The following is a 136,175-nucleotide window of genomic DNA, read 5'->3' on the forward strand; positions in this document are numbered from 1 at the left end:
TCTTTCTCTCTCTCTTAAAAAAATAAATAAGATAAAATAAAATAAATAGGACTTAAAAAGTAACATGTACTTATTACAAAAGACTTAGAAAGTACAGAAATGTGGACAGAAAATGAAATCAGTGTCCTCCCCAGTGATAAGGACTCCACATGTTGATGTGCCTCGTTCTTTTTGATACTGATGCTGACATATTTGAGGTGGCATGTCCTGTGCCTGGCTTTGTAGGTTGCTTCATTTAATTGAACTCGATTACAGAGGCATTCCCCCAGGGAATTGGAAGCGCTTTGTGTACTTCATTCTAATGTCTGGGCCCCACCGATCTATGGATGTACTTAACCTTTGCTCTGTGTCTGAGCACTTGAGAGGTTTCTAATTTTCAGTGCTGCAGAGTCTCTGGGAGACCGTAGGCAGACGTCATTGCCAGGAAGATGGGTCACAGCACAGGGTGGCTATGAAGTGCACCATAGATGGTGTGTGTTAAGTTTCTGATACACCAGGCAAATCCTTACGTGCCTCTTTCTTCATTTCCCAAAATAGTTTCAGAAAAATTTCTTGAATGACTGCATTTCCCTGATGAACCAGACCTGTCTCAAGACCAAAGACATGAGGGCTCCGTGCTGGTGTGCAGACCCACGTGTGCCACAGTTGGCCTGGGAGTCTGGGCCACATGTGCAGGTGCCTGTACTTTACACCAGTCTGATGCTGCCATGTTCCCGTTGCCCATTGCTCAGCAGTTTTTAGGTATCCCCAGCTGAACTGTGAGTTCTGTGGAGGATGCTCAGGGACCACGGCCGAGCAGCCATTCAAAGTTATCAAGCAATATACCTTTGCCAAGGAACTCCAGCCTTGCCACTGGCTGCTTCTCTCCCAAGTTCTGCGACCCTGGGCAAGACTTTGAGCCCCTCTGTGCTTCTGTTATCTCGTGGGTTATAATGAGTACTCGGTAACCCATACAACTACCCAGCCCAGTGCCCAGAGCTCATTAGTGGCCTATTCCCAGGTGACCCTTAGGAGTGTTGGAGTTTGGGAAGCAGTGGGTTAAGGTGGGGCTTCTTTCAGAGATGAGGAAACCAGCCCAGAGAGCAGGGGACCTGGCTTAAGGCTGTACAGTGTGGTGGTTGAACCAACTTTACTGACTCCTGGTGGAGTGTTCCTCCTCCACACCCTCCCCTCAAGCCACCTGTTCAGGCCATGAACCACGTGTGAGTACTCCAGGACTCTAAGGTATTGCAGGAGTCACTTCCAAAATGAGGTTACCAGAGAGTGGGTTCTGTGTCAGGGAATCTCAGAGCCCCTGCCAACTTCAGAGGCCTTCAACTTTAAGCTTGATAGCTTTCCCCTCCGAGGTCCCTCTTTATTTGCAGTACTGGGGGTTAAACCCAGGGCCTCATATGTGCTAGGCAAGGGCTACTCCTGGGCTACTTCCCTCCTCCAGGTTCCTTAATATTGCTCCTTCACCCTGAGATATGTGGGGCCACCACTGGGCCTGCTCCATTTGCAAATTTATTTTGTGTGTGTGTGTGGGGGGGCACTGGGGATTGAACTCAGGGGCACTCGACCACTGAGCCACATCCCCAGCCCTATATTGTATTTTTTTAGAGACAGGGTCTCACTTGAGTTGCTTAGCTCCTCGCTTTTGCTGAGGCTGGCTTTGAACTCACAATCCTCCTGCCTAAGCCTCCCAAGTCACTGGGATTACAGGCGTGCGCCACCATGCCTGGCCATCTGCAAATTTCTGACCAGCAGGCAGAGCTTCTGGTGGGGCTGCCTAAGGGGGGGCAAGGAAACTTGACGTGGCAGTTAGCCCATGTACTACCTATGGCCATGTAACAAGTGTCCCTGAGATATAGCACTTACACAACATTTATCAGCTCACACGTGTGGGGCCAAGAATCCGGGTGCAGTCTCCTGGATCCTGTGGATCATGGTCTCGCATGCTGCAGGCCTCTCAAGTTTCCTCTGGGGGAGGATTCACTTCCAGGCTCCTTGCCTGGTTGCTGACAGTCTCAGGTCCTCGTCCTGAGGGCCTTGTCACAGCATGGCGGTCGGCTTCCATTGGAGCCAGCAGGGAGTGTGCAGGACCTCATCTCAGAAGAGAGAGTCGCATTCTGTTGGTTAGAAATGAGCGGCTTGGTTCAGCCCATCTAGTCACTAGGTCGAGGAGAGGGGATTCCTTGAGGGCAGGAGGGGAGGACTGCAGGGGTCCTCTTAGATAGGCTACCTCCACCTGGGAGGAGCAAACCAGAGTACCTGGGAGCTCTAAGTCTGAGGGTCCTTGGAGCCCCCATAGCTCTGCCTTCTCTACTCTCCCTGCTCCCCACCCTGCTCTGGAGATGGCCTGGATCCAGCAGGACCAAACAGCCTGGGGCCTCTAGAAGGGGCAGAAGGAAACCCTCAGACAAGAGCAGAGAGGCGTCCTGGTGACAATTCAGGGAGTTTGCGCCCTGCTTGGATCAGGCCCCTTTGCAGTCTCCTTCCACCCATTTTTATTCCTTTGGATCATTCTGGGTGTGGGGTGGCTTTTGCCATATTTCTGATTTTGATAAGTGAAAAGGCTTGTTTAGACGTGTGACCTAAGAGGTCATAAGAGGACTGAGCCACACCATTTTTGGGAGCTCCTTATAAATCGAGGTTGAACAAACCCCAAAACAGGATTTAGAAATTGTGGCATATTGTAAGAGTTTAACCAGGTTGACATCTTTAATGCCGGGGGTGGGGTGGGGTGGGGTGGGACACAAGGCAGTGAAATTTGTGCTTTTTGCAAGGCATAGTTAAGTAACTTTAAGACCTGGGGCGGGGTAGGGGGTAGGAGAATGGGTGGGTGTGGTCCAATCCACGCTGCCAGTTCAAAGGTTTGTGACTGTCATGTGTAGTGTTTTCAGAGGGTTCCTCTGTGCCTGTTTACACATACAGTTGTTTTTAGAGATTACGTTTAAAATCTAAATTAGGGTCCTTTGCTAATTTTTTCCCGTTCTGGGGATTGAATCCAGAGCCTTATGCATGCTGGGCAAGCACATCCCAGCCCCATTTATTGATTTTTAATTATAGAGCACTTACCATGTGCCAAGGCTTTAAGAGATGAATTCTTGGGGCTTTGCCTTCTCCCTGGCTTTAATGAAGTGGAAAGGTTGTCTAGCCAGGGTTCTTCAGAGGTTGAGAGAGAGGCAGGCCACTGGCAATTAATTTAAAAATGGAAGCTTCCGAAGCCAACATAGGCTTTCCCCAGGTCATCCTAAAGCTTTAAAGGGAGGTCTCATGACCATCTGCCCCAGGTCACATGGATGGTATGCTCCTCGGTCCTTTTGGGTGCATTGCTTGCCCTGGAAAGACGGTGTCCTGAAAATGTTCTGAGGTGCTCAGGGTGTCTACACTGGGGGGGCTCGGTGGCCAGGCTGGGTTAGCCACATCTTGTTCTGCTGAGGGGTGAACAATGATCCCACCTCCTGGTGTGCATCAGATGAGCTGAGACGAGCAAGGCGAGTTGATGAGTCTACTGGATGGATGGCCCCTACCTATGAACCTGCAGCAGGTCTCGATGATAAGAAGCCTGTGTTCCTCAGCCAGGTGTTTTCTGGGGTTCTGATCATAGGTAGGCAGGAGGCTGAGGGGAGAGGTACCAAGGGGGACTTCCAGCCCTCACAATGACTGACCATCCCTACACAGATCGTTTCAGTGCTGAGAGCGTCGGGTATCCCAGAACACTGTGGCCACCTTTGACACTGGAAAGAACCTTGACACTGGAAAGAAAGTCCTTGACACTGGAAAGAACCCCAGGGTGGACATCAGGGTAAATGAGATGGATAACACAGACAGCAGCAAGGCCATGTCTGGATCTGGTAGGGTCCCTCCTCTTTATCCTGGCTTCCCCCTTCCCAGGAAGTTTCTAGCCTAGGCCCAACCTCCAGATCCTCCCCACCCAAAGGGTTCCACTCTATTGTTGGGCTGCTCAAACCCTTTCAGAGACTGATTCAGGTTGTAGGCAGGTGTCCACTGCTTTGGAAATTCAGTTGTTTTCAAAATATAGTCCTGTATAATCTGTACCAGAAACTCCCAGGGTTGGGGAGGGGCTGCTAAAAATGCCCCTAGGGGTGGAGGCCAGAAATCTGCATGTAATTCTAGCACCTGGCCCAGGAGACCTGGTACACACTGTTGTATGAGAACTTTTGATGTAACTGGCATTGTGAGCATTTTCCTTTGCTCTCTGATCTGTAGTACACAGGTCACTTACAAAGCTAAGAGTGACTAGAGGAGAGAAAAGGGAGACTGAGAAGCTGCAGAGGAAGTGGGAGAGGTGGGAAGGTCAGGGCATGGTTACAAACACCCGAGGCATTCTAGTTGAAGTTGGAGCCAGGCAGGGATGCTGGTTCTCATAGCTTTTGTTGACATGTTGCTGTGAAGTTCTAGTTCATGTATCAAGACACAAGAAAAAGTTGAAAAAGTTAGAAGGGAGGAGCGGGAGTTTGAAACTATTGGAAAGGAGGCACCAAAACTGTGTTGTTGTAAGTTACATAATTGTTTACTTAGAAAATCAAGGGTGAAATCATTTTGAAAATAGCAAGAATCAATAAGAGAGGTCAGAGACTGGTCAGTTACAAAATTACTGATCAGTCAAATCAGATTCCCAGAGAGTGGCAGTCTCCAACCCAGGAAAAGATGACAACTATTCTTTCATCCGGCAAATGTTTATTGGTATCCGTTGTGCTCAACCACGAAGACATCAAGCTAAGAGTCCTGCCTTGAGCTCACTGTGTCTAGTAGTGAAAATTCCCAGGTTCTTTAGGAGCCGCAGGCAGGATCAGGGTCTAATGAAGATATTTTGATAAACATGCTCACCTGCACCCAGAGCTGTGTCCTAAACCTTTCCAGGAGGGTCACCTGGGACTCAGTGATGGCCCCCTTCCCTTTGGTGATAAAGGATTCCCAACCCAGAGAACAACCTTAGTGATGGAAATGTCCCTGGCAATTCTGGCGTGTATATCTCCACCTGTGTGGTTGGGCTGGGGCTGGGCCACTTCCCAACAAGTTGTAGGAATTTCCTTCCACCTGTGGATGGATGCTTGGATCTGCCAGAAGGTAAAGATGGCTGTCAGGCAGCAGGCAGCTAGAAGCAGGAGCTCAGCCAGAGGAAGTGGGCAGTGGGAGGGGCTGTGCATCCCTGATGCTCTCCTGGCCTGGCCTCAGCTTAAGTGGGTTTTTGATACACAGCCAAGCAGATGGGGATCCCCAAACAAAGGGCATGCCAATCATTCCTGCCATTTCTACTGGGCAGAGCAGAGTCTTCAATTTACCAGATGACTTTCATTTTATTTATTTTTATTTTTGATGGTACTGGGGATGGAACCAGGACCTTGTACATTGCTAGGTAAGTGCTCTACCCCTGGGCTGTATCCCCAATCCCCAACCCTTTTTAAAAATTTCATCTTGAGACAGGGTCTAAGTTGCCCAGGCTGGTTCAGAACTTGCGATCCTCCTGCCTTAACCTCCTGGATAACTGGGATTATAGGCATGTGCTAACATGCCCAGCATTGCCAGATATTTTGATAAACATGAAGCTTAATGATATGGTAGCACTTAAGGGGTCCCTGCCATGTGCCATGTGCACTACCAACATGATCTGCGTAAGTCACAGACAACCTTTCAAAATAAGTTTTATCATTTTCCCCATTTTGCAAATGAGACTCAGGGAGGTGAAGTGAGTTGCCTCAAGTCATATCATGGGGATTCCTATCTCACTGGGGTATGAAGTACTAAGGCCTAAATAAGTTCAAGGCCAACCTCAGCAACTTAGTGAGGCCCTATGCAACTTAGTAACACTGTCTACAAAAAGGGGGAAAAAAAAAAAGGAGTTGGGGGCTGGGAATGTAGCTCACTAGTAGAATGCCCCTGGGTTCAATAATCAAGTTCTCTGTATTTCTAACTGAAGAGTGACAGGAGGTCAGCCTGCCCTCCTCCCGCAGCTGTTGGGCTCCCAGAGGATGCTGTGTGTATCCCTGATGCAGATGCCTTTGAAGGTCCTTCTAGAACAAGACTGCTTGGTCTGAACCTCGTCCCAGGGACAGCACATTTGTTGCCCTAAAGGGCCAGAAAGTGAGCAGGGGTGTGCTATTGGGAAAGAGGGGACCCAGAGATGGGAGCCTGCAGGTCTCTAAAGCATTCAAATTAAAGTGTAAAACTACTTTGCTAGCCCAAACCCCTCAGCGTGTGACCCATGATTCCTCTAACTCCAGTGAGCCCACTTGGCCCTGAAGGCAAAAGTGTTATTCAAATAAAGCCAGCTTCCAGGCTTCTCCAAACATCAGGCATTGCCCTCCTTACAGGGGTGACACTCCTCTGTGTGAATCTGTCTCTGGAGTCCTAGCCAGATAGGCAGGTCCTCTCTTGCACCTAGGGTGGGTTGGGATATTTAGTCCTTGAAGGAGTGCTCTCAGGAAGCTGTTTTGTGTCTCCTCTGAGGCAAGGGAGGCCATGGATTGCACCTTCTCTCCCCTAAATTATGAGGGAGGACACCCCCCTAGGAAAGAGTACTTGCCTCAGATGTCCATCAGGAAAAATCCTGTGCTGCCAGGAAATTCTGTCAATGACCCTGATTCTGAAAAGGAAGACTGCCACTCTATACAGTGTCAACATCACAGGCTCCTTTGACCTGCAACATACCTGGCAAGCAGAGTCGTGCACATCCAGGGTCAAGGTACCAAAATCAGACGGGAAGCCTCAGCACCAAGAGATCAGGATGCTCACCCTTGGAGAGTCCTCTCTCTTCTGTAGACTGCTCCCATGCACTGATAAACTTTGTGCATAAACAAATTTTTATTGTCTACCTGTCTTTTGGAAGTCACAAGGAATCCAGGCACAGAGGAAAGGGGGGCCAAAGACATCTGTGGAGCAGAAGCCTGGGGTCCACCCCAGAATTAGCAATTTGGAGTGCTAGAAGTGCCATTAGAAATGTTTCATGATGGTAGAGACTTTATCTCAAATGCTCACTCTCATCAATGGATTTTGGGTGCCTAGAGCACAGCACTGAGAATGCATGGGACATCCTGACCACCGCTGGTAATGTCTGGCATGGACTTAGGGTTGGCAGTCAGCCAACGATAATTCTATTTAAGCCCAGCTTCTTGTTTTCTAAAAAGAGGATGGGGCATGCCCAAGGTTACCCAGTTCAGTCCATCCAGAGTTAAATCTAATTCTATGCTTGATGAAAACTCCACTTCTCCCTGGCTATATCAGAAATGATTTCGACCTTGGACTTTAATATCTACATCTCAGCAACTTGGGCAAGTTTGATGAGCCAATCATCAGAGGTTGTTGAAGACACTGTGGACTTCAAAGAAACAATAGCTGCTGAGATGTCCCCATATTCCCTGCACCTTGACTTCTCTGTCGAGGTAAGCTGCTGGTCAGAAAGGTTCCTACCTGGAACTTGGCCTCCGAGTTGGGTGGAGCCTCTAGAACCTTTGGGGGGACGCTGGCTGGCTTATCATTGGGTCAATTGCATTCCTAAGGAAGAGGGTATCTTGTTTTTCTAAATAGATATTCCTAGAGAAGTGATAGTTCAAGGATTTTCCTTTTTTCAGTTTTTGGTCAACTGAATCATAAAATATTTTTTAAAAATGAGTAATGTTTGCATATAGTACAAAATTCTGAAAATGCAAATGGTGAGATAAGTTCCTCTCCTACCCTCTCCCTAGACCTTTTCTTCTTTGATACTGGGAACTGAACCCAGGGATGCTTTACCACTGAGCTCTAGACTTTTTAAAAATTTTTATTTTGAATTAGGGTCTCACTAAGTTGCCAAGGATCTTGCTAAATGGTTGAGGCTGGTCTTAGATTTATGATCTTCCTGCCTCCTCCTAACAAGTCTCTGGGATTACAGGCATGTGCCTAGGCTCCTGCAGACACTGAAGTTCCTCTTTCCAGAAGTGACTCATGTTGTCAGTTTCTTGTGTATTCATCCAGAGGTTTTACATAACAATTGATTAAAGTGAAAAGGCTTGGCACCTAAACTCAGGTGACTGTAACGCACACCCAGTGCAGTGTGAAGTAAAATTGGGTGCCAGACTCTTCTGGTCCTGGCTGGTTAGCTTTTTCCCATGAAAAAGTGGTTCCCTTTCTGAAGACTCCAGTTTCTAAGAAAGGCCACCTTGCCTCTAACAACTGGAGCACATTGTCACAAAGCCCATCATCTCAGAAGTCTGGGCCTGTTTGAGGTTGTCCCTTGTGTTTAGGTGGGGCCAGGGCGCTACATCTCATATGTGGACCCAGACTCACTTTCTCCTCTCTGTGACATGGGATCCCCAGGCTTCATGGGGCCCACATTCCCTTGAGAGGGATTTAGGGGTCCATCTGACATTACTTAAGCATCAAGAGTTTCTCTGGTTTTACCTCCACCTTCACCCAAGTGGCTTAGCTAAGTATTTCTTCCCAGCTCCTGGGAGGAGGCAGGGAGAATGTGGTCCCTGCGGCCGTCCAGTCTGGGGGATGTTTGAAATGCCTGTAAGCTAGCTTTGCCATGACAGGTGCTTAGTAGGCTGCTGACTGGATTTCAGGAGGTAGAGTGTTTAGTCATGAGTCTGTATTACCAGTGGGACAGAGAGCAGGAGATGGGAGGGAGCATCCACTGGCAGAGCTACATGTTTGGGTGAAAACCACAGAATGAGATCAAGCCTGAAACATGTAGGAAAGATGCCCTGGGTGGCAGAGGTGGGGGTGTGAGAAAGAGGGTGCGATGAGGCCAGCTGGGGAAGGAGGGGCAAGTCTCTGGTGCTCTGGCTCTGGAAGGAGCAGGGGTGGAGGTGTCCTGAGGGAGGAGGAGCAGAGCCTGGCTTCAGTTCTTGTCCAGGGGTACAGAAGGGAGCCTGGAATGGCGGGTTGGAGCCTATGGCCTGTGGAGCACACACAGGTATTTAACCCTGGAGTTGAGGAAGAGCACCTATGGAGCTCGGGAAAGACATTTTTGTTTCAAGGACCCCCCTATGGAGGCCACCTTGCACCCTTCTTTCTGCTGGAGGGGGTTTCAGGCCCACAGGCTGCAGCTGGGGCTGGGTAGTGCAGGAAGGTCCCTATTTTGGTTACAAGGGATCCTGAAAGAGGCCAGGATGTAGGTCAGGTTAGGACCTCTGGCTGGCATAGGATTACATGTCTTGAATTCCTCAAAACAATGACAGAGTAGATTGTATATACACATGTAGAACTGCTGGCATCAGAAGCTGAGAGAAAGGCTGGAGGGAAGAGATTCTCTGAGAGATTTTGGAGGGAGCACGGGCCTGATTCCAGAGAAATGGACCCAGATCTCTGAATGGAAGATATATTTACACACACACACACACACACACACACACACACACCTATATATGTATATATATTTTAAATTTTAATTCTTTGCAGTGTTGGGGATCAACGCCAGGCCCTTGTGCATGGAAGGAAAGTGATCTACCACTGAGCTACATCCCCAGTCTTTTTTTTATTTTTTTGATACTGGGGATTGAACTCAGGGGCACTCGACCACCGAGTCACAGCCACAGCTCCCCCACCCACCTTTTATTAAATTTAGAGACAGGTTCTCATTGAGTTGCTTAGTGCCTTGCCTTTGCTGAGAACTTACAATCCTGTCTCAGCCTCCTGAGCTGCTGGTATTACAGGTGTGCACCACCGTGCCCAGCTCCCTTTTTTTTAACAGTCTTGTGGTGGCATACTCCTGCAATTCCAGCCACTCAGGAAGCTGAGGCAGGAGGATCACAGGTTCGAGGCCAGCCTCACCAACTTAGTGAGGCCTCAGCAACTCAGGAAGACTCTGTCTCAAAACAGAAAATAAAGGGTACTGGGGATATGGCTCAGTGGTTGAGTGCCCTGGGTTCAATCCCTGGTACCAAAAATAACAATAACAAAAACCAGTCTTGTGTAGTTTTTTGTTTTGTTTTGTTTTGTTTAAATACTAAGATGTCTTTCACTACAAGAACCTTGAAAAATTTGGCTCCATATTTTCCTTCTTGGAGACTTGAGTTTCATGTTATCCCAATTATGGAAATATTTTCAGCATTTCTTACTTCATGCTTTGCTTTCAGATCACAGATGATTAGATTTGATTAGTCATGTGAGGGTAGATTCAAAAGCTAGCCAGGTGAAAGATAAGGTATTCAAAGGCAATGCAAACCACAGGCAGCTAGGCCACCTCTTTTACAGCTAGCAACACCTAGCCTAGGCCACAGAACATCCATCCCTCGAGTCATGGCCTCAAAAAGTAGTGTCACCATTGTCTAGATTCAGAGCCTAAGACCTGCAAAACCACACATCCCTTCCATGAAGCCCAGGGCTGGTACTCAGTGGGGCTACAAGTTGCCATCTCTTCAGGCCATGGGTTCACCAGTGCTGGGGCATCTGCCAACTGGGTCATTCTCTCAGCCTGCTTGAAGACCCCGCTGGGCCCCAGGGAAGGGGTCAGGCCCTGTAGGAAACCACACTGGAGATGTCCCCAGGCCAGGTGCCAGGTTCTCCCTGTCCTGAGACTCTGCTCTCTCAGATGGGCATGGGTACTCTTTCTCAGATGCCTCAGGCTGAGCAGAAGCAAGGCCCTAAGCAGCAGAGCAGGTCCATTTGCTACTCTGGGCAAAGCTAGGGGAGAGACCCTATTGCCTGCAGCCCGATGCTTGAGTGGGGGTCTGTTCTGGAGGTACATCATTCTGGAAAAGAGGGCCCTTCTTCTCTAACTGAAATCCATTTTTCTGCCCCCCTGGAGGTTCAAATGGTAGACTTTTTTTTTTTTTTTGTACTGGGAATCTAACCTCTGAGTTATATCCCCAACCGTGTTATATTTTGAGACAGGGTCTCACTAATTGCTGAGGGTCTTTAAGTTGCTAAGGCTGGCCTTGAACTTGGAATCCTCTTGCCTCAGCATACTGAGTTGCTGGGTTATAGGCATAAGCCACCAGCCTGGCTCCCAGGGTCACTTCTTTATGTCAACAAGCTAATTAAAGCACCTGCTCTGGGTGTCACATGGGGAGGATCACATGGCAGGGTTCTCTGAGGGGATGGCTTTTAATTCTGGGTCCTATCTGGGACATCCAGCCTCTCTCTCAAGGGCTACAAGTCCAAGAGCACAGGGACCCTGGCAGAGGCACATGTGCAGGTTGAATGAGGGTCACCGTGTGTGTGATTCAGGGGTGCAATGCCTGCCATCCATCGTCCCCCTTTCAGGCACTCAAAGTTAACAAACCTCAATCCCCATCACTCTTGGGACACCGCAGGTGTTTGGTGAGTGCCTTTTGGATGAAGAGTGACTTTTCCCTCTGCTGGAAACACTACGCAGGAGCCCACGGGTCTGGTTAGTAATCCCAGGGTGCAGCATTTGGACCCGAGGCAACACAGCCATCACAGGTGTCTGTGTGACCCCTGTCTGGCACACTGGAACTGGATGAAAGCAGTGTTCCTAGAGGTGTCCTCAAGGTGACTTGAAGGGAAGGGTGCTGCCCAAGGACTTGGACTGGGATCTCCTCCTAGAAACAGTAGATTCTTCCAGAGGTCGAGCACAGAGCTTTTTATTCAAAGAGGTGAAGGTTTGCACCCCGGCTCCCTCCCTGAAAAACCGTGTCTCGCTTGGATGTCAGGTGTAGTGCTTTCAGTTTGGGGCTAAGCAGAACGTTACGTGTCAGTAGCCACCGTGGAAAAAAGCCACTGTGTCACTGGTGCATTGGCATTAATCAATGTGAAAGCTGACCAAGAAAACAGGCCTTCAGCCTGGCTGTGGAAGGCCAACACCTTCCGGGTCCTTCTACACTAGAGTCCGACTGTCACTCACTCATGGAATATAGCTGGAGAGCTGTGAGTGAGGGTTAGGATAGAGGGGGCTTTGTGAACCGGCCCCTCTGGGCAATTCACTGCAGAGCCTGGTGGGGCATTAGGTGTAGACAGAGGATTCTCTGATGGATCCCCTCCCTCTAGGGATCACCCAAGGATGCTGTCCAAGAACAAGACCATTCTTGGCTAGCCTTCCTTTCTCAGTGTCCTGAGGCTGTATCTCCAAATAGTGACTTTCTTCCCCACTCATCTTCCCTTTGGGCTGGGACTCATGCCCTTTCACCTATAGCTAGGAGGGGGGCCCTGACATGGAGACCTTACAAGGGCACGTTCTGCCTCATCTCCCCCCATCTTGGGGCCAGACTATACCAGGGAAATGGGTAGGAACAAAGGCCAAGCTAGGAGTTGGAGAGCAGGGTGTTTTTCATATCTGATGGGGATAGGGACCCTTGAGTTAGACTTTGCAGTAGCTGTTGCTTCAGAAACCACTACAATGGGGCTTCTCAGCAAAGGGCCTGCTCAGACCTTCACTAATGGCCAGATGCCCCAGGCTTCATGGGGGCTCACTACATCCAGGTTCATCCTGGCAGAATGTAGTGGGTGGGGGTGTCTGTCTCCTAGGTTCATCATCAGTCTGCAGGCCTGGGCCACTATCATTCTGTCTGAGAGTCAGGATAGGTACCACCTTGGGAGAACTGGCCCAAAACACAGGTAGAATTTCTGGTCATTTCTGCCCATGAGTGTTTTGGTATTAGGCTCCCTCCAGGAGGGAAAGTTAAATGACAGGTCCTGCCCATGTCTCTCCTGTGAATGGAGGAGACACGAGGCAGGGCAGCTCCAAGCTATTTGGAGGAACATTCTATTGTCTATGGAACAGAACTAAGTTTTGATGCTAATGTCAAAACCCAGGCTTACTTCCATCCTGGGGCAGTTCCTGCCCATGCATGCATGTGCATGCAGGGTCGTCTTTCAAGCCAAGCCTGAGGTCTTTTTTTTTTTTTTTTTGGTGGTGATGGGGATTGAACCCAGGGCCTTGTGCATGTGAGGCAAGCATTCTACCAACTGAGCTATATCCCCAGCCCTCAAGCCTGAGGTCTTGAGAGCAGATGTGACAGCCACGCCTTTCTCTTAATTTAGGCAGGGAGTGGGGAAAATCCTTCCAGAGAGCAGCTGTAGGTAGGTTCTCCTGACATCAGTACTCCACCTCAGGTCCCCACCAGCCCTGTCCTGCCCTTCCATCACTAGCCAGGAGCCAGGGCCCCAACCTTCCCAAAAGATGACAGCATCCCCATGAAAGCTAGAAATGAGTTCTTGGGCTGCCCTGTTTGGAGCTTTCTTTGAGGGCAGTAGCTGTGAAAGCCCCCCAGATTGGAGAATGAGACCTGACACCCCTCTCTGGGCATTCTGCCTAGGCGAACTCAGAGAAGTCCCTACCTTCTTCACTGTCCCCTGTCTATCCCAACATCGAGAGAGGAAGGAGGGGGGTCACTGGGATGGTAAGACCAGGCAAGTAGCCTGGGAGAAGTGTCAGGAGGTTCTGGGGAGGACATTAACCAAAACCCCCGAACACGGTTTAGTAGCCACTTTAAGTGTTTGGTTGTCTCTCACAACACCTATTCATCTAGCACCTCAATAGAGTCCTCGTCCTTTATCTCTTCTGAATGCTCCTCTGTCGTTTGGGTGCTCTCTACATCTGACAGTGATGATACCTGCCGCACCAAGTCCTTGTCACTGGGCATCTCTGGCTGCCATGGTCTGGAGAAGGGGTTGAACCAGTTCAGGGAGAAGTCCCCACCACAGGTGTCTTTCACCGACCTCCAGTTGGCCCTGTGCTCCCTGGGCTGATTCTTTCGTTTGAGGCGCTCGATGCCCTGGGGAGGACAGGAGAAAGAGCGTCAGCATGGTCTGGATCTGGACTTCATGAACACTCCCGGGTCCTGGCATAGCAGAGGGACGGGGTCCAGGCCTGGGTAAAGTGGTAAATAACAGGGCATATTCCTTTGTGGCCCAGGTCACCTGGAGGCCCTCAGAGGGCTGCTGAAGTGTGGGTGGGGAGCAGTATGCAGGAGCCCTAGCAAGCAGGGCCTGCATAGCAGCTGGCCTATGTCTGCTGCCTACTCCCCTGGCCTCCCCCTCCTTTCTTCCCAAAGGTACAGGCCAGCTGCTGGACAGGGGCCACGTGCTGAGTGGCCAAGGGCCAAGGAGTAACACCCTGGGCCTCTCCAGGCATGAGCTGGGCCACCCATCTATAAGAACCAATAAGAAAGGTAGCCCGTTTCCTGGGCCATGCCCCTCATGGTAGGAGCAGCAGGTTCTGCATGGCGATGGCTGATGGGCAAAGGCAAGAATGCAGGACACACACAGCATGCAAGGTGAAGCAGGTACCAGCATGCAGCGGGCACTGGGGGTCACCAGGGCTTTGGGGCTCGAGGTTGGCGTCAGGCCTGCTCATGCAGTGGATACTCCCTGTGGCCTCTCCCAAGCTGCCCACTCACCTGCCTCTGGGTGTTGGTTGTGACTCGGCCCCCAGGCCACAGAGGGTGTTGGGATAGGGAAGCCCAAAGGAGTTAAAAACACAGCAAGGCCAGTTCTCCAGGCCCACAATACCCTCACAGAGGCTTTGACCCCCCCAGTGTGGTCTGCTTTCTCCAGCTCTTCTGGAAGCCACAGGAGTTCGCTGTGAGTGTGGCAGACATGGGTGTGTTCCCTCACAGGACTCAAGACTACCCTGGAGAGATCTTTGCACCTAGCTCTTCCATACAAGATCCTCAAGTAACTCACACGATCCTTTGTTTCGCAGAAAGAGAACCTGAGGGACATGTACTGTCTCAGACCGACCACAACCCACCCTAGTTCTTCTCATACCCTTTCTTCCCACCCATCTCAGTGATTTAAGTTTCTTGACTTTTGAAAAAACTGTAAGTTAAATAATCTGAGCTCAAGGTATCTCCTTATGAGAAACTTTTTAATTCCCGAGGGGAAAAAAGTCCTTTACAGTAGGAAAATGTTGCAGTTACCAACTTAACCAAATGTCAAAGTTAATGTCACCAATAAAGAAACATCATCAATATCACGTGTCACAGTGCACTGAGGTCATAACCATGGTTCAGATACTCTCAGATACTCTTGTATAACTTCAATCTAACCATGGGAAAATATCGGACAAATGCAAAGTGAAAGATATTCTATAGAAAGCAGGCCTACCCATCTTGAAAAAAGGTCAAAGGCTGTGACGAACCTATTCTGGCACTAGTTAGAAGTGGTGATGGCACACTACAAACACACTAAATACCATGAAATTGTATATTTTTAAATGATTACCTTATGTGAATTTCACCTTAATTTAAAAAAGGTCAGGGTCATGAAACATAAACAAAGACTGAGAAACTGTCACAAGTCAGAAGAGATTAAAGAGATAGGAAAAATGATATTAGCTGGGTGTGGTAATACACACCTTTAATCCCAGCGACTCAGGAGGCTAAAACGGAGGATTGTTAAGTTTGAGGTTAGCATCAGTAACTTAGTGAGGCCCTAAGCAACTTAGTGAGAGCCTGGATCAAAATAAAAGATAAAAAGGACTGGGGATGTAGCTTGGTGGTAAAGCACTCCTGGGTTCAATCCCCAGGACCTACCCCAAAAATGTGATGTGGGATCCAGGGATAGAAAAGGAGATTAGTGGGACAATAGAAAAATGAATAAAGTATACAGATTAGTAAATAGTAATGTATCAGTAAATCCCCCTCCTTTTTTTAAAGGGTGTCAGGGTGTGCATGGGGTTATATTGCCCAGGCTGGCCTTGAGCTCCTGGGCTCTAGCAGTCCTCCTGCGTCAGCCTCCTGAGTAGCTGGGACTACTGGAGTGTGCCACTATGCTCAGCTCCAGTTTTTTTTGTATTGTGGTTGTCTAAAATGTTAGCCTGTGATGGCAATGATGGAATGATAAATGGAAACTCTTTATACTATTCTACTTTTATGTAAGTCTGAAATTACATCACAATGAAATATTAAAACAACAAAAAATAAGATTCCAAGACATAAATATTTGTGCAGTAACAATCTGAACACTGAATTATAATATAATAACGAAAAGTTGGAAACAATGTCCAATGATGTAGGTGAAGTAAATGAGTCTGTAAGTCAGAACACTAGGCAACCATAAAAAATGGTGTGCATACATTTTTACATGACACTGGAACATTCCTTCTGGTGTCAAGGGAAGAAAGCAAAGGTGAACATGACATTCTCATGGAACCTGAAATTACCTTCAGAATGGGATTTTAGATGATCTATTTATCTCTATAGACTTTCCCATATGTTCCAGGTTTTTTTTTTTTTTTTTGACTAGGGATTAAACTCAGGGGCACTTGACCACTGAGCTACATCACCAGCCCTATTTTGTATTTTCTTTAGAGACAGGATCTCACTGAGTTGCTTAGCACCTCGCTTTTTTTCTGAGACTGGCTTTGAACTCATGATCCTCCTATCTCAGCCTCCCAAGCCACTGGGATTATAGGTGTGCACTACTGCGTCCAACATGCTCTGGGTTTTTACCAATGAATGGGTGTTATTTTTCTAATCAGAACAAAAAGGCTATTTCAATAAATGGACCTTATAGATACAAGTCTTGAGGGACCCTGCGTGGGTCATGGACTCAGGAGGCTATGATGGCCCCTCACCAGACCTCCTTAGCAAAAGCAGTGATAGCCAACTGAGGCAGCCTGCTTTGGGAATCCTGCATGTCCTTCCTGGATATCATCTGAAGTCTGTTAAAGAGAGCTGGGACAGGAGGCAGAGCATGCTATAGGAGATGCCCAGAAATGACAGATTTGCTGTGTCCATTCAGATGGGACCTCATTCAAGGCCATGGCTATCTATCAGTCCTTCCTTTACAGCACTCTGTGAGGAGATGGCCATTAGTACTGACACTTGGCAAATAGGGAAATAAAGTTCTGAGAGGCTGTAACAGAGTCCAAAGCTCATCCAGATGGTTTTGTAGAACTGGGACTAGAACTGGTGTCTTCTCTCTCTGCCCATTGTTTTCCCAATTGTACCGGAAAGCCTTACTCTCCATGAGCTGCTTTCAAAGTCAGAAAAGACATAGAGAGGAACAAAGCAAAGAGCACCCAGGGTTACAATTTTCCATTCATGTGGCATGCTCCCAGATGAGCACTCTTGTATTATATTCAACCTCAACAAGCTCATCAAAGTATTCAAGACAGAACCCGGCCTGTGTACCCACACACAAATTCTTCAGTAATTAAGCGGACAAACATTCAAGGAATGTCAACTTTGAGTCTGGAAAGAAGAAAATATTCCAAGTGAATATGATACAGAATATGATACCTGGGGCACTTAATTTGGAATTTTGGGTGGATTATAAAGGTGTCCTGAAGGCAGAATTCTTAAGCTAGAGGTTTGCAGAGGAGCAGTGATAATTCAAGCTTGAGAGAACAGAAATGGCTGGCTCCTGTTAGGAGGGCAACGCCTACACCTACACCTCTTTTGGGGATGTATGACTTGGCTGACGCATGAGCTGAGACCTGTAAAAAATTCAACAGTTCCCCAAAATGAATGTATCAGAACTGAGGCTCCAGAGGAGGTCAAGCATGTACTCTGCACAGGCTCTTTCACCCTTTCTTGGGTGAAGAAAGTCAGAACCTCACTCGGCAGCCCACATAAATATGCCTCTCCAAGTTGGTCACACAACACCATCTGTCTTCAATGGCTTCATACCCTCACCCGCTGGCCCCAACCAGGATTTAACCCAGGGGTCTCTACCACTGAGCCACACCTCCAGTCCTTTTTTATTATTTTGACTGGGTCTCCCTGAGGCTGACCTTGAACTTGCAACTTTCTTGTCTTGGCTTCCTGGGCAGCTGGGATTACAGGTGTAAGCCACTGTACCTGGCCACAACTTTTAAATGTAACCCACAATTGGAAATATTTTTTGTTGCAACTCAGAATACAAACACATGTACATACACAGGTATACACACGCATAATTTTATGACTCTTATCCTACAATGTTCACTGTATTTAAAATTAAAAACAGAAACCAAACCAAAAACCATGCTGGTTAACCACTGAATTGATTACACAAGTCAGGAATGGTTGTGACCCATGGTTTGAATGCAGCTAACATTCACTAAAGCCACATCATGTGCCGCACACTATCCATTTATAATCATTACTCTTAATATTTGTGTCCACCTGTGTGTTAGACTATCATGCCCATTTTATAGCAAGAAGTGAAGCTTACGGAAATGAGTGTCCAAACTTATGTCTTGGTAGTAAGGTGTACTAGGAAGTAGCCAAGCAGGGGACTGAACCAGACTGAGGCCGGATCCCTAATGCTTGGTCACCATATCACACGACCTTGGTTGGAGAAGTTCAGGGCATTCCCTTATTTCTCTGTTAGAATGTGTGCCTTCTTCCCCCAGAAGCCTTTTGGCAAATCTCCTCTGCAGTCCTTGTCCTATTCCTCAGATCTGCTCCATCAGCTCCTGCCATGAGGACTGAGGGTGGAGAGGGGGCCCCGGCCCTCCCTGCTTTGCTAAGGGAACCACATAGCTCAAGTCATCAGGAACTTTCTCTCGAGGAAGAGAGTGGGAATGAAGACTTCAGTTTGAGAGCACATTGGTCAGTGGTTGGTTTCTGTTTCACTGTAAATTCATTTTATTTTTTTGAGACAGAGTCTCGCTATGTTGCCCAGTCTGAGCTCAAGTGACCCTCTGGCCTATGCCTTCTGAGTGCTGGGGCTATAGATGTGCACCACTGTAATTGGCTCATTGTAAATTCTTTTTCTTCTATGAGGTGACTCTCATGCTGCATATGTCTTTAAAAGATACAAGAAACAGTCATGTGGGTGTGGAGGCCCACAGATGGGAACCAAGGCCAGGACATGTACCTGTGGCTGTGCTGGGCAAATGCCCCTGGCTGTCTCGAGTACTCACCAGCTGGCATTCCCATCTGGGGGTCCCTTGGTTCCACTCTTTCCTCGCTCCCTTCTGGGCTGGTTCTTCAGCAAAGGTGCCCTTGGCCGAGACAGCTCAACTGAGGAGATGCTTAGGAGGAGCACTGGGTGCGGCTTCCAACAGACCATCCTTGCTTTCTTGGCATTCATTTGTTGCAGGTGCCACATGTGGGCATAGGGAAGCAGGGCTCAGTGGATTCTCTGCAGGGGAGCACCTATGGCCTCAGAGATGGCACAGCCCACTACACTGAGCCTGGCCGCACATTGCACCCACCATTAGCAGGCATCAAGGGTGATGCTAAATCAGGGGTGACACTAAGTACCACTCTCCAGCCCCTAGTGATATCACATGCTTGAGGCCCTGGGCTTGACCCCTGGCACCACCAAAACAAACAAACAAAAGCCAAGTGGTTTGTTCCTTAGAGGCTTTTAAAACATTGTCTACCAGGCCCTGCTTTTAGAATTCTGGTTTAGTAGGTAGGTCTGGGGTAGGGCAGCTCCAACAACTTCCCAGGTGACACTGATGCTGCTGGGCCAGGGACTACCAGAGAGCCTTGAGGAATTCTAGCAGAATCTTTCTTCATGTTTTTTTTTTTTTTGATATTTAAGGGGCTCTGGGATGGGGTGCTGCTCCATGGTAGAGCACTTGCCTAGTATGTGTGAGGCTCTGGATTCCATTCTCAGCTGCAAACATAAAAGGTGGAGGGGCAGGGTTCCTTCTAAGTTGGGACCCCTCACCTTTTAGCTGGTACGCTGCAAGTTTTAAAATGAGAGAAGCTTCAAACCCACTGGCCTGGTAGGAGAGCCCAGCCTCCCAGAGAGGAGCCCGTGTGTGATGGCAGCCTTGCATAGGAGTGTAATAATGCTAGTGGGTTCACTTCAGCTGGAAGATTTCTGATCAGGTTGGTGGATACTTGACCAGAATGAGCAAAAACTGGTAGTTTTTTGCTCTTTCAAGGAGCTATTACAAAGACAAACTGGTATAACTAACAGGAGGTGTGGCACGTGCATTTCCACCCAAACATACTTTGTGTTGGCTGTCACCACCAAGTCCATGCAAATATGCATCAATTCGTCTGGACCTCAGCCTTTTGTATGTTCCGTGTGGCTGACATTGACAGATGAAAGGAACCTGGGGATCACCTAACCCAACAGGGCATGTCTTTTTCATTTCACTTCCCAGATCCCATGTTCCAAAAGCCTGGCTATACTGGTTCATTTTCCCATGGGGGAAGAGAGATGTCCTCTTTCATTCCATCTGAAAATACTAGGAAAGTTCAGGGGGCCCTTCTCCCTGCGAGTACACCAGACTGGGAACCACTTCCTATGCTGCAAGTGACATCACATTCCCAAGTCACTGCATTCTCAACAAAATGTCTAAAGGAAAATGAAATAGGAAAAATCCAGGCCACCTAGGGGTAAGCTGAGTGCAGCATTTTATTGTGACTTGAGTGCTAGGGACAGTCACTCTATCCAGTCTAAGGGCTTGTACAAATCCAGAGATACAATCAGTTGGGATGTTTGAAAGAACCTTTCCTCTCAGAGAGAGAAACTCGGTACACTCAGGTTTAAATCATGAGCTTCTATTTTTAGAACAAAAAAAATTCAATGCAGCACTATCTACTGCATTCCTTTGAAATTCCATGGGAAAAGCAGCAACACACGTCACTTTAAAATTGTCCTTGAAGATGGAGGGTTCTGAGGACATCCAAATACGTAAAAGCTATTTCCTGAGTACCAGTCCCTGTCCCCTAGGGGGAGGACCAGAGCTGCAGCATTGTCTCCCAAGGGACCCATTCCTTCTTAACTGCTAAGAGTCATCTAACAGCCACTCTTCTTTCATGTACCTAAATGAAATGTTTAAAAAAAAAAAAAAAAAAGAATGTATATGGAGAACAAATGCTATGAACTTGATTAAAAGCAGGCTTTCTAAAAAAACACTTAAGAACTGAGGCTTGATTCTATGGCACGAATAGCACAGTAGAGGCAAGTTCAAGTTACCTGCCTTAGGGAGGGTCACAGAGTTGCTCAAGGGTGCCGTCTCTCACCTGGCAACATGCCACCCGAGGCCAAAGCTCCTCAAAGAACTGCACCAGAACAGCACTCACCAGAGTTCTGCAATGTTTTCCTCTGGCTGGACTTGGCTTTTGGCTGGGTGGCTCTGCTCACAAACTCCAGAGAGACTTAAGGACTTGCTAGAGCCACTAAGAGCTCATCAACACCAAGCAGGCAATTCAGACGGCAGCCAGCCAAGAGAGACAGGCCTGGTGGGGCAGCTTGTTTGAGAAGGACCATAAATGTCCTTTCTATAGAAATCTTTAAGTAAAAAACCTTCATTCAAGAGAGGGCACAATTAAATCACCACTCCAGCAGAGAAACCTCAGCAGCTATGGGCGATCTACCCTCCTCTGTGGGTAACATGGGAAGAGAGGAAAGCTAAATCAGAGCAGGTTTTGGAAAAGTTTTATTGCATTGTTTCCATGTGGAAGCACTGACAGAATTAAAAGAGGCAGCATGTTCCACTGACTTTTCTGAAAAATCACATGGCTAGATTAACTTTCTCCCTACCCAGGACTAGACTGAATAAATCTTATCCCCCGCCCCACCCCAAGCAAAAGCTAAAAAGGGAGATTTGTGACAATCGCTTAAAAAACAAATCAGTGTGTAGGAATTCACAGATGGTCAGGATTCAGATTGGTTATTTTTGTGTCTGAGGGCACTCCCTATCTCCTCACCTCTCCCCACCACTCTTGGTCCTTCCTCTAGCTTGTCACCACCTCTTTCAAAGGAGACCCAGTGGGGGAAGTGCCTCCCATGGAAAGGCTGGCCTTCCTCAGTGCAGCAGGGCCAGGTGCCCCTGGCTCAGTCCAGTGAGCGGACATTCTTCTGTCAACTTTAAAAATGTTGTCCCAGATCATGGTTAGCCCCATGCCAGGACAACAGTCTCCTAGGTTAAAATAAGACATGGGTACGCACACATTCCATGGCTCTTAAATAGCAGAAAGTGGACCCATGTTAGAGATTTACAAAATGAGAAGGGCTTGACGGTGGGGCACATGTGTTCCACCCAGAATCAACACTGCTTAATTGACATCTCGCCGGGGAAGGGAGGGAGATGGGGCGGTCAGGGAGGAAGTAGTTGTAACAAAGGAATAATATGTAGCTTGCCTGAAACTGCATGGCCCCCCACCCCTTTGATTGTACAGGGCATTTTGAAATGGAAAAACTCCTTTCCTTCATTTTCTTCTGAAATCATCAGAGGGATAAAACTGCTGATTTAGAATACAAATTAGACCCCTTCAACTCTCCCCCCTTCCCCACCAAAATTATTCTACACACCCCAGGCCCATAAAGTACAAGGCAGAATAACTGATTTTGTGAATGAGGAGGCAAACTGTGTCCACTTGGGGGAGGAGGCTGCTGAGCCACGGGCCCTTCTGAAGGCACCAGCCCTGATCCTGCCCTTCTCAGGCCTCAAGGGGCAAATATCCATCTTCAGTGAGTTTTAAGTCCCATGGGCTCCTGCCACTGCCTCCTGGGCAGTGGGAGGCCAGGGCCCTCCTGGCTTTCCTACCAGGCCAGTCCATCCACGCACAGCGTCACGTCTCACTCAATTAGTAGAAGTGGACACGGCCTGGAGACAGCACCCTCCACGTTAGTCATGCCAGACAGATAGCAGAGAGGAAACCAGAGGCCAGAGAAGTGATTTTTAAAAGGAAAAAGAAGAGCAGCTTCGGTCATCAAAAAATCAAAAAGGATGATTTTTAAAAAATAAAACATGGGGACTTTTTTTTTCTCTGCAATGTTCAGCCATTTTACTTGAGACATAAAAAAAGTTTTAGAGTAGTTGATTTGCTTTTCGGTCTAAACATTCATGAGAACAGATCGGACGATAGTGCTGTGATGTGGTTTGTGTCTGAGTGGCAATGCTGGTCAGGGGTCCTTCAGACCACATACTGGTACGGGTCTGCCTTCCCTTGATCTGGCGTGGCAAAGGGGCTGGCCCAGCCTAGAGAGAAGGGGTGGCCAAAAACTGCTTTCATGTTCATCCATTTTGTTTTTTTAGCCCATCTTCTCTCTTCCTTTTTCAATTGTTCTATTCCCTGAAAACAAGAACAATCATACTTTCAGTCAAGCACTTTATTGCTGTAGTTTTGGGGAGGGACATCCATTAGCTTGAGATGACTGGAGGAAATGCTTCCTTTTTAAAGCAATATATAGCTATCTACATGTTGCAGTTTTCTTCTCTGTCCCTCATAAGAAGTGTCACACACACACAAAAAAAATGCTTTTTTTGGTGGGCACATATTTACAAGTCCCTCAGAGAAGGAAGGGAACATGAGCGCAGCCAGGAGACACCTAAGCTGTTGTCCTAACTGTGCCAATCCAGCATATTGTAGGTTGGGAACATTCACCAGACCTGGTCCTTCCTGGGCTCTAGAGAGGAGCTTGTGGCCTGTGCTGGGTGCACATGGGACTGCAGTGCAGGCTTTGGTGGGGGAAGCCTCAGAACTGAGTGGGACCCTGCAGTCATGAGAATTAGCAGTGGCTGCTAAATTGGGATAGATTCATGGGAAGTTTGAAGCTACTATGACCACTTTGCAGACAAAAAAAAAAAAAAAAAAAAAGCAACAAATCAAATGACTGCTCTGGCGCTGAGTCTCACCAGCCTGTGGGGATCCAGAAGCAGCTGGCTCAGCGGGGCTGGCGAGACACAAACCAAGAAGATAGAGCAGAAGTGAGAGGCCGTGGGTGAGGGAAGAAGTCACCAGAGGAGGAAGGAAAGGGATTAGTATAGGTCAGCCTCAGTCACGGCGAAGGTCTTCCATGTGCTCCTTTGGGGCAGAAGCGTGGGGGAGGCCAATGTGGCAATGTCACACAGCCTGTGCCACTTCCCTTGCTATATTTCACTGGAAAAAATGGGGACTAGGAGGAAACTTCCCCTTTTCCCTTCTTCAGATGGAGCTGGTCAACTGCCAGCAGAGCTGGACAAAGGGCAAGGCTTGAGTATGGGCCCCTGTGCAGAGGCACAGGAGAGAAGCTGCCTGGCAGGAGCTCAGCTAGAGCTGTCTGCTGTGGTCTCTGGTGAGATGGGGGCTGGGACAGTCCAGTCTGAGTCTTCACAGCCCAGGGACCTGGGAAGGACATTGGTCAAGGGGAAGATACCCTTTCCCATGAGGTGCAGGCCCTATGTTCCTTTCTCTTTAGCTTTCCAACATATCCCCTTAGGAATAGCCTTGACGGGGAAGAACAACTAGGACCAGGCCAGGAATGTTTTCCTTCTGGCCCTCCAACAGCATCCTGAAAGTGGGCAGAGCCTGATAGTCACCTTTGGGTTCCCTGCAGCTTTTACACAGAGAAGCTGGTCACTTTACTGTTTGGCTACATAGCTGGATCTATACCATTGGCTACTATTTTACAGAAACTCTTTTGCAATGACATTTCTTTATTTTGTACTGGGGATTGAATCAGGGGAACTTTACCATTGAGCCACATTCCCAGCCCTTTTCATTTTTTATTTTAAGACAGGGTCTCACAAAATTCCTTAGGACTTTGCTAAATTGATGAGGCTGGCCTCAAACTTGCATCCTCCTACCTCAGTCTCCCAAGTCACTGGGATTACAGGTGCGCACCATTGTGCCCAGAAATTACATTATTTCTTATAAATGAAAAAGAGTTGCTGAAAGTCCCATGACCCTTCTAAAACATTGGGAATCCCACCCCTCAGATCCACACTATGGTGCTTTGACAGTGGGTAGTACTGACCCTTCTCTGCTGACTGCTTTTCTATGCCTATAAGGCAGAGAAACCCACAGCAATGGGAAGGACTATCTTTCTAAGAGCCCCACTCACACACTGGTTACCCAACAGTCCACAGCCTCCAGACCACTGTTGAAAATGTCCACTGGGGGAGCTTGGGAAGCCAGGAGTAATATGTGAAAAAGCTTGAGACCTCCTGACTCTGCTCCTCATGCTCAGAGCAAAGTGCTGCCCTCTCTTCCTGGAGTCCTTTATCTGACCCCCAAACCAGAAAAGAAAGAAATGCCACCTCAAGGACACTGGACACCTGAAGAAGCACGTGGTGGCAGCAGGGCACCAGGGGAGCAGGCTCCAGTCTGGCCCAGCCAGCAACTTCAACAGGCCCCAAAAGGGAGTAGTAGGTAGGATGGCAAGGAGTGGGGGGATGGGAGGCCATGGCTGAGTGCCAGGGCTGGGCCAAGCACCGACAATTCAAATGCCAGCAGAAGCTGCTGGAGATTCAAGGCAGGTGTCTTCTGAATGCCCCTAGGACCTAGTCATGACATCTCCTCTGGGAAGCTGACCTTGTCTATCCCAGCTGGTTTAGGCCATAACTTGTGGATCACCCTATCTCTAAACCTCTGGCCTCCAGATGGGAAACATGTCCCCAGTGCCTAGCAGAGTGCCCAACACAGCAGTGCGTACAAAGAACCAGGAGGTAGGTTATGAAAGGGACTATGGTACAGGCAACCTTCTAGCCACGGCTGCTAGTCCCGTTTCTGGTGTGATCTGCTGTACCTGTCCAAGGCTAGAGGGTTTGTGTGTGCATAAAGACGATCTGTGTCACTGCAAACGAAGGGATTGTGCTCTGCACACCGGGGCCTAGCTACTGGGCTTTCGGGTCTGGCCTGGGAGCAGCCCTTCCAGTACCTGTCTGGGGTCCTTCCCAGCCCCAGATGAAGAGGTGGAGGGCAGGGGTGCCCACTTACCGTCTCATCTGTGCAGATGGAGTGCACTTGGGTCCCAAACATCACTGACGTGAAAATGAGGAAGAGCAGTGCCTCAAAGCACAGCAGGATGAGGAGGATCACCGTGGTGGGCGGTGAGAAGGAGCTGCACTCTGAAACAGAGAAGGACATACAGGCTCGGGGCTGCCACCTGCTGCTGCCCAGCTCCCTAAGGCACCTGGATTCCTGCTCTGCCTAGGCTGCAGGACTCGGCACCTCTTGGGGATCCCAAGTCTCTGACCTCCAGGCATGGCAGGTACTATCCTATCCTACAGCTGGCTACCCCTCACCCTCTTAGGGAAGCCCTCCTCAAGAGGCTCTGGCTGGGGCTTCCCTTTCCCTAACAAGAATCAGCCCCTGCTCCCTGTCCTTGGGTCCAAGCAGACAGCCTGGCACATGGAAGACCCAGGAAGGACCATGAACTACAGTAGGACAACCTCATTACAGCACGGGGGGCCTCTCCTTCCTCAGAGAGCACAACGCAAGGGCTCAGGTGCAGAGGCCCCTCCAGTCCTGATTTGGCCAGAGGGCTCCTGGGCAATCCTGTACAAGGTGCTGCCTCTTTCTGTACCTCCATCAGACCACAGAGAGAAAAGGGGAGGATTGAAGCATCTGGATTTGAAGCTTGGGAGGGTAGACTAAGTGCAGGGCTCAGCTCTGACCACAGTGTGAGGCGACGCCCTTTCTTCTAGGACATCTGCCTCACTGAGACCATCAGCCCCAAAGGCTGGGGAATTAACTAAAGAGATAATGGCCTAAGGCAGACACTTTCACTATACTGGCCACTTTAAGGCCACCCTGACCCAGGGCAAGGCCCTGTCCTATCCAGGATTCACTGTAAAGCAGCAGTGTCTGACTAGAGGCCTGGTTTGCTCCTGTGTGGCAAAATCTTTTGTCTGAACAAAGTCCAAATAAGAAAAGAAATGTTGGAAGAGAACAGAGGTGCTGTTGGAGATGGTAGAGGTCATCATCACAGCAGCCTCCCAGGAAACTCCCAAGACAGGTGGACCACACCTGGGACATGCCTGGCCCAGGCCACGGCACTGGCAGTGTAGTCGAGGCCTCTTGGGAGCACTCATTCCCTGAGGACCCTTGCTGAGTGCAGCTGCATGGGCAGCTCAGGCCTGCTTCCCTGGCCGGAGAGGTTGAAAGACAGTTTGGCTTCACTGGCTCTGAGGATTCAGGGAGTAAGTGATTCTCTGAGTTGCCCTGCTGGTGGCCTCGCAGGTACATCAAGAAGAGTAAGGGAGGTTGCAAGGGCTTAGAAAGATACCAAAGTCTGTGGGGAGGCAGGTGAAGGGACATCTCATCTAAACACCTTCCTTCCCTTAGGTTTCCCTGGGAACTTAATACCTCAAGATATTTCTTTTCTTGGTTCCTTGCTGGGCAGGGCTTGGTTAAGGTAGCCCACCAGCCTGCTGGGCTGGCTCTGGGTGGCCCTAAACATGGCAGCTGCTTGCCTGGCCATCTGCTGGGCAGGATATTAGGAAGAAATTAATAGGGCTTTGAAGTTAGGCAGACATGCTGGAGTTTGAACCCCTGGCTGTGAGCTCTAACTAATAACCTAATAATTAATAATCTGCTGCAACCCATCTTGCGTTGTGGAATTGTCTTTTTCTTTTGGTACTTGCTTGGTATCTGCCTTTCCCACTATACCTCAAGCTTCATGAAGCTGAGGACTTTGCTCACTGCTACATAACCAGGTTGGAACAGTATCTAACAACAAGAGAATCTGGGCAAGAGGGTTGGGCTTTTCCCTTCTGTACCGGGATACAATTAAGAATTCATAAGAGGCCAGGCATGGTGGTGCACACCGGTAGTCCCAGTGGCTCAGGATGCTGAGACAGGAGGATCGTGAATTCAAAGTCAGCCTCAGCAAAAGCAAGGCTCTAAGCAACTCAGTGAGACCCTGTCTCTAAGTTAAAAAAAAAAAAAAGGCTGGGGATGTGGCTCAGTGGTTGAGTGCCCCTAAGGTTCAATCCCTGGTACTCCCCCCAAGACCCCTGCAAAAGAAAGAATTCATGAGAGGACATCTGTATAGCACAGCCTTAGCCTGACACAAGGTCAGAGGGTGCTCACTGGATGTAGGTACCTTGCCTCTGCCTCACCTAACTCGGCAAAGCCTACAGGGCTTAATCTCCCTCCCTGCAAAGCAGCAAGCATCCTTCCCTTCTTGAGCTGGGCCCTGGGGATTACAAATGGAGCCTGGGCAGGCACGATCCAGATTCAGGGGATGTGAAACTACCTCCCTATTCTTCTTTAAACATTAACTCAAAACACCTCAACCTAGGGGACAGTCCCCATGCCCTCTTAATATAAGCTCCTATGGCCCCACCAGCTCAACCAGGACTAAGCAATGATGGCATTAACTGTCATACACAGGCAACTTTCAGGTATCCATTCCGGGGACTGTCCTGTGCCTTCCTAGCCTTGCTGGTCTAGGAACTGGTGCCTCAAATCCACTCCGTCAGCAATTTTGAGCAAAGACAAGCAGTACCAGGGAAGACCCTGGGGTAGCCAGATAAGGTGGAAACCCTTGCTCCAGATTGAGGCTTGAACAGCAGGCCCTCTTCTTGGCTAAATGATCGTAGAACTTGTTCAACCTCTGTAAGCTCCAGTTTTTGTCATGTGCAAAGTGGGGAGTACTCTTCTACCCTGCAGGCTTGTTGTAAGACTGAAACGAGGTACTGCTCAACAAGCCTTTTGTGTGATGCCTGTCTCCTTGTAGACATTAATAAAACCATTTCAAAGACATTCCACCTCACTGACAGTCTCTGTTACTGCCTACAGTTACCCTGATGACAGGTGGGAAGTGTTAATAAAACGAGGAGCTGACCTGCATCCCCAGGGTGTGGCAGAATGAGGGTATTTCAGGAAGCTCACCAAGCGATTGGGAACTTGCTGAAGACTTACTCTCTTCTAGGATCTGCAGATGCCCACTCTCCCCCACCCTTCCTCATGCCTCCTGCTCATTAGTGAGGTCTCCTTCTTTCCCTGGGCTTATGCCAAAAGTATGGCAAGTCAGCCCATGCAGGAAAGGCAATTGCTCTGAAGATGATAAAGTGAAAAAGGGCACCCACCAAGGAAAAACAGTAGAAATATGATGTTCCCTGCTCAAGACTGCCTCAGATTTTGAGTGTGAAAGCTCTAGCCCAGCAGGTGGTCTCTCTCTCTTTTTGTTTTCCCTTCCAGAATCTATTTTTCTTTTCCTTCAGAATTTGTAACAGTATTCTGGTTGGACCTCATTCCATCTGCTCATTTAAATGGAATACTTCTAGAGCAGAGAGAATTTGTGTATGTTTTTAATGTAAATTGGTGATGATTAAACAGTTTGAAAACAACCACCACAAAAAAACCAAGCAAATCAATAAAAAACTCTATGTCGTAGGCAGAAGGTTAAAAATAGGGACTTCTGCAAAACTAGAATAAAACAACTTTTGATTAATGTGCCCCATTTAGGGCTGGGGTGTGGCTCAGTGGTGGAGCACTTGCCTAGCATGCTTGAGGTCCTGGGTTCCATCCCCAGAACTGGAAGAAAAAAAAAAAAAGCCTCAGGTAAAGATAGAAACATAAGCTATCACCCAACATGGCTCCCCCTCCTTGGAACCAGGGTCTCTACTTGCAGGGGCCTTACACTCTCCCTGAGCACACTCAGTGCAATAGGCCTGTTCTACTCATTACTTTACCTGTTAAACTGATTTTGGGGGGCTGCTCTCTTTCATGAAGATAGACTTGGGCCTCTGCTGTTCTTTCCCTGTTCTCTCCATAGTCTTGCAGTAGATTTAACAAACTGAGGTAGACAGCTGGTACCATGAAGGAAACAGAGCCTCCATGAAGGAAATAGAGCTGGATTCACATAGGTGGTCTGTGACCACCCCGCTTAGGTTACAGAACCCACCCTGGAACAGGAAGGGAAGCCCTGGCACATACTCACTTGTCCAATCTTCTTCAAAGCAATGCAGGAAGTGGAATCCCACCATGATGAGGGCGTGCAAGGAAATGAGAGCTATGTACATCTGAAACAGGAAAGCAGTGCAGATGCCATTGTTGTGAGAACCTTCTGACTGTGCAGACTCTGGAGCAGGGCATTCAGAACCTGCTCCTTGGAACACTTAGCTAGGCCGAGGCCTGACCAGGACGGGGCCAGAGAGGCATCTGGTGACTCCCCCACAGGGCCTCCGACCTCCCGCCCTGGGTCTGAGGGGAGCAGCCATTCTCTGAGTCTGTGGAACCAGAACAGAAACAAAGCCTGGGCACCAGGCATGACCTGGACTGCCTGGGGGCATGCAAGGCGTACTACTTCTCTTCACTTTAAGTTAGGGTGCTGACTGCTAACTTCAAGTGAAGTTAGCTCTGAGTGTTCTCTACCTACCTGCAGCTCAGGACGTGAGGACACTGCTAACACTGCTTGCTCTAGCTACTTAAGCCTGACACCTGGGGTGGGAGCTAATCCACCTGTCTGCATGCGAAAGTGAAGGGCACTTTTCAGCCAGAGATCTTTGGCAGGAGGGTGGTGAGCTACTCGAGCAGGCAGCTTTCTCAAGGGCAGTCAAGACTGCTGTGAATGCTGAGAATTTGCAAAGGAATAAAAGGCTCCGCTGCTGCTTTGTGGAGGGCAGGGCAGACATCTGAAACTGACTTACTGTAAACAGGACGAAGTACTTCTGGTTGTTCTCGCCGACACAATTATTGACCCAAGGGCAGTGGTGGTCCATCTTGCGAATGCACCGCTTACAAACACTGAAACAGCCCACAGGTCAGACCTTTAGGGATATCCTAACAGTTTGGGGCCTCCAAGGGGAAGGTGGGACCCACAGCTCCAGTTTTACTCCTTAGAAATGGCTCTCTCTGGCACAGCTAGAGGTTTTTCTGGGTTTTTTTTTACAAGGGCCTTGGAAGGCAGGGTCAGTATGCCCAGGGTTCACAGTCATTCCCAACAGGGGGACAGAGTCATGGCCTTTTATCTTGTTTAACATATAAACAAGACAGACCTGTCATGGCTGAGAAATAGGCTGCTCTCCTGGGATAACACAGCTGAGAACTGGATTTACAAAGATGGAATGAAGTAGTAGTTTAAAAAACTTGACAAGAGTTGGATGGGATACAGAGAAGAATTGTTCCTTACAGCTCCCAAACAAACAAAAAAACACCCCAAACTAAGAGCCACACAGAAGTTCCAAAAACACTGCCATGTTCTCCCAGGGATGAGGGTATGTTTTGCTAAGCCTGGCCTGAAGTCTGGTGGCATGGTGGACCTGGATCAGCTGAGCTGCCTGGGTCAAACAGTTGAACTCTGAGCCTCAGATCTCCTACCAGCATGAAAGTAAAATACATGAAAACACATACTAGGTCTCGATCAGACAAGTGGTGGATTCGTACTGATCTCCATTCTCACTCTTTTCCACCACTCCAAAGGGCCTGGCCAACACAAGCATGCTGGCCTGGCTCCATAATCTCCCTGGGGGCCAGGCAAGCAAAGTAAGAAAGAGGCCTAAAAGGAAGGCAGAGGAAACAAACAGAACACTGGGCACTGGCACCTCCACTGCCCAGTCTGTTTCTCTCTCTCTCTCTGTTAACAATTTTGAACATATACATAAAAAAAAAAAAAAAAAAAAAAAAAAATTTATATACATATATACACATTTACACACACACACACATATACATCTAAATATACATATATAATATATAATATATAATATATGTCTGAGTTGGTAACAGTGTTCCCAGCGAACAATTTTAAAAGCACAGAAAGCAAGGAGTGATTTTGTGCCCTGTGTTCTAGGCCTCAGCTACCAGGCTCCCGCTCTCCCAGGAGCCGCCTGCTACAGCCCATTTCTTGGATGTTCTTCCGGATACAATCAACTCTGGGGTTCCTTATGTCCCTTCTCATCTGAGAAACAGACTCCTGAGAGTACAAACACTCTGCTCCAGGGCCCTGAGTAAGTTCCTCTTCTATCTTTACTTATTTCTAGAAGGGTTTTCAAGTGTGTGCTCTTGAGGCAGGGTGGGTTCAGGGGCAGAGAGGCACAAAGTGGCCTTCCATCCTCTTAAAGCTGTACAAGAGTTTAAACAAGCTCTCATGGCAAAGTTGTGCTCTGCTCTCCTCCCAGCTTCACTGAAGAGATGAGGCACTGGCCAGGACACTGGACATCACAAGGAACTTCGTCTCACTGGGCGGCCAAATAAGACAAACTCCTATGCTTTAGGCAGCAGGGAAATTAAGTACAGCCACTGAGGCCTACAAAGACTAACTCAAGATGCTGGTCTCTTGAGTTTCCTGTTCTCAAAGATGGCACCTCTCGCTGGATGTGGTGGCACACGCCTGTAATCTCAGTGGCTTGGAAGGCTGAGGCAGGAGGATCACGAGTTCAAAGCCAGCCTCAGCAACTTAGCGAGGCCCTAAGCAATTCATTGAGGCCATAAGCAACTCAGTGAGACTCTGTCTCAAAGTAAAATATAAAGGGGCAGGGGATATGGCTCAGTGGTTAAGTACTAAAAAAAAAAAAAAGGCACCTGTCCTCACCCTGGGCCAGGTGGTTGTGGGGTGGGTGGGGTGAAGCACTGTTCAGAGGCTGACTTGCTCACAAAAAGTTCACCTGAATGGCCTGGGCATGGAGCATGTCAGGGGCAAGGCCTGGAGCAGTGAAGGGTGCTTGCACTCTACCCTGTGGTTTTACCTAAAGACTATCCCTCAGGAGGTGGAAAAACCACGAACTTCCATTTACAAGGCCTGATGACCAATAAGGAATCATTGCCTCAGAGCCAGTCTCCTTTGCACAGAGTGGGCTTGGCAGTGTCCCCTCTCCAGACGTAGCAGGGCAGCCAAAGCACAGGATAAGAGGAAGCCTCACAATCCTTATGGAGAAGCCTGCCACCCTTCTCCAAACATGCCGCAGTTACCTTACTGTCTTGCTGGGCACAGGCCCGACGTCAGAGGACCCTTTCTCCATTCTTCTCACTTGGCAAAACTGAGTTCTCTGAGGCACCCTCCTAACTTGCTCTTTCCTTAACATGCCTGAAAGCTCTCTCCTTGCACTCTTTTCTACCACTAATTCCAGTAAATTATGGACGAGATAGTGTGGGCTGGTAAGTTCCTGGGGCACAAGGACCACATGTGCAATACATCATTAAAAAGACCAAATGCCTTATATGGAAGTATTTTTTGTGTGTGTCCTTGCCATCCATACTTCCCAGGCCCCTTCTATGTTTTAAGTTATTGTTTTAGAAGAAGGCAGATGCTTCTCCTCCCCACTTCTTCCAGGTTCCCTACCATTTTTCAGGACTCAAAGCTTGGGAGAACCCAACAAGCTCATTGGCTCGTATGCATCCATGGACTCCCTCTGTGTTTATGTGTTCCCTCTCCAGGGAGGTGTACAGGCCTTTCCTAGGTATGCAGCCTCAAATGAGCTGGCTGGGGCTCTGGTGCCCATCCTGGGTAATGGCCGTATATGCAACATAGGCATGACTGTGTGGTCTCTCATAGCAGTAATTATGGAATTGTGCCACAAGATGAGGGCCTGTCCTGCCTGGGTGGGAGGCCCCTAGAGTCAGGACGATTTCTAACTCACCAATATAAGCACAGAGCCAAGCCCAGGGCCTTCCATAGCAGAGTCTGCTGATTTAAGGCTTTGATGCTAGAGACAGGTAATGAGCAAGCCTGGGAAATGAGCTGACTCACATCTGCCTAGATGCTCCGGTAGGGAAGATGAAAAGAAAACAGCAAGAAGTACTGGAGGGGTCGTGGCATCACACACAGGTTTCACTGCATCACACCTCACTGGCTATGACAAAAGTATAAGCAAAGATCCATAGCACAGCCCAGCACAGCTCAGAATTGAGTTTGTGAAAGACAGTGCAATGTGAGGGAAAGAAGAGGGTCTGAGGACACAGCTTCATCTTGGGTCTGGGCAAAACAATGGAGGTTCTCCACTCAGCCTCAGCAGAATTACCCTGATCTTTCATGTAAGCACCAATAATGTGTGCTAAACGCTTTAAAAACAATACTCATGCTATGTACATTTTATTAGTAGTCTTAGCAAAGAGAAAGACAAAACAATAAGTGTTGAGAGCCACAGCCGAAGGGGCCCCAGCAAACTTCCAGCTGCCAGCTGATGATTGGCTCACAGCGGCCCCAGCAACTTCTAGCTGCCAACTGATTGGCTCCTCTGCAGTGATGCTCATTGCTGTTTTCCCGCCCTTTCAGACCACGGAGCTCCTCACTGGGGGACTTTTTTTGGCTCCACCCACACGACCCAGCCAATGGGCCTCAAGAGCAGGAGGAGTGGGGGAGGTGGAGAGGCTTGTGGGAAGCCGGTGGTGGCAGTTGGGCTCTGAGGGTTTTTCCTGAGGAGCTGTGTGGTGTGGTGTGTGTGTTCTAAAAATAAAGTTCGTTTCTTTTGACAAGTGGCTCCTGAATTGTGCCCAGCCAGACTGTGGCAAATAAGAATCTGGTAGGTGCACAAAGCAACCTACCACTGTCTCAGCCTCACTGTGCATATCTGGAGAGGTTGAAGCGTGGCTGAGGCATTGCCAAGGAGGGGTCTCCACCTCCTCCAAGAAGAACCCAGCGTATAAGCCTAAAGCCTTAACCATCCACATCAGTAAAATGGCTCCTCTTACAGGATTTCCACATGCTTCCATGGTCCTCATGACTGGGAGATTCCATACCAGGATGAAAGCAGCGTGGGGTTCTAAGTGCTTCTGGAGGGTGAGACCTACCTGCACACACCCTTCAGGTGTATGCAGGTCTGGGTGTATCTGTGGTACCCATCAGAGCACAGGGAATGGAGACAGCCTCAAATTCAATGGGTTCTGTTGGGAACACAGGACTAAAAGAGACGGGGACAAACACAAGTGGGCATATCGAGCAGGCAAGCCCAGAGTCTATCAGCTCTAACTACAGTAGACTGGGCTCAACCAACCATCAACAAGCCCAGGCTGTCTCATGTGCTGGGGATTCTGCTTATCCAAACTGTGGGTCCCCAGATGGCCTGGGCCACATGTGCCGTCACGAAGAAGCAGCCGTCAGCACACACTTCCTGAAGTAGGAACAGGCAGGCGATGCACAGGCATCCTCGCTCGCTCATCTGAGTAAGCGGCTCCTGCTGCTCAAGCTGATGTGTTTACTAGCACTCAGAACACCTCCCCTGGTCACCCGGGAGGGAGGCGAGGAGGCGGTAGGAAAATGCCAGGCAGTGAAGGCAGCTGAGGGTGTGGGGAGGGAAGAGAAAAAAAACACTGTGGTTGCCCCAAAGTTCTTTTCTACAAAGGCAATAACTCTGTTTCTGGTCTTGCCTTTATAAACCCAGCACATCTCCAAGTCTCTACACATTCTTCTACGAACGAGTAGCTTCTACTCGCTGAGCTGGGCAGCTTGAACAGTTATTTAAATTTAATCCTCATAACAAGCTATGGAGGAACAACCCTCAATTATAGGAGAGAAAGCAGAGGCCTAAGGGTCACAGTGCAGTGGAGACAGTTCCAGATTTCCAACAATGACCTCTCCAACTTCAAGGCCAGAACCTGGTCCAACCCTTAGGGCTATTCTGAGGAACCACACAAGCAAGTTGGGTGATCCTTAGACAGCAGCTAGCTCCAGAGCCCCAAGGTGACAGGAAAAGACTAGACTGATGCTTCCATCTCAGACACAAGAAGTAAACCTGATGTGGACCTCAGAAGCAAGTTGATCTAGATAGAAACCCCACAGGGGACAGCAATTGCCATAGGACTCTGCTGGAGTACCTCCTTCACTCTCAAGCAGGTGGCAACTAGTTGGGCAGGCCCACAGATCAATCGATCTCTCTCTTTCAGAGAGACGGAGAAACAAACATACAAGTACATAGGGTTATATGAGTTACTCCCAAACTGGAGTTCTAGTGAAAAGAGTCCTGCTGGGACCTGGAGCCAGAACCACCAGTCTTTAGTACTCACTGGCTGCAAGACCTTAGAGCAGTCACTTAACCACCATGAGCTTTAGTTTCCTCATCTAGGAAACTAGGAAGAGTAACCCCTACAGTAATACCTAGCTCTCAGGGTGGCTGTGAAGATAGAAATCAGATGAGTGATGAAGGGACAGGAAGGGTAAGTGCCTTGATGCAGCAAGAACCAAGGAGCCGACTGGAATCTGAACCCTAGAGACTGACTAGTCTCTTCTGAGAGGTGGACAGTGAGGACTACAGGGAAAGGCCACCTTTTATTCACTCAGACGTCTCACTTGACCCAAATAGCTCCATGGCCTCGGGCTGATAAGGATGACCTCTCACCTCTGAGAGCAAGTTCATTCCTCTATGACCCTCCCCACCCCAAACACAAGCACTGGTCTGAAAAGGGGACTCAGTGACATTTCTCCCTCTGTATTCTAGCATTTAAAGTTCTTTCTAATGATAAAATATAATTTTTATTTAGACATTGTCTCAACAAGAAGACTCAAAACAACAAAGAAACCTGAAAATAAAAAGGGAAAACTCGCCAGATAAGATGGGAAAACATTTTTTTGAGCTGACTTCTACAATAGCCATAACCTCTAGAAGTTTGGTTTTAAAGGAAAGTCTTTATTCAGGAGCAACCCTTTGTTTTAAGTATAAGATGTTCACAGAATGATTTTCTAAAGCTTTGTCTCATGGTCTCCTTGTCATAAAAGCTGTGAAGTGGTAGGAAAAACAGGAGTTCCCTCAATTTTACATATATGAAAACAAAGGCCTGCTTCAGGTGTGGCAGAGCCAAGTCCTGGGGCAGATGTTCTAAGTCCAAATCACAAGCCCTTTCCAATCTAGTGGGCTCACAGGGACCAAGATGCACATGCACAATGTGCAGAGCCGGGGGTGGGTGTTCCGAGTCCACTTTCTGACTTGGCACTTGTGGGGGAAGTGTGTGCTACTTCAGGGTATATGTGTGACAGGAGGCAGGGTGGCTGAGAGGAGACAGGGGAGCCCCAGCCCGTGTACCTGCAGTGGTGGGCTCTGTCGGGCTTGATGCTGCAGCATTTGGGACACTTGTATACCACCTGCCCAGGCTTCAACTGTAAACTCTCGATAAATTCTTTAGTGGCATTTCCTTTGGGCACTGCCCCCTGTAAGAAAGAGGAAAAGTGTCAGGGTTGTTCTGGCAGTTCTATCAGTCATAACACTCCAAAGTGGAGACAGTCATTTCAAAGCAGCCACCACACATGTGTAAACTCTATTTTCTGAATTATATCAACAGTGAGGACTATTTATTTATTTATTTATTTAGTGGTGCTGGGGATTGAACCCAGGGCCTTGTGCATGAACTACATCCCCAGCATTTTTTATTTTATTTTGAGACAGGGTTTCAAAGTAGTCCAGGCTGGCCTTGAACTTGTGATCCACCTGCCTTAGCCTCCTAAGGAGCTAGGATTACAGGTGTGCACTACCGTGCCTAGTAAGGAATATTTATTGACAATGAATTTTTCTGAGGAAATGCCATTAGGCTACATCAATTCCTTGATCAATTTTCTACAAAGAATAGTACATTGTTCCTGATTATTTTCTAATTAATTTTGCTAACATCACTGAATCCATTCTTGCCTACCTAAATGTTACAGTAACAATTTGACTCATAATGATTTTGGTCTACATTAAATTTCCTGTTAATAGCATCTGCCTTTGTGAGTTTTCATTGGTGGGCTTCACATCTAACAGTCCAGTTTTCCTAGACCAAAATTTGCAGCTCTAAATTTCAATGGGTTGTGTTTACATTGGAATCATATTTTATTTTAGTTTTAATCAGCACTATTATTATGAAGGATTGGAAAGTTGTATTTCTTCCTTAGTAAAATCCCAAGAAATAGGGAGCCTCGGTCTCAGGTATCTGACTTGCTATCTGGCCAGACTACCCTCTGATTTGCTATTCCATCTGGCTTGTGAACACTTTGTGTTCTTATTCTAGCTGTCCAGATTTGGGCACAACCAACAGCAGAGCCAAAATGCCATCAGAATCTGTTGTTGCTCTGCATCCATCCAAACAGAAGGAAACTGGCAGTGCCCAGTCGGAACGGGGTCTGGGAGCCAACCCTCACCAAGTGCCTACTTGGCGCTGAGCCCTGCTCATGGCTATGGACTCAAGAATCAATTTCCAGGAGACTCATGGTCTTTTGCAGGCTAACAAACAATTCTAATAGAGGGGGTTACATGTTGTAGAAGTCGCTTATGTTGAGAGAACTCAGAGGAGGCAGTAACCAACTAACCAGGGGAATCAGAAAAACTTAAAGAAATTGCTGTTTAAGGGCTGTCCAGAGGAGTGTGACAAGGTTTTCCAGTGAGAGCTGGGGGAGAAAAGGGATTCCAGCAGAAGGGTCAGGCGTAAAGGCGAAGTGAGAATGGGCCTAGCACACTTGGGAGATGGTGAGGAAACCAGTGTTCTGAGCCCAGGCGTGCAGTGTTAGCAGAGAGACCGGGGTCAAGGGCAGCCCATGTGGAGTGTTCAATGCCAGACCTAAGGATGGGTTGGGTTTTCTTTCTGGGCAGCCCAATGCAATTGGGTGACACCAATGCTTCAGGAATAGAGCTCGTCTGTCTGTGCTATGTGGACCACGTAAGAAGTAGAGATTAAAATCCCAGAGACCACTTAGGAGGTTACTGTTGACAGTCTAGTAAGGAAGGACTAAACTATGAGGATAGAAGTGAAATGGAGAGAAAATTCAGACACCTGAGCTTATAAAAGGTGTAGTACAGAACCAAGTAAATACCGTGGAGATATGTGGGCTGACACAGGGGAGGAGAGGAACACTGATAAGGTTTGGAGGCACCCTTAAGCCACCAAGAGGATACTGGAGAAGCAAGTTGTGGGGAAGAGTGGGCAAGTTCAACAGGGCCCTGCTAGGTCTGAAGTGCCCAAGGGCCCCCAGGAAAAGATGTCAGGAAGGTAGCTGGGAATATGAGTCCAAGAAGCACAAGAGAAGAGTGCCTGGTGGACAGCACAGGGGTGAGGGGTGGGCTTGGAAGTCCACTGTCCCTGCTTTAAATTTGACTTCCACATTTGTCTGTCTGTGCTATGTGGACCACGTAAGGAGAGATTCTCTTCTGTGAAGAGAATCTTGGGCCTCTCTGTGCCTTAGTTTTAGTGAGTCAGGATTCATCTTACCCAATCCCTAGCACTACCATGAGGGTTACGCCACACACAGTTTATGGAAAGAGCTCAGATGATGCGTGCCACACACAGTGCTCAGGATATGGTAGCCCGGATTCTAGATCTAGCATTGGCATCAACTCTGTAGCTTAAAAAAATACAGACACCCAGACCACTGCAGCACTACTACATAAAGACTGTACATAAAGACACCTGCACTTTATAAAACCTCCAGCAGAGTTCTGAGTGAGTGCGACTGTGGATTATCAGGTTGGGATAGTGAGGGTTTCAGATAGAGCATCACTTGTTCCTGCGGAGGGAGGTTGACAAATGGTCACAAACCAAGGAGGTAATCCCAGAGCAGGAGGGATTAGGAATGAATCTTAGAACCTGTCTGAAAAGAAAAATTCTGGGAAGGGAAGAACTATGGAAGAAACAGAAAAATCTTCAAATGCTGAGAATACATGGAAGCTGTAGTTTTGTTTTGGATAAGGGAATGACCCACAATGAATAAACAGTCCAGCTAAGGCGACTGCAGAGACAAATCAACCAACAACTCTCTTCTACACTGTGCCAAGCACTGTAGGAAACACAGAGAAGCGATGGGACCTCAGGGCCTCCAATAGCTGGTGAGTAGACAGTGGTGCAGACTGAGGAAAGGGATCCCAGGAAGGCCAGGAGGATCCTGGTGGATAGCATACAGGAGAGGGACCCCTGGGAGGGGAACCAGTTCAAGCCTTGGCCCCAATGTGGGAGTATAGAACTCCTCCTGGCCTTTCTGTCCCTCATGTGGCTCTTTGCTGGGCCCCCAAATTCTCCTTGCTGAGGCTCTCCTTCTCCTAAGGACCTATTCACTCCTGAGAGGGGCAGCACTTGACTGACCTATCGTTTAGAGTGATGTCACACTCCCCCACTGGTGTGCCTGAAGATGAGGAACCTTGTTCACACACATGCTTATCTCTCTGGTGGAGGCTCAACTCCCTCAGGTGTTCCATTAAGTTTTCTTTTAAAAGTTAAAAAAAAAAAAAAAAAAAAGGAGAAAAAAAGTTGGTCTGCAAAATACAGTCAGATGTCAGAAAAGCCTATGATAGAAAATCTGAAAGCAAATAAACTTTGGTGGGTAAGGACCATATGGTATGTACCATGCCATTTACAATGTAGTTTTTCACAGTAAATATGTATTTTAATTGATGAGAAACATCAACAATACACACATATATGAACAGGAACTAAAAAGATACATGCAAAAGTATTAGTGGTTGTCCTGAGGTATAGGATCATGGGTACTTTTTATTTTCTTGATTGTATTTCTTAAATGTTCTCTTGTGAACATGTTGGCTTGTGCTATAAGGGAAAAATCCTTAAAAACACAGGCAATAAATAAGTAAACAAACCTCAATAAGGAGCTACCTAAATAGAAATATGACCAGTTTTCCTTAAGTTTGTAACCAAAGTGCTATTAATGTCTTATTTTGAGCCATCTAGGCTGAGGGTCTCACAAATCCCCAGAGGGCTTGTAATGCAAAAAATAACTGCATTTGGGCAACTGTATGACCTTCTGTTTATCCTGAAATATTAATAATGCAACCAAAGTCACTACTGTCATGTATAGAAGATAAAAAGTGCAAAGAGACATCATTTCCTCAAGAAGCACTGGAACTCAGCTTTCCTTAATGCAGACACAGGTGGGCCCCCTGAAGACCCCGTTTTTAAGATGGTCCCAGCTACCACGGAAGGACACAAGACAAAGTCCCTCTGTAATAGGCAGTCAGAGGTCCCACTGGCTACCCTCATTATCTCAGGCTTTTTCAGATCTCAGTCAGAGACATTTTAGCAGTTCAGTCTTCCTCAAAGTTTGACTTTCCACTGTGATTCCATTTGCATAAATCTCCCAGAAGGCTTATCTCCATCCAGACAAGGTCCCACCTGCCCAGCCACCTGTGCCTATCCCTCAGAGTCAGAGACCAGCTGGGCCAGTCCCTGCGATAGCAATCTGTGACAAATGCACTTTCCAGCCACAGAGGAAGTTTTCCATCCCCTCCACCCTCCCACCTCTTTCTCAGGAAGATGCTCTTCTGCCCACATTTTCACAGATTTCAGAACTGTGGAAACTGTTATCAGTCTATGGAAAAGAATTTTGCTCCATAACAATCCTAGACAGATAGCAGGGAGGCAGTAGGAAGGTCTATGGAGACTTTTTGCCACTGAGATACACCAGCCCTCCTCCCTACCTTGCAGGGATGTCTCAAAGGTCCCACATTACCACAGCCTGGTAGATCAAAGGCACTGATTTTTTTTTTCCTTCACTTCCAAAAGAATATATACTTGTTCATGATCTTTAAAAAGAAAATACAGATGAGAAAGTGAAAAAAGAAAAATCCACTCTTAAATCTTTCACCCAAGGTAGATACTATTACTATTTTGAAGCATATTCTTCTAGTCTTTTTTTCTTGGTACCTAGTGACCTAACAACACTTTAAAAATCTGTAGATCTATAAAAATGTTCATATGCTTCCAAAATATACACATGGCCCCACAGTGGAATCAGTTCAAATGTGGTTAATTTAGTTTACAGAATTGTGAGAAGTCATTAGAGCTTTCCTGTACTCTATACCCTCTGCACAGAAGGAAGGAATGTAATGTGTTCATGTGTGGCAGGAGGCATGACATGTCTCCATCTGCCATTTCCCTTAGTGGCTAGCCCAGATTTCCAGGACCTACCTTGACCTTGACCCTGACACATCTCCTCCCTTCCTTCCTTCCTTCTTGCGTCAAATTCTCCCTATGTTGCCCAAGATGGTCTTAGACTCACCATCCTTCTGCTTTAGCCTCCCAAGTAGCTGGGATTCTAGACTTGCACTACAGTGCCTGGCACAAAACCCTCTTCATATCCCTTAACTCCCCGCGCCCCCCAATCTCTGGACACACTGGTGCTCACTGTCTTAGAGGACTAGGGGCCCAGCTAACCCTGGCCCTCAGGGACCCTTTCCATTACTCTGAGCTCTCCCCTCTAGGTGCTCTCCCTCTTCACAGCTAAGCTTCTTTAAGCATGTGCACTTGCTTACTCTTACTTACTCTTTAGTCCATTGCTCTCTGGCACCTGTCCCCTTCACACTGGGGAACTGCTTTCACAAGTCATAAGCAACTTCCTGTGGCCAAATGCAAGTTGGAGTCTCAGCTCTCATCTTCCTCAGTATCTTGTTCTGAGTCCTAGTGCGTCCCCCCATCTGCGGGAGGCTGTGCCTCTCCCCAACTCTGTGTTCCTGCCCATCCTGGACACTAGTATCCCTCAGAGTTCCACTCTAGCCTCTGGCCCTGCCCATTCTACACTATCTTCTGCACACTCTTGCCTTTGACCCCTGCTTCCCCTACACTACCCAGTGATGATGCTCAAATCACTAGCTCCAATTCAGACTTCTGCATCTGCACATATCAATACCTGGTTGTCCAGCAGGCACTGGAACAATAAAATAAAACCTCCAAAATTCAACACACACCACTAAAATGGAACCTGCTTACTTGTTCCTCAACTATCCTTGAGTCCCCATGCTCTCTCCTTCTAAAGCTATCAGAGTCTTCCCTGAGGCCCATTATCATCTGCACCAGACAATTAGAAAATCTCCTGATCCTCTCTGCCTCCCATCTCTCCCTGGTATCCAGTACCCCACCTCTATTCTTTCTCTCCACTATTTTCCAGGGTACATTCTAAAACATGAGCCTAATCACGATTCCTGGCCTAAAATTTTCAGTTGTTTCCTAGAGACCATGGACCAGAGTCTGAGCTCCTGGGCAGGGTGCACAAGGCTGCCACAGCCCAACTTTGGACCTGATCCAGTGTTTCAGTCCTGACTGGAGTTTCTCAAAGACATTCCCTCTTCAAGTTTTCTTCTTCTGCCTCCACAGCCCTGTTAGTACCTTCCCAAAGCCTGCCAAGCACCTTTTGGCCTCTTGCACCACATCAAAACCCACTGTGGATAACCTCTTCTGTCTTCTTCCTGAGGCAGAACCATCAGGCAGCCTTTGCGCCCCCAGTTTGTACTTGTGTCAGAGCACACCCCGTGTAGTTACAAACTACCTCTCCTACAGGACTGTGAATTCCTGGAGGATGTACTGGTATTATAACTCACATCATGTAATTATACACCATCTCTCCTCCAGGACTATATAAATTCCTGGAGAGACAATCAATGTCTTTCAACTTGTAGCCCAGCAAATTGCCCAGGGCCTGGCAAGAAGCCTGCATTCCGTAAACCCAAGCTAAGTAATAATGATACAATAGACATTTAGTGCTTATATACCAGGCACAGTTTCAAATGTTTTGTGACAAAACTGTACTTCGTCAGTTAATTCTGACAATAAATCTATAAGGTAAAGACTCTGATACTCCTCGTTTTACAGATGTGATAACTAAGGGAGATGGGCCAAACAATTCCTCAAGACAACACGGCTAATAAGTGGCAGCACCAGGATCCAGACTCAGGCCATATAAATCTAGAGTCTATGCTATATAGGTTCTAGTAGAAGGCAGAGAGGTTTATCAGATATTCTTAACAAATGACCTGAAAAAGGCTTTCTTAAAAATTGTCTTGAGGGGGCTGGGGCTGTGGCTCAGCAGTAGAGAGCTCGCCTAGTACGTGCAAAGCCCTGGGTTCAATCCTCCGCACTACATAAAAATAAATAAATAAAATAAAGGTATTGTGCCCAACTACAACTAAAAATATGTTAAAAAATTGCCTTGATGCTATCATTTAATTCCATTGCCAACAACTATATTAATACCACACTAAGACTAAAACAGGGCTAGAATAAGGCCTTGTTGACAGGCTTATGGAAAGCAGTGGAGACAGGTCTAATGAAATGCCAACAAGAGATTAAATTGAAAAAAAGAAAGTCAGTCAGTCAGTCAGTCAATGATTTCAAAGATTCAGGTACTCAGCACTACCATCCATTGGCAGCAAAAAAATGAAAAGATTGCTCACATTTTAGGAGCTGGGGACCAGGCATGTGTACACTGGCTGGTCTGGGCAGAAAATGCTCCCTCTAATAGCTTTCCTGGAATAAAATAACAAGCCACATGCCTGTGCCATGAACCTCCAGTCTCCTCCACAGAAAGATAGGAGATAGGCAAGCCCCAAACTGGTCACTTTTCTCTCTGGAGCCAAAAAAGAGGCTAGGCTCACTGATAGGTTATTGAGTGGCACGTGTGAGAAGCTTCCTGGCATAAGGGAGAATGGGGCACTCTATTCAAATGGATTCTGAGGCAAGGCCCCTAACCTGCGATGTCATTTCCCTTTGTCTTTCCACAGGGCCCACATCATGCTGCTGTGTTACCCTTCTGAGGGAATTCCTGCCAAGTGGCTCTATACACTATGGCATGTGCTCAATAAGGTTGTCGAAGAGACACCAGAAGGGAACATCAACTGCACATGTGAATTGAGCTCCAACATGTCCAATGATGACATTCAGCAAGTGAAATAAATTCAGTGGCCTAAGACAGTTAGGGAGGTTGGTTTACGGTGAGGTGTTCACAGGGTGGGACTTGGTGGGGAGTGCAGTGGCAGGCAGACAGATGAATTTTCTTTTCCTTAACAATATGGTTCATTTGAATGGATTTATATTCTTCCTTTTCTCAAATCTCGATTTGAAATAATTTGTGAAGTAAATGATTAGGTCTAAGGAAAGAAGGGGCAAAAATAAAGTAATCATAGATTTTGTGCAACTGCTGTGATTGCGTAATGCTTGGCAGCTAGAGCCATCAGAAGCAAGCTATCTCTCTCATCTTCAGGTGTCTTCTGGGAGATGGACATTATCCTGGACCTAATTTTTTAAGGATTCCTAGGGGAGTTCATAAGATGAAGAAATAGAATGTTTTGGAGCCGGAAAATGCAGAGAAATCACGAAACGGGTAAGGAGAGAGAGGTTTTCAAGATAAGGATTTCTGAGTCCAGGTTGTCTTCAAGAGGCTGCCTCCTCAGGGCAAGTGGAGTCATGAGACCTCTAAACGCCTGAAGTGTTTCAGAAACACAGAAAATTCCCGGAGATAACATTACAACCCCACAGTGGGCAAGGAGAGGGCATTATGAGATTAAATACCAGCCTGACACGCCCTTGCCCACATCCTTGTGCTTCCAGGCCAGGCCTGGCAGGTGGCCAGGTCTAGTGAGATGCCTGCCCTGCCTCCTGGTCCATTTGTCTTCTTCCCTCTGTTTACGGGGCTTACCTCTCAAATGGCAGCAACACCTCTGAGGGGGCCACTTACACATCTGTGAGTCATTTCCCTCTCTTGCTTTCTGCTCAAGCTCTGTGGACCCAACTACGGCTGCGTTGGAGTAAATGACTGCTCAAAGGTCCAGAAAGCTGCGGTGGTTGCAACTGTTCTGAATTTATACTGGGAATAAAATTTTAAACCTGGAAGTGAAACAATAACTGTCTGATGGGAGATCACATAAGAGATTTCCTTCTCTCCCTCTTTTTTGGCACTAACCAAAAATCATACACAACACATATATTGTTTATACTCTCTGGATGTAACTTTACTAAAAATTATGCACAACATGAACTCCTGAGTACAAAATATTATTATCATATCAGGGAGTTCCTAGAGCCCTTCTTTCTCAAAACAGATATCCCTGCTGTATTAAAAAGGGGACCCTAATTGATCTTCTTGTATCTGAGATCTGGGCTTCCAACTCTGCTCCTTAGAAGCCCAGGTGCTTCAGTGGTACCCTGAGGGCTCCCACCTCTGCAGCTTCACTTGTTTTACATACTGGGTTTTGCATAAGATGTCATATGCTGGAGGTGTTTGAAAAGCAGGTGGTGGCATGAAGATCCTGAGATCGCTGGTCTGTAGGATTTGCTTTGAATTGCTTCCCCTGCTATGGTAGCTATTTGACAGATTCTTCATTTTCTGACCTGGTTTTCTTTGGGACTACCAGCAAAATGCACCAATAAGCAGCTCACTGGTATTTGGGATGTAGCAGCAGCTCCCACCCATTCAGGACTGGAAGCTGAGTGACATATTACAGTGAGAACCATGCTGTCCTGCCAGCCTGAGGAGGTTCCTAGAGAGAATGCACGTTGCTATAAGGTTTATAAAAGAATAAAGGTATGTGAGGGCAGCAAGAATGCCAGGGTGGAAGTGTCCTCTCCCATGGTTCAATATCCATCTTCCTAGTTTCACAGGCCATCTATAAGGCAATAACCTCCATACTACACTCTCCAGTCCCAGCCCTCCATTAGTTCAAGGCTGGCTGTCTACCGTCCATTTAGCATCTCTGCTTGCACCTAATGTAGGGGCAGTTTGGCCAAAACAGAATCCTTGATTTCTCCTCCGGCACCTATTCCTTTTTGGACTTTCTCATTCAATAAAGGATTCCAGTCATTTGCCAGCTGCTGGAGCTGAGATTCTGGAAGGCCCGCTCTCTGATCAATCTCTGTTCTTCTCAACAGCAGTTCCCGAGCCTCACTGAACATGAGAGACACATGAGAGCTTTTGTGTCCCAAAGCCCTAGGTCCTGCCTCCAGAGCTATTAGAGCCATATCTCTCGGGGTGGACCCAGGCATCAGTTCACTTTAAAAGTTCTCCAAGGGCTTCTATGGTGCACCCAGACTTAAGAGCTGGTGGTTTAGCACATACTCTAAATCCAATGGCTTCTTTGCAGCTTCACTACCTCCAGTTTGGTCAAAGCTACTGTCACACCTTATCTGGGTTACTACAATTCCTCTAGTCCCCTGCTTCTACTCATCCCACCCTGAACCTCCACTGTGAGCACGGTGCACATCATGCATCGCCTTTGTAAAGACCAAAGTTCTCACAGGCTGACAAGGCCCTGTGTAACTGGCCTCTGCAGCTCTCTCCACTCCCTTGCCCACATTCTCTTTGCTTGGGTCACCCTGGCCTTAGTCCTATTTCTCAAATATGCCATACTTGCTTCTGCCTCTGGGTCTTTTACCTACTCTCTCCTCTGCCTGGAAGGCTCTGCCTGCAGATCCTGCAACTTCTTGTCATTCAGGTCTGCTCAAATGGCCTGACTGAGGAGAAGCCTCCCCAGATTACCTTGATTGAATACAGTCCCCCTTTAAAGTCACCACATCACCCTAGTCACACTGTTTTACCATCTTTAAAGAACTTATGTTCTTCCAACATTACAATAATGTCATTCAATAATGTCTTTGCTGCCAGATTGCTTCACTAGAATGTGACCTTCAAGTAGAGATTTCTGTCTGTCTTGCTCTCACTGCTCAGAAAGGAACTTCTCACTGAGCAGGCACTCAATAAACATGACCATTCATTTTATTCGATCCATCAGTGTCTCCCAGAGCTCCTCTGCACTACTGCCAGAGTGATCCTTGTAAAATGACAATCTGATTTTGTCACTCTTTTGTTTAAAATCCTCAGGGGCTTTTGACCACCTGTCATCATCCAACTTCTACCCTCCTTCAACACCCACCATTACCAACCAACCCACACCATTTTCCTCCTAAGGTTCCACCATTCCCAACAATGCCTGGCTGCCTTGGAGCCACACTCCTGGCGTGCTTGTGTCTGTACAGGTCCCTCTGCCTGGAATGTCGCCCGTGTCTTCCTGCTCTATCACCCTCCACTTCCTCTGCCAACAGCAATTGCTCTGATGAGAATTGGCTGAAGCACCACTTCCTCTCCAGGCAGTCACCCCCACCTAGCTTGGCTAATCTCCTCCCTGTTCTTCCACCACAAACCATGAACCACGCTTCCTTCTGCCACAGCCTTCATCATCTGCAGCTGCCCTTGCTTCTTTTCTCCTAGAAAGAGGACACCCTAAGGGCAGAACAGCACTGGGAGCTTAATAGACAGTAAACTATATGCTGAGCAAAACAATGTCTTTTACTCCTGTGTCCCCCAATAGCAAGGCATTGTAAGATTTTCTGAATACTTGTTTTCAATATGACCAAATTGATACTTTCATACCCTTGTGTCTGGGGGCACTTTTAGGCATAACCACATGCTTTGTTTCCTGCAGCTGATGACTGCCTGGCGATCCTGTAAGCAGCACCAACCCTGGACAAAGAGGCCCCTACCTGTGATGCCAGTGTGTGTGAGCTCCCTGAGGCACGTGCGCAGAAGGGGCCCTGTCTGGACCAGTCACTGACATGTAACTGAGCTAGGAAAGCCAGCTTCCCTTGGGACAGTTAACAATCTGCCACCTAAACCAGCAGGAAATGGAGCCCTTTGAGAAGAAAACTAGCTCAGGACATCATCTTTACTATATTTTTGGGGGCTCACAGAAACAAAATTTGTGTGTGTTATTAGCAGTGTTTTCCCTTTCCTAACTTAAACACATCCCACACATTGAAACAATTTGAGCTACAGAGGTCTTTATCAAATAACTTAATCCTCTGGCTTTTCTTATACAAGAAAATGAGTAGAAACAGGAATGGAGGGTCTAATTCTAGGGTGTAAAAACATTCAATAGCCATTTGCACAGCTTGGTACTGGTGGTTAGGTCACTGAGCAGATCACCTCTGTTTTACTCACACATATTCACCAAGAAGCACTGGCTGCTGCCCAAAACAGGCTTGTCCAGATTTTCAGGAAAAGAGAACCTTACCCACACACAGTAAAAACCATATCTGTGCAGGTTCCTAGAACTGGGTGTAGCTTTAATTTCAAGCCCACCTAGCTCCTATCCTATCTTCGCATCCTGACCAGACACCTAACATGTTTTTTGCTCCAACCTTCTCACTCCAGTCTCCAAAGTTACCTGACAGAGGACTGATTTGAACCAGAGGATAGATTCCCCCAGACAAACCCCTTCCTGCAGTAGCTCAATTAAGGTGTACATCAATGCACAGATGGTACCATTCAACTGAGACAGGCTGTAATACAGATGCTGGCCTCTTTCCCCCAGAGTCCCATGAACTCTAACATGGAGGGACCCACTTTCCCAGCCAACCCTGGCCCTTCTGTTCTCCACATTCCCGAGGTCCAGGGGGAGCATGCAGGCTTTGGCCATGTCAGGGCCAGAGGAGGAGAGTGTGGGCTGGTCAAAACAAGCCCAGACATACTCACGGGGTCCGTCAGCATGGCCCGGCAGTGGGAGGCCAGGGCCAAGAAGGCCAACAGGTTGAATACAATTCCGTTGATGATGCTGTATACATAGTCTCTGGATGGAATCAGCATGACAAAGAGGACCACAAACTCTGCATAGAGGACCAGAAACCAGGTGACGATGGCACAGGCGATGCCACAGCTGTCGCGGATAAACCACATGGTTCCCACAGGACCAGGGTAGGGAGGTGGGACACACTTCTCAGGCTGGAGGTATTCCGGCTTGCGCTCAATGTCTCGAAAGTGGTGGGTGTGGATAAGCATCATAAGCTATTCTGTCCATACTGGCATCTGAAAGAGGAAAAGAACCCAGAAACTTGATGTTGTCATTAAGGAGACTTGTCAAAATTTCCTTTCCAAAGTGAGCCAGAAGTATCTGTGTGTAAGTCTTTGTAGAAATACTGCCTAAACACCTTGCTCACTTAAAGCACTGATTGTCTTTCCTACTGCTGAGAGTTAACTTAGTCTTTCTGAAATAGGCCTGCCTTGCCCCAAACCTTCACATGACAAATAATGAAGAGGGAGCCTCCAAAGGGCAAATGTCTGGCCAGAGGTCAGCTGGAGCACAGTGGCAGATGCAGCACCTAGGGGGAGGACCAGAACCTAGTCCTCTTTGGCTATCGGGGCTCCGCTGGGCAGACAGTGCTTCAGCAGATAAGTTCAGATTTTGACATAAAAGACAGGGAAGGGGTGGGATTGGAGGAACAGCAAACGCTGGGGGAAAACTCTCCAGCAGAAACGCTGCTGCCTTTATAGCATGGAAAACCCAGGGGCCCACACTGAAGCTGTTTGGGGCAACAGGGATGAGTAGAGGAAAAGCAGTCGTTAGCTAGGGCTAGTGTCAGGGCACAACCATGAAGACATTCTAACTCACTGCACTACCAAGCTGATGATAAAGGTAAACAGAGTGGGGAACGTCAGGCTTTTTACCTGATTAACCAAAATGATGTATTTTTCCAGGACAAGAGACAGAATTTCTGAGTTTTGGTCTCCTTATATATAATGGGGCAAAGGGTAGAGAATGTTAGTGAATTCAAAGATGTGTCCCACCACCTGGCCATGGGGCTTTGTGAGCCTGTCACATTCCAGCCCTGGCCATCTCCTACCAGGGCTGCTGGTGGGGGAGTTGGTGGAGGTGCTTGTGATGAATGGAGGAAATTGGTACACCAAATTGCTCACAGACTGTACATATATTCTCTCCAGGAAAGAGAAAGAAGCATTGGGTAAATAGCCTTTCCTCCTAGTAGTTGTAACTTGAGTCTCTGAAGATAGTAATGAAAAGATTGATGTCCACACAGATTCTCAACATGTGCTACAAGGTTCAGAAAGCACAGATCCCTCTCTTCCATCTCTTTATCTTAAACTTTCTCACTCACTGCATCAGCAACCAGGTTCCTCACAAACTGTGACAGCTTGAGTTAACCACCAGATGTAGGTACCATGGAAAAGCCACCTGTAGTGGACCTGGGGCAGGCAAGTGCAACTCAAGCTTTTTGGGAACTCAAGTCATTACACAGCAGAGGAAATCCCTCAAAAGCCATACTGGCCACATGTGTGCTGAAGGGCAAGGGCAGGCTTGCAATGGTCATATTGGACTGTCCTGACCCTTTCTCCCACTTTTCCTTCTTCTTCCATTGCCTTCACCTCACAAAAAGAGCGTCTGGATTGAATATAGGACAGTCAGGAAAAGTAAGAACAAGTCCAGAAAGCTGAGATGGCAGAGCAGCAACTATTCCTCAAAATGGTGGACATTCTAGGGTCAACAGTTGCACAGACTATCAAGAACAATAAAGCCAACCCCTCCCACCCCAAAGTGGCAGAGAATTAATGGCTGAAAGGCAGGATTTGACCAAAGGAACATTCAACTCCACAAATATGGAACAATGAATCACATGTTAAGTGCCCAGTGCTGGGAATAAGAAGCTTTGACGTATATGGAATAATTATCAAGTAGATTGAAGCAGTGGTTCCTGATGGTCCATCAACCAGAATTTTCTAACAGAGCAACTCTGTGCTCTCCAGAGGAGACGAACAATTTAATGTTGACAGTGACAACCAAAAGACATTTGGACAGTGGGCCTGCCTTCTAAAGCCTGAAACATAACAGTAGGGGATCAGAGACCAGGAATGTCCAAACCTTGACCTGTACCCAGCAAATTCTAAAACCCTAAATTCCATCCAGCCAAAATCAATGCTCCCCTCCCCTACCATGTCAAGTTGATATCCCATAGTGGATCAAAAGCTGACTGAGGCCCAATCTTTGACTACCCCCAGATGCAGTCACTCTTTCAGTTTTCCTACTGCCATACAGATCTGTATGCATATCATCTCTGTTCCCATAATTACATTTAGGCTCAAACCAATAAAGTCTTAATGGCTCATGGCCACACTGTTTGATTATGAACTATCTCTGGCTGCTTTTGCACTGTAATGGCAAGAGTGGAGTAACTGGTATAGACCACATAATCTTCCAGTCTGTCGTACTTACTCTCTCTTGTTAAGAAAGGTTTACTGACCACTGGTTCTGAACTGTGGTCACTCACCAAATGACAGATCCACCATGACTCCTTCCCCTTCAGGACAGCTCAGTGTGATGAAGATGGTTAGCTACAAATCATCCTCACCCAGACCTCCTCCTCTGTGGCAGCCCCTTGTCTTCTGCAGCCTAAGGGCCATCTTCCCCAGAGCTGTGTGTTCTACCAAACTGCACTTCAATGATGAAAAATGATGTGGTTTTCATACATGATCACTAAGAATATATTTTAGAGCAAGTGTTCTTTAGACTCTTTCAGTGATTAAGTTAGGCTCACAGTATATTCAGAGTGGCTGACTACATTCTATCCTTCAACAGTTGCTCATTCTTGGTTGGATACATGGCAATGCCTTGACCACACCAGAGTTATGTTTCATGCGCACAGTTTTGCTGAGGATTATGCTCTTCCACATAAATAGATTTCCCAGGTAACTGACTTGTTCTGAAGCAGAAACATTTTAACCATTTGGGTGGTTAAGATGGAAATCTCAAAAATAAAAATTTAAGAAGAGTGTTGTGGTTCAGTGGTAGAGCACTCGCCTAGCATGCACCAGGTGCTGGGTTCGATCCTCAGCACCACATAAAAATAAATAAATAAAATAAAGGTATTGTGTCCAAGTACAACTAAAGAAAAAAATTTAAGAGAGAGAGAAAGAGGGAGGAAGAAAGGAAGGAATTATAGTTGTTTCTATCTTACCATTTCTTCCAGAATTATTAAGAGTCATTACCAGGAACATAAATTACTGGAGTGCATCAGGCAATGATGTCCTCAGGGGCTACAAAGATTCACTAGGTCTCGGCCTCACATCAAATGGTCTGTTCAGACTGAAATTCTAGCAACTTCTTTGTATGGTTCTTTGTCTTCCTCCTTCATTACAACTATTGTCATTTCTGTGTTTACAGTTATCAACACATTCTCTGTTTACTACTTTTAATTGGCTATGAGCTGGAAAAGCTAATAAAATAAACTCCTGTTGTTGCTTTGTAAAGGAAGGTACTCATTTTAGGTACAGATTCTTCAAGGTGCACCTGCTATGCTCTACCTTCATTCAGTCCTCGAGGACTGGAAGCCCTGCCTTGTTATTAGCCCAGTTCTTGGCACATAATAGCTATTTAATACATGTGTTCATTAAATGAATGCATGAGCTCTGTGAGCCCAGGGCCATCTCCTGGAGGCCTTTTCTGCTTACTTTCAGAGCTATGGCCATATTGCAGATGGTGAAGGATATACCGAATAGTAGCATGAAGTAGGCGGACTGACTCCTCAAAAAACCAGAACGTTCCATGTTTGAATAATGTGAAACCAAGGAGTGTATGCCCAAGGGGATACACTCCCAATACCCTCATCGGTGCACAAGAAACTGTGATCTGGAAAAGGACTCAGTCAAGGGTGCACCTGGCAGAGCCAGAAGCCAAGTATGAACTGGGCCAACCCACACTTTAGAGTCTCAAAATGCCCCAACTGGTATCAAGCAGGGCATGCTGCTATAAAATAGTTACTTAACTCCAGGACTCCCCAAAGTAATGAAAGTGGCTTTCCAATAAGGACTTTTCCCTTAAATTAGCCAAGTGGACATGTAAGAAGTATGGGGGGGATCCTACCTTGAAACAAATTGTACACATTCCCTTCATCATGTCCCGAACAATAACAACAACAAATATAGTCCCTTTACCTATTTTATTTTGAATTAGAGAAACTCCCAATCTGGGGGTTCAGCAGCAGCTCTTTGCCAAGGATGCCTCTCTTCTGAGGAGCGGAGCAGAACTGGTTGCTCAGGTCTGTGGGGCAGACCCACGAGCTGGCTGGTGGGTCTCAGATTCCCAATGCCTCGGAGGGACAGCTTCCATCAGTCTCCCCTCCCTGCCCTCTCCATCCCATCCCCTTGCCCCATTTCCTCTCTAAAGTCTTCAACTCTGCATTTAGTTCAATTCAAAAAGGCATTCATGGTGCAAGAACTAAACGCAAGGAACTATATGCTCGGAGCTCACTTGAGGAGTGATGAGGACAATAATGTGTGTGCTGCTCTGTGCAGATCCTGCTATTTCCCTCCTCCAGCTACCACTCTAGTTAAAGACTAGTCTTGTTAGTTTTTTTCCTACTAATCTATATGTCCCATTTTGTCTAGCTCTGTAGCTTAGTATCTGGCATGAGTTTGGGCGCAAATCAATAGTTTTGAGTGAATCATATATAAATCAGACAGACATAGCCACAACAATGCTAACCCACAGGTGACTAATAGCTAAACAAAGGGGCAAATAATATCAAGACAACAAACCAAAAACCACCACCCAGAGGTGAGATTAAACACTTTTTCATGGTAAGGACCTCTGAAGGGATCTGAGCATCTTTGACAAAGGATAGGATAGCCTGGCAGAGACAGTGGTGGGGCTGGATGTCCAGGACCGCGTGCAGTCTGTGCACACACAGATTTTGCTGAAAGGACAGGGTTAGGATGGAAATGAAGTTTTAAAGGTAGGAGAAAGCTATGTGTTAGAAAGTTTTTGAATTTTGCAATGAACTGGGATTTCAACCAGGACAAGGCAAGACAGAGCAAAAGGCTAAGCCCAGAGGCCATGAGTCCAGAAAGACACTAACACAACAGAATGGAGTCTTATTTTGGTGGTATTGGGTTTTCTGTTCCTCGTAGTAGCTATCAATTTTCCAAGGAATGACTGAGAACAACGAACATTTTGTAATTTTAATTATAGCAACTTACTTTTTTTTTTTTTTTGATAACTGTCTTATAGCATTAAAAAGATTCAACTTCTTTGTGTTAGTAATCCATTAGTCAAAGTGATTACTTTTCTTAGCTGTCAGAAGAGTACAGTGAGACTTGGAGAGGTAAAGGGACTAAGCTTTGTGGGTAAAGAAGTCCTAGCAATTTAGCTATTGTGAATTGAGCTGCTATGAGCATTGATGTGGCTGTCTCACTATAATATTGTAAGTCCTTTAGGTATAGATCGAGGACTAGGCTTCAACAGATGAGTGGAAAAAGAATCTGTGGTGCATATATACAATGGAATATTATTCAACATTAAAAGAGAATAAAATTATGGCATTTGCAAGTAAATGGATGGAGTTGGAGAATGTCATGCTAAGTGAAGTAAGCCAATCCCTAAAAACCAAAGGCCAAATGTTCTCTCTGATAAGTGGATGCTGATCCATAATGGGGGGTGGGTGGCATAGGGAGAATAGAGAAACTTTGGGCAAAGGGGAGGGAGGGGGAATGGGGGCAGGAACAATGGTGGAATGGGATGAACATCATTATTCTAGATACATGTATGACTGCACATGTGTTGCAACTCCACATTGTGTACAACCAGAGAAATGAAGAGTTATGCTCCATTTGTGTATAACGAGTCAAAATGCGATCTGCTATCATGTAAAACTAATTAGAACACACACAAGAAGAAGTCCTAGCAGAAAAGGATTCACAGATTCAGAGGAGTTCGAGCTCCACAGAGGTAGCAATCCTGGTGGTAAGATGTAGTGTCAGAATAATGATGCCAGGCCCTTTGAAGGCTGGGTGAAGTAAATCTAAGGAGATCAGTTAGAGTTCCTCTCTAGAGTTTCAGAAGTCAAAGCCACGAAGTGACTGAAATTAGTGCTAATTTTCTACAAAAACAAAACTACTTCTGGTTTAAAGAATTGTCTCCAGATCTATGTAGAACACACACACACACTTCAGTTAGAGATGACCACAAGCATGTTCGTTTACTAAACCAGACAGAAAGACACAAAGGCTTCCGAAAGAGTGGCCCCAGGAATCCTAGGAACTGGACTGAAGTAGGTGGACTGACTCTTTAAAAAACCAGAACGTTCCATGTTTGAACAATGTGAGACCAAAGAGTGTCAGCTCTGAGGGAGAGCACTTATGACTAAATTCCCATGCTGCCTATCCATGGCTGGACAGATCGAAGGGTTTGAGCTCAAAAGGTTTGGCACCACAATCAAGCTCACAGGCTCCATCCCACCGTGGCCCACTGACATGTTGGCCAGGGCCACTGGGCCACTACTGACTAATAATGATGGGCAGAATCCAGCAATAGTGCCTGTGGTTAGTTGTCTTGGCTGAATGAAGGGCAAATGCCTACAAATCTATTACATGGCCTAAAAAAACCAGCCCACAGTCCATGCTGTAGATACAGGTGTCAAAGGCATGATTGTCACATAAAATATAAAAGTTCGGCACTAGATTTACTGATGATCCCAAATTACTGTTTTTTTCTCTGCCAGTATCTCAAGGGTCCCTGGTTCTCTCAGATTGCCAAAAAGTCCTACTTCCCCTGCTTGCCTGGGATAAGATGTTAATACTGCAGTCACTGATCCAATATAAAATCCCTAGAAGCACTTCAAAGTACCCTGTGAGGATTATTTTTCTAAAGCACCACACCCACTCACATTGTGCACTTATGAATAGGATACAAGCAGATTTGGGGATTGTATAGATTAAAGTGGCATTAACAAAGGGCAATGAAGCTGTCCATGTTTGAAGGCCTGTGTGAAGCATCCGAGCACAGATGGTTAAACAAACTCAAAATCAGAGAGAACTATTTTCCCTTGATTTAGAGACAAGGATCAAATACTTAAAACAAACATTGCTGGATTAAATTTTCTGAGTGCCTATGAGTAAGAACTATATAGTTGAAATTCATTTTCATCAACTCCTTAACAGCTGTCAGGAGCATCAGCAAGCAAGTAGAAACTCCAAAATAGGAGACTTCTGATTTAAACCAAACTTATTTCAAGTGAATATATAAATTTTCAATAAATCTAGCATTGAGTTAGACTGTTGTTGGAGGGTAGGGCTGGTCTGGTATCCTCTTGAACTTGATTTAAACATTAAACTCCTGCCCAAATTAATTGTTACCAGTTAAGTAACTCAATTCATCCTTAAAATGTCAACTCAAACAGGGTAGCATATTTTCTGATATTTCTATAAAAATTCTCATTTGAAATTCACTTATAACATTAAACTTCTATAGTTTAAATTCTGCTAATATGGTGCTGCTGCGCCCCATGCACGCTTGTAATCCCAGCAACTCGGGAGGCTGAGGCAGGAGGATCGTGAGTTCAAAGCCAGCCTCAGCAACTTAGCGAGGCTAAGTAACTCCGTGAAACCCTATCTCTAAATAAAACACAAAAAAGGCCTGGAGGGCTGAGGTTGTGGCTCAACGGTAGAGTACTTGCCTAACACAGGAGAGGCCCTGGGTTCGATCCTCAGCACCACATAAAAATAAATAAGTAAAATAAAGGTATTGTGTCCAACTACAACTGAAAAAAAAGGGGGGTGGCTGGAGATGTTGCTCAGTGGTTAAGTGCCCCTGGATTCACTCCCCAGTACCAAAAAACAAAACAAAAAGAATATGGTGCTTAACCCACTTCCAGTGTTAAAAACCACTCAATTAAAACAAACAAACAAACAAACACCAAAAACCAAACAACAACAAAAAACACTCAATACATTGAAACTGAAAACCAAACATTTGATATTTGACTCTCTTAGGGTTTCTGACATTTTAGAGTGATCAACTTACAAAATAAAAGTATCTACAAGATACTTTTGGCCCAGGTCCTAAAGCTTAAGATATGAATCTGGTCAAGCAGAAAATTAATTTACCTGAACTAAATTAATTTAAATTTATATGAGGATCCAAAAAGATTGTAAAATGTATGCCCATTTTAGATGACTCTCAGAAAAACAAAGAATGAACCGTGAATCACTAGGTTGGAAATATTTCATAAAGAAATCAAATGAGTCACTAAACTTTCTCAAAAAAGTAAGGGGTGTGGTACAGAGCTCAACCAAGGAAAGGTGCCTTATCTCCTACATCACGCCCTGGCAGCCAGGGAAGGCACAGGCAGAGCAAGCTGGCCTGCTTCACAGCAGCTGCACAAAGTCTACATTGTTTCTCTGTCTACAGAAGGGTCTGTCTTCTGCCTGCTTCTTACCTCTGTTGTACTCAACCTTTAACAAAACACTTTCAAGGAAAAAAAAAACAAGTTGTAGCTGTAACTCAGACCTTAAGCATGTGAAAGTTCATGAAGAAGTCAGGAAGTAGGTCAGTAATCTCCATTTTCCTTCTTGCCTCATAAATCATCACTTGCTTCTAAAACCCATTCTTGTACACACTCAGATTTCTAACAATACACACTCAGATTTCTAACAATGATGGTCTTCTCAAAAAAAAAAAAAAAAAAAAAAAAAGTTTGGGATTTGGGCAGATGAGAGGCTAACTTACTGCAACTATTTTACTACAATTGGCTTTTTTTTTTTTTTAAATCATCTCCCAGATTCACGAGTCTATTAAAAAATACACACCCACATATAGTGACATAATACGTGTCACAAACATTGGAGATCAGTTGAAACTGCTACTCGTTTGGGGAACATGTTCTAATTTCTTTTTTTTTATGGGTGTGGGATATCATATGCTGCAATGATGAGAAATATTGAGACAACTTTAAACAAGATCACACAAGACTGGTAAAATAATCACTATCTGAGTCAGAATTTTTCAGCTAGAAGGAACATTAAAGACCATCTAACAGATTTTAGTCAAATTCTGTTCTACAGATGTGGAACTCAGGGACTGGCCATTTATATTTACTAAAAGTTTTATCTAAATTGTAAGCTTTAGGCAAAGCCTGCAGTACAGTCCACAGGAAGGGTACCAACATTAAACGAATGCCGGTCATGCTTCAGGACTCACACAAAGCAGCTTGCTTTAATTCTTACAACCCAGGCCAGCCACTTGCATTATTCTCTAATGCAGAGATGAAAGAGCCACTCAGAGGTTTGGGGTAATATTCCCAAGGTCACACGGAGGGAGGCAGCACTAGAGCCAGGATTCAAAATCAGCTCTGCTTGCCATCACAGCCCAGAGCAAGGCTTCTGAGCACAGCACATGGCTGCTTTTGATCCAAGCGGGGGAGGGGAAGAATGACCAAGCAGGAAACAGGAGTTCTACTTCCTACTGCTTCACATACATCTGAGTATCTGCGGGGACATCACTCCAACTTAGTTTTAGATCTTCATCTCTAAAGTGAGGGGGTGGACTGGATCTCTAATCTCTGATTCTTTTTTTTTTTTTTTTTAAACTCAAGATGTATACTTGAAGCAGACTTTCCTTCCACTAGTTCCTGGGAGCCCATAATATTTATTCGTAAACACACACACACACACACACGCACACACACACATCCCCCAGAGCATTCCTTCTTCCAGAAGCTATTTTACTTCTGGCTCCTGGTTCTTCAAAAAAGCACGACACCCCTGGGCTACCTCAAACACTTGGGCCCTCAGGTACACAGTCTGTTGGAAACACTGCAAGGATTAGCCAGCTCTGCCAAACTCTGGCCCAGCTTGGAGAAGCCAGTGGGCCTTCCATAAAATTATTCAGAGTTGGCTAACCTGCTCTCCAGCTAAAGGTGGGTTTAATTAGCTGCCATGTCCTTGCATTCACTCTTCCTTGCAGGAAGTCAAGCCAGGAGGCAAATCTTCATAAAGGCAACAACAAATTACTGATCCAGCTACCCAAGAAAACTTAATCAATGACTGTGATTCTCATAGTTGGTGAAACCCTTTATAATCAAATGCGCAATCTCATTTGATCCTGGACTGCCTTCTGCTTCTCTCAGGGTAGGTTTTAAGATGGACATTTTGCTTGTCTGTTGCCAGAGTAGGGTATGCTGAATGTAGGGTGGGGCCCAGACTCTTCCTGAATGTCTACAATCTGCCAGGCACTGAGTTGCATGCTAGCCACGCCTCATCCTGTCTGATTGGCACATCTACTCTATCTTGTAGGTATAAACCCCCAGTTTCCCACTCCCTTTAAGAGATGAGAAAACTGAAGCACAGAAAGATTGCCTAAGTTCTCACCTCCAGGAAATGGTGGAGATAGGATACATCCCCAATGCCATGATATACCCCAGAACATGCTTCTTAACTACTCACTACAACCTCTAAATTTTATCCAATAGCTAAAAAATAAAAGGGGAGGAGTGTCAACATTTCCACCAGTGACCTGGGTTACTTACAGTTTGGCTATCTTTTCCACACACAGTGATGCAGAGATGGTACTATCGGATGGGCTGCATGCATCAGTGTTCATAGGCCACAGGCCTGAACAGAAGCATTTGGACTCTAAGGCGGGTCCTGGCTGAACAGCAGCCAGCATTTAGAAGACTGATCCTAAGCTATGAGGTAGGAGGGTCATGAAGCCTCAGCCAAGAGAGTCATCTAAGTTTGAATCCCTACAATCTGCTTCTGCTGGGAAATAGTTCCTGTGAGTCCAAGTACTGGGATACTGCTTTTTCTGAGAGAAGCCCACCCATTCTAGGCAGAGACCAACCAGCAAAAGTTCCCACCTGAGGGTGTTGAGAATAGCACCTGGCCCCACATTGTGCCATGTGCAGATACACAGCCACTGTGACATCACCCAAGCAAGAGCTTGAATTTTTTAGGAGCTAAAAGCAGAAGTGCTTAGAGGGCTATGAAATAGCTAGAAAGAGGAAGAACCAGTTATTACAACTGTATCAGCCTTCAAGAAAGAACCACTGGCTTTCAGGTCTCTGATGATCCCACTTGATCCCATGCACTGTAATCAAAGATTGAAAGAGGAGAGCCTTGGGAGGAACCTGGGACCATGGAAACTAGTCTGCAGTGTGCACTACAGAAACACAGTCCCTGGCTGTAGAAGAGCACTTACCTAGCATGTGCGAGGCCCTGGGTTCCATCCTCAGCACCCCAGAGAGAAATAAAATAAATAAACCAAAACAAAATAAGACCAGGTGAGAAAAGGGCTCTCTGACTGACATCTGCTAAATGTCTAATAAGTAGAACCTCTGGAGAAAGGTGGAAGGCCAGTGCTAAACAGAATGAAGATGCTCTGGAGTCAAGAGGCCAGAGTTTTGTTTTCAATCCTACCACTCACTAACCTCCCCCCAGGCCTTAGTCTCCTCACTCTATAAAACAAGGGGAGAGACCAAGCTAACTGCTAACGTCCCTCGCAAGGCTGAGATTCTATGAGGCCATTTTCTTTTTTAGTTGTAGATGGACACAATGCCTTTATTTTTTTTTATGTGGTGCTAAGGATTGAACCCAGTGCGTCACACATGTTAGGCCAATCCTTTACTAATGAGCCATAACCCCAGCCCCTTTGAGGCCATTTTCTTTGTTAACTTCTTGGATTTTATATTTTCATCAAAACCTTCCCTAAACTTCCTCATCCTATTATTTGCTAACATTAAAAAAGAAATTCACTAGTAACAGTCTCTGTGATTAGTAACTGTTAAGACTGGTAACTGTTAGCATTCTTCCTGAACAAGTTCAGTTTCTTCAATCAAGTGTAGCATGTAACTGCCATTTCCTTTTGTTCATTCATTTAATGTTTTTCAGAATGGAAAAAGTACTATCAAAATATATCAAATGGTCCTCTGCCTTCTCCGCTGGTTGGCCGCCTTGAGTCCAGGCGTGGGGCGAGTCCCGTCATGTAACGCATGTTCATGGGGAACATGGCACTAAACCACTCCTAGACGACCTGCTTCTGGATCGGGGTTTTCTACCTAGCAGAGCAGCTCCCTAGCTGCAATCTATTGAAAGTCAGCCCTCCACACAAGGATTTGTAAAAGCATTAAAAGAGAGAGAGAAAAAAAAAAAAAAGAAATAAAGAAAAAAAAATATCCAGTATTACAAAGTGACAAATGAGGGAAGTTTTAAAAACCTAAAGTTAAACATGGCCATTTTTCACTGTTTCAATATTTGCATATCCAGAAACTACTTTGAGTTTTACAACCTGACAAGATAGAGGTTAAAATGGGGCGTAGAGAAGTTAACTGACTTGCTTAAAGTCACAAAGTAAGTTAATGACAAAGCCCAAATCTTTGGACTAGACACCCAGTTGTCTGTTCACCATTGATGATTATCTTCCTAAATAACCCGTCTTTCTGGATTCTCTGTTACAAATTCTTGGTTTAAAAAGACACACTCTGCATGTCAAAGTCAAGACTTACTGCAGCAGGACTGTGGCCAGAAATGTACTTGTCCCACTACACTGACTCACTTTGCTAAGGTAAAAAATGGATCTCACCCAAATATATTCTATCCCCACTTTCCCTGAATAGGAGACATTTATGTCTTGGGTAGCACAGAAAATCTAAGGAGTTTAATCATCGAGTCTTTATATACCCTGAAGCCTATGGTTTAGAGGAGACTAAGGTGGAAATTTCCCAGCATTTCAGTTGTGTTGGGATGAATAATTAAATTTAGAGTACGTACCTCTAGCCTTCTCACCTTCACAACTGACAGCCAGGAATGCCTGGTTATTTATCTCCAAAAAACTGTTTCCAAAGAGGAGAGCAAATGATTTTTTAAAATGCCAAAAACAGGGGCTGAGTTTGTAGCTCAGTGGTGAAGCACTTGCCTAGCATGTGTGAGGAACTGGCTTGGATACTCAGGATCACAAATAAATAAATAAATAAAATAAAGGTATTGTGTCCATTTACAACTAGGAAAAAAAAAAATATATATATATATATATATATAAAAGACAACTTGGGTCAAATTTACTGTTCAATCCATGTGTACTTAAAAAATGGCTATTTGGGGCAGGCACAGTGGTGCACGCCTGTAATCCCAGCAGCTCAGAAAGCTGAGGCAGGGGGATTGTGAGTTCAAACCCAGCTTCAGTAAGGCCCTGGGCAACTCAGTGAGACTCTGTCTCTAATAAAATATTTTAAAAAAGCAAAAACACTTCCCCAGGAGGTCAATATTGAGATAGCAGCCTTCATATTTACTTCGGACTCTTACTTTTTGTATGACTATCAGGGTGTGTGTTTAAATATTTCTACATTTGGCAACCAGGATGTATGACCTCCTTTTCTTACACATGCCCTATTGAGACATAGGAAGCACCCTGCCAGCCTCTTAAAATGAAACACATTTGAACAGCCTTCCTGTAATCAGGAATAAGCTTACCCATGCTGCTATCAATTTTTCTATTGCTGTAATCCCAAGTTATAAAGTCTATAACAAGATAGACAGACCTGTCCGTCAGACTAGAACAGGTTATTTATATCTGGTATTCTCTAAAACAAGGTACAGGCAGGACAAGTGCAAAGTGTTTAAAACAGTAGTTCACTAGGGTACCAGGCTAATAGTGAAAATACAAAGGAAGAGGGCTAAAACTTGGCCATGTCTACTTAAGACTGGGAATAAAATATATTACCTGTTGAATTTTAAGAGCTCTTTGCAATTTCAGCACCACAGACTCAGCTCTGCCCTGAAGCTCTTCTGTAACTGACTTTTATAGCTGTAATTAACCAAAGCTGGGTGGGACAGATTTACTCCTTCTCTATAATGTTATTATTACCGGCTCATGGCTAGCAGCTAGCAGCAGTCCTCGCCCTCTTGCACTAGATGCCTGGCCTGCACAATTAGCACCTTATTATAGGCTGGCCTCTTCTAATTACCACATGGCTCAATTGAGCATTTTATTTTATTGTCTTGTTCATGCACTAGTTCAAGGGCCTGGGGTCCCCAACTATAATAAATCCTAAACTCCTCTTAGGCAGGTGTTTTGGTTTTATTTCCTTAGGCCCATAAGAACATTGGCATACAAAATCTTTCTGACTGAAGAGCTTCTAGATGTCTATGCTGGAAGTATGGCACATGGCTGGAATCTATTTCTCCTACTCAATCATATGTACCAGATTTATCAGCCTATTGAGGACTCTGTCCTTAGCTGTTTGAAGTTAAGCTCTGCTTACATATCACTTTGAACTTTATCTAACTTGGTGGGCTGAAATAGACAGGGGAACTTCCCATCAGCACTGCATTCCTCTAGAAAAAGGATTCAGGCTCCTTGCTTTGGATTAAACCTTGCTGTAGTTTACAGAGAGGTTACCAATTCTGTAACAAACATGGGCCTCTTTGAATTAAATGGAGTTTGGGGAGATGCTACAGATGTAATGGTTAGGGGTATAGGTGTGGAAGCCAGAATAGCTGAACTCAAATCCTGGCTCTGTCATTTATTAGTTATGGGATTTGTGACCCTGCTCAAGGCACTTAAGCTCTCTGTGCCTCAGTTTCCCAATCTATAAAATAGCATTCATAGGGCTGTTTTGAGGACTGAATCTTTAAGTGCTTAGAACAATGCTTGGCACATAATAAGCACTATGAATAGTGTTACAGAAATTTAATGAGATAAAGTGTTTTAAAATAGACACATCTACAAAATAGTATGCTCCCAGAAGAGTATGACAATGATGGAAAAAAGTTGGCTTAACAGAATAATGGGCCATCCCTGGCTTCTTCATTTTGGGGGGCATAATATGTTCTTTGAATGGCTTCAATAAGCTAAAAAGCTAAGAACTCTGAATTTATAAGTTTTGAAGACATCTAATGCCCTATCACAACAAAGGTGACAAACATGTTCTGGCAGCATTTAAGTAGAATGGTTAGTGAAGGAATAACTGTTTTAGTAGATAATTTAAAATAAGCACTGTTGTTTACATTTCTTCATACATATTTAGCCTAACATATCAGAAATCACTTACAGCATTATTCAGCAAATACTACTAACTTCTTCAGCAACAAACTTCTGTCAGTTGTCAGAGGGATGGTTCAAATACATGTGCTATACTTTTAACAAATTTTTATTATTTTTGAAGTGCTGGAGGTTGAACCCAGGACCTTGTGCATGCTAGGCAACTGCTCTACCAGTGAGCTATAGTATCAGCCCTGTTCTATGTGTTTAGAGACCCACTGAATGATTTTTATACAAAAATGATTTCGTGGTATTCAAACTCAAGACTTTTCTTCCTGTGTCTTTTCTGCTTTGTCACCTTTTAAATCCCCACCTAATAGTCCTAGCTATTAAAATCTTACTTTCAGGATCTTTCATTTCTGAGCAATAACTAGCCCAAACTACCATATTTAACATAAGAAGTCCCTTGTTATCTCACCACACAGAGTTCCTTACATAGAATCCAGCTGTCTAACCACATGCAAAGGCATCTATGCACCACAACAGGTGGAGCACCTGTGCCTTCTGCAGGAAGGAAACCTTTCCCGCCTCACCTCTCCAGTTTCCCTGGAGGGCAAAATCCAACCCTATGCCTTTCCTTTCAAGTGCATCTGTAGAGAACTATGCAGAGATCTAAGTGTTCGAAAGCTAACATAAAGTCTTTTCTTAGGAGGCTCTGTGAAACTGTATGTGAAGCTATTATCTGAAACACCAACTTTTTTTTTTTTTTGGGATGGTTAATCTGTCAAGGGTAACTTTCATTTTTGAGAACAGGGGAGATCCCTCAAAAAATGGGACCTCGGGAAAGTTTCAACTAGCTGGGATCAACTCACACACCCCCGCCCCCATTTATCTATAGGGATCCTCTGAAACTTATATGGTACTCTGTCCCCTCCTCCTGTGACACCAGCTTCACCTTGCTGGTATCCTCACTGGATATCCCAGGCCGATGTTCCTACTCAACCACAGCGGGTGGCTGGCTTTTTTTTTTTTTTTTGCGGGCAGCTGTCCACAGCTCCCAGAGATCACTTTCACCAAGCTGGGGCTTCCAGGAAGCGCAATGGACGCCTGGACACTGCACACCTCGCCAGTGCCAGTTACAAAGACCCTTCCTCCTCTCAATTCTCTTTTTGGGACAATGCTCTGGCTAACGTCCCAGGCAAAGGGACCTTGCGAGGTCCTAGATCAGCCCTGGATTCAAGAAAAACAGGGAGAAAAAGAGAAGTACAGAGGGTATACAAGGTGCAGGTAGAATGAGAGGAGGAGAAGCAGGGAAAGATCAGAGGGAGGGCTGGAGGGGTGAGGAGGCCCTGGGATTCGTTTCCACTCCTGGCCAGACCCTTCCCATGGAGAATGACCTGAAGAGGGCTTCAGCGGCTCTTTTCAACCATCCCAGGGACCAAAGAAGTAGAGGGGGCGGGGAGACAGCCCTCCCTTGGCCAATCACGAAGTCTGCCTCCCCTCACTCGGGGGGCTCTCTCGGTCTCGGTCCCAGTGGTCTGTCTCTCTCACACACAGCCAATCTGCTACTTCAACTCCGGCGAGTCCTGGGCCGGCGCTCTCGCTGCACCTCATCTTCTTCACCCCAACCCCAGTCTCCGATCCCAACTGACCGTGAAGCCGGAGGCGGTTCGCCAGTCCCAGACCCCCGGGGGGGCTCCCGCGGCCGACGCCGTCGCCTCTTCCTGCAGTCCCTCACTCGGGACCTGGCTTCGGGCTGCGGCAATGGCTCCCCGGCACGAGGCGCCACGGCTCGCCCGACTCAGCCAGATACCGGACGGCGCGCAGAAGCCCATCGAGCTCCCGGCGGCTGTGGCGGCCGCGGCTGCAGGGGCGGCAGCCGCGCAGGCTGATGACGCGCAGCGCGGGGGCGCGGGCGACGCGGGCGGATGACGCGGCGCGCGGGGCGGCACGGCAGCATGGCGTCTGTGGTGCTGAGCGAGGCGGAGAAGGTGTACATCGTGCACGGCGTCCAGGTAGCGGAGGCTGTCCTGCGGATTGCAGCTGGTCCTCGAGTCGCCGGGGAGGAGACTGGGGTGACCTTGTGGTTAAACAGCTCTGCGGTCCGCGTTTGCAGCCCAAAGCTGGCAGCGTGGGAGTTTTTAGGAGATGGGGATGAGCGTCCGCATAAGGAGCGATCACCCTTGGACTTTCTGGGTTAATAAGATTCCGACTTCAGCAGGAATCCTTGGGCAGTCCCTGGGGCAGTTCTCAGCGAGGAGCATCGTTTCCACCGCCATCCATTCAGCCTCGGCACGCTTTACTAGACCAAGCCTCAGGTTTCTCCTCTAGGAAACCGGGATCTGGGGATGGGCATCTGGCCCGCTTTCTCTCACCCCGTGGATGGGAGGCGCAGAGAGCATGCACCTGAGGCGAAGGAGCTTAGGAAATATAAATCGCCTTAGGAATAAAGGGAGAAGAATTTTTAAAAAGCGACTTGGCATTCGGTGGCATAATTGTTATCGTTTTCCATTTGACAGTGGAGAACTAAAATCCCCAGGCAGCTGTAACTGAAGATCTTCTGTGCTCAGTCTTCAACCCCTGGTTTTGACCACTCCAGAACAAGGGTTGAGGACTGTTGTACCTGGCAACGATATACCGGTGCCACCCTCTGAGTCTATTCACACTTGTTAGCTCCCTGTGTCCTTCTCCCATCAGAATTCTAAAGCACACCTCTTTCCTTCGTGCCTTTCCTCTGCCGTGACCAAATGCAAAGTCAGTATTCCCATGATGTAGCCATCAGATTAAATTAATTCTCTGTCACTTAATGTGAGTAAAGGCCATGCCTCCTTTAAAATTGTGACCTGGTGTTATCTTCTGTACCCTTTATAGACTAAGAAACGTCAATAATTAGTTACCAGATTTCATATTAAACCAGGATAATAAAATCGGAACTTACAATCTCACGAGCTTTTTAGTTAGAGGATTAGGAATAGTGGAATATATTGGAAATGAAGTAAAGAATGCTGAACACCCGGCTCGTGGTCAGCCCTGAAAAAATGTTAGCTCCCTTTCTTTTCTTTTCTTTCTTTCTTTTTTTTTTTCATATATCTAATTAGCTTTTATTCACAATTCATGGATCAGGGCAGCCTCCATTCTGTTAGCTCCCTTTCACGTTTTTTTTTTTTTTCATCAGTGATAAGGCTTTATCCTAAACCACTCATACTGAATTCCCAGTCTTCATAGTGACTCCATTAAGGACTTAGCCTTTGGCTATTGGGACTTAAATTCTTTTGATTTGGGAGCTAGGAATTCTTAAATTATATCACGAAAAGGGGTAGGAAGTGCCTTGGGGTCTCTGGAGCACAGGCTCTCCTGTATTCTATGGATCACATGGTCTATGTGGCTATCAGACTGTCTCTGGTGATACTTCTTTTCTCTGCCAAAGTGTATATCTTTTCTGTGACTTCTTGCTGTCCAGCTTCCTTTCTGTCTTGGTGAAATCTGTACACCTCCTCCACCTTAACTTTTGTGTGACCTCTCTAGCCTCCCATCACATCATGACCTGTCAGCCCCTGTTTAATTCCTCTCTTCTCTCAAGTGTTTCCCAGATCAGCGGTCAGATTCCAGTGAGAGAATTGGTTTGGCCTTCTAGTATTTCATGATTAAAAGTTAGTCATCTTATGGATAGTATGCTTTTGGGTTGCCTACCTACTTCTGACCCTGGCTATTTTGGGTGGATGATTGTTTAGTTATGTGGCTGTTATAGAACTGTAGGTACAATGGGCTTTTCCATGGACTTTTCCAGCCTATTAAGTTCTGTGTCCATAATCTGGTCATTAAACTGGCCCCCATAGGGTCAGACCAGTCCATGGCAATTGATTATGCATCCTTGGAAAGGAAAATTTGTAGCACCAAACAGGCTTTCCTCTTGGAGCTCCAGGAAAGCTGATTCATTCTATGTTCTTGGTTATTGAAGGAAAATGTAGCTCAGCCAATGGTTTCCATTTCTTTTCTGTAGATTTAGCTTTTATTTTAATGTGTGCCTGGGGCACAGCACAGAAGAGAGGGAACAGGGCTTGAGCCTGATCTTCAGCTATGAGATTGAGAAGTCAGCATTTAGTTGCTCAACCTGGCAATGGCAGAACTGGAATCATCCTTCAACACTCTTGCTTTTTAGCCCTGTGCCCTTTCTATTTACAAACCCGTGGCACAGAAAGTCTGTGTCCAGGCACTGTGGGGTGCAGCCTTGTGGAGCCACATCCTTTCAAAGAAATGCAGGACTACTCAGGAGGCTTGGAAACTGAAACGGGAATGAGTGTCTATTTTTGCTGTGTCTTGGACTTGGGCCTGCAAAGCTGGACTAGAAGAGGTTTGAATCTCAGTTCTCTGAGAAAGCTCTGAGGTACTAGATAAGCAAAACAAGGTAGATGAGAGCTTAGCTGAGAGGACCACTCCCAGTCTGAAACTCTCCTAGTGGATTAGGAACACTGGGAGGCTGAGGCAGGAGGATTACAAATTTGAGGGCAGTCTCAGAAACTTAGACCCTCAGCAACTTAAGACTTTTTCTCAAAATTAAAAAAGAACTGAGGATGTAGTTTTTTGATCTCGGTGGTAAAGTGTTCTTGGGTTCAATCCCCAGCACACTCCTCCCTGCAATAAAAGTAATAGGACTAGGGACTGGGGTTATGGCTCAGCAGTAGAGTGCTCGCCTTGTGTGTGTGAGGCCCTGGGTTGGATCCTAAGCGCTACATAAAAATACATACATAAATTAAATAAAGGTATTGTGCCCCACTACAACTAAAAAATTAAAAATAGTAGGACTGGATTACTTAGGCATTAGGCAAAACAGCTCTGAGCTGAGTTCATGTCTTCTCTTACAAATAGGAGATAGACACTTAGTGCCTCGGTTTTCTAATGTATAACCCCTCTCCAGGGATTTTGACGACTTCCTGAGCGAATACATGCTCCCAGTAACAGGGGAAAGAAATGGTTACCCCGTGCAGGGGGCTCCCCTGAAATGATTTATAACCTTTGGATTCTCCTATAACTGTGTTAGGTTGAGGTTATTCTTGCTTTATAGATGAAGAAACAGACTCAGAGGTCTTAAAGAACTTGCTCAAGGTCACCAAGCTGGTATGTTAGAGTCCAGATTTAAATATTCAAAGGAAGGTCCTTGTGATAATAGCTATGTGAGTTGCCAAGCACTAGCCCATCATAGGGAAGCCTTGGATCTAGAAGGAGCTTCGGTCTCCTCTGCTTGGAGGACTGGTCTTCACTCTATGGTGTCCATCAGCTTGATTTTTAAAATGGAACTTTCAATTCAGGGCAACCTGTGTTTAAATGTTTATGTGTGGGTTAATTTCTTTGCTCTTGAGTGTTGCTGATAAATAAAAATCATGGTAGGGCTCTAGGCTCTGAGCCAGGCCAGGCAGGTTTGGATGATTTCCTGTCTTTTAAAAGGAAAACTGGATTTCAAAAAAGTTGCCCTAGGTACAGTCGTTCATGAGCTTAGTTAGGTTTTGTGTTTATTTTTCTTCTATTCTTTTGGATGTACCTTATGCATCCTTGGAAAGGAAAATTTGTAGCTTTTCATTTATTTTTTATTTGTCCTCTGAGCCTTTTCCAGGAGGCAGAGAAATTAAGAGCTGGAAAGGCAAGATATAATGAGGCCTCATTTTCTTTTCCATCTGAGTATAAGTGAGTTCAATTATAGGTAGACCTTTATTTTATTTTAATGTGGTGCTGAGGATAGAACCTCAGTGCTTCACGCATGCTAGGCAAGCACTCTACCTCTGAGCCACAACCACAGCCCCTGATTGGCATTTTAAAAGCAGTATTTAGGAGTCTGTGACCTTGTGGCCTACTTGCTTTCGGGAGCTAATATCATCATCAGGACCACCTAGTAGAGCCAGCTGCTTGGTCAAGACTGTGCTGACTGCTTTTGTACAGTGGAGAGACCCTTAGAGGCAGCAGGCTGTGTGAAGTAGAGGGGAAGTATCTGGCTTGAAGTTCAAATGCTGCTTACTGGCTTTGTGCTCTCAGGCCTGTTACTTGGCATCATTCAACCTCAAGTTTCCCCATTTGTGAAACGGAGTGAATAAATACTATCTAAAAAGGTTATCATAAAGATTAAATACGTTAACTGTGTGGTGTTCCTAGCACATTATCTGATATAATGAATGCTCAGTAAATAGCTGGTATTGTAAATAATTGCAGCCATTTAAATTTATAGATCTGTACAGTTAAAGAATCACTTTTGAAACTGTCTAATTTGATCTTTTACAAGTGAGGAAACTAGTCCAGAGTGGGAAGGGACTTGTCCTAAGTCAAATGGCTAGTTAATGGTGGGACCAGGCCTGGTCCCATCTGTTACTAATTCCCCTAGTGATTGTTCAGTCTTGTACCTTGCCTGTAGCCCAGAAAGGAATCCTTGTAAATGATGTTTTGGGGGCTGGATATGCCTGGGACCTTGGACAAATGGGGATGGGGAGGAATGAGGTGTCAGAGATGGACCTGAAAAGCCTTTTAAAATGATTGGCATTTTAAAAGCAGTATTTAGGAGTCTGTGGAAAGGAAAGGGATGTGAAGAGACAGTGACAGAGTTATAGAATCCTCTGGTGATGAGGGATCACTTTATGGCTCACTCTCCCATGCTTGACATTCTGTTGCTTTTTGAGTACATGTCCCCCGGACTTATAGACTGCTTCCTGCCAGGAAGTAGACTGGCAGTGATTCCGCCTGGTTTATGGAGTTTATTTTCTCTCATTAGAAGGAATTGAGAGGGTTCTAGAGCTGAAACAAATATGACAGATGGTTGTAGTTAGTACTGTGTGGTGGGAGCATGCAACAATGTTTTGTTTTCCTCTGTTTAATTTCTCAAAAAAAAAAAAAAAATCATTCACATACACAGTCAGCCAGTTTAAAGATAAGTTTCTGACAGGTGCATACTTCAGAGCAGTGGTTTTCATTTAGTTTATATTTTGGGGTGCATCAACTCCTTGGAGAATCTGATGAAGCTAATGATTATTTTTCTGAAGGAAAAAAAACTGCTTTCATAAAATATTTACAAAGAATGAAGAAGATCTCTGTGAGCTGATTTGGGGCAATATAGTATGTGTGCATATGTATTTATTGTCTGGTTAAGGTTTTTTTAAAGCCAAGTGTAAAAGAATTTACACCCTAGTATGCCACCCTTCATACAAGGAATATAAAGGAGACATAAAAAATATTCGTGTATCTGCTTATCTGTGAAGAAGAAATACAAGAAAGATAAACCAGAAACCAAAGACATCTGTTATCAACCTGGGGTGGACAGGAAACGGGTGGAAAGAAGAGGGACATGAAAAGAGCGCAGGGCAGGTAAGGGGAGAGTGACATTTCTCCGAGCATACCTTTTCTGATTAGCTTTGACTCTTAGGACCATAGAGATATTCCACATACTCAAAAAAGGAAGTAATCAGGATGTGGGGAACCCAAACTGAAATACAGTTACAAATGAGCCTGTTAGTATATAAACAAAGGAATGCCACCACCACACAGGAAGGGCATGGGGAAGAAAATAACTAACTTAAGTAACTAGAGGACACATTTTGACTGGGTACCAAGACTGAAGACAAAAAACTTTCAAGTGTAACTGTATTCTTTTGGTTAATTTGTTTCTCATGGTGAGGGTGGGTGCTTGTGTGTTACACTCAGAATGGACAAATAGGTAAATACATTATAGGTAGAATGTGAGAGCCTGTGTTATCTCTGAGAAAGAAGTGACACAAGAAAAAGCTAGAATGAACCCTGAGGCTTTTAGATTGGAGTTGAGCTCTCAGCTTGACTCATAATATTTTAATAAGATGTGTACATACAGAATTAAATATAGATTGTGTATATGTGGGTTAGTATACATACATAATGTTTTTTAGCTTAGCTGAGAAGTTCTAGAAGCAGTGATGTTCCAGGAGCAATGAAGATTCTGGGCTTTAAGTACCGTTTTCCAGGAGGAGGAACTAGGGCTCCTTGGAGACGTGCTGATCACTAACTAGGGCAAGAGTATGGGAAAAACAAGAGGCTGGAACTCTTGTGTTTGTGTTCTCAGAATGTAGGAGATGCTCCACAAAAGTTGGAAGCATGTTGAAAGAGCACAAGAATCAATCCAAAGGTGCTCCCAAAGGCCAAATCTGGAATGCTTTCAGCAACAAAATAAAATATTATAAGTGTAGCATAAAATAGACATGAATGAATTGTACAAATATAAACAATTTAAGAAGTAAATACACGGGCAGAGGGACAGGAGTGTGTAGACCACCTTAAAAGCCATCTTCTGCAGCAGGGGTTGGCAGACTGATCCTGGAAAGGGCTAAGTAGGAAAGACTTGGGGGCTTTGCAGATTTCTGACTCAGTCTCTTTCCTCTGCTACTGTAGTGAAAAGCATTCATAGTACCTAAATGAAGGGGCATGGCTATGATCTAGTAAAAACAGCTATGAAAACAAGTGACCTATAGGCCCTGCTTTGTTGACCCTGCTTTAGCAGATTAAATATCTTTAGCTGTTACAAAGTAGATGTTTGTATTTATTTTGTATTTTGGGGGGAGGCAGGTGCAATGAGGACAGTTATACCCTGTAGCTCTGACAGCTCATATTTCTTGGTGCAATTTCAGCCTTGCAGATTTGGAGAGAGATGGCTTATTTTGTCCCTTCTCCAGGTTTTGCATGTTTTCATGCACATATTCTGTATGGCAAGATGTAGTATGGACTTTGCAGTCAAACAGACTGCAAAGAAAATTTAGCTTTGTCCTTACTAGCTATAGGACCTTGGACAAGTAACTTAAGTTCTCCAAGTCTCCATTTCCTCACATGTAAAAGAGTGACATTGTCATTAGTCATGAGGACAGAAGTTTGGATGATCCACCAAGAGAAAAAAAGATGTGTACTGCGTATTTGTCTAGGTAGCAAAAGGTTGAGTCTTTTTAGCAGACTGTTGTTGGTTTGGGATCACAACTTTGGGACTGCTGTTGTTGCACTTAGGAAGACCTCCGTGTGGATGGCCGCAGCTGTGAGGACTACCGATCTGTTGAAGTGGAAACTGATGTGGTGTCCAACACCAGTGGGTCTGCAAGGGTTAAACTGGTAAGTACTGTGGCCACAGTTCATGCTCAAGTAGAGAAATGGGTAGGTGTCAGAGAGCCAGCTGTAGACCTCTGCTGGCTTTTGGAGTGCAAATTGTCCATGCAAAGGTCCAAGTCCCAATACTGCTCCTAAGAGTGTCCCCCAGGGCTGTATGTCTGGAATGGGAGGGAGGTGGTGTCTGGCTGTCTTCCTTGAGTAAGGAGCCTTCTCAAATGTGTCTACAGGGCCACACAGACATCTTGGTGGGAGTGAAAGCAGAAATGGGGACGCCAAAGCTGGAAAAACCAAATGAAGGCTTCCTGGAGTTCTTTGTTGACTGGTTAGTACTATGCAGCTGTTTTTTTTTTTTTTTTTTTTTTTGTTGTTGTTGTTGTTTTTTAATATTTTGTTTTAGTTATACACAATACGTTTATTTTGTTTATTTATTTTTATGTGGTGTTGAGATTCGAACCCAGGGCCTCGCATGCTAGGCAAGCACTCTACCACTGAGCCAAAACCCCTGCCCAATGCAGCTGTTTTTAAAGAAAAATGATTTAAAAGGTGAGGATTCAGAAAATGAACCTCCAATCTCCTGTTGAGCCCTCTCATATTTTGTATTTATTTAATCATTCAACTCTCCGGAAGGTATTTACTGACCTTCTCCTGTGTGCCAAGTGCTAGGAGGTCTTGGCGAGAGTCCTGCCTTTGTCTTAATCGCCTGGCCCTTGCTAGGCCTCATTTTCCCTGTCTGAAAAAGGAGGATATCAGCCAAGCAATCCAGCATATGGTTGGTGTGAGGATCAAATTAAGCAATGTGACATGTATAACTAATTAGAACAAATTTAAAAATGTTTAAAAAATTTTAAAAAGTAAGCAATGTATATTAGGATGCTTTGAAAAATACCAAATTCAGATAATAAGAATCATTATTTGGTCTTAAATGCCCTGTTTTTCTTCCTGCTCTAGCTCTGCAGAAAACTGTTCATGATTTGTTTGGCAGATGAGGCCTAGAGTCAGCCAAGCAGGCATCAAGGATGCTGGAAGGACCAGGGCTCTGCAGTGTCTGTGCTCAGCCCTGGGCCCAAATCTCACTTCTTCTCTGGTCAGCTGCATGACCTCAGACTGGTTTCTCAGTCTCTCTGTGCCTGAATTTTTTCATCAAAAAATGAAAATAATAAACGGGTGGGCTTCTAATAAATACATGTCTTTCACCCTTCCAGGGTTGGGGCTTTTATTGAGTCACTTGCCTGGTCTCCCCATCTATCTGTAACCTTGTTTCTAGAAGCTCTGTGTTGACAGTAGGCCTTCTTGAAGTAGGCAAGGCTCTAGTGGCTCATGCTAGATGTAGTTGTATAATGTGGATTGGGTATTGCCTAAGACCACCTCCACATTGAAATATTTTCTAGAAGGACTCACAAGTCTTAGTATATAGTTGTACTCATTGATGAGATTTTTTGCAGCAATGAAAATGCAGCAACCCATTTGTGACATTTCTGCCCTGGGAAGCCCACTAGAGACTTGGCACCCAGGATTTTTGCTGGGGGCTGGTCACATAGGCACCTTCTGCTTAACACATACCAAAGTTTCAGACTGCCAGAAGGAAAGAAAGTGTTCAGCATAAAACATTTGTACAATCTAGGTACAGTGGGCCACCGCTCTCAGTTTACTGTTGACTGGGAACACTGAGCCACGTTCCCAGATGTCACCTAGGACCAACTTTGCAAGTAGGCCCTCCTAAAGGTGGCAGCCCCAGGCTGTGATGTCAGCTCTTTTTTGCACAGATGGGAATCCACATTTGCATAGCAAGTTAATCTTTCGATCTTTACATGCAAACACAGAAGTTGATCCTCACAATGCTTCAGTGAAAAAGATAAGAAATGGAGTTTATAAAGGGGAGGAGTTGACTTTCTCAGAGTCCTGTAGTTAAAAATGCCAGCTTAGGTCTATCCAACTCTGAATTTGCTGCTCTTGTTGCTTTATGTGGCCTGCTTAGGTCCATTTTAGAGGGGCATTGTGCTTGGAGGTCCAAGAACTATCCGTGTTCATTGTGTTTTTTTGGAGTGGGGGGTACTGGGGATTGAACTCAGAGGTACTTGGCCACTGAGCCACATCCCCAGCCCTATTTAGAGACAGGGTCTCACTGAGTTGCTTAGTGCCTTGCTTTTGCTGAGACTGGCTTTGAACTCTCGATCCTCTTGCCTCAGCCTCCGAGCTGCTGGGATTCCATACGTGCGCCACTATGCCCGGCCTGTGTTCATTTTTTGGCTAGTTTTCTTCCCAGCCCATTCCTGTCTCCTGTCCTGGTTCCCCACACAGTCTCCTCCTGGTCCTACTCAGCTGCTTTCACTGGGTTGAGGTGTTCAGTGGATCTGGCCCTTTCTTGGAGTTAGTGTGCATGGTAATGACCTGGTTCCAGCCCTGTTTATCCTTTCCTTTGCTCTGGCAGGGAGCAAAATACCTCTTTGGTCTTGATCTGCGTAATTCAAAGCAGTGAACAATCACTGAGGAGCAGACAGCTTGTGAGAGGAACTATAATTTGTTCTTCTTTTCTTCCCTGTCATTATCCTCATCTCATTCATCCTAAGCAGATAGTGACAGTCTGCTCAGTCACACCAAAGGGAGGGTGCCACCCTCAGATGCTTGATATGGGGTTTACATTTTATTGTGGCTCTCTCAGGACAGCCTGCTACCCTTGTCCCTTTCTTATCTCAACTGTACAGGGAGGGTGACACTCATGTGAAAAAAGCCTTTGAAATGCCTCTTTTCAAGATCTAGGCTCTTGAAGTAGACTCAGTTTTCCTGCCCGCTATTCTGTTTTCCTCCTTTGCAAATGTCAAAAGGACCTCAACAAGCCCAGGAGCTCCAGGTGCCCAGTAGTTTTGAATATTTCCTGAGATGCATGGACTCAAGGTGACACACTAGCGTCTTTAAGTGGCTCAGCTAATGTGAGCACCTCAGGGAACAGAGTTACCATGAGAGATTCACAAATCGCCGCCCACATCAGAACGTCACTCTAGTCTTCAAGGGCCAACTGTAAATTGCATAAACAGGCAAAGCCTTTCGTTCCTACCAGATGAAAGGAATAGCTTCTGAGCACCTGTCACTGAGCCCAGCAGAGGGGGTGCTGCACACCTGCAATGCACCCTGGGGCTCCCTGGTGAGTTCAGGCACTTGCCTATCCGTAGGCTGAAACATAGTTGCTCCCCAGAGGGAGAAAAGTAATTGGTGTTAGGGTGGTGTCCCTGTTGCCACTCTGAGCCTAGTTTGATTTAATTCCTTATCAACAACTTCTAGCTTTAATTATTTAAATTCCCAGAGGTAGAGAGGTCTCAAAGATAATTGCTTTTCTGCTAACTCAGTTCCCTTCAGTTTTGTACTTGGGATGATAATGCACAAGCCCAAGGAGACACCGCTCCTCACCCTCATCATTTATCCCGCTTCTTGGGATGATGAGAAAGCTGGGTATGTCTCACAGCCCTTGGAGGTTGCTCCTGACTTCCCTGCCACTGAGCCCTGTCCCAGAGATGTCTGGCAGCATCTTCACTAAACTGGAAGCAAAACAGACCATCTAACCCTGTCAGTGTCTTTGGTTTATTTTTGCCAGCCTGAGCATAGGCCATTTTAAATAAGACTTTGAAACTTTAGGAAAAATTTCTTACCTTCCCAGAGGAAGGTAAGAATTTAAGAAGCTGATGTCATCCTGAGCTTCCACTAGGTGGCAGGCCATCAAGTCACTTTTATTTATTTTCATGTGGGGCTGAGGATCGAACCCAGTGCCTTATACCTGCGAGGCAAGCGTGCTCTACCACTGAACCACAATCCCAGCCCTCTTTGCCACTTTTTAATGGGATCACTTGTATTTTTCACTAATATAGAACCAGAATCTTTGAAACCTGCATTGCTGGGTGGCACCACTATATGTCTTCCATTCCTTGCCAGCTTGGTGCTGCTTGACGGGAATTAAGGGGCTCAGTCCTTGGCTGAAGGGCTGGAGGTGGGAGCAAGGCAGAGAGTCATCCTGAAGAAGACATTTGAGGCTGGTTGTACTCAGAGTCTCCAGAGCTGATGAGATAACTTGCAGAAACTTCAAATAGGAGCTGACAATGAAAGGTTCCCCTACAAATGGGGAAGCTTTTGTAGGCTTAGAAATGAGCACATACACAAAATGAATAACCAGCCGGGGTAGGTGACTGCTAAAGGAGTAAGGTCCCAAATTAGCCCTGTCCTAGGTACCCACTGAATCCTTTTTCTAATGTGGCCTGGCCTGACCTTTTTGGAAGAGTCTGTAGATTTCAGGCTAGATTGATTGCATGGGAGATAACATTGGACCTATTGTTTAGTATCATTCCATGTAGATATGGCCTTGATCTCAACCTACCTCAGTTAAACCAGAGATGTGCCAAGCAGGGGGTGCAGGGTGGATGGAGGTAATGAGTCAGGAAGAGTAGAGAGTTGGGAGGAGCAAAGTGCCCAGGATCTTTTGTTAGTGCATCCAGCTCAGTAAACTGTTTCCCAACAGCTCTGCAAGAGGCACTGGGTCATGCTTTATGGAGGACCTGAATTGGTTTGGTAACTATAAATGCTGAAAGCATTTGGTTTTATGCCCAAAACCCCACATCCCTACTGAAAGGATATATTGTGATGCATAAGAGCAGGGGGCTAGAATTACAGCTTGTATTCTCTTTCTCCATTCTTCCTTTCTCTCCCTCTCTTTCTCGTTTGTATTTAGCAGAGAAGCTTTTTATTTAGAGTTCTCTTGGTCAGCATTCTTTGATTGCACTTGTGGTCTGGTAAAAAGTCCCAAGTCTTAAGACCAGAACACCATTCATTATCTCGAAGTAAAACATAAGCCCAAGGAAAAGCTACTCTGACTGATATCAGTCTACAGACCAAGCATGCAGAGCCACAAATACAGGGAGAGTACAGGGTAACCTAGCAGTTAAGGCCCAAACTGGCTGGGATAGAATCTTAGCTAAACAGATACTGGTCACATGCCCTTGCACCAATCGCATAACCTTTCTGATTTAGTTTCCTTATCTCTTGATGTCAGGGACAGGGGATGTAGTTCAGTGGTAAAGCACTTGCCTAGCATATGTGAGGCCCTGGCTTCCATCCCCAGCACCACAAACATAAAATAAAATGGGGTTAGTACCTCCTGGAGTTGCCGTGAGAATTTAATGGGTCAGTACACCGGAAGTGCTAAGGGGTGTGTAGCACATAGTAAGCATTTAAAGACATTGTTAAGTTTCCCTCCTTATAAAACGAAAAAGAGTTGGCCCCTCCAGGTCTCACACTATTATCCTGTAGATCACAGACTATCTGTAAGATTCACCTAATAGAGTAATTTTTAAAAGGTGAACTAAAATACCTTTAGAAAGCCTGGAAAGTGTCAGTTTGTCAGAAAAGGTCCTTATGTATTGAATGCCCCAGTGATGAGGTAGAACCCTCATTTCTGTACTCCAATATCTAACACCCCGCCCCATCCCTAGCTAATTCTTTGGCAAAATATGTAATTTCTGGCTTAATTTATCAAAAGTACTGTGCTCCATCCCCTACCCTGAGCACTTACCTTCCATTTTCCCAGCCTTCTCTCCAGTCACTCCATGGCAGGGCACCTTGCAGACAGGAACATGCCATAGTCTGATGAGGCTCTAAACCTTCCTCTTTGCTTGTTAGTGGGGCTGAAAGAATAAATGTATGAGATTTTCTTTTCAAATTAGCCTAGTCTCAAAAAAGCAATGGGACATGGTTTTGAAGGTAGATTGATTTAGACATTGGGCCTGGAAACTGAACGGTGCCCTGGTGCTGTAGGAAAGGTCCTGCTTTAGCCCCCAGTGCTTAGTCACATGTAGAAGGAAGTACCCACTGCATTTGGCAGAAGATAAACATTTAGAGGACGAGCATCTCCAACTGCGTTTGTCTACACAGAGATGTATATAGATATATTTTTAAGCACAACAAAGGATGCAATATTGATTGCTTAGTGTTTAAATTAGAAACAGGTTATGTTTTGCTACCCGTGCAAAATAAAAACTCGGTCCCTGGTGACTTGATTATTTCTCTGTAACTGAACTGCTTTTCCCAGCTTGATGCTTTAGTCCAGCAGAGATAGCAGGAGGGTCAGCAGCGTTGCTATGGCAGTGATGAAGTTTCTCTTGGAGATTTTAAATTGGGGTTCTGCTGGCTGAAGGTGGTAAGGGAAGACAAGGTAATTAGAGAAGCAAAGTTATATAGTGACACAATCTGATTCATTCCCTTTTTTTGCTGGTGGTGGGGGTACCAGGGATTGAACTCAGGGGTACTCAACCACTGAGCCACATCCCAGCCCTTTTTTGTATTTTATTTAGAGACAGGGTCTCACTGAGTTGCTTAGAGCCTCACTTTTGCTGAGGCTGGCTTTGAACTTGCGATCCTCCTCCTTCAGCCTCCCAAGCTGCTGGGATCACAGGCATGTGCCACTCCGCCCAGCCTGATTCATCCTTACTCTTATATTATTGATTGAGGTTTTTTTGGGTAGTATACAGGTGCTATGGGCACAGCCAGGGGCTGTCATGCATGTTTTGCTTCCCCTATAACCCCCTTACCCTGCCTCTGTGGCTTCCCAGCTCCTGCTCATCTTTGAGTTTGAGGCCTTCTATAGCTCTCAGTGTTAATTGACAGCTGCCCCCCACCTCACTGTTTGCTCTCTATCATCAAACCCCCCTACTTCACTGGGACTGCTGCAGTGTACAGGTCATCCACTTTCCTCCATCTCCAGGTCATGAGTGGCAGGGGCAGGGCTGCTACCTTCCAGATGGATGAAGGGTTGGGAAGTTTCAATGTGATTTTGAAAAGTCCTTGCTGAAATGGCTGGTTTCTTACCTTTCCTGGCCTCTATTGTTAAAGTAGAATGATTAAAGTTTACTTATTTCACAAACCTATTAAGGGTTTGTTTGTGTCAAGTCAAAACTCACAAAATTTTCCTGTTAAACACTTTCGGATCGTGTTTAGGATGGTAAATATTGAATGTTGTAGTTCTTTGTTGAGATAGTAGGGTGTACGTGTCAAGAGGCCAAAAAGGAAACATTTTTTCTCTTGAAAAATATCAAATAAAGTAAAAAGGAAGGAGGTGACCTGGTATTTAATCTGCCATCAGTCTTTCTCTTACTGTCATTTTCCTTCTTTTCTGTATAGTGATAATGTAAAGTTTATGACATAACTCTGACATGCTATCATACATACCTTCTGAATCATTCTAGAAAGGTTACTGTACTTACACCGTGGTTTTGGTATGGAAAACTAGGGATGGTGGTGACTGGAAAACTGTACAGATTCTTGAGACCTCCCAGCTCCCTAGGCCAGCCAGCGAATATTTATTGTCCTCTGAAGCTAAGAAAGTTAATTGTTACCACCCAGGTTTCACATACCATCATTGTCTTGTTTCTCCTTGCTGAAGATGGCTTCTGCTAGAGGTCACTGGGAAGACCCGTCACACACATTGACGAATCTAGGGCTCTGTGCTGGGCTAGTGCATTGCATGTGTCTGGAGGCTGGGAAAGTGGCAGATGCTACCTTTTTTCTAGTTCAACAGTCTTTTTTTTTTTTTTGAGGTGCTTGGAATCAAACAGGACCTTATGCATGCTAGACAAGTGCTCTAATACTGAGCTAGAATATCAACCCTCAGTGACTTTCCTTATAGCATCTGGCTCCATTCCGTTCCATGGAAAACTGGAATAGAGAGCCTGACCCCTGTGTTTTTTGCAAAGATTCATTCAGCTTTTCTCTTTCCGTTCTTTTAGTTCAGCCAATGCCACTCCTGAATTTGAAGGTCGGGGAGGTGATGACCTTGGTACAGAGATTGCTAACACCCTCTACCGGATATTTAACAATAAGAGCAGTGTGGACCTGAAGTCCCTCTGCATCAGTCCGCGGGAGCACTGCTGGGTCCTCTATGTGGATGTACTGGTGAGTGTCACGTTGCTATGCCAGCCGCGCTCTATCTCTGCTGGAGCCCTGTTGGCCTACTTTCCTCTCCCTGCTTTTTCCTACTTCAGGTGGATGCTTTCATCCTCCAGGTGAGATCATTTGGGGGAAAAAATGGCCTCCTGTGATAATTCTCTTAAGATAAATGTAACGTATGTACAAGTAGCATATATATAATCCCATTCTAGAATAAAATTGTAGTCATATTATACTAGCTCCTAAAGTTGTCTGAAGAAGTTACTAGAAAAGAAAAAAACAAAAAACAAAAGATGCTGTCTGGATAGTGCTACACAGAATAAAGGGCAGAATTCTGACTAGTTGGAGCATTCTGTGTGGAATGATGATAAGTTCTTTTTTATGTAAATTTATTTTATATATGATAGCAGAATGTATTACAATTCTTATTACACATATAAAGAGCAATTTTTCATATCTCTGGTTGTATACAAAGTGTATTCACACCAATTCGTGTCTTCATACATGTACTTTGGATAGTAATGATCATCATATTCCATCATCATTAATTACTCCACGTCCCCTCCCTTCCCCTCAATCCCCTCTGCCCTATCTAGAGTTTGTCTATTCCTCCCATGCACCCACTTTCTACCCCACTATGAATCAGCCTCCTTATATCAGAGAAAACATTCAGTACTTTTTGTGGGGGGATTGGCTAACTTCACTTAGCATTATCTTCTCTAACTCCATCCATTTACCTGCAAATGCCATGATTTTATTCTCTTTATTGCTGAGTAAAATTCCATTGTGTATATATGCCACATTTTTTATCCATTCCACTATTAAAGGGCATCTAGGTTGGTTCCACAGTTTAGCTATTGAACTGTTGTCATCCTCAGTGAAGTTCTTAATTAGAAAAGGATTTTTAAAACATTATTAATGAGGTAGATCAGTTTTTGTCATTCACATCTTTTGTGTCTGTGGAGGATTCCTCTCCCGTGAAAACAAGTGCTTGCTTTCAGCCTTGGTGGAAATGTGCTTCATGCATGTGAGGTGGGGTAGACTTTTGTTTGCGGAGTAAGTTATTATCCTAAATCTAAAGACATAGTGAATAGATTGAGTCCCTGTTTGAAGCAAGGTGGTGGCAATTCAGTCTTGTCACTGGGATTATGAAAAGGGAATTTCCTGTAAGTCTTCAGTAGTTGATCTAGGTAGTCCCCAGACTGGGCCCATCTTTAGCTATTAGCTGGGCACCGTTCCGTGTTTTCTTCCTTTTGCTGCAGACACATCTCTTTATAATCAGATTATCCATCAATGTCCAGTGTAGTATTTGTCCCCAGATGACTTATTCTATGAAAGTAAAGTTTTAACTTCATGGAAACTTTGCCTTCTTTTGGTCTCCATAGTTCCTTAATGGCATCAGTTTTTACCCCAAGTGAGTTAAGTATTAGAACTTCGTTGCACTAACAGTGTATGGCTGACATTTGTTGGGGAGTTGGGTCACCAAGTTGTTTTGAAGTGGTTCCTGGGAGTGGCCATGAGAACCAGTGTATGGCCATGGCCTTGGGCATGGGAAGGAAAGAGCCGTGGAATCATCGCAGCACCCTGCAGCTGGTGGTAGGGGTGAGGGAGGTGCTGGGCCTAGGTATCTGAGAGAATAGGAGAGAAGTCCAGGGGGAGTGGATTGTGCATGGAGAGGCACATTTCCCTCTTGGTAGGCTGTATTTCCTAGCAGTGTGCTTTAGAAGATGCCTCATGAAAGAAGCCCTTCATCCCCAGAATGTTACAGGGTACATTGTGCTGTTCCCCTAAAAGAACATTTTAGGCTTTGTGCATCTGATAGGCTATGTTTGTGACCAGATGTATCTTCTCTGGCTGTGCTTTATGTCACCTCAGGAATTCTTCCCTGGAGAGGGTGGGCTCCTGTGACTTGTTGTGGGACCCCAGTCCTGGAGTGTCTCTAACCTAGATGCCTCTGTCTCCTGTGTCCTCTCTGCATATTCTAGGCCTATGCAGGTAGCCCAGTCTGGCTGCTTTGGGCCTCTCTACACCACCCACTCTCCCAGGTGCTTCTTGATTCTACCGTTATCTTTAGCAAAGAGATTCTTGATAGGCTGCCCTGCCCTAGCAGAGAGAGGAGGGTCTGGTCTGTGAGCACCATTTGTAGAAAGCAGGAATTGGGACACAGTGTAATAAAACAGCAATCATCACATGGAGACTGGAGTAAGAATACAGATTGCGCCCCCTGCCCAGCTGTATTTTTAATAGGATCCCCAGGAGATTTGATTGCACAGCCGGGGTTAGGAGCCTCAGCTATCAGCGATGAAGATGGGGAGGAACATGCAGCATGCTTCCTCAGAAAGTCTGTGAGAGACAACTGCAAAATGAAAGAGTCAATCAGTATTTACTCAGAAAACTTAGCTACTGCTTACTGTGTGCCAGATGTGCTCCTGAGAGCTTTGAAGATCCTCACTTGTTTAGCCTTTGTAACAGCTCTTCAAGGTAGCTGGGATTTTTGTCCTCCACAGGTGGCACAGAGAGTTTGTGTACCAGCAGGATTGTGTGGTAACTGGTGAAGACAGGAATCAAATTCAGGCTGTGTGGCCTGGAGCCCCTCTGCTGAGTCGTGTTCTGTGTCTGAACTCCCACCAGAGTGGGAGGGAGCCTGGGTATGAGACGAGTAAGTCACAGTTACAAAGCCAGGTGGGAACAGAGGCTGGGACCTTATTAGTAGGTAGGATTTTACAAGGCTCTAGGAAAGAGGGTATGTGGACTTGAGGTTCAGTGAAGAGCATAAGGGCGGAAGGTGGAGATTTACACAGGGTGTGAAGTGTGACGATATATTCTAAGTGTGTCATTGGCTCTGACAGGGCCGAGCTTGGGGGCCCAGGCACAGGGCACAGGACTTGTTGTCTTCTGCAAGTGACTATTGACCTTCTTCATCGATGCCCTTCTCCTGGGCTCTGGGGATAGAGGGATGAACAAAAGCAGAATCCCAACCTTCATGAGTTTACAGTTCAAATGAAGAGGAGATAGATAGAAATATGTGATTTTCTTTCTAGATGTGGCTTCACTTTTTTTTTACTTGGGCAACCCAGTTGACTTTATTGCAGAATCTCAGGCCAGAGCTTCTCTGAAATGAGGACAGCCCCTGATAAAGGGCTCCAACTTCTCCTGCAAAATGAGCACACACAGGTGCTGTCAGCTCTTGCTCAAGGGCAGAAGATTGTGTGAGACCTTAGTTAATGTAAAATGTGGTGATACTTGTCTGAGCTTCAGGTGTACCTTGACAGTCACACGAGAGATAATCCCACATGCATGACTGGTAGCTGCAGCATCAAATAGTCCCCAGTCCCTTCTTGTGGGAAGCTAGGCATGTGCTGTCAAAGACTGGAGTGACACTTGCATGCAGTTTGGAGCTATCTGGGCAAAACAAGGGCAATCGTTGTGTCGATCAGTGCTGCCCAATTGCTTTTGTGCCTGAGAGGAGCATCATAGCAGCCAGGGCCAGCTGTCACTTGCACGTGCCCTGTAAGCACAGCCAGTGTGAGGTAGCACTGTGGATAGGTGAGCATGCTGTGTCAATGAGACCGCATGTCTAGCCAGGGGAACAGCCCATGTTCTTACAATGTATGCTCAGCATTGCTTAGGAATCTGTGTCTGTTAAGTGGGATAATGCAGTAATAAATGATGCTTGCTTTTTTTTTTTTTCTCTCTCAATCCCTGTCTATCTTAGCTGTTGGAGTGTGGTGGAAATTTGTTTGATGCCATTTCCATTGCTGTGAAGGCTGCTCTCTTCAATACAAGGTAAGTCTTCCTGGAAACAGCTCTGGGCCTGCCTGGCTATCTTCTGGCTAAAGCTCATCTGCTCTGGACGCTGCCACATGTAGGAATGACCAGCTGGGCTGAATCTTATTGGGTTTTTGTTCGAGGAACTGGAAGGAGCACCAACACTGTTTCCATTTGGAAACTTGGATAGACCACCTCTTTCTGGCTTCTCCAACTCAGACTATAGTGATTGACACTAGGGGTTGAAGTGTTTTTCTAGCACCCAGCTCAAAAACATTGCCAGCACCTCTGAAGGCCCCAGCCCTGTACTCCTATGCAGTACTAACAATACCACTGTAATGAAGCAGATTAGTTTTGTACTTGATATGAATGAAACTGCACTGTTTTTCGTGTTTGCCTTACTCTCTGAAGATTGTGTTTTGAGACATCTGTATTGTTTCCTGTTGTCATCCATGCTTTTTGCCATATGGTATTCCACTGTGTGAATATGGCAGTTTATCCATTCTGTTGATGAGCATCTGAGTAATTTCTAGTTTTTATCTAGATAGTACCGAATGTGAACATTTTTGTGACATGTTTTTTGGTACGTGTATTTACCCATTGCTGCTGGGGAGGAGTGAAAGTTTGAGCTATGGGACATGGCTATGCCTCGTTTTAGTGGATACTACAGAACAATTTCCCAAAAGTGAGTTTACCAGTTGATGCTCCCACCAGCTCTATTTGAGTTCTGGGTTGGTCCATGTCTCTGCCAACCCTTGGATTTTTTTTTTTTTTAACTATTAATCTCTATGGTATGTCTTGATAATCACATGTATTTTTAATTTTCACCTCTCTGATGCATATTTAAATTGAGCACCCTTTCATATATTTATTGGCTACTTGGCTAGCCTCTTAGGAAGTCCTCATTCATGTCTTGCTTGTTTTTCATGGAAGGTTTTTATTTCATCATCAAATCTAAAACTTAGTTTTGCTGGATATAAGATTTTTGGTTGGCATCCATTTCTTTCAGAGCTTGATATACGTTGTTCCATGATCTTCTGGCTTTGAGGGTCTGGGTTGAAAAATCTACTGAGATATGAATTGGTCTCCCTCTATATGTGATCTGATTCCTCTCCCTTGCGGCTTTTAAGATTCTATCCTTATTCTGTATGCTAGACATTTTCATTATAATGTGCCTTAGTGTAGATCTGTTGTAATTTTGTATATTTGGTATCCTGTAAGCCTCTAGTATCTCATTGAAGAGATTGTGCATTCCTTTGGTTTTTAATTTTGTGCCTTCCTCTATCCTTTCCTCTATCTAACTCCTAAATTTGGTCTTTTTTTTTTTTTTTAATATTTCCTAGGTGTCTCTCTCTCTCTCTCCTCTCTCTCTCTCTCTCTCTCTCTCTTTATTTATTTTTATGTGGTCCTGAGGATCGAAAGAAAAAAATTCATTTATTGTGGGATTGGGGTTGTGGCTCAGAGGTAGAGTGCTTGCCTAGCACTGAGTTCAATCCTCGGCCCCACATAAAAATAAATGTATTGTGTTCACTCACAACTTAAAAAATAAATGTTAAAAAAAAAAAAAAAATTCATTTATTAATGGACCCTGAGAGTGATGGGGAGTGGTGAACCAGGGCCTTACTCTCTGACAATAGCCCCAGCCTTTTTAAAAATTTTATTTTGAAGCAGGGTCTTGCTAAGTTGCCAAAGCTGGCCTCAAACTTGCAATTCTCCTGCCTCAGGTTATAGGCATGCGTCACCATGCCCAGTGTGAGTAGAAATTTTTAATTTTGTTTCTACTTCCAGGATACCAAGAGTTCGTGTTCTGGAGGATGAAGAGGGATCGAAGGACATTGAACTCTCTGATGACCCTTATGACTGCATCCGATTAAGTGTGGAGAATGTTCCCTGCATCGTCACTCTGTGCAAGGTGTGAGATTGTATCTTACAGTTTTTGTTCAAGGGACCTTGTGGAGGTGGGTCTCCAGTCCCAGCTTGTTGAGATTGCTTGTTATAGTTTCACCAACCATGCAGAAGTGGCTTCAACACAAATCCAATGATTTAATTATATTAGAGACCACTTCCACCAGGAGCTCTTCTTTTTATCCGGAGGATATGGTGGAGCGCTGGGAACACTCACAGAGGCTCATAATAATAATAGCCAGAGTTTGTTAAGCTTCTTCTGCATGCCATGCACTGCATTGCAGTGCTCTCTGGGCATATTTCCTTCAGCTCCTTTGTTCTGGTTGGGTCATGGTAGAATGGCAAACAGTGTTCCCTCTGTGGGCTTGAATGTCCACATCTATGGACTTAAGGGGTTGGAGCGGGTCCTTGGTGTGTCATTTGTCAGGTGGTTTTCACAGAGCCCAGAGGCCCGTGGAGCCTGACATCTGGTTGATGCTGGTGTGTAACTAGCCCTGCCCTGGGCTGTACAAAGGAGCTTTGGATGGCTGGGATTGTGGCTAGTTTCATAACAATAAATAAGGCTGAATGGGTCAGATTTAGTTCCACTAAAATCATTTCATGAACCTGGAGTGTGGTGAAACATTCAGACAGAAGGATATTGGGACTGACCAAAGCCACCTGCATTTGACTTATATTTGAGCTTTTCCTTTAGCATTGGCCCCCTTTATTTGCCATTGCAGTGAGTGAAACTTCATGTGGCCTCACATGAGTTTCTTCCCTGTGCCCCTCTGTGGAAAGCCTTGGTGGCCTCTGACTTAGATGGTCTCTGACTTCCCTATACCCCATATTTTCATCTTGAGTTTCTGTGACACCACTTACGTAGCAGCCTATGATAGAAATGTTGAACATTCCTTTAGGCATTTTTCATCTAAACTAAGGTCTTGAGTGGGCAGTGCAGGGCCTCTGCCTGGTGTAGATATGGATCACCAAGCCACTGAGGTGGGATCTCTGACATGCATTGCCATGCATGTTGTGTTGCCCCTGCTTTGCAGATTGGCTACCGGCATGTGGTAGATGCTACTCTTCAAGAAGAGGCCTGCTCTTTGGCCAGCCTCCTGGTATCAGTGACCAGCAAGGGAGTGGTGACATGCATGAGGAAAGTGGGAAAGGGCAGTCTGGACCCTGAGAGCATCTTCGAGATGATGGAGGTGAGGTGGTAGTGCTGAGGCTGAGGCCTGGTTGGGGGTGCTGCTGCTTCCAACCCACTTGGTTACCCATGGGAATCCTCTCTGTTCATACCCTTGGCTTCAGATTCAGAGCTTGGAGAGCAGCTGGTGGGCTGGGTGTCTGCTGACGTAGCCCAGGCCAATAGAGGTTCTGGTTTGGAGATGAGGGATCTGTCAGTAGGGTTACTTACTCTCAGTAAGTCCCTCTGCGTCTCTGACCCCAAGTTGCTACATGTCTGTGAGAGTTTTGGACATTGGTCATGTCAAGAATCACTTGAAATTCCCAAATCATAAGATTGCATGATTTTATGAGGGAATTAATTCCTGGATGACTAATTCCTGTTCTTTAAGGAAATGTAAAAGTAGAACCAGTGGCTAAAGGGTGGCCATCTCCCAGATTCTTCACAGGTCTAGAAGTGTTTAATAGGGACTAGCAGGAACGGTGGGAAGTCCTGGGGATGGGAAGCCCCTTTAGGGCAGGGTCCTGGGCCTGCTCACCTGTCTTTCCAGAGATCCATCCCCTGCCTGCCACACACATCCTCTTCAGCTTTCTGACTGAATTGCCAGGAGCAGTTAGTGGGATCTGATGATTTATTTTTTCTTAGCTATCCACTCTATCACCATATAGTCCCTCAAATCATGGTTTCCTTCATTCTTAATGATGACTCTTTTGGGGGGCTGGAGGTGGGTCTTGGAGCATAAACCCAGAGGTATTTTACCCCTGAGCTATATCCACAGACCTTTTTATTTTAAGATAGGGTCTCACTAAATTGCTTAGGCCATACTAAGTTGCTAAAGCTGGCCTTGAACTAGTGATCCTCCTGCCTCAGCCTCCCTAACTGCTGGGATTACAGTTGTGCACCACCAAACCCAGCTAGTAGTAATGACTTTTCAGTAATGATTCCAAGCATTGGATGTCTGTGTTTCTCCTTTTGTCATTTTATTTAAAAGAACAAAATGGGCTGGAGGTATAGCTCAGTGGTAGAGTGTGTGCTTAGCATGAATGAGGCCTTGGGTTTGATCCCCAACACCAAAACCAAACAAGCAGAAAACCTAACAAAAGAACACCAAGGACAGTGCATTTGGTGTGGAGGACCCAAGCATGGGCTGGGAAGACGTGTTACCAGAGTCTAGGCCACAGTTCCCTCGCGTGCAGAATGGGCATGGCTATATCTGCCACTGAGGTTGCTCTGAGGGCTGTTTGAGGGTGTGGAGGAGAAGCATGCGTCAGAGTGCCTGATATGTTGCCTTCTCAGTACTTGTGAGCTCTCATTCTCTGTGCTCTGCTAAGCCTAGGTTCAGGTTTTTCCAGAATCACTTTTCAATGCTTTAGAAGTTCTACCAAAGGCCTCTCAACAAACTTGTTTTGTAAGTCTCCCCACCCAAGAATTTTATGGGAATTCCAGTTTCTAAATAACAAAAAGCAAATAATTAAAATTTATTGTGTGCTCAATACGGGCCAGATGCTAATTTCAGTGCTTCAAGTATCATTTAATCTTCAGCAGCCCTGTGAGGTTACGATTGTTGCCACCCTCACTGTGACAGATGAGTAATCTGAGGCACACAGAGGCTGAGCTACTTACAGCCACACAAGCTCATAGGTGCTGGAGCTGGGATTCCCACCCACCCTGGGCCTCCAGAGCCCTGCAAACTATGTGCTGCTGAACCTTGCAAGCCAGGTCTGCTCTGGCTGCCATGGTAAGCTGAGCTTTGTCCTCCTCGGGGAATTGGGGACGAGGCCTGTAATACAACCGTAGCCCTGTGGCCCTGCCTCACTGTTTGTCTCCCACAGGGCACAGCAGCCCTGAGCAGCCCTGCAACACCTCTGCTGGTGAATATCCATGCTCTGTGGTCTCTTTCCTGCCTGTTCTGAAGCACTGAAGCCCTCTCAAGTTCTGGTGTCCTTTGCTTATATGATTAATCAGGTCCCCTGTTTGATGGACCTTGACATCTTTTCTTTTTCTAACATTATCATATAATCTTTTCAAAGGCATTTCGAACCTGAACCCTACTGTTACATTTGTAACCTTGATCTCTTCCCAAACTTTTAGACTCAGATCATCTTCTCACAAGCATTTTTCAGTTATCTCTGGAGGCTCATCCCCCACTATAGCAGGGGCCAGGGGAGCAGGCACACAGGTTGCTTCCTTGGCCTGTGTCTGGGAGAACTGGGGAGGAGTCCAGGGCTGACATTATTGAGAATATGACCATTGGCAGAGTTGAATTCACTCTGCTATGGGAATGTGAGGCAGAGACATATGATTGGTTCATTGTAATCTTTCTTTTTTGGGTGGGGGGGGGGGGTGGTGGGTACCAGGGATTGAACCCAGGGACACTTAACTACTGAACCACATTCCTATTTTAATTTTTAAAATTTTTTAAAATTTTGAGACAGGGGCTTGCTAATTTACTTAGGGCCTCACTAAGTTGCTGAGGCTGTCTTTGAACTTGTAATCCTCCTGCCTCAGCCTCCTGAGCCACTGGGATTACAGGTATGTACCACCATACTCAGTGGCTCATTGTATTTTTTTAAGTATATATTTTATTTGTTCTAATTAATTATACATGACGGTAGAATTCATTTTGATACATCATACATAAATGGAGTATAACTTCTCATTTGTCTGGTTGTACATGATGTACATCACTACATGAAATAGGTCATGTAATCACATATGCATTCATTGTATTCTTTTTTTTTATAAATATTTTTTAGTTGTTGATGGACTTTTATTTTCACTTATTTGTTCCTGGTGCTAAGAATCAAACCCAGTGCCTCACGCATGCTAAGCAAGTGCGCTACCGCTGAGCTACAACCCCAACCCAAGCCACAACCCCAACCCTGCATTTGTTGTATTCTTAAAATGATTCACAATCCTAGAGACAGAATGATAGTTCCTCAAAGAAAGATGTTTATGTTTAGGGGGCTCCCTTGTGTCTGCTGTGTAAGAGCTAATTACTCAATCTGTGGGTTGTCTGACCTTGATGTGTCTCAGTTCAATATTCCAATATGTTTAACATCTCTTTGAGGCAGTAACATGAAGACCCCATCCAGGTACTGACTTGGTCACATCTGAGCAGTTCTGCCTAGAGGCTTGGTGGGAGGTGAATTAGAACCTGCTTATTAAAATGTCCTTGGCACCATCTGTTCCTTCTCCAGCAGAATGGATTCTCTGTGGTTTCCCTGTGCCTTGTCACTACAGGGCAGTCATGTAACCATGCCCAGATTTGGTTGACAACATTGCTGCCTGTGCCATCAGGAATGCTAAGCATGAGCTAATGGCCAGGGCAGCCTTTCCTCCTGGGCAAGTGTCTTTTTCTTTCTTTCTTTTCTTTTTTTTTTTTTTTTGGTATGGAGGTTTTTCCAGAATGCGACCATTATGTTGCTGGGGTTTGTGGTTTGTTTTGTTTTGATTTTAAAATCCTCCAAAGGTTGGGAGTGTGGCTTAGTGATAAAGCACTTCGTTAGCATGTGTGAGGCCCTAGGTTCATCCTTAGCAGATGGAATTGATTTTAGCACTGGGAAGGTGGCTGGCTGCAGGGGAAGCGCTTTCTGTGCCTGTGTGCCTCACAAGTGACTGCTCTCTTCCATCCCCTCCCTGTCCTGCAGACCAGCAAGCGAGTGGGCAAGGTGTTGCACACCTCCTTGCAGAGCATCCTACACAAGGAAGAAAGCCTGGGGCCCAAGAGACAGAAAGTTGGATTCCTGGGATGATCGGCCCATCATCCCTTCTACGTGGATTGTTTTTGTTTTATTTTTCCTTGTAAACTGAAGTTTGTATATATTTTTCTTAACTGTTACAAGTTTAAGGCAACATTTGTACTGGTAAAATTAAAGTCTATTTTCAGGTCTGGTTGGGTATGGCCAGAGTTCTGGAGCTGCAAGCCACCAGTTCAGAGTTCGGCTGCCAAGGGAGAGGGCCCTGGGGAGATTCTTGCCGCAGGGGTTCAGAACAACAATAAGCACTGGAATAAAGACCTGGCAGGAAGTGGCTTAAAGGAAATGCTTATGATATGTATCCATGCATTTATTATTTTTACCACAGAGCTTTCAAAATAAGAGTCACCAAGGACAGTTCATTTACCTTGTTTTTGGTGCTCCTCGGGAATGTGGAAGGAGGCACTTGGCCATAGTTCCAAGCCCAGGGCTGGTGAGCTTCCTAGGTCACTTCCCAGATCCAGGCCAGACTCCATAGGGTCAGGGGTGGAGAGGCTACTTTGGTTCTGAGCCAACCTTCCTTATCACTGTTGTTTTGAAATTGCTTTGTGTTATGTAATCACTCCCTGGTGTTTCATAAGATTTATTGTTTTATCAGCATTAAGAAGGCTGCTTGAGAGATGTTGTCATTTGATTACTCAGCTGGTCTTCATACTCTGGGGAAGAAGGAAGGCATTCTTGATGGCCTGGAGGCTCTTCCTTTAAGCCTGTTCTCCACTCCCAGTGCAGTGAGTTGGAATTGAGTCTCTTTGTGAATAGAGCAGTCTTTTTTTTTTTTTTCCAGGGGAACCAAACTCCTAAATCCATCTTAAAGACCCCTGGGGAAGTTGCTGATTCACACAGGGGCGTATTTCAGCCGTGGCATTTGCTGTCCGCATTTCAGTTAGACAAATGGGGTAAGGTGTTAGGAATTTATCGCCTGATGGAAAGAACACAGCGTGAGCTGAAGCCTTTGTGGTCTGCTTCCAGAGCTCCTGGCGTGGGCACCTCCTCCCAATCAGCAAGGTCCACCCAGTGGACAGAAGCAGCTGGATTTGGGTTTCATGGGGAAGCTGCTGCCCTGTTGAGAACACAGCTGAGTTTCATGTTTTGTTTTTCCAGTGAATGTCTCTATAGGTACCAAGACACTCTGCTCCCAAAAGGGCAGAAATCAGCCTCCTCCCTCCTCCCTGCCCCAAGGAAACTTGGGCACTGGTGGTCCATAGTTGAAGCTCAAATTTGAATGAAGTTCAGAGGCCTTGGTTTTGAGGGTTGATACCAATGGGTCATTTTGAGGTGCAGAAATGAGAATGAGTACTTGGTATTGTGAAACTCTGCTCAGCTGCATTTTCCTTCAGACAGAAGATGCTTTGCCAGGCCAGGGGAATGACCAGCAGCTCTTAGCTTCCCCGCAGGTTGGCCCCCAGCAGTCACAGTGTGGGCAAAGGAGAGGAGCAGATGGTAGCATCCTCGCTAACCATCCTGTGCCTTTTCTCAAAGCCACCCTGCAGATGGGACGAGTGCATCTCGAATGAAATGTCAGAGGTGAAGGTGTCTCTAGGAGAGGCATTTTCTGGAAAGGTTTGTTTATTGTAGCTGTTAGAGAATAAGAGATGAGAAAACTGAAGTCAGAGACTGTCAGAGACTTAAAAAAAGTACCATCCTGGAGAGGCACAGCCATAGCTGTCTCTGGTGGCTTTTACTAACCTTTCAGGGAGAAGGCCACTGAAGTCAGCCCAAGTCAGGTGGGCACAGGGAATGCAGTGTTGTGCAATACTCAGGTAGATTTTATTGCTCCTGTGATTCCTGGGTCTCCCACATCATAGCAACTCAAGACGGCAAATCACATGGATTTATACTATTAATGGTAATTTGCATTTGGCTCAGTAAAGGCCATGGTCTCACATACAGACTACCAGTAGAGCATAAATTATACTATACCAGATGTTTTAGAAACAAGCTGCAGTGTGAATAAGACTTAAAAATGCCCATGCCCTTTGACCTAGTCATTCCACTTCTGAGAATGTAACCAAAGTAAATAACTGAGAACACAAGGGGAACAAAAACATTACATTTAGAGGAATTCATTCCAGTATTATTTATATCCTCAAATAGTGACCATAGAGTAAATGGCTGTTGAGGAAGTGTCTGGTTGTTAAGTGACCTCAGTGTTCCCCATACACCTTTTACTTCCTATTCAGTTTCTGATGTCACTGGCAGGAGTCTACTCAGCATCTTAGAATCCAGACTTGGGGACTCTGCCTCCCAAGACCATTCATAAGTAGTGGGAGAGGAGGTGATAGAGGGATATTTGGTCATGGGGGAGCCATTCTGGAAGATTCTCTTCAAACTGTGCTGGTGTGATCATGCCTCAGGTGCTCATGATCTTGGGATCAACTCTTGTCCTTCCCCTGTCACTTCCCCACCGCACTCCGTGGAGCCACCTCCCAATAACCACAGAGCGTTAAGTCCTTGTCCTAGGCTTTGGTTGTCCTAGGCCAAGCAGTTGCACTAGCAGTGCTCCTGGAAAGCAAATCCTCCAAGTGGAACTTAGCATATGGCAGCAAAGGTCTATGGGTAGTAGTAATTGAGAGGTGATAACCCAGGGCCTTCCCATAAAGTCATCATCAGGACTCACCTGTGCTGAGTTAAGATGTACAGGGGGAGATGGGGTTATGTGAAAGCTCCACAACAGGGTAGTATGGAATCATGGAAGTGGTAATTGCTGACTAAGGTGGCTGACTTCTATTATCTGCCATGGAAAGCCATTTAAAACTGGCAGGCCCATCACCCAGCTGTCAGCTTATGGCACGCTATAAAAACCAGAAGGCCTTGTGGCACAATGTAGGGACTGATCTGCAGCTGCAAGGTAGAGTGCCCTGAAGTTCAGTTCCAAGATTTGCTCATGACTGCATAAGAGACTGCAGGTATATCCTTGGCAGGTTTCCTTTGCCAAAATCAAGGGCTTGAAATGTATCAGGAAAATTGAGGTGGGAGGGGATCTTGAGGGTATTGGACCAAGGCTGTGACTGGAAGTGGGATTTAATATCCTGGCAAGGATGTCAAAGTTTCTCCCTGGAAATGTGGATCTGGTGATCTCCAGAGAAAATGAGGATTAGACACCAGCACTTGGGAGAGGTCCTGCATCCTTGAGAAGGTCAATAGTATCCATCATCTGTAAGGTGACAGCAGGAAATGTTACCATGGACCCTTATTACTGGGTTAATAGGATTTGAGAAGAGCAGGGGAAAGGTGGCAGCTCCCAGCCATCAGAGGTGAACTGAATATTAATTTCTGAGCCATGACAGCAAGGCCAGAGTGGTGGTAAGGATGCCACTGCAGGGATTTGTGACAATGGCTAATAGATCATGTGTTCCCAGGAGTAAGACAGCCAATCAGGATCTTACTCTGTGGGGAGGGAAAGGTTGAAGCATAAAAGTCTAGGTCAGCTACCAGGATGGGAAATTCCATTCCTTCACCAGTTTCCACATCTGCCAGTTTACAGACCAAAGTCCATTGAAGAGAAGTTGGTCCCTTTAAGCAAGAATCCTGTGATGCCACCATATGTTCCCACAATAGGTAATTGCTGATTTGGAATAACTGAGCATGAGCATTGGAGAGAGGTGCTTTAAAGACTTTTGGATGTGGGTTCTGACTTGATGCCCATGTTAGGGAACCTGAAATGCTATCAAGTTCCTCTAGTTAAAAGGAATGAGGAATGGGGACTAGGTAATGATTGGAGATCTGGCACAGGTCTGGCCCACTATGGGTTCAGTGGTTTTGGGGATTATTTCTCTGTCCCCAGATGTATACATGGAATAGATGAGGTAATTGGGATAGAATAAGAATCACAGTGATAAGAAGGGTCAAAGATTGGAAACTGCTTCCCTTTCACACTTGAGGAAGTAAATCAGAAACCATACTGGCTCTTGGGAGGAATTGCAGATTAGCTCCAATATCAGAGACTTAAAGGATGCAATGGTATTTGTCCCTAACTCATCACCATTGAACGTACCTCAGAACTCTGTAAAAACCAGATGGATTGTGGTGGGTGACGGAGGGCCACTATAAACTATACAAAGTAGCCCCAGTTTCAGCTCCTGTGCCAGATGAAATATTTTGAGACAAATCAACACCGCCTCTGGCACTTCATATGTGGCTGTAGATTAGGCAAATACTAAATTCCTATCAACAAGGATCAAAAGCAGATCTCTTAAATGGAAGGACAGCAAAATGTGTTCGTAGCTTTGTCTTTGGTGTGTGTAAATCACCAGTTTTTTGCCTCAGTGTATTCTGCAAGGCCATCTTGCTGATCTCTTTATATTGATGGAATGCTTATTGGATCTGGTGCATAAGAAGTCCTGGTAAATTACATGTGTGCAGTAATGTTTTTAGAATCCAATGGTGTAGGGTATTCTGAAACATCCCTGTACATTAGAAAGCATTTTGAACCTCACACCCACTCCCATCTTTACCCCCTCTACTATGAAAGAAGTACAGCATTTATTGGACTTTGAAATTTGGGGGGCAAAAATTCTACACTTGAGAGCATTGTTTCAACCCACTTGTCAAGTAACTCACAAAGCTACCATTTGTTAATGGGAGCCCAAAACAAGACGGGGCTCTGAGGCCCAACCAGTTTGCAATACAGGATTCCTCTTGTTCCATATGATGGAAATTCCCATGGAGCTAGGGCTGTTGAGGTGGATAGGGGAGCTGTGTAGTTTGGCAAGCTCAAGAGGAAAGGCACAGCACAGCCCCTAGGATTCCAGAGCAAGGCCAGGAACTGTCTGAAGATGGGATTTTTGGAACTATTCACCTCCAGGTGAGTTTGAAAAGCAGATCCTGGCTTGCCGCTGTGCCCAATGAGAGTCAGTTCCTGACCCTGGGTCCTCAAGTGATGGATGAGCTGCCCATCATAAGTTAGTTATGGTCAGACCCACCAGATCATAAGATTGGGGCTTCAGCAACAGTCCATGCAAGATGGAAGTGCTTATCCAGGATTAGGCCTGAGCAGTTTAGGTATAAGCAAGGACAAAAATAGGTAAACCAGTTTCCTCTGTCACCTACCTCTGTTCATAATGCCTCTCATCCACATCTATCACATCTGTGGCCCCATGGGGAAGAGTTGCTGCAACCAGCTGCTGGGAGAAGAAAACACTACAATCAGGTTTGTGGGTGAGTTGGTTCTGTATATTGACATAAACCACACAGGGGCCGCTATTACAATACAGAGCCACCCAGAGGTGGATCCCCAGGACAGCAGTGGAGGAACTGAGCATTAGGACACTCACTCAGGGGTTCAGTTCACATGAAAGGATGAACTGCATATGGATTCCTGGACCGGGGGGATTTGCTTGTCTAGTTGAACAAAGATCCAAAAGGAGCAGGATGGGATTTGAGATTTGTTCATGGGCTGGGGAATCGGCCAAAGAGTGTAGAGCTTTGGGGCCCATGTTACTGCTGCTCCTCCACAAGCTGGTGACTTCTGGTTCTGAGTAGGACTTATATGTCCTGGTACACCACCAGCCATGCTGCCACAACTCTAACGGCTAGACACGGTTCAAAAATCCCATTTCAGTGATAGAGTACTTGCCTAGCATGTGTGAAGCCCTGGGTCTAATGATCCTCAGCACCACATACAAATAAATAAATAGAATAGAATAAATATCTATTGACAACAACAATAAAAAAAATATTTTTTAAAAATTCCATCTCCTGACACCTAGAGATCTTGAATCAAAAAGGGTGGCATGGCCTAAATTTCCAGAGGAGGGTCTTTCTGAAGTGAGCAGTCTCTAACTTGCCATCTTCCCTACGGGTATTTGCAGATTCTGGTTGTGGGTTAAGGATTAGGCTTGGTGTACACAGGGGGACTCTTTAGGGGAAAAGAGAAATGAGCAAAACTTATGGCAAGGCCATGCAGAGGTAGTGTGATCATAACATCCTGGATGCTGTGGCTTGAAGAGGGCGTAGAAAACCCTCTGCCTCTAAGGCTGGACCTCTAGTTTCTGTTGACCCAGGGCCAGTGGAGCTGAAAGGAAACATCTGTGCAGAGAGAGTGTCTGTTGTGGGGACCGGCTCCATGCTGGGCCAGTGTTCCTGTTGTTTGGGCTGATGTGGGTGGAGCGCCCGGAGCTTGTTTTATGTAACTCAGACCTCCAACAGCTTTGGAAGGGGCAGAAAAGGAAGGGAGAAGAAAACACTTGGAAACTGAAATGTGCCTTTAGAGCCCTCTTCCTCTGATTTTTCGAGTGCCTCTGGCTTTGTTATCAGGATTTTTCTTTGTGCAGGGAAATTGGTATGAAGAGTCTGAGCCAGAGGGTAACTGGATAATTCCTTGAGGGCGGGTCACTCAGGAGCTAATGCACTCATTCTCCTGGCTGAAACCCCGCCCACTTGCTGCACCACCAGCAGTGGAAGTCTCCTGGACAGTGCCAGCGGGAGGTCATTGGTGCAAGGAGGATGAGGTCCACATGACTCGTCCAGCATTCTCAGGGGATCCGTTGCAGTTGTCTGAAATGGTGGTTCGCAGCCGGGCAGGGAGAGTTGGGGGCAGACAAGAGGGCCTGGAGAGTAACAGCCACAAACTCAATGTTGGCCACAAATGAGGTGCGGTGGCTACAAAGAGCCCATGCACTGTGTGCTTTCTGGATAGAGGGTCCAGTCTCCCCCCAGGAGGCACAGACCAGCCCCCAAGAACATGTTTTGTTCTGAGATCCATCCCACAGTGAGGATGGTAACAAATGGAAATTTATCTAAAGATGACTTTCGGGGCTGGGGCTGGGGCTCAGCGGTAATGCACTTGCCTTGCATGTGTGAAGCACTGGGTTCGATTCTCAGCACCACGTGTAAATAAAATAAAGATCTATCAACAACTAAGGGAAAATTATTAAAAAAATAAATAAAGATGACTTTCAAGAAGGTTAAAGGAGTCCAGGGACCATGTCATGGAGGAACAGTTGGGAAGAAAGGGAGAAGGAACCTGAAGAAGGGACAGAGAAGGACATAAGAGGCCAGTGGCTGGCCTCTCCCATGCTCCAGTGTTGTTTGGGCTGATGTGGGTGGAGCGTGCCAGGGACTGCTGGGTGATGTTTTAGAGGCTGACCCTAAGCCAACATGGGGATGTCTGTCAGGGTCAGTGGAAAGGGTCCATCCCATATCAAGAGTATAGTTTTAACACACAAATATAACACCAGGTGACGTACTATTCACCAGACAGATGTTATTTCTGAAACACCATCCTGTGCGCACTATAGTTGGCTATTGCCGATGCTGGTTTAAAGTCAGGCGACACTTCTCTCCCTTAAAACTCTTGGTGTACCTTTGGGCTGTGCAGACCCTTCTTGGGAGACAAGCCAGTCCTAAATCTGAGGAGGCTCCGAGACAAGACACTTCTTACCCTGGTAAGTCTTTTATTTTTTCCAGTACTGAGGCGCTAACCCAGCCCCCACCCCCATGCTAGGCAAGCGCTCTATCACTGAGCTACACCACCAGCTCTTGTTATTTTATTTTGAGACAAGGCCTTGCTAAGTTGCCCAGGCTGGCCTTGAAATCAAGATCCTCCTGCCTCAGCCTCCTGAGTAGCAGGGATTACAGGCATGGGCCACCATGCCTGGTTTTATATAAGTCATTGTAACAGCGCACAGTGGACCCCCAGGTGCTCGTAGAGGAGCTCTGTGGCATGCCCGGGCACACACAAGCCCTGCAAAAATCTGCTGCTGAGACCAAAGACATTGCCCTTTGCTTCATGTAAACCCCAAATCCAACCTCCTTCCTGAAGGTGAAAGTTCCCTTACTGGAGCAAGTAGAGAAGAGTCACATTCCCCCATGAATGTGTGACCCCATGTGCTTAGGGGTCCAATGTGGGACAGAGGGGGCCCCTCAATGCAGAGTGTGTTCTGATCACAGCCTCCCAGCTTGGTTCTCCAGTGGCCTCCCATTTCCTCCAGGTTCATGTCCAAAGTCTTTAATGTGATTCCACATCCCCACTTAATCTCCAGCCTTCTGTCTTCCCATTGCCATTCACTCTGGGGCTCAGGATCTAGGGTGTGTCACACTTTCATGCGGGCTGTGAGCCTTTGCTCCTGCATTCTCAGCCTGGAGCACTGTCCACCTTACTCCCTTCCTCCTCTCACCTGGCCCAGCCGCACACAGGTGCCCTGCCCTACCCTGGCTGCATTAGGTGCCCTGCCAGACCCCACAGCAGACCCACAGTGCAGTGTGGAGCCCTTGCTCACATTCCTAGGACCTAATGCAAGCCGGGTACATTGTTAAATGCACGAGGAACCCAGTGCTTCGGCAGTTCCAGGTGTGTCCTGAACCAGCAAAACTCTCTTGTCCCCATGTGATGGAACACAGCAACTCTGCAGGGGGTCCCAGTTTTCTGAGTCACCGCAACAGCTTTCCTGGGACCTCTTCCCCAACATATCTAGGGCAGGGCCTCCATCATTGGCACCTCCTTGTAAATTTGGACCTCGGGCTGCCTCATGCTTGAATGGCACACTCCTTCCATTTCTTCTATGGACTCTAACAGCTGGGCCAAGATGAGAAAGCTGGGACAGCAAAGGAGTTACTTTATAGAGAGAACATGAACTTCCCCTTGTCATCTGCTACCCACCCAGAGTTCCTGGAAGAAGGCTCTTTGCTAGGTTATGTAATTGTCAGGTCTCAGACTGAGGGCCCAGCTGCAAACACAAAACCCTCTCCTACTCCCAGGATGTGGGAGGTGGTGCCTGGGTTCTTAAAGGGCCAAGAGAGTGCTGTGCTCTCTACTCGCGACTTCTACCCTGGACACCTCCACAGTGTAAGAAATCACATCAGGTTCCTTCTCCTGGAGCCTGCAGAACAGACCTTCCTGATGGATAGGGTGGCCCTGGGAAGTCACGGAAAGGCTGAATTGTCTTCTTTTTTCTTTGAACAATCTCAAACAGAAAATCTGCAATTACAAGACAAAGAACATTTTCCCCCTAAACCATTCACCTGTAAACTGTTGACCTGGTTGATCAAAACCCGGATGATAACAGGCCCCATCACTTGTCCTGATTGTGTGTGTCCTGAGAGTGGAAGGGTCCAGTCCAGAATCACACATTGCATTTAGTTCTGTGTCTTCTCTCCTCCAATCTACACTGGTCCTGAGTGGGAGCTGGGCTGTTCTGAAAGTTACTAGCAGGCATTGAGTAGAACGCCCCTCAATTTGGACCTGTCTCTGTCTGGCAGGGTGTGATTCTGTGCGCTCCCAGCACACTACCCCTGTGTGCTGCCCCGTGTTCCATTGCTGTAGACATTTACTTTGGTCCCTTGATTGAGGTGATGTCTGCCACACTTCTCCACTGAGAAATTGCCCTCTTTCTCTTTGTAATGGAGAAATATTTTCAAATACATCACAATGAATCCCACCATTTTGTATGCTTAGAATGCACCAGTAAAAAAAAAATTAAAAATAATATTTTGTGAGTAGATACTTTGAGAGCAAGTCACCATCCCATTGAGGAATTCTCCTGTTTATTTATATGAGTGTGTGCTTTGGGTTTCCTATTTTAGTCTGCTACTATCACTATCTTGGTGCTCAATTTGTCTCTGGTTTTGGCCACTGGAAGTTCCTGGCTCTGTGCTCCGCTGACGTGTCCCTATCAGTTTTTAAACACTCCCTTGCTTTCTGGCAAAACAACATGTTCTGGGCTCCTTTTCTGCTTCCCCTGTCCTGTCTTGGAATCAGCCATTTCTCCAAGATGCTCTGATTCCTTGAGTGGAAAGTGTGTGTGGGAGCCAGTTCTTGAGATGCACGAAGGCTCCAGGCTTTGGAGAACTTGTTGCTTCAAGGCCCTCCCAGTGACAGCTGGGGAGCAGACACATATACACGTTGACATCTGGATTCAGGGGTTTATCTTTATATGTTCAAGTCCATACCATCACTCTGATTTTAATCCTTTTGTGTTAGCTTTTTGATGCTGTGACAAAATACATGAGAAGAACAACTTAAAAGAGGCAAGATTTATTTGGCTCCCAGTTTCAGAGGTTTCAGTCCAAGGTCAACTGGCTCCATTACTTTGGGCTTGAGGTGAAGCAGAACATTATGGTGGGGAGGGTGTGGTGGAGGACAGCTGCTCAGCTTGGCAGCTGGAAAGCAGAGACAGGGAGGGAGCGAGGTGGAGTGGGAGAAAAGGGCAGGAAACAAAATATGTTCTCCAAGAGCACACTCCCAGGGACCTGCTCCCTTCAATTAGTCACCCCCTCCTACAGTTTCCACCACCTCCCAATAATGCTGACAGTTATGAATCCAAGAATGGATTAATCCATTTATGAGACCAGAGCCCCCATATCCAATCACTTCCAAAGCCCCACCTCTGAATACTGCTGCATTGAGGAACAAGCCTTTAGCACGTGAGCCTTTGAGGGGACATTCCAGATGGAAATCATAACACCCACTCCATAGGATTCATTCTAGTTTTTTCTTTCTCCATATGCATAAATCCTCTCTTTGGCAAGGAGAAACCTGGCTCCCCTTCTCTTTAGTAGACTCCCATCTCGGCCACCATCCTCTCCCCAACCAGACCCTGCCCCCTTCACTTGGACCCAGTGCTCCACACAGGGCCTTTGCTTTCCCTGGGGAAGCCTCCCTCCACCCTGCTGGGCTCTGACACCCCGCACCAGGTGTTGAGAGGACATTCCTCCTGCTTCCTGACACCTGCCCTGGGACACTATGATCCTCCCACCATGATTACTTCCTTCTCCCCTCTCTCATGGCTCCTGGACAGGATTGATGAGGAAGAACATATGTCTTTGAAGAAGACTTCTCTTGTGTTTTTTAACCCAAAGAGACAAAATAAGCCTAACAAACATTCTAGACCAACCAGTGAGCCCCAGACCACCCAGTCCCTTCACGGCTGGGTAGCTTTGGCAAATCTCTTCACTTCACTGAGGCTCAGCTTCCTCAACTGTAGAAATGACATGGTGCTGGTGTGAGGTTTCCGTGAGCTCACACCAGTGGACAGTGTGGCCTGCTCTGGCCCCAGGAGACTGCTCAGCAGATGTGAGCTGTGAGGTTGATAGTGCATTTCTCAGAATCCTTAAAAAACGATGACTCTCTTTTGGAAGGCAGGGCCAGGCTGTGGAGTGGGTGTTCCTCTGGCAGCACAGCTCTGCGGCTCCCAGGCCGTCCTCCTTTTGCAGGATTTTTTTTTTGGCATGCTTGCAGCCAAGTCTTGGGAGAGTTTCCCGGACAGAGGTCCTTGTGGCCGCTGCCTTAAGACTTGCGGCCGAGGCTGCCACTGCTTTCTGACCCAGGCCACTGCAGGCAGCAGTCCCCACACACACAGCATGGAGCTCTGGGGAGCCTACTTACTCCTCTGTCTCTTTACTCTCCTGACCCCCATCACTGCTGAGTCGCCAACCCCCAAGGTCAAGAAGGCTGTAAATGCCAAGAAAGGTAAGCTGGGGATCAGGGCCCCTCCCCATCTTCCAGGAAGCAGGTCACCCCTCCTTTGTGTGACCTCATGTTCCTTCCTTTCATTTCCTCCCTGATGGGTCGTCCTGAGAACTTTGGTGAAGTGCCCTTTGGGGGCTGAAGGAGTTCTTTCTCTCTCTCTCTCTCTCTTTTTTTTTTTTTTTTTTTTTTGGTGCTGGGGATTGAACCCAGGGCTTTGTGCATGTGAGGCAAGCACTCTACCAACTGAGCTGTATCCCCAGCTCTGCAGAGTTCTTTCGAGGGGGAGGGGTGTTTGCCAGAACCATAAGGGTCCCAGACTCTTAAAATTGGAAAGAACCTTCCAGATCGTCTGAACTGACATCTGCTCCCCAACTCCTCAGCCTTTTAAAGAAACCAAACCTTTGGTTTGGGAGTGTGGAGATGCTCAACTCCCACGAGGGGGTGCTGTGAGTTTGTGCTTTGTAATCTCAGGACCTTGGTTTTCTCAACTGTAAAATGGGGAGAGTAGTAGTTGCTCAAAGGTTTGTTGTGAAGATTTGATGATGCTAATTAGGTAAAGACACCTAGCCCAGGGTCTGGCACATCTTCCAGGCAGCAGATCACAGGGCGTGCTTAATGCACAGGGGAAAAGAGGGGACAAGGAATCTCTCAATTCTGTTGGGTGTCACAGCCTGTCTCTGCTGCCTCTGGGGTGTGGAGTGCTCTTAGATTGCCTTGGTTGCAGTGAGACCTGCCCTGTGGCCTCTCCAGCAGTGAGGTCACCCTGGGCTGCTTGGAGACACCAGCTGAATGCGATGGCAATAGATGGAGCTGTTGTCCCACAGGCTCAGAGGCCAGCAGAGAGAGTCCAAGGAGGAGAGGGTGGGGATTTAGGCAGAGAAACAGGCTGCCAGAGCCAAGAGCCCAGCAAAGGAAGGAAAGAGGGTGGGGTATCCTCTGTCCTTCTCCGGCTCCTCTGTAAATGGGACAGTAAGCACATAAAGGTCCATGGGGACCATGGAGCCTGCAATGCTACAACAAAGAATAGGGCAGATTTGGGAACTGCTAGGAAAAAGATTCAGGGGCTTGGGGTGTTATGTGTGGGCCCTGGGTTCCATCCCCAGAACTGCAAAAAAAAAAAAAAAAAAATTAAAAATGAATCTCCAAGACTGAGCTTACAAAGTGAACAAAACAGGATGGATACTGTGCTAACATTTATTTTGGAGAAGGGATTTGTGTAAGAGTACACATTAATTGTATATGCATAGAATTTTTCTGGAGGGATCCACAAAAGCAAATAACAGTGGCTACCTCTGGGAAGGCAAACAGGTTGTGAGGGAGACTTTAACTTTTTGAATGGTTTGAATTTTTAAATTATATGCATGCATAACCTTTTACCAAATATCCATTTAAATGAGATGGTTAATATCCATGAGCATTAGTCAGTGGGTCACCAGGGGAGATTCTTTGTGAAGGAGGCAGCTCAGAGCAAATAAGAGAATTTCCTTGCTTTTAAAAAAATTTTTTTTTTTTTTTAGTTGTAGATGAACACAATACCTTATTTTACTTATTTATTTTTATGTGGTGTGGGGGATTGAACCCAGGGCCTCACATATTCTAGGCAAGCGTTCTACCACTGAGCTACAACCCCAGCCCCAGGAGAACCTTCTTTCTTTCTTTTTATTTTTATTTTTTGCACCAGGGATTGAACTCAGGGGCACTTGACCACTGAGCCACGTCCCCAGCCCTATTTTGTATTTTATTTAGAGATAGGGTCTCACTGAGTTGCTTAGCACCTCCCTTTTGCTGAGGCTGGCTTTGAACTCACCATCCTCCTGCCTCAGCCTCCCAAGCCCCTGGGATTACAGGCGTGGTTCACTGTGCCTGGCCCCAGAAGAACTTTCTAGTGTAGAAAATAGTTGCTAATTCCTCAAGTTTACTGAAGATTTGGTATGTGTTTATTTAATTTGTAATTCATGTCTTCAGTGGTGTAAAAGGAGAGAGTGAGAGAAGGCAAGGCCTTGGTCCTTCCCTGCTGACACACGGGCCTCTGCTCCAGCGGTCTCCATGCCTTGGAGGCCCAGGCCTCGGGAGCCCTCACAATAGCACCAGAGCCCACCTCAGCGTTTTGACTCTAGTTGGATTTTCTTCCTTCCAGTCACCTACACAGCGAAGCCCACGGAGCTGTCCCTCTGTGCTAGACTGATACACACACAGTAGCCTGGGAGCGTGGTCCCTGCTCTTAGGATGGGAACTGGGGTGGTTTTCACTCAAGCAGCAGCAGCCTGAAATGGGGGGTCATGTTAAAATCCAGGTGCTGGCCCCCCCCCAACAGAGATTCCCGCTCAGGGTTGTAGTGGCCCCACCATCTGCCTTTCCCAAAGGTCTCCAGTGATTCCCAGGACTGAGTCTTAGCAGCCACCTTGTTATGGGGCTGCACACAGACATAGGGGATGGTCAGGCCCCAGAAGACCACTTGGTGCCCAGGCCTCGAGGTAGAGAACACGTCGGCAGGGCTGGGGAGAGGAGGGAAGGACAGTGTGGGTTAAGGCCCTGCCCTGCCCCCAGGGTGAGCAAGAAGGGAGGCCCGGGTGTTTCTGGGAGCTCACCTACTCCTCCTGTGGCCTATGACCTGGCTGCTGATGGATGTCAGCCTGAGCTGGGGCACACAGGGTGGGCTCAGGGCTGGAGCTCCATGGGCCACGTGGCCACAGCTGGCCCAGGAGTTTGGGAGGGCAGAATGTCCTCATAAGGGTCACAGCCCTTAGAACAGGGACCCGGGGTAACTTGGAGGGCATTCACTCCAACAGCGCACATCAGAAACCCAAGCCCTGGAGGCAGAGGGGCAGCACCCGGCCCCCTGACTGCTTGCCCAGACTGTAGGGACACCCCTAACTCCCACACCTTCCTCGGTTAGCTCCTTGCTCTGTGGTCAGTCCCTGGAGGATCTGACACATCCAGGCATGTTTACACAAAGTATGAAAGGTACCCCCTTTGAACTGACAAATTATTAAATTATTATTAATTAAAGGCACCTCTTTTTCTGGTCTGACCCAGCCTAGCCAGGACAAGGCTTAGGACCTGCACATGGACCTCAGCTGAAACCCTTGTGCAGTACCCAACTTGCACAACCTCACATGGTGCCCTGTGCTGGTGCATTAGATGAGTGGGTCCAGAGCTGCTGTGAACTCAAAGGCTGAGTCAGAGGCTGGGGGTGAGGCACATGTCACCCCATTGCTAGTTTGCCAGGCCCCCAGCCCTCTCTTTTTGCCTTGCTCATCTGGGTGTTTCTTTCCTCGTGTTTGACAAGCTACATCACTAATCTCTGTATATAATAAGTCAGTGTGTTGCGTGCAATTTCCCGGCAAAGGCTTCGATGGGTGGACAAAGGCTCTGACCTCAGCCCTCGTGAATGTGGACCGTAAACAGACACAGCCAAAGCCTTTCCCCACCCTCTACCCGGAGCTCAGCGCAGCCCTTACAGAAGCCCCTGGGGTTTCAGAAAGACTGGGGTCCACCCAGAGATCTCTGAACTCACACACACACAGATCTGTGTTCCCGCCTGCCCCTGCCCACGCACCACACACATAACCAGCTCCCAACAGGTCGGCTCCCAGTTATAGAAGGCTGGCCTCAGTTTCCCCATTTGTGAAATGCTGGTGTTATAGAACGACACATTTCCCAAGGCATGAGGTTGACAGCACCACACCATGGCACATGGGAAGGTCGAGCCTAAACCTGGCCTGCAGCGGTCACTATCGCACTGGCGGCTAAACATGAAAACCTGGTTTCTTCCACTTGTGCACATGTAACTGGATGGGCGCACCTCTGTGCTAAGTGGGAGCTAGGTGGTTCCAGGCTTACAGAGTCCTCTGAGCTGGATTGTTATCCTCCCATTTTATAGATGAGGAAACAATCCAAAGAGGCTGAGCAATTTGTCCCAGGTCACCCATGTCTGCCACCTGCCAGCCCCTGCAAATGGTGGCATTCTGTTCCTTTGTCCCCGGGCTGAAGAGCCTGTCCTGCTGTTCTGTGCTCCTTCTTCCAGCTTAGGGAAGTGGTCTTTAGGCTCTCAAGGGCCTCTCAAGGGCTCCCTATGCTCTCAACTCTTCTGGAGCTGACAGGGTGGCTGCTCCCTGGCCCCTGCCAATCCCAGCCTCATCCAATCCCCAGGACAAATGGGGACATGGTGCACTGAAGCAGGAGCAAGTGAAGGATGGGTCCCACTGGGGGAAGGGAAACTGGAAGTTGTTGGAGGACCACTACCAGGGACAGAGAAAGAGAGAACTCACCCAGAGAGCAAGGCTGAGGGGAGTCCTTTCCCTTGTCCATCTGAAGCTGGTCCTCTCTGCCTGTCCCTTCCCTGTCCTGGTCTCTACTTCCTTCCTCACGTGTTTGTGACTGTCCCCATTTTCTCCTGACTTCATCCTAGATGTCGTGAGCCCAAAGATGCTTGAGGAGTTTAAGAACCGGCTGGACAGCCTGGCCCAGGAGGTGGCCCTGCTGAAGGAACAGCAGGCCCTGCAGACGGGTGAGTGGGGCCCTCTCTGAGCAGGAGCACAGCTGAGAGCCCTGGCTGGTGGCTGTGGCAAGGAAGGTGTCTCTGACTGCCAGCCAGCATCAGGGCCCTGGCTGCATTAGGTCAGGCCTGCAGGCCAGGGCAGCAGGGTCAGGGAGCCCTGTCCCCAGCCCGCTTCCTCTGGAGAGATCCCTGACCAGACCCAACCAGGCATGCACAGCTGTCTCTGCCCACAACAGGGAGGTGTGGCAGTTGAACTGCCCCAGGAGGGCAGGAGGCTCCCCAACAGGAATCATTACTGCCCAGGAGAAGTAGGACCCCCAGGCCACTCCAGGGACAGAGGTGGTGGCCCAACCTGACATAGCTCCCAGGAGACGCTCCACTGAACGGCTTCCGCAGCCCTAGGGCCATGTTAGACTCAAAGTCATGTCAGCAGTGTGACTGGTGCTGTCCCTTTGAGTCATCTGAGGCAGGACTAATCACCTCCAACTGAGCCCAGTGAGGCAGGGAGAGAGCTGCACCCAGTCCCACAGAGCAGGAAGCAGCTGGTCTATGCCATGCTGGGGGTCAGGCTTCAGCCCTCCTGGCTCTGCACTCCCCTGGCCAGCAAAGATGTGTGACATCGCACAGCTGGGGAGTAAGGTCACAGCCACCTGCCCAGCAGCCTGAGGGCTCCATTCTCCATACTCCGAAGTCTCACCCACTCCTCTATGACCTTGGCCTCCAGTCCAGGGAGCAGGGAGACGCAGCGTTCTCACGGGTGGTCATCTACAGTGCCTGGCGCTGTTCCAAGTGTTTAATGCACATTAACTCACTGGCTGAAAACCCACACCGTGGGCCTGCCACTCTGTCACTATGTTCACACCCTTGCTTCCCACCAGGAAGCTGACGACCTTGTCAACAGCCGAGAAGAGCAAAGCCTCCCTTGGCTGTGCTCTGCAGCCTCTCAGTTCCCAGCCTGGGGTCACCCTGACTCCTCCTTAGCAAATCCACAAACCTCCCGGTGTCCATGGCTGCCCTCTCACCAGCAGCTTCTATGACACAGCCCACCCACTTCCTGGGTTCTGGGCCCTTCCCTGCTTTGCCTCCTCAGAAGCCTCCAGGATACTTCTCACAAGGCAGTCTCCCACTCGGATCCTTTCTGCATTCACACTGGCCATCCTGTCCTTTGAAAGTGCCACCCTCTGTCCCTCCTAGTACAGGGTCTTTGCACATGCTGTTCAGGCAGCCTGGGTCGCTCAACAGTCACCTCATACAAGCCTGCAGAGTACCTTCTCAGGAGTCTCTAAGCCCTCATCAAGCAGGCTCCTCAGCTACAGCACTCTCAGAGAACAACGTCCTTTCCTTTGTCACATTGACTGCAGTTGTAACAGTGCACTTGTTTCTAGATTTATATCTGCTCCCCCCCATTAGACTCTATGCCCCAAGGACACATGCCTCTTTTAGATTGTCTCATCTCCCTCCCGTCCCTGTCCAGCATAGTGTCTGCCACAGATCAACACTCAGTAAATCTTTCTTCAAGGAAAGACAAACACACAACCTTGGACACTTTGCCTAACATGGCAGGTGGGAGAGAGAGAGGATTCTAGAAAAAAAGCATCTCCAGAGACGTCTTTTATTTTAAATAATAGAAACCAGTGACTTCAACAAAATGTGAGTCTGGAAGTAGTCTGTTACGTTTTTGTTCAGAAACTCCACCTTATGGTCCCTACACGGTTGCTCCAAATCCAAGCATCAGGAGGGCATTTGAGGCAAAGAGGGGGAAAAGTGGCCCAGCATATCTGTCCCATTTGTCAGGAGAGTATCACTCCTCCACTTCCACCCCACCAACCAGAACCCTACACATCTGTAGCTCTAAGAGCACTGGAGAACACAAAAAGCGAGCTTTTCTGGTCTCTGTGTTAGAAGGCAGAAGGGAGAAGACAGTTGGGAAGTGGAGTGTCCACTACAGAGGGGGCATTTCAAATGAGCACAGGGCCACTCTGGGCATCAGTTTCCTTATCTACAGAGCAGAGGTTCTAGGGGTAAACTTGAGCATAAACTCTGAGGTTTCTTGCATGTCTGAACTAAGTACTCGTGAAGTCAATGTAAGTGAGGGTGAGGACCTCCTGGCGCCAAAGTCCATGACATATAGAGGTCCAAGGTACTCTCTTCCGCGTCTGCTGATTCCTAGGAAGTCCCTGGCTTCCTGAGGGATCTCCTTCTGTTACCACATCCCACAATCACCTTGATAGTGAACCCACCCACAGCAAACAAAACCAATCAAACCAAAGTGTATAAATCAGGGCTTGTGGAGGTGAGGCTTCTCCCCTGTCCTCTGCCCCTTTTTTCCCTTCCCCCGTCAGCAATGCATGTGAAGGACCCACCCAGTATGGCAGAGCCAGGCACAAGGAGACAGCTGCTTTGGGAAAGGGGTGTGGCCTTGGGCCAGGTGGCTGTCTCCTACAGAGGCAATCCCCCCAAAGGGCTGAGGGCAGAGGGCTGTCTTCCTGCACACTTCCAGAAGCAAGTCCTTCATCCCTAGGGGGCCCTAGGCAGAGTGCCAGTGTCCCCAGCAGGAAGGAAGCCTGGTTTGGCTAAGCTGCAGGTCCTCACGAGGCAGAGTGGCTGAGTTGGGACAGAGTGTGTGACTAGACACCTCTGTGAGGCTTCAGGCCCCTGTTGAGGGTTGTCAGATGCCCACGGGGGCATACATGGAAATGTTGCTCTGTTGACATTTGCTGCATGAAGTGGAAGTAACCAGGTGAGCAGGTGAGTGAGTTGTAGGGGTGAGATGGGGGAGGTGGAATGCTGTGCCTGACATTTGTATGGCAACAGCAAAAGGCATACACCCCATCTGTCTAAATATTTAACTTAGAAGTTAAGCGATAAAACAAACTGCTCAACAAAAACACCTCTCTCCTCCTAACTTGACCAAATAGTATTTCCTACAAACTTTGAGGCCAGGTTCAATCTGAGAATTCTTAAGATTCTTGAGTTCCATGCCCAAAAAAGCCAGAGCCCACCTATTCTGTTTTGTCTCCTGTCTGAAGGTCTTGCAACCTCGGCCTGCAGCACTCAGTCCCTGGAAGGTCTGACCTGGGAAGAGGGCCATGGCAGGCCAGGGATCGCCGCAGGTCCCGGGTTCCAGGGTGTGGTCCAAGCTCAATGTGGGCGTGCACCCTGGCCATACAAGCCCTGGGATATTAGAGGGGTGAGGCAAAAGGACCATAGCTGGGTTCCCTGGGAAGCTGGCTCTGAGATGGAGTGAATCCATTAGGAGTGAATCCACACTTCTGGGGGTGCAGGAAGGGAGTGCAATGTAATGGGGTAGGGGAGAGTTGAGGTTAGCCTCCGTGTGTGACCCCACAAGAGCCAGAAAGTGAAAAGAGCCCTTGAGAATCATCCTGCTTTGAATGGAGGTTAGACTCCCACAGCCCTCAGGTGGCTCTCTGCAGCAGAGAACGGGATCCCAGTGGCAGGGTTTCAAGAACAAGGATCTGGGCGCTGTGCCTCAGTGTCCCCCACAACAGGGTCTTTTGCCGGAGTCTAGGGGCTGTAAAGGTCGTAGAAGATGGGATGAAGGATGGTGGGCCTTCCTGGGACTGGAGCAGGTGTTTGACTTGGAACCGGGGACCCGCAGTGACAGCCATCTCTCCCCCCTCAGTCTGCCTTAAGGGCACCAAGGTGCACATGAAGTGCTTCCTGGCCTTCCCCCAGCCGAAGACCTTCCACGAGGCGAGCGAGGACTGCATCTCGCGCGGGGGCACGCTGGGCACGCCGCAGACAGGCTCGGAGAACGACGCCCTGTACGAGTACGCGCGCCAGAGCGTGGGCAGCGAGGCCGAGGTGTGGCTGGGCCTCAACGACATGGCAGCCGAGGGCTCCTGGGTGGACATGACCGGCGGCCGGGTGGCTTACAAGAACTGGGAGACCGAGATCACGGCGCAGCCAGACGGCGGCAAAACCGAGAACTGCGCCGCCCTGGCCGGCGCGGCCAACGGCAAGTGGTTCGACAAGCGCTGCCGCGACGCGCTGCCCTACGTCTGCCAGTTCGCCATCGTGTAGCCGCTGGCTGTGCGGCCGAGGAGGGAGACCCGGGGCGGGAGGGGTAGGGGTGGCGGGGTCCCGGGGAGGGGCGGGGATCGCGGGGTCCGGGGATCTTAGGGCGCCCGGGGAGTGTCAGGGGACACCTTGCTGCTCCCGCCCTGGTGCCTCCTCTTGCAATAAAGTCGGTGCAACTTCTGGAGTCCCTGGGGTCTGTGCTGGGTGCGCCGGGCGGGGCGGGGCCGAGCGGCGGGGGCGGACTCGGGAGGCGGGGCGGGACTCCGGGAGGCGGGGCCAGAAGGCTGGAGCTGCATATGCCAGAAGCCAGCTGAGCACAAGGGTTCCCACCACCCAGGGATACACAATGGGAAGACCGGACAGAGGACAGGGTCGGGGGAAGGGAGTGAGAGAGAGTGGCTCTTTTTCTTTTTATAACTTTGTGTACCTAATCTCAGACTTCCAGAAAAGTTCCCCAGATGTTATCATTTCCTTATATTTGCCTAAGCCTTTTATTAGTTTTTGACAGTAAATGCATTCGATTCCCGTTTATCCCTAAATACTTCGGTGTGTGTTTCCTGAAAGCAAGGATATGGTCTTCCACAAGCAACAACACGTTTATCAAAATCAGGAAATAAACTGATCTGGTATTGTTATCTAAGTTACAGTTGTTATTCAAAATTTCAGGTTTCTTTTTGTAGACCCTCTTCCATCTGTTGGAATCCTGCACACCCACCACCCCCTCCATTTCTCCTCTTCCTGGGGATCTGGGATGCACTGAAATACTGGGACCTGCTGTGGGGTAGGGGAGGAGTGGGGAACATCCATCCACCTTCTACCTCAACACACCCTGGGGCTGGGGGGGGGTGGTCCAGGAGCCGAATGTGGCAGTCACCAACACTTCCCCACCAATGACCAAAGTGTCCCCTTCCTTCATACTCACAGAAGGCTAGTCAGGGGGTCCAAGTGTTGCTCCATGTTATCATGGAGCAGTTTTGTGCCCACCATATTGGAGGAACTTTTACTATTATTAGTAGTAGAAGTAGTACCACCAGAGGTGCTTAACCACTGAGCCACATCCTCAGACCCTTTTAGTTTTTATTTGGACAGGGTCTCACTAAGTTGCTTAGGGCCTTGATAAGTTGCTGAGGCTGGCTTTGAACTTGCAATCCTCCTGCCTCAGAGTCTTGAGCTGCTGGGATTACAGACGTGCATCACCATGTCGGGCATGGAACTTCAAACATGTCATCTGGTTTAGTTTTATCCACCCAGGATGAGAGGTGTCATGACCATCATTTTACAGGAAAGGATATAGAGGCTCAGGGAAGTTCAGTGGCTTCTATTGGTCACAAAACTAGTAAGTAGTAGCTGAGTCAGAATTTAACCTAGGGTTCATTCCAAAGCCATTGGCCTTTGTACCACCACTGCATGTTTGCTTTCTGTGACTGGAACTTTCCTGAAATAAAATTAAGAGGTGGTCTAATGTTCCCCAGAGGGTATTGACCAGCTCCTGGCATGACCTGGCCCAGTGAATCACCGTAAACCCAGCTCTAGTGACACCTCCCTGGTGACATTTTCTGCACCCCTCAGCAGTGGCCATCGCTCTACTGTCTGGATTTCCATAGCACCTTTTGCTCCCTATCTTCTATTGTGTCTTGCCTTCAGTGATAAATGGATGATAGTTGATATACTGATGTGGTGGGTTGGGGAGGCAGCTTACAGTGAATGTTGAACCTACTCTGTGCCAGGAAGTCTGTTTGTCATTATCACAGAAAGCATCTCACAAAACTTAACATATGGGAGGAGGTGATGAGATCCGTTGCTGGAAGTACAGAAACTGAGACTCAGAAGGACGATGCCATATGTTCAAAATGGTCCAGCAAGTGAAGGACAAAGCTGAGGCTCAAATCTGTCTTGAAACTCAGTTCTGAACTCTTTGACCCCCACTCCCTGGGGCTGAGAGTGGCCAGGGTTTTTTCAGACTTCTTAAAATGAGTGGCTGCCCTCAAGAGGACACCACTAGCCTCTGTGAGAGTAGGATCTGGTGGGAAGGTAGTCACTAGGCCACCATCTGGGCAGGCAGCAAGCATTACCTAGCTCCAGCAGCAGGTGGCAGTATGGGCAAGAGAATCACATCTTTTACCTACCTCTAATGCTCTTGCGTGTGGGACACCTGTTCTCTGATTTTGTCTCCTTTTTTCGGAGGTTCTCATTGCTGGCCTTGAGCTCCTGGGCTTCTGGGAGCCTCCCACCTCAGCCTCCTGATGAGCTTGTCTTTATTTTAAATTTCACATCTTGTTCATCATGAATATTTTAGCATTAAATATGAAATGATAGTGTGTTCAAATACAATTGATCTGCTTATGGAGGATTTTCTTTGGCATCCCCTTAAATTTTGTTATCCCTGGCGAGTGCCCCATCCACCTTAGTCCCTGATCTTCCTCAGAGGTAAACTTGGGAGCATGTTTTTAGATGTAATACAATGATAGTTTTAAGGGAATCAGTGTCTAACTCTTCATCTTCTGAACTGCACTACCCAGGCACAGGCTTGGGTCAGAAGCCTCCCCTCCTGTTTTCTCTTTAAAATCACCTTTTCCCCTTTTTACAACAGAAAGGCCACTCTTTCACCCATCCTGATCTTACTATGGTGTGTAGAAAGCTTTGGTGATGCCAAACAAAGGGACAATTTGAAATATTATTAGTGTAAGGGTTGAGAAAGTAAAAGACGGGGCAAACCATCTGTTATGCTTTAGATGTATGGTGTCCCCCAAAAGCTCACATGTGAGACAATGCAAGAACGTTCAGGGGTAAAATGATTAGATTATGAGAGTTGTAACCTGGATTGATCCATGGATATGGATTCACTGGGTGGTAACTGTAAGCAGGGAGGGTTTGGCTGGAGGAGGTAGGTGACTGCGGCAACCCTTTGGGGTTTATATTTTTGTCCCTGGTGAGAGACGTTCACTCTGTTTTCTGGTGGCCTGAGGTGCTTTCCTCCATCACGCCCTTCTGCCATGATGCTCTGCCTCATCTTGGGCCCAGAGATATGGAGTCAATGTCTATGGAATAAGACCTCTAAAACCAAAGACCTCTGAGCCAAAATAAACTTTTCCTTCTCTAATTGTTCTTGTCAGGTATTTTAGTCACAGAGATGAAAAGGCTGACTAAAACACCATCCTTTTGCAAATTTAGAAGTTTTAATCCTTTACCTTCAATACCTTTAGGGACGACCCTAACCAAATTATCAGCCAATAGACCATACAAAATAATTCCCGACAATTAAACACTTTTGACTTGAACCTAGAAGTTCAGGTGTTAAGTGACAACCTGGTAACAAAACTCCTTGTGGTCCTACCAGCGTATTTATCTGCACAAGATTTCATTTTACAAGTATAAAAGTGAAAAAATAGCAATAATGTCAATGCTGAATCCTGCTTCCTTCTAGGACTCATGAACCAATTTTTAAACAACCTACTCATCTGATTATAAAAATGTATGAGATGAATCTGTGATGTCTTGATCAGTTGTGTGCTAAGAACATGTGCTAGTCAGCTTTTCATTACTGTGACAAAATACCTTAAATAATCAGCTTATAAAGTGGAAAGGTTTATTTTGGCTCATGGTTTCAGTCTATACTTGCTCAAGAGCCCCCTTGCCTTTGGACCTGTGTAGGCACAGTACATCACAGCGGGAGTACGACAGAAGAAAATCTCACCTCATGGCAGTCAAGGAGCAAAAAGAGAGGGGGTCCCAATATCCTCTTCAAGGGCACACCCCCAGTGACCTAACTTTCTTCCACCACCTCCCAAATAGCTCTACAAGCTGGGGATCAAGATTTCAACACATGAGACTTGGAAGAACATTCCTCACCTAAACTAAAGCCCAGCAACTGTGTTGGGGAAATGCTAACAAAATACGTTCGAAGAGCACTGGCTTAAAACCTGTCTCTGGGAACAGTGGTGCTCTCAGTGTTTGTGGGGATGGCTGAGCAGGAGTGGCTTCCCGCTAGGGGTCTTCTGGGTCTTCCTGCCAGCCCTGCCTCAATGATGTGCTGGGGTCCCGCACTCAGGCCTGGTTGCACCCACTCGCTCCCCTCTTCTCATCACCTCTGCTGTTCCTGTCTCTTTCCCAATGGGCCCTTTCTGCCGCTGTTTTCCCCCTACCTGTCCCAGCAAAGGGGGAGAGAGAACCGGAAACAGGAAGTGTAGAAGGAGCCATGAACCGGAAATAGGAAGTGTAGAAGGAGCCTTGCGTGTCTGGATAGCTCAGTTCCGGTGGAGAAGGGGCTGCGCTGGCTGACCTAGAGATGGTTATGGTGGCACTGAGTGTGGGCCTTGAAGATGGCCAACAGAACATCCTTTCTTCATCCTCAAAATGAAGTTTGGACTAGATGATTCCTGAGACCCCTGAGTCCAGGATTCCACCCAGCTGTCTCAGGACTGTCACTGTGGAACCCCCTTCAGATAAGAAAGGTGTTTCCCAGCTTGGGAGGCTGAGGCAGGGAGGATCAGAGTTCAAAGCCAGCTTCAGCAACTTAGTGAGGCCCTGAGCAACTCAGGGAGACTCTGTCTCTGAATAAAATACAAAAAAAGACTGGAGATTTAAAAAAAAAAAAAAAAGCAGCCATTTGTGGGCTGTGTCCTCTGCCCAGGCAGGGGTCAGACCTGCATTGGCCATTTTATTTTCTGCAGAGGCCAGAGGCCTTTGTGCTCTCTCTCTTGCATTCCAAATATGTACAAATTCAGATGCCCAGTGGACACTGCCACCCGGAAGTCCTTAGGCCCCTACTTCAACAGATTTAAAGGGAACTTGCATACACAGCTTTGCTTCATCTGAAAACAGCTTCAACCACTGGATAATCCTGATGCCTCAGACCTCCAGGCAATAATTCTTCTTTTGATTTTGGCAAAGAGAAAACAGGGATATTAATAAAATTTAAAAAAAAATTAATTTTAATATTAAAATTAAATAGTAAATATTAATAAAAACAAAGAAAACGAACAACTTTTTGTACTGACCAGGAAACCCTTTATTATGAGCTTGGCAACAAATCTAGAAGTTGCATTTACTATTCAGAAACTCAGGAGGAAGGTATTGCCCCATCACGTGACTAAATCAGTCAGGGTCACTCCAGGTGAATTTGGGTTGGCACGAAATAATTACAGACACAGAAAGTACCTTTTTCTTAAGGTCCAGTGACGCCTCCTAAGCCCCAGCTCCCACAAGGGAAGCCAGAGGGGCAGACAAAAGAGAGGGATGCACACCTGAAACCATCCTACTTATTGAGGGGAAGTTTCCTCCCTAATGAGGCAAGGGGTTAGGTTTCAGGGGATGGAGTCTAGCTTCCCGATGTCTTGGGGTCAGTAGATTGATTGACATCTTGGCAAATCACACGCATCGCAGGTGCTGTGTGGGATCAAAGGCAGAGCTAGTGAAAAGCACACACACGTGTGCTAAGAGCCAAGTATATGATGCATGGCATTTTTGGTCGAAAGGTGACGCCAGCTAGCCATTGAGATGATATGATTATGTTAAGATTTGCATTCATATGGATATTGGACTCCTGCTGTTCACCTAGGCCGGCTACGGGACTCCTGGAGAGTTCCCATTGGTTGGGGAAGTACAGTAGGAGGGAGTTCCGGGGGAGGAGCTCTCTCTGCGGACAGGGAGGAGGCCGCTTGGGTGGAAAAAATCTTCCCTGGCGCGTACGGGACATTGGCTGCAGTTTCAAAAAATAAACTTTGTTCCTGCTTGAGTGGCTCGTGATTTTGTGCCCAGCCAGACTGCGGCACACGTGCACAGCCTAGACAGAACTAGTGCACTCAAAAGGCTCACAGCTCACACACACAGCCCATGGCTGGCCCACACAAGGTATTACTTTCTAATTGAGGAAAATGGGGTACAAAGATGACTTTGCTCAGAACATTCCCTAATGCGGCTGGAATCCCAGCACAAGTCTGTTGCCTTCCAAAGCCCACGTGCCATCTGCTCTGTATGCTAACTCCTTCCTGCGTCTTGAAAAAAAAAAGAAAGAAAGAAAGGTTTTCAAATGTTTCATGATGTGATTGTAAAAGATCTGTAAAAAGAAAAAAAGTCGATAGTGCTGGCATTGGTGTGTGTTTGTAATGGGAGGTACAGGATCCTGTAAAAGCACATTCCAGATTTCCTAGGGCTGCATCTGAGGCCTTATGTTGTCTTCTCCTCACCTGCTTTTCACTGGCGACTCGTTTCTGAATATGATTTATGAAATCTTTCAACGTTTGAAATTGTGACACCACCTGAAAAACGCGAGCCTTTTTATCCACTAGGGGGCACTGTTGTTTCGTGCAATGCGAGAACGGGTGTTGGGATGGGGCCGGGAAATACCTCAAAGAGCAACACTTCACATAAGGAAAGTGAGGCACAGGGCGGTTAAGGGTCAGTCAAGGCTACTTTCTCAGGATAAAGCAGCTTGTGCAGACCATTTCTCCAAAGTGCTCACCAGAAAGAACTAAGTGCTTGCCGTCTGCCGAGCTCGCAGTCCTGGGTATGCACTTGAACTAGCTGTTCACTGCCTGGTGGGACACTTGGCATTTTCAGATGCTATCTGGAGCAGCTCTTCTATTTTGCCTTGTTGAGAAAATAATTGGGCAATATGGCAAGAAAATGTTGCACAGTGTACAAGCTAAACCACTAGGTCGGAAGCCAGGGCTTGCTCTAGGGTTTTCTTAACCAGAAAAACCTTAAACTGGGTTGCAGTTATTCAACAGCAGTGACTCTGGTTCAGGAAGAAACCTTAGCCTTGGATTCCAGCTCTGCCACTTTCTAGTCCTGTGGCCCTCGGAATCATCTCTGAACTGTAGTTTCTTCATTTGCAAAGGGAAGAGTAGAGGGCTGGGGCCAGGCTCACAGATGCAGAAGCTGAAGGCAAATTTCTCAGCCTCTCAAATCAGCCACACTGACATTGCTGGGGTTACTGTGATCTCTTCAACTCACCTGTGACTTGTTCTCTCCAAGGCCATCAGTGAAAGCAGCAAAGCAGTGTATGGAGTCTGTTAGGCTACATGATCTTCTCTGCTTTTACAAGCCAGTCCGCTTTCTGGGGTGATGAGAGAGTGTACGCTGGAAGGGAAGGAACAGCCCACCCACTGGGGACCATAGTGACCCTGGTGAGGGTTACCCTCTGCAGTTGTCTCATCACCTGGAGAGTGAGCCTAACTGCCTCTCTCACATTGTTGTTGTGGATTGAACTTGCAAAAAGCCTCAAGCTCCCTCCTTGGCACACAATTATGAAGATCATGAGACAATGGTTACTGTATGAAAATGTTTTGGAAACAAAATTAATTACAGAAAAGGTGATAAAAGAGTCAACGCCATTATCTTCACCTGGTAGGAAAAATATACAGTGTGCTCCACTATGACCTAGTTTTTTATTAGACAAGAAAGACGTCTCAGTGAGTTCTTATGACTCTAAGCACCTAGCAATGGTACCACATGTACTAACTAGGATTGGCAATGATCAGATTCATAATTGTTTTGTATGTATTGTTGGATTGGGCCCAGGGTCTCGAGCAAGTTAGATAAGTCCTTTACCACTAAGCTACATACCCAGCCCCACTGTATGGATTTTGAAAGGAAGTAGAAGTCGAACTTGAAGGACTTGATGTAATCAGTTCATTTCAGAAGAAAGTAGTCATATTTATCAGGATCATATATGGTTATATATAATAAAAAATCCAAAATAATGGAGTCTTAAATAAGACAAAGATGTTAGTATGTCTTCAAGGGGGATCAAGTTTCCTTTGATTTTCCTGTTGTACCATCACCTCATAGTTCATGATGACTGCTGAAGTTCCAGACATTGTTATCTACATTTCAGTCATCTAGTAAGAGGAAAGGGAGAAAGGGCCAATTTCCTTAAGGAGCTTTCTTTTTTCCTTCTCACAGATAGAACTTTTCCTAGCACTTAGCTCCAAGAAAAGATAAAAAGTACTACCTTTTAAGTGGGTACATTGAAATCCCCTCCAAATTAAACTTGTTTAAAGAAGAAGGGGCAAATTGTAGGCAACTAGAAGTTTGTGCTGTGGAACCTGATTGGGAAGCTAGGAGGCAAGAAAATTAAGAGATCTTGAAGAAGAAATGGTGATTCTTTTTTTTTTTTTTATAAGTGGTAGATGGACAGCATGCCTTTATTTTATTTGTTTATTTTTAAGTGGTATGGAGGACCGAACCCAGTGCCTCACACCTGAAAGGCAAGCCCTCTGCCACTGGTGATTCTTGATCTGGTTCCCAAAAGCTTGCTGCCAGCCCTTCATGAGTCCTATCTTCAACTGGGCAGCTAGGTCAAGCCCGAGTTCCCTATCAACAAAGCCCTTGTTCCTAAGTAAGGCTGTCACAGCCTTTGTTTTGAATTGTTCTTCTCAAAAGGCCAAACTTCTTCTTTGAGAGCCTGGGCCTAGCAGGGTGTTAACCTTGGTGCCTCTCCACCGGCCTCTTCCTGGAGGGCAGAATCATAGATTGTGACCCTGGGTCAAAAAGCCACAGCACATGTCTGACGCAGACCTTGGCTGAACTCTATGAAGCTATCATTTGGTTTTATGTCACTATCCCAAGAATTAGTTGTACCCTTTATCACTCATGTTCCCTGCAGGAAACAATCCAACTCACTTAAGGGCTGGGGAAGTAGTTCAGGGGTAGAGTGCATGTGAGCCAGATCCCTAGGAGTGCAGGAGGCCCTGTGTTCCCTCCAGGTTAAAGACTGTCGTGAAAAGACTGCAAGTAGTCCCCTTATGCACAGATCTGATATGCTTGATCCCAGTCCCCTAGAGAAATGGTTCAAATTTCAGACACCTTGTTATATTAGCTGTGAGTATAATTCACATTTGCAAATCATTGTGAATACATTAATTGATAATCAAATTTCTCTGCTCGTTCTTTAGTCGCTGACAGATGGTCAGCATGACCCACATCACTTTCTTCGAAATCAGCTGCTTGCAGGTGGCTGTGCACCTGTGACTCAGTTCATCCACAGACAGCAGTGTGTGTACTTGTGTCGCCTCCTTGTCTCCCCAACGATAGCTTCGCAGAGTTCAGCCAAGGTCTGCCACAGATGAGCGCTGTGGCTTTTTGACCTAGGGTCACAATCCATGATTCTGCCCTCCAGGAAGAGGCAGGTGGAGAGGCACCGAAGCTAACATCCTGCTAGGCTCAGACTCTTGAAGAAGGGGGTGGGCCTTTTGAGAAGAACAACTCATGTGACATTTCACAGAAATGGATAATCGAAAGAGGGAACCAGCGGAGAAATATAAAAGTGCAGCAAAGAAATGAAGGGTGATGGCACTGGACGTGATATTGAAATGGATCACATGTGGAGTTAGAGGGAGGGAGCTGGCTGTGGGACTATGGATGCTGCTGCCATCTGGACACCAGAGATGCAGCTAGAGGAACCTGGTGTCACTTATCCAGACAAAGAAAGTGTGACAAAAGGGATGAAAATGTCCCCAGAAGAAATGATGCCAACCCCAAACCATATCCCAGGAACTCTTGGAGAAGTCTTGTGACACTGGAAGTAAATAGATTAAAATGGGAGCCAGGTGCCGTGGCGCACACCTGTAATTCCAGGGGCTCAGGAAGCTGAGACAGGAGGATTGCGAGTTCAAAGCCAGTCTCAGCACAGCAAGGCACTAAGCAACTCAGTGAGACCCTGTCTCTAAATAAGATACAAAATAGGGCTGGGGAGGTGGCTCAGTGGTCGAGGGGCCCCGAGTTCAATCCCTGGTACCAAACAAACAAACAAAAAGTTAAAATGGGAAAGATGATCCAAATCAGAGAACCATTTGCCAAGACACAGAAAAGAAGCTCACTCTGTATCAGAAGTTATGACAGGAAGGAGGAGGCCAGTTGTTCCAGAGACTCTTGCTAAGACTTTTACAGAGAAAACAATTTAATTCTCAGCATTTCTGATATTTTAAAATTAGGATATCCACTGTTTTTTTTTTTTTTTTTTTTGGCATTCTTGCTGACAGTAAGACAGTTTCAATGTTTTGTTTTTTTTTAATATTTCTTTTTTAGTTGTATTTGGACACAGTACCTTTATTTTTTTAAATTTATTTTTATGTGGTGCTGAGGATCGAACCAAGCACCTTGCACATGCTAGGCGGGCGCTCTACCGCTGATCCACAACCCCAGCCCCAGTTTCAATGTTTTGATAAACATTTTGAGAAGTCACAGAAGAATCATAACTTCCCCCTGAGGATGAAGAGGGAAGTTGAGGATGAAGACTGTCTTGCCCGGTTTTGGTCTTGCCTGGTTTCATTTTTGCAGTCTCACATGACTGTGCATATCTGCTGAGATATGGGTACTATTTGGCAAGATGACCAAGGACATTAGCCACAGCAAGAAGAACCCTGGAAGGCAGGAGGGCCCGGAGCAAAAAAAAATGCTACTGGAGCCGTGGTGCAGGTCCACTGTGAGCGATTGCTGGGTAGAGACACAGCCATAGACAGAAGATGCCACCCAGAGCACTGAGCAGACTGAGAGGCACCATCCCAACACCTGCCTGCCCACCCTCCTGGCTCCTGCAGGTGCTTTGCCTTGGAAAACCTCTGCTGTAACTAGCAGCGGTAGGCAGGCAATGCAGTCAGGTCAGTCTCCCAGGGGGCAGAGAGGTGGAGGCGGGTGGTGCCTGGATGGAGGCCACTTCCCAAGGTACTGTCATGTACAGGTCTGTGACCTGCAGTGAGGACAAAGCCATCTACATCTCTGATTACCATTGTAAAGACAGAGGGAGCAGAGATTGAATCTGGGGTTTCCATCTTGTCAACGCAGGGCTCTTTCTAGCATCCATGCTGCCCCAGAATTCCCTTGGTGCTGCTAGACAGAAAGTAAAAGAGTTAGAGATCAGTGGGGAGGGGAGAAAGGTGAGTAAATCTCTTTTTCTGTTCTCCAGAAGTGTTATTTTTTTCTTTCCCAGTTTTCTTTTTTTGATATTGGGGATTGAACCCAGGGGTGCTTACCTACTGAGTCACATCCCCAGTCCTTTTTATGTTTTATTCTGAGATAGGGTCTTGCTAAGTTGTTGAGGCTGGCTTTGAACTCATGATCCTCCTACCTCAGCCTCCCAAGCTGCTGAGATGACAGGCATACGCCACCATGCCCAGTTAGTTTTTTTTTTTCTGTTTTAAAGTAGAAGCATATGCTCCAGATGTCACCAATTACCATTTTCCAGGTAGAACAGCTCTGGATTTTTAGTGCTTAAATCTCACAGAGCATATCTCTTCTCAATGTTTCCCATCCAGTATTTATAAGGAAAATTTCTACCGGCAGTTCCCAAGACGCCATAGATTTTAAGATGGGCTGGAAAAGTTCAAATTACATTCCAAATACAGTTGACAGGATGGCAGGGCAGGTGTGGGTACATCTGTCTCAGATGTCACTGTGGATAAAGCATATTGGTTGCCACTGGGTTTTAAAAGCATGATCCTTTCTGACACAATCATTCCCATAACTTAATAAAAGGTGGGGGGGGGCGGGGAGAGGAGGGAAGGAGAATCACATCTTTGGAAATCTATTGCAAGTTTGGGGCATTTGTACATCAATACTTGCCAATTAAACAGGGAAGACGCTGCTTTTCTGCAGAACACATGGTTTTTATGTATGGCCTGCAGTCAGGAGAAAGCTCTTAACTCTATTGCTGTAGGTCTGTCTCAAGGATGATCCTCTCCACCTGGGAGCTCTACTCATAGAGATCTCCCCACTAAGCCTGTCTCCTTAACTTGCGTGATTTGTGTTCTCTTCTGCTCCCACCTGTGTGTCTCTCACCAGCTGCAGCAACAGTCCTTCCTCATCAAGAGGCCAAGATGATTCTACAGGGAGACAGGGAACATTTGCTCCAGACCGACTGCCCTCCCTCCAGGCTGAAGTGCTTGCCCAGGACCTGCAAAGAAAGCACCTCAGAACATGTGCTAGACTCTACCCCACCCCTGCAGTCCTTACCCAGGAATAAAAAGTAGCTCTCTTCTTTGTTCAGGGAACAGTTGGACACTCTCATGATTGATGCTTTGTGTCCCCTCTGCTCGAGGAAGAAGCCCCAATGAAGAGAACTGGTCCTTTAATAGTTATGCCTTTAACTGGTTCTTCTGATGCAGAGAACGTGAACCCCCAAGCCAGTGACAGTGAGATGGATCAAGAGTGCTCACGATGACATCCTCCCCAGCTGAATCTGATTTTCTTTATTCCCCAGTGGCCCTGTGCTGGTCGGCTCCGATGCTGCAACAAACACCTGAGAACAACAACTTAGAGGAGGAAAGATGTACTTGGGGGCTGGGGATGTGGTTCAAGTGGTAGCGCGCTTGTCTGGCATGCGTGCGGCCCGGGTTCGATCCTCAGCACCACATACAAACAAAGATGTTGTGTCCGCCGAGAACTAAAAAAAATAAATAAATATTAAAAAAAAAAAAAAGATGTACTTGGGCCCATGGATTTGAGAGGTTTTTAGTGACCATGGTTGACTGGCTTGATTGCTTTGGGCTGAGGTGAGGCAGAAATTCATGGAGGAAGGGTATGTAGCAGAGGAAAGTTCTGGAGCTCAGAGCAGCCAGGAAGGAGAGAGAAAGCAGGGTTGGGAAGAGGAAGGTCAGGAACAAGAAATACCCCGCAACCACGCAGAGCATGGTCCCAGTGACCTAATTCTTCCAACCATGCCCCACCACCTACAGTTTCCACTACCTCCCAGTAGTCCATTCAGCTATCAATGGATTAACCCACTGAGGCGGTCACAGCCTTCATGATCTGATCACTTCCCATAAGCCCCACCTTTGGATGTGGCCACATTGGAGATTCGGAGCCCTTAAATCACGAGGTTTGGGCAGGTTCTTCATATCCAAACCATGACAGGCCTATGCATGGCTTTCCTCTCCCCTTCAGGTGAGAACACTGGAGGTTTCTGTTTCTAAAAGAACCAAGAGTTCCCTATGCAGAGGTTTGCACTTAGGTCAACTTGTCTCTGACAGAAACAAAAATCTGTAACTTTGAACCGCTGGCCTTCAGCATTTCTGTGGGACATGACGGAATGCATGATTTTTCTCTTTTAGTATCCAAAATGAAAGTTATTAAAGAATATCTCTGGGAAATAAGGGCAATGTGTTTTCATTAGTTTATAGATAACGGTAGTCTGTTTGCTAATAATGGAACTCGCGATGTGGTCTGTTGCCTTGGGAGCCTAGCTAAAAACAAAAGCTCAGAGTTGAGGAAACCAAATAAAAACGGGCAAAGAACCCTATCACATTTTATTAATGCCCCTCCAGCCACCTTCTTCTTCTTGTTTAGAGGTGTCTTAACAGTTCAGGAAAGCACCTACTGGGATGGAAACATCAGCATCTTGGTGGAACCATGTTGGATAAAGGTTCAAATGTCGTTCAAAGGTATGGAAACTTCTCCATCAGCACATAGTATGGTATTTTGCACATAGTAGGTATTCAAAAAGCATGAATAAAAATAATGGGATTGAATTGAACACCCATCTGAATAGATACCAGATGGTTTAGTGTCACCAGCACTAAAACTCTTCATGCAAATCAAAGCAGATGTGGTGCCAAGTTCAATTATTGCTCAACCCTTGGCAAGGATCTGAAGATAAAGAGAAACATCTTGATGTATTTGGGCAAGAAATCTACATTGGCAGCAACTATAGCAAGAGCAAATTTTCTTCTTAAAAATCGATGTCCCTGGCCTGCAGAAAATAAATTGGACCAATTTTTTTTTTAACACCAAAGACAAAGGCTTTATTATCTTGAAAGGTCCTTGTTATCCAGGTTATTTAAGGAAAACATAACTGAAAATACAACTTCATCTTGAATAAGTCAGAAGGATTTGACACTAGGCATTTTTTTTTTTTTTTTAAGTATAAGGCATTTATTTTGGTCTTCATTATCGGGAATATCTGTGTTGCCAGTGCTTGTCAAAGAGACTGTTATTTGCAGAAATGTCACTGAGTTGCCTTTCAAGAAGAAGTGAGGAACATTTCTGAAAGAAAGATCTGACCCTGGATGGGAAAGATTACCTCTGAAGAGCATATTTCCAATTATCCTTCCTTCAAGAGGGCCTGAGTCTCCTGATCTGTAAAATGAATGGTTGGCCACTAAATCATTTTTAACATTCTTTCTAATTCTAATTTAAAAAAATTTTTTTTTAGTTTTGGGCGGATACAACATCTTTGTTTGTATGTGGTGCTGAGGATCGAACCCGGGCCGCACGCATGCCAGGCGAGCGCGCTACCACTTGAGCCACATCCCCAGCCCTCTAATTCTAATTTTTCATAATTGTTCTTTTTCCCTCCAGGGGAAATTGATAGGTAACAGACATGAACAGTGGGAACATGAGGTTAAGGGGATAATTTTATAAACTGGGCCCACTGTGCTGACTCCCCAATACCACATGCTTTCTTTTCTTTCTTTCTTTTGGTACCAGGGATGGAATCCAGGGGGCGCTTAACCACTGAATCACATCTCCAGCCCCTTTTAGCTTTTCTTTTGAAATGGTCTTGATTAGTTGCTTAGGGCCTTGCTAAATTGCTGAGGCTGGCTTTGAACTTGCAATCCTCCTGCCTCAGCCTCCCAAGCCTCCGAGATTATGTATGTGCATCACTGCATCCGGGTTCCACGTGCTTTCTTTTAAAAAACAATTTACCCTCAGTCATGCCTGACTTCAGTCAATAGGATGAGCTACATTTCTCAACAACCTGCTATCTGCAGGAGACATGCAGGCTCTAATGGCTCCTCCCTGTCCATAAGAAGAACACACATTTACCCTGAAGGGGATGAACTTTTATGAACTTTATACAGACTAGATCCCAGAACTCACGGAGATAGGATAATTAGAAGCAAAGCCCCCTAACTGCAAAATCGGTAGAAACAAGTTCCAAATAGAACCAGTGTGTGCAGGCCAAGGTGACTTAGAGTTGTCTTTGATCTTTAGCGTGTCGTTATAATAGTAAAATTTGCCCTTCATGGGGGTAAGATTGTGCACAGTGGGGACTTGAAAGTTCAATGCAATCCTGCTGTCAGTCAAAAGTCAAGAGCTGGACCTGGGTGGGACCCTCTCTAGAAATTTCCCTGGGACGCTCAATAAAATTGGAGCGCAGGCAGGCCTGTGCTGTTCCTCTCCTTTCTGAGAGGCACCCCCTCCCTTGAGTGTGACCCCTTTTCCCCCTTTCATATCCCTTCTAATAAACCCATACCTGCCACTTTGAGTGACATGTGTGAAGTTTTTCCAGGGTGATTGCAAGAACCAGTAATTGAGGATTTCCGTGGCTGTCTTGGCTCCTTGGCTCCCTTGCTTTGTAACAAAACCAAGGCCACTTGGTCAGATAATAGAAAATTATGAATCTATCTTAATTTTTTTGTTGTTCTCAAAGGTGATTATGTATTGGAAACAAGAGAGTTTTTTTTTTCCCCTTCAATTCTCGGTCACACTCAGAATAATGCTTAATCAAATATCCAAGTATCTTGTGGCCCAGTCAAGTTGACATAAAATTAACCATCATAGCAACTTATCGATTGTCTTCAAATTGTAACAAGGATGTAAAGACTGCTCTTTACTAAAGCACTGACTCATCACTTAGGCTGGCAAATGTACAAAAGTTGGCATCTCTGCCTCCATTTTGCAAGTGTCTACTTTGCTCTGAGTCAGTCACCTTATATTCAAAAGATCTGATTGAAAATATCTTGTGACAAGGACCCTTCTGACCAATCCTGAGATAATGATCCACCAGACCACAGTTTCACTAAGACTGTTTATTTATTTATTTATTTTTTTAGTTGTAGTTGGACACAATACCTTTATTTTATTTATTTTTATGTGCTGCTGAGGATTGAACCCAGGGCCTGGCACGTGCTAGGCGAGCTCTCTACCACTGAGCCACGACCCCAGCCCCTCACCAAGACTGTTTGACTGTGCATACTTCTGGTCCCCTGTACCCATCTCATCTGGGAGCTCATGTCAGTACCCTGAAGATAGACATGGAAAGGCTCGTTCTCTTGTCTTCCAGGTATAGCTATACTTATTCCTGCTTTTTTGCCATTACTTTTCCATTTAGTTTTTAGAGTGAGTGGTTGGCTCTGATTTGTTGGAACGACTGGCCTAGGATTCCATTAACAAATCAAGCAATAGCTCAAGAGCCTGGGTCTCCATCAACAGGAAGCCAACCAAGTTTCATTTGCTGAGGAAGAAGACTATTAGTTCAGCCTATTTCCTCCCTGGGTGGTTCTAGGAACCAATTCGGTTCAGAGTATATGGAGACATTATGTGCCTGGCACTGTGATGAATGTTGGATAAAACTAAATTTTGTTCCAGTGGCTCAGAAGGCTGAGGCAGGAGGACCACGAGTTCAAAGCCAGCCTCAGCAAAAGTGAGGCACTAAGCAACTCAGTGAGACCCTGTCCCTAAATAAAATACAAAATAGGGTGGGGATGTGGCTCAGTGGTCAAGTACCCCTGAGTTCAAACCCTGGTACCCAAAACAAAAAAACACAAAGAAAAACCTAAATTATGTTCATGAATGCACTTTAAAAATCAGAAGAGAAGGTATAATTAACCAGCATACAATTCATCCCATGGAGAACAAAACCCCACAGAACTAAGCCTGCAGATAGGTGGGCCTCACTGTGGAAGTAAGGGGTGGCAGCTTTGGTTGGGGGTTGGGGGACAGTCCCTGGGATGGATGGGGGAAGAGACTTCACCTAGAAACATCAGTCAATGCTGCCTGTGCCCAGCCTGCAAACCAGCTCAGGAACACAGTGGGTGGTAGGCAGCCAGGCAATTAGTGTTTTGTGAGAAGAAAGAGATCAAGAATGGAACTGGCCCTGCAGGCATCCTGAGACCCAGTGAGCCAGCCCAGGGTCCAAAGTGTCCACCCAATCCAAGTCTGTTAGATTTTGACTCAAAATACATTTCCCTCTCAAATTATAGAGCCACCATGAAACCTTCTTCTGAGAAGCCCCCTTTCCAGCAGCCTGATGGCTCTCAAGCCTGTCTCTGGGCAGCTTGAAGAAGCTAAGAAAGGGGGCTGGGGCTGGGGCTCAGCGGGAGCGCACTTGCCTGGTATGTGTGAGGCACTGGGTTCGATTCTCAGCACCACCTATAAATAAAGGTCTATCAACAACTAAAACATTAAAATCAAAGAAGCTATGAAAGGCCTGAAGTCATTTTGGCAGCTGGAGTTGGAGTCCAGTGAAGCCCTTCCCCGGGCTGGTCTCAGCCCCTGAGGACACTTGGCCTGAGGTGTCAACAGCTGAGTACTGGGGAGAGTAAGGAGTCCCAGAGTCACCCCAGGTGGTGTGGAAGAGACTCCCAGCAGGGTTTGAGCATATTTCTGCCACCACAAGATATTAGTTAAATTTCTGTCATTAAAAAAAAAAGTGACTGATAAAATCAACTTAAAAGAAGGAAATATTTATTTTGACTCAGGGTTTCAGAGGGTTTAATCTGTGGTTCCTTGGCCCCCATTACTGTGGGCCTATGGTGAGGCAGAATATCTCAGTTGAAGCAAGTGGTGGAGGAAGGCAGCTCACCCCATGGTGGGGGGGGGAGGGAGAGAGAGAGGGAGAGAGAGAGAGAGAACGAGGACTCACTTCCTTCAACTAGGCTCCAGCTCCCAAAGGTGCTGACCATCCACTGGGGACCAAGCCTTCAACACATGAGTTTGGGGGACATTTAAGATGCAAACCATAACCACACACTTTCCAGTCTCTTCTAGGTGTTAGCTTCTTAAGGAGTCGCCACCAGGCTCTCCTACTGTAACTGAGGCTTCGAGAAGCTGCTTTTGCTAAAGGCACTGACTCCTAGATAGGCAGATGCCCGGTAGATACCTTAATGTAGGACAAGGCTTGACATTTTCAATTTCTCCATATTGTATTTGTCTTCAGGTCGTTGCTCGCCTCAATATGTAGGCATGTTAATTGCTTGAGGATGGCTCACATTTTATACTTGAGGAAATTTCAGCCTAGAAAAGTTAGATTACTTGTCCGGGTCACATAGCTTGTACTTTTCAGCTACTTCTCAATGATTACAAGGTCTTCTTCAGTCTGAGGACAAAAGTTTCCTGAAAATGAGGACAAGCTGAGTTTAAGACAGATAATTCGGTTACTATAACAGAGTACCTGAGACTGGGTAATTTATTTTTTAAAAAGCTTCTTTGGCTGGTGGTTCTGGAGGCTGGAAAGTCCTAGGGCATGGTGGCAACATCTGCTCAGCTCCAGGTGGGGGTCCTGTGCTGCATGACATGAAAGTGGAACAGAAGAAGGAAAAGCAGGTGTGTGCAAGGAAGAGCAAGCATGAGGGATCGCATGCTTCCTAACAACCCACTCTTGTGATAACAACTCATTTTCACAGCTCAGAGCGAATACACTCCTGCAAGAACTTCCCCTTACTGCAGGAAAGGCATGGATCTCTTATCTCCTCTGACACCTCTTACAGGCCCCACCTCCGGATACCTCCACAATGGCAATCAAAGTTCAAGGCTGGTCTAGGAAGTGAGGGTCACACCCTCTGTGAGCCAGAGTGTTGTCCGAGGTTGCAGTGGTCCTAAGGAGGGAAGGCTGGCCTTTGTCATTTTGGTTGCTTGACATCCATGCTGAGAGCCACAGCCGAGTTGGAATGGCCCCTGGCAGTTTGCCAATAGCATTGGTTGAGAGGCGAGCCATTAAGATGATGCTGGATTGATTCAATTGTATATTACACCTTTACTGTCTGCCTCAGCCCGCTACTTTGGAGTTCTCCCGGGGATTCCTGGGGAGTTCGCATTGGTTGGGGAAGTGCCGGAGGAAGGATTTCCGGTTGGTGGTTGCTGGAGGAGCCCCCTGCTTGGCGTTCTGTAGAGTTCCCGGGGAGCATGTGTGGAGTGTGCTGGTGGAGTTCAGAAATAAAGTTTATTCCTGCTTGAGTGGCTCGTGATTTGTGCCCAACCAGACTGCGGCACATCCATCCCTGTTTACCAATGGCATTCTGGTTTTTTGGGGGACATTCTCCTGGCATCTCCCTCCTACTGTGGTTGCTAGAGGGATCTTGCCTTCCCTCTCCCATGCCGGGGACAGCTAGTGTTGGCCTCCATGAGCTGGACATCTTCCTGTGGGACTTGAGTTCTGGAGCCAATGAGCTGAGGACAAGGCTCATTCATTACTGTGCCAGTGGACAGTTCTTTCTTTCTTTTTTTTTTAAATGTTATGGTGAATTGCACTTTTTTTTAATATTTATTTTTTAGTTTTCGGCGGACACAACATCTTTGTTTGTATGTGGTGCTGAGGATCGAACCCGGGCCGCACGCATGCCAGGCCAGCGTGCTACCGCTTGAGCCACATCCCCAGCCCCAGTGGACAGTTCTTATGTCAAAATCTAAGTTCGAACATGACTCGTACACAAAACAGAACGAGCCACAGATTTTATTCAATGTATTCATCAGTGAGGAAACCAGTGAGATGATAAGTTGGTTCCCAGAGCATCTGAGGAACCGGGAAAGGCACACCAAAAATTCTCTCTCTAAGTTGAACTCAAATCTGGTTAATGTTCTATAGGGTCGTAAATCCATAGGTTACTTTGAGTCCAATTTGTAATGTGCATAATCCCAAGAGTTAGAGCTAGGGCATCTTACCTTCCTTTACAGAAGACTTGGGGTTTATGTGATGTGGATATTCCCTTTTCTTTTTTGATGCCAATTATTGGGGGAAGTTATGTATTTCTCTGAGTCATATCTTTTTTTTTTTCTTTTGGCAAGATGTTAGGGGTACCTGAACTCGCCCGGGGATTGTTCTATACTCATGGGTAAATGGGTGGGTGTTGTGTGTTAAAAAACCCAAAAGAGAAAGGTGAGACTGCCACACGAGACCTTGTGGAACCCAAGGCTTTGTAATTGGAACATGGTAACAATTGCTATGTTGTTTCACCATTTCTCTAGATAACTGGGTGTTTATAATAGAGGTCTAGTGGTCCCTTCACGTACCCACTACAGAAAGGAGATGCCTGCTGAGGATCTGGGAGGCGAATATCTCCCAAATTAACAAGTGAATCCTAACATGCCATCCGGGCGCCCTGGGACCCCCTACCAGAGCACACCTGGAATGTAAACCTTGAAGAGTTCCTTTAAACCCCCCACAGTCCCTCCTGATGGGGAGAGTCACAGCCTTTGGGAGAGGAGTCCTATGTTTCTCCTTTGCTAGCAAAGCAATAAACCTTCTTTTTCCTTTTTCTCAAAACCTTGTCCTCATTAGTAAATTGACACTAAAATTGGCATTTCAGTTACATGCTTATTACAGGATCTTGGGAGGTGATGGTATCAATTTTTGAACCTAAACTAGATCCTTTTACTCTTCTTCTTCTTTTTGGTACCAGGGATTGAACTCAGGGGCACTGGACCATTGAGACACATCCACAGCCCTGTTTTGTATTTTATTTAGAGACAGGATCTCACTGAGTTGCTTAGGGGCCTGGCTAAGTTACTGAGGCTGAGTTTGAACTCGCGATCCTCCTTCTTGGCCTCTTTACAGATGTGCACCACCACGCCTAGCTGGGTCCTTTCTTTCACTCTTGGAGAATTAATAAAGGGGAGGAATATTCATGCCTCTGGGATGGGGGGTCCTGAGGAGTCCCCCCAGAAGGGAGGTGGACCTCAACTCAGACTGTGATTTTCCTGGACATTGTCACAGAAAGGAATTTAAGGATGTGTCAAAGTGAGGCACAGATTGATCTTAGTGAGAGAAAGGGTAGAGTGTGTGTCTTGGAGAAGAACGGGATAGCTACATCTCAGGGGCACTTAGACGGGTGAAATCTAGTACAGATGTGATCTAACAGGGTGTTTCAGTTCCTGTTGGGGTTGGTAACTAGACGTTGACCATTACCGGGGTGGGAGTCATTTTTTTCTGCTTTGTTTTTCACGCTTTCTGCTTTGTGAATTTAAACAATATGACATTGGTGGACCTGTGGACAAGGTCTGGCAATTGATCTAATTGCACTGTTTGTGACAAAGGTATGAGAACATGACCTTTGAATCTGGACTTTTAATCATGACCAATCGTTTTGTCCCAGGGGGCCTCTTTTCTCCCCATCCTTATGTCTTCTATCCCACCTCGGGAGTGGGTGGATATTTCCTGGGAATTCAGGTACCACCTCTTTTGACTTCTTTAATGATTCTTTCTGGTCATTGTGATAGCTGTTGTCAACTGTCATGGTGCCTGGGCTGTCATTCAGCCTGCAGATGACATTATAATGAAGTTAGGGGTTGTCCTGCCATCAGTGGGTCACTCCACATTCAGTGCTGTCTCCCTTCTCCTCCAGGTGACTCTGGCCCCTCCATGAAAACCTCACCTGCACCTTCCCACTCACCTGGCTTGGTGCCCTTTCTGTCATGACCAAGTCAGAAGTTCCAGTCTCCAGTATCAGGTGTCCTCCAATTCCATTCTGTACCTGGAACTAGTGTCAGATCCCATGGGTGCGGGGCTCGGTTGCACAGGAAGGACTGCCCGGACTTCAGACAGCAATTGCAAAATCCAGGGTGTGAGCCTGTGCTTCCGTGGAAATGCAGGACACAAATGAGGCATTGTGGTCATACCCATCTAAACAGAGCTGAGAGGCTGTGGGAAAAAACCATCAGGTAACAAAGGGCTGTTCAGGAGCTGCGTCCCAGGGCCATCCAGTGGAACAGCCTGCCTGAAACTGCCTTCCATGTGCCAGGTACCATTATTCCAAGTCCAAGGTACGGGGTGAGCAAAACGTGCCAATAATCCCTGCCTGAGGAAGCTTACAATTTAGTTGGAAGAACAACAATAAGCAAGACAAAGTATCTAGCTTTTTAGAGATAAATAGGAAGGAGTATAAATAAAGCAAGGAAGGTGGATTTGAAGTGCAGAGGTTGGCCGAAGGCTTGACATTTGAGAGTGTTTTAAAAGTCTGGTCACAGGATAGGAAAGGAGAGGCTGAGGGGGGAGGCAGTAGCCAGTGCCTTGAGGAAAGAGGTTGAGGGGGATTAAGGGGCTTCCAGACTCAAATCTTGGTTGTGTCACTTAGCTGTGGGGTCCCCGCAAGTAATTTAACCTCTCAAAGACTGTTTCTTCCTCTGAAAGGGGAAGGTAACCATCCTGACTCTAGGCAGGGCTGGCTATATAATTTATAGGAGCAAATTAAAAATGTCAGTCCCTTGTTTGGAAATTATTTAAGGATTTTGAGCCGGCAACAGTGGAGACTAAGTGTGGCTCTTCTGAGCTCTGAGCTTTGTGCTACAATCCATTGTGGGACCAGGGAGCTGCTCGAGGGCTTTGAGGTGGCCTGGCCCTCACCGGGCAGGACCATCAGCATTTGTGGGCCCAAGGTGGAGGGTGAGGCTGGGCCTCCTCACTGACATCAATTCTCTCTCTGTCCTTTCTCTGGAATCCTGTGGGATACTTATAGCTAATATTTTCCTGGTTTGTTGTTGTCTGGGCTTTGAAGGTTCATAGCCCAGCTCCCTGCTGTCCCCTCATTCGTCACAGGGTGGGGAAGAGGCAGTGCTGGCTCACCCCTGAAACTCACCGCACCTGTGAAATGTTCCTAGGAGGCCAGAGGCAGGTGAGGGAACCAGCCAGGTGGAGACTGAGTTCCACGCCTCCTTGTTCTTCATGAGAATCTTTAAAGCCAAGAAGCAGCCCCGCCAATCCCCCCAACAGAGGAAGGTGAGCCTCGGGGTTGGGATTTGAGGTCGCCTTGATGTGGCACCACTTTGACACATTCCCAAAGCCACCTGGGTTTAAATGGGACTCCCCTCTTTCCTGGGGAGCAGGAGTCTGTGAGAAGTGCAGGGGCGAGGGTGGAGAAGGCACGTCTGGCAGTGGCCTGGGGTGCTGATGCTTTACCCCGTGGCTGGAACCCCAGACCCTTGAGTGGGCCTGCCATGGGGGAGGAGCCGCCAGAGGGGGCCTGAAGCAGGAAGCAGGCTTGCTCTCTCCTCCAAAATTTATGGCCTCTTGGAGGAAGGAATGGAGACAGAGGAGACAAGGACCCTCTGGGGAGCTCTGAGGTACACCAGACTCCCCGGCATCCCCTTGCTTGAGCCTGTCTCTCAGCTCAAGTCCAGCCTAGCAGCAGAGGGCGCTGGCGAGCCACCGAGCTATTGCTGTCCCGCCTTCTCCTGGTTTGTGACCTTGGGCAGGTAAATCCACCTTGCTGGGCCTTCATTTCTCAGTAGTAAATTGGAGATGAACTTTGTACCTGGGATTATCAGAGGGCGAGGTGAGATAAGGTTTGCAAAACCTGACATCAACCTCCTTCCCCCCCCCACCTCAGGATGCCCTAGAATAACACCTCCCTGAAGTCGCTGCTTTAAGCTCAAGGAGTGTATTTGGACTAGTAAATGTAACAGATGTTATTTCTAGGGCACCCACTGTGTGGGGTGGTATTAGGCAGATGAATAACATACAAGACATGGGCCCCTGCATCTGGGAAACGTACATACTTCTTAGGTAAAAAGACAGGCAAGTACAAATGTGTTAGCTATAAACCTAACGTGGCTAAATGCAGAATTATGAATCAGAGAGATGATTGGGATTTAGAGGTACAGCTTGGTGGGGCTGGAGGGCTTCCTGGAGGAAGCGAGTTCTTTGGCACGGTCTGGAGCACTGGTAGGATTTCCAATCAGTGGGCAGGGGGAGGGATGGTAGCTTTTGCCACAAGCTGTCCCGGGTGATGGCACATAGAGGGCTGCAGGCAGGAGTCCCTTGACATAGCCTGAGGATTTTGAGCTCCACTGGGATTCAGCTCTGAGGTCCTGGGTGGGTTGGAAGAAGGGGTGGGGAGGGCTGGGTTGTACACTGGAGGTGCCATCGTCCAGCAGATGGGTGGGGTGTAGACCAGATGTTGGGTAAATCAAGAGCATGATGATCAAGGCCGTCAGTGCCATTCAAGGACAGGACACTTGATCGCCTTGCCCCACTATAGCCAAAAATCCTTTGACACCTCTCCCACTGAGATGTATGTGTGGGGGCCTTTGTTTCTTCCCCTTAAATCTGGGTGGGCTCTGTGACGGGCACACCATCCAATAGAGTAGAAATGATGCCAGGCTCAGGCCTTGAGAGACCAGCACTTCCCACTTTCTGACTCTGGAAACACTCTCGGAAACCAGCCACTGTGTGATGAAGAAGCCCCCAAAGCCCTGTGGAGTGGCCTAAGTGTCCCTGAGTCAAAGCTCCCAGCTAATGACCTGCATTAATTTGCCAGGTATGTAAAAGCCATCTCCAAAGAGGATTCTGGTTGTGCCGCCCCAGCTAAGGTCCCACGGAGCACAGATAAGCAGTCCCCATGGAGGCTCAATCAAATTACAGATTTGAGAGCAAAAGATGAGATTGCTCGCTAAATTTTGGGATGGTTGTCTAGGCAGCAACGTCTGATCTCCTTGATGTGTTCAAGCCAGTGTGCTTGGGTCCCCTCTCCAAGTCCATGGGGGCTCCTCTGGCACTTCCTTCTCTTGCCCCTTCCTGTACTTCCATACTGGGGGCTGGTGATGACTTGCAGCTGGGTGAGTGGAGAGGGCAGCCCCGGGCCTCTGCAGGGTCAGCTAGTGGGAGTGGCCCACAGAGGGGCTGCTGACTTAACAAGAACAGAAAGCTGTGGCCTCTTGAGTTGTTGAGAGCTTCCATTCCTTCTCCCTGCATAGAGAGACTTGGAAATGGGAGACAGCCAGATTCTAAGACTATAATTTTTTTTTTTTTAATGGTGCTGGGGATGGAACCCAGGGATTCACTCATGCCAGGCAAGTGCTCTGCCACTGAGCCAGGACCCCAGCCCAAGACGACCATTTTTGTTTCAGCTCAAAAACACCTGCTTCATACACTGCATCCCAAAGCCCAGTTCCCTGTACAATAAGCCCTGGGGTAAGAATGAAGCCAGAAGCTGCTGGCCCCTGCGAAGCCTGTGAAAAGAAACAACTGGGAAACTGAG

At 46.5% G+C, this 136,175-nt stretch overlaps 3 protein-coding genes across 8 annotated transcripts; 2 read left to right on the forward strand and 1 right to left on the reverse strand.

The window, feature by feature from the left end:
• Positions 1-9,351: 9,351 nt before the first annotated feature.
• Zdhhc3 (zinc finger DHHC-type palmitoyltransferase 3) lies at positions 9,352-65,591 on the reverse strand. 5 transcript variants are annotated; one of them, XM_071600390.1, is made up of 8 exons: positions 65,356-65,591; positions 48,643-48,972; positions 36,455-36,579; positions 30,152-30,248; positions 29,443-29,524; positions 29,195-29,311; positions 25,491-25,621; positions 9,352-13,661 (listed from the first exon to the last, which is right to left on the reverse strand). In XM_071600390.1, exons 2-8 carry the CDS (start codon positions 48,946-48,948, stop codon positions 13,404-13,406), a joined length of 1,116 nt encoding a protein of 371 aa, XP_071456491.1. In that variant the 5' UTR covers positions 48,949-48,972; positions 65,356-65,591; the 3' UTR covers positions 9,352-13,403. The 5 variants fall into 5 exon arrangements, with proteins under 5 accessions (XP_071456491.1, XP_071456489.1, XP_027787905.1 ...); XM_071600388.1 differs by having other exon boundaries at positions 29,195-29,335; XM_071600392.1 differs by lacking the exon at positions 9,352-13,661 and adding an exon at positions 20,182-22,865 and having other exon boundaries at positions 29,195-29,335.
• Positions 65,592-65,637: 46 nt separating this feature from the next.
• Exosc7 (exosome component 7) lies at positions 65,638-91,604 on the forward strand. Of its 2 annotated transcripts, none has more exons than XM_027932511.2 (8): positions 65,638-65,718; positions 72,701-72,802; positions 73,027-73,121; positions 80,560-80,725; positions 84,435-84,505; positions 86,276-86,399; positions 87,427-87,582; positions 91,211-91,604. In XM_027932511.2, the coding sequence occupies exons 1-8, from the start codon at positions 65,662-65,664 to the stop codon at positions 91,313-91,315; spliced, it is 876 nt and encodes a 291-aa protein (XP_027788312.2). In that variant the 5' UTR covers positions 65,638-65,661; the 3' UTR covers positions 91,316-91,604. The 2 variants fall into 2 exon arrangements, with proteins under 2 accessions (XP_027788312.2, XP_071456502.1); XM_071600401.1 differs by lacking the exon at positions 65,638-65,718 and adding an exon at positions 70,955-71,044.
• A 10,856-nt stretch (positions 91,605-102,460) lies between these two features.
• Clec3b (C-type lectin domain family 3 member B) lies at positions 102,461-111,305 on the forward strand. Its single transcript, XM_027932512.2, has 3 exons — positions 102,461-102,725; positions 107,137-107,235; positions 110,870-111,305. Exons 1-3 carry the CDS (start codon positions 102,485-102,487, stop codon positions 111,268-111,270), a joined length of 741 nt encoding a protein of 246 aa, XP_027788313.1. The 5' UTR covers positions 102,461-102,484; the 3' UTR covers positions 111,271-111,305.
• The last annotated feature ends 24,870 nt before the right edge of the window (positions 111,306-136,175 follow it).

Source organism: Marmota flaviventris, chromosome 1 (genome assembly GCF_047511675.1).
Source record: "Marmota flaviventris isolate mMarFla1 chromosome 1, mMarFla1.hap1, whole genome shotgun sequence".
NCBI lineage: Eukaryota > Metazoa > Chordata > Mammalia > Rodentia > Sciuridae > Marmota > Marmota flaviventris.

What these genes read in the sequence shown, in the direction of transcription:
- Zdhhc3 (XM_071600388.1), bottom strand. Translation starts at nt 48,948, where the DNA reads ATGATGCTTATCCACACCCACCACTTTCGAGACATTGAGCGCAAGCCG. An exon ending in GACAGAGCCCACCACTGCAG is followed by an intron (nt 30,249 to 36,454) that starts GTACACGGGCTG and finishes GGGCTGTTTCAG; the next exon opens with TGTTTGTAAGCGGTGCATTC. An exon ending in CCCCAAAATCAGTTTAACAG is followed by an intron (nt 25,622 to 29,194) that starts GTAAAGTAATGA and finishes TCTCTGTTTCAG; the next exon opens with AGTGCAGCTCCTTCTCACCG.
- Exosc7 (XM_027932511.2), top strand. Translation starts at nt 65,662, where the DNA reads ATGGCGTCTGTGGTGCTGAGCGAGGCGGAGAAGGTGTACATCGTGCAC. An exon ending in TCCTCTATGTGGATGTACTG is followed by an intron (nt 80,726 to 84,434) that starts GTGAGTGTCACG and finishes TGTCTATCTTAG; the next exon opens with CTGTTGGAGTGTGGTGGAAA. An exon ending in GCTGCTCTCTTCAATACAAG is followed by an intron (nt 84,506 to 86,275) that starts GTAAGTCTTCCT and finishes TTCTACTTCCAG; the next exon opens with GATACCAAGAGTTCGTGTTC.
- Clec3b (XM_027932512.2), top strand. Translation starts at nt 102,485, where the DNA reads ATGCTTGCAGCCAAGTCTTGGGAGAGTTTCCCGGACAGAGGTCCTTGT. An exon ending in GGCTGTAAATGCCAAGAAAG is followed by an intron (nt 102,726 to 107,136) that starts GTAAGCTGGGGA and finishes ACTTCATCCTAG; the next exon opens with ATGTCGTGAGCCCAAAGATG. An exon ending in ACAGCAGGCCCTGCAGACGG is followed by an intron (nt 107,236 to 110,869) that starts GTGAGTGGGGCC and finishes CTCCCCCCTCAG; the next exon opens with TCTGCCTTAAGGGCACCAAG.